At 40.6% G+C, this 130,478-nt stretch overlaps 3 protein-coding genes and 1 long non-coding RNA gene across 4 annotated transcripts; 1 reads left to right on the plus strand and 3 right to left on the minus strand.

The window, feature by feature from the left end:
• Positions 1 to 464: 464 nt before the first annotated feature.
• LOC119897916 (eukaryotic translation initiation factor 3 subunit H) lies at positions 465 to 58,096 on the minus strand. Its single transcript, XM_038711961.1, has 8 exons — positions 57,940 to 58,096; positions 47,435 to 47,591; positions 24,809 to 24,976; positions 20,755 to 20,854; positions 17,781 to 17,930; positions 9,014 to 9,134; positions 1,214 to 1,346; positions 465 to 782 (listed from the first exon to the last, which is right to left on the minus strand). The coding sequence occupies exons 1-8, from the start codon at positions 58,039 to 58,041 to the stop codon at positions 688 to 690; spliced, it is 1,026 nt and encodes a 341-aa protein (XP_038567889.1). The 5' UTR covers positions 58,042 to 58,096; the 3' UTR covers positions 465 to 687.
• Positions 58,097 to 58,677: 581 nt separating this feature from the next.
• Positions 58,678 to 67,472, minus strand: LOC119897917 (double-strand-break repair protein rad21 homolog A-like). Its single transcript, XM_038711962.1, has 14 exons — positions 67,322 to 67,472; positions 65,748 to 65,938; positions 65,272 to 65,401; positions 64,838 to 64,937; positions 64,487 to 64,593; positions 63,300 to 63,497; positions 63,048 to 63,173; positions 62,313 to 62,438; positions 61,545 to 61,768; positions 60,856 to 61,009; positions 60,554 to 60,699; positions 60,281 to 60,463; positions 59,908 to 59,991; positions 58,678 to 59,629 (listed from the first exon to the last, which is right to left on the minus strand). The coding sequence occupies exons 2-14, from the start codon at positions 65,889 to 65,891 to the stop codon at positions 59,438 to 59,440; spliced, it is 1,914 nt and encodes a 637-aa protein (XP_038567890.1). The 5' UTR covers positions 65,892 to 65,938; positions 67,322 to 67,472; the 3' UTR covers positions 58,678 to 59,437.
• Positions 65,952 to 79,408, plus strand: LOC119897918. The gene is made up of 3 exons (XR_005443461.1): positions 65,952 to 66,786; positions 78,562 to 78,834; positions 78,907 to 79,408. It is a non-coding gene; the product is annotated as an uncharacterized LOC119897918 (long non-coding RNA).
• Positions 79,409 to 81,668: 2,260 nt separating this feature from the next.
• Positions 81,669 to 121,121, minus strand: LOC119897919 (exostosin-1a-like). Its single transcript, XM_038711963.1, has 11 exons — positions 119,160 to 121,121; positions 96,133 to 96,226; positions 93,311 to 93,418; positions 92,031 to 92,150; positions 89,318 to 89,450; positions 88,549 to 88,667; positions 87,080 to 87,175; positions 86,041 to 86,130; positions 85,701 to 85,861; positions 85,425 to 85,596; positions 81,669 to 84,793 (listed from the first exon to the last, which is right to left on the minus strand). Exons 1-11 carry the CDS (start codon positions 120,110 to 120,112, stop codon positions 84,608 to 84,610), a joined length of 2,232 nt encoding a protein of 743 aa, XP_038567891.1. The 5' UTR covers positions 120,113 to 121,121; the 3' UTR covers positions 81,669 to 84,607.
• Between the last annotated feature and the right edge of the window lie 9,357 nt (positions 121,122 to 130,478).

Genomic DNA, 130,478 nt, shown 5'->3' on the forward strand with positions numbered 1-130,478 from the left:
CTGTGTGGAAGAAAGGCAAATTCTGAGTGTCATGTAATTTAACTTCAGGAAAAAAAAAAGATGCAATCAAGTCTATTCAGTGCAGAGACAGTGGGGGCCAAGGCACGTAACAGGCATTTCATTTCAACTTTCACTAATATTTTTGTTGCAGTTCTCTTTACAAGGATATAATTGTTCCCGCTATGCAAACTGACATTTCAGCAAATCCACTGCTAATTGGTTCCACCTGTTTGATGTTTGAACTGCAAGACGAACAGCATGTAGCAATAAAATTTTGTACAAGTACCATTGCACTGTATAATTATTTTTATTATGCGCAAGCCCCATTTCAGAATACTATTTTTTGTACAAAACTTACTATTTTTGTGCAGCAAAACAAAACAATGCCCAAGCCTATCGTAAAATACGCCACAAATACCATCACAAGCTGTACGCAGTGTGGAAACATACAGAGGCAAATAAGATGTAGAGATGCAAGACTTTTATTTAAATCAAAATCAAGTGATGTTCTAAGATAATTTTGTATCCAAGATGAGCATAATAATGAACAATGAATACATTTTAGAAAACAAAGCACAGATTTCCTTCAGTTGTCGCCAAGATGGTTTGCATCTCTGCTACCTCCCCCCCCCCGTGCACTTTGTTCCCCCTCCCCTTCCGCAGATTGTTCCTCCCCGCTTCTCTCCTTTAGTTGTGGCCTTGGAGAGCCTCCGCCATGAACAGCTTCCCAAGGTTCTGCGAGGTGAACTCCTTCACGTTCTGGCAGTAGTTGTTAATTTGCCCTGTTGGATGGTAGCCACATGCATCCGCGCGCCCAAACACACCCCCACAGAAACATACACACATGCATTTGTACACCAAAATGCACACAAACAGGCGGGGGCGGGAGAAAGAGAGAGAGGGGGCAGAGCAAAACATCAAATTAGTGGGGAACGGAGTAAACATAAGAATCATAATGTTGTCTGAAGGCGGAGAAGTGCAGTGTGAAACAGGAGAGAAAAGGGGCGGTTGAATTGGAGATTGAGTCAGTAAAGTTTAAATTAATGTAATTTAAAGATAATGGCGGAGATAATTACAACAGAACTTTAGCTCCTGTGAAGGGAGCAGAGGCAGCTAATGGGAGTTTGGCGAGCAGGGGGTCTCTGTGGTGGAGATGGTGAGTAGTGTTCACGCATGGAGGTTGCAGTGCGTGCGTGTGTATGTGTGCGCGTACCTGCAATAAGCAGTGTGTCCATGCGAGGTGGAGGCTGGGGGGGCTTAAACATTTTGTTGATGTCCTCCTCAGGCAGCGGGGGCTCCCCTCTACTCTGTCGCTGGGCGTTCTCCTGCTGCCGCCGCTGGAGGTACTAGAGGGAGGGACACAGAGAAAGAGGGGTTGGCATTGGAGGACAGACAAAAAAAACCCCGACATAGCAGTGAGAGTATGACAATGTGAGGAGAAGAGGAAATGTGTGACAATGACGTCAGGAAGGTAAGGAGTGGGAGTAAAGAAAGTGAGAAAAAAGGCAAGTGAGAAAAGTCAGGCACAGGAAGGAGAGAAATATAGTTCAAATGAGGCAGAGAGCACAAAGTGGAGAGTAAGAAGAAAAAAAGAGGAAGAAAACAGGCAAAGGAAACAGTAACAGGAAGGAAGAAAGATGTAACAAAACATGGTGATGAAAGAGGATATAGAGTAGACGGGGAGAGAAGAGTTATAAGTGCTGACAGGGATGGAGTGATTTGTGAAGGGGCTGACAGTCGGTAAATCAGTGAGGTGCCGGTCTCCAGAGATCCTAAAAGCCTTGTTAATTTAAGATTGAGCCGAGACTGATACAGAGCGGTGGACGGGAAGGTGGTGGCAGACGAGGAGGAAAAATGGCGTGGGAGCAACTTGAGTGCTTTCAACCAAACAACCCACAACACACCTGATGGCAATAGCTGACAAAAGCTAAGATAAAAAATAAGTAAAAATATAACTATTTGTTCAATTGAATTGTAAACCGCAAAACACACTGCCGCCACAGCCACTAGCACCAATAGGAAGCGCCGCGCTGCAGCACGTCGACCTTAGCGTGGGATAATGAAATGCAATGGGTGAGTCTCTCTCCTCATCCTTGGTCCTATACACACGAGACAGTGACAGCAGGAAGTGAGCAAGTCCAGCTGACAAGGGAGCAGAGAAGAAGAGCTGCTATGGGAGACGAGCAGGGCGGGTGGTGAGGCTGTTTTGACACGTGCCATTTGGTGACAGTGTATTTTGGCCTTTACTCCTCTGGCCCCCCCCCCCTCACAGCATGACTTTTTGAGAATTGAGCTAAAATAACGAACGTTTGCACCTTCCATATGTAAATGTTGACATACAATGCCTAAAAGTAAAGTCAAGGTAAGTAACAAAGATTTAATTGTTAAGTACAACTAAAACAATCTCCTTCAGGTCATTGTTTAGAAGAGGCACCTCTCGCTGCTATTTTTCCCCAGTATATATTTTTTTTCCCCAAACTGCTCTGGCTTTGTCAAGACTGCCAGGTAACAGCAGAAGTCCTGCCACAAAGGCTGAATTGGAGTGAGGTCTGGACTCCTGTGGAGCTTTAGCTTTATGTTTGAGGTTGTCTTAGTGGAAAATAATCCTGTCACACGTCGCAGTTCTTTTACAGATTGCAGCAGGATTTTTATGGATTGCTGTTGCTGTAGCCTTCCAGGGCCTGCTGCAGAGAAGCACCCCCACAGCATGCTGCTGGAACTACCACGCTTCATGCTGGGCATGGTCTGTTTCTGGCAATGTGCTGTGTTTGGCTTTACTATGATGGTTAAGAATTCAAATTTTAGTATCTAGAGTCGAGGTCTTAAAGGGACCAATCTGTTCTGGTCTTTTTTTTCTGCCGTGTGTGTGTGCGCCGATATGTCCAACACCCAAGTGGTTCCGCATGGATCCGAGCACACTCTGATCATGTGGTACGTCATAATCACCAAGGGTGAAAATATTTCATTTTAATTATTATTATATAATCTGTTTGAGTTGACTAACCTGGTCTAATTATCCTCAGGTCCCCTTCAGATCAGGAGTCTCATTTGTAAAAAATGTACAATTGACAGACTCCTAAAGGTTGCGTATAGACAAAACACAAAAAGTGCGCGTTCTGCCGATTTCCCTTTATAAATTACAATGAACTTCAAATGTGGTGCAGGTGAGTGAGCTACTTGTCTCACCCTTTGACCACCCATAGATGGTCAGTTAAATGCCCCTCATTACTATTAATGCGTACTGACTGCATGAAAAAAAGAAGGCAAATTCTGACAGAAAAGTTAAAACAAAGAAGCTTAACTCAGTGTGACACTGAAGTTCTTCTTGTTGTGAAAAATGAAGTGAAGTGGGTAAACATGCACATACACGCATGCTTGTGTACAAGACAAAAGGGGAGCAGGAGAGCTCAATCCCCTTAATAACCCATCTGCAGGCTGGCCCATCCTTCCTGAAAAGAGACATATATGCAAGACGCACAGGACGATCCAGGTACATAATTTGGATTCCCTCGTTTGAATCGAGAGTAAACCAAATGCATTCCACTCATGTTTAAACATTTTATTTAGGCTACACAAACAGTCCATTCACTTAACGAGACTGCTGATGAGTTAAAAGAAAAATGACTTGTTTTATATGACATAAGCGGTATATTGAAAGATTTACTTAATAGTGATATATTTTTTCATAACATGCACAGCGTTTGGCACAAATACCATAAGCCAACGAACATTTGATAATATATCAATCTATGCACTCGTATTTGCTCAACTGAGGCTTTGAAAATGGCATCAATGTGTCCCACATCTTATTTATGAGAATAAATTGTACTGCAATAAAGTATTAATTACTATGATTTCTGATTAAACCGTAAAACAAATTTGAGGCATTCTGTTGTAAAAACAGATCTCTGTTTATTATCCTAAATCATGGTTCTTTTTGTGTAAGCTGTGAGTTGTCTTAAATAGTTTTTTATTGCGCTCTTAAATAGGGCTGGGCGATGTCTACAAAATTTCCATCGGAATGGACGATGTCATCGGGTGCGCGGGCGCGCGTGGGACAGCAGTCGTCTTATGTGCACGTGTTCTCGCACAATCGGTAAAAAAAATTGTTGGACTACTAACTTTACAAGTCGCGGTGGATATTTTATGCACGCAGCAGGTAAAGTAGCTGTGAACACACAGGGTGCAGATGTTGGTTTCAGTCAATCACGATGCCGGCTCAATGTCATAATGTCTGTCGGCCATCACCAATGGCATCGTCTATCGGCCCAACCCTAAGGTAAAATCAATTAAACAGGTGGTTGTTTATTCAGAAAGGCTTTCACCTGTTTTGCAAATGAACTCATAATATATAACTATATTAGGTTTTATTGGCCTATAATTTATTTTACACAATAGTATCCATTTCAAACCGTTTCATCCTTGTGCCATGTGAGTCGCCATTTCTCATTTCTCCAGTTTATGTGCATGGCTCAGAGTTTGCATGGAGTTTGTTTTTTTTTATAGATCACAACCTTTGCTTGGGAAGTGGCATACACACGTTTCCATTCCTGTTTTGTGCGTACACACCGTTTATAAATGACACCCCAGATTTCTCTTTTTAAAAAAATTCATTCACCTTCAAACACTTTGTTCCAGTCTCTCACATGTCTTTTGGCACACTAGCCCAGATGTCACAGGAGTTTTTTTTTAACAGCAATAAAGCTGGAAGTGACAACCTTTTTCTGAGTTCTGAGATGGGCTTCTTGGTGGCCATGTTATCTATTTAGCATGAACTACAACCATGTACATCCTTAGTCATGACTTGGGCTAGCCTTTCATGTGTTTATTTTTTGTATATAGCAAAACTATATGGCTCAAAAGTAATGACTTGGAAAATACTGCTGAATCATCTGATGGTAGATGAGTTGTGTCATTAACCATAAATCACGATTCCTTGATTCACCTGATTAACACATTGCTCCATATCTAATCTTCTGTAAAGCGTTGCCTGCTTCTTTGGATGGAAAAGAAAAGACTAAAAAGTGAATATATCAGAGAGAGTGAGACACACATTTCCTGGTACAAAGACTAACTTGGCCACAGATTGTGCCTGGGAACCTGCTACCTACCAAATTTGGAGAGCTATAAATGAAAAATGGAGCCCTCTCAGCGCAGCGCCTTTTTGCAACTTTCTATGATGATTAATAAGGTTCCATTTGTCCGTGAAGCAGCAGGGTCAATAGCACAAGATTATATGGAGCAAGTACTGTAGGTGTCTGAAAGGTGTAATAGGGGCTCACTTTCTTTGTCTCGGTGAGCGCTGGTTGTTCATTGTACAGAACCGTGTGAAACATGAACAAAGTAGACACCGCATAAGGGGTTGTCTGTGTGATATTGTGTATGACACGAGTGTGTGTTTGTGTGTGAGGGGTAAGGCTGGGGGGGGGGGGGGGGGGGCTGTGATGATGAGAAGTTCAGTAGGAGAGGATGAGGATAATAATGCCTGGGGTGTTGGTGATTGGGGAGGGTGGGAATGTGTGGCTACGTGTGTGTGTGTCTTCGCGGCCCAGGTTTGTGAATGCCTTGCGCGCATATGGCTGACTACCTGCGGTCACAGATGCATGCGTGTAGTAAGTCTGCCTAATGTGTGTGAACTTGGCCGTGGTTTTATCCGCAGTCGGCCGGGAGGATGATGACTCAGCCCGGATGAACATTAACACTTCAGACATTTCCTCGTTTCCACTTGCAGAGAATAATGACAGAATAATGTAGTTGTTTGAACGTAGGTGTAGGTTTATACGCACGCACTCTGCGCACACCAGTGAGTCACCTTGTGCCTCTGTGCCTCCATTATCCTGAGTAATGTGTGTGTGTGTGTGTGTGTGTGACCCTTTGTGTGTGCGTGTGTTGCCGGATGTTTATGATGCATCTAGCTGAGGCTGTAGCTGCAGATGGTACGTGGCTGACTCTTAATCTGTGTGTGTGTGTGTGTGTGTGTGTGTGTGTGTGTGTAAACATTTTGTACTGGCCTTTTTTTGGTGCTTCTGGCTGAGTTTGTATATGTAGGTGGTGTGTGCGAGTCTTTGCAAGCAGAATGTGTGTTTTACGAAGTGCTACTGTTGCTGCTTTTAAATCAATTTTGAGTTTCACAAAATAAAGAAAGGGTCCATTTCGGATATTAATGCTAAAACGGAGTCCATATGTATCAGTGGTATTTGAAGGCTGGCAACCTTAAGAACCTAGTCTTCCTGAGGATAAAAAAATAAATTTCACTGAAGTCCTTTTTGTAGTGATGAAAATGACCAAATCCTTGACAAGAAAAACAGTGTAACGGATGGAGAAAAGGCGTGTGCGTCTGAAACTGAATTGACCCTGATGTGCGGTGAGGTGAGGGACGTACACTACGACACATTTGAGAGTTAGGGCAAGTCAGGTCAAAACAACAGAAATAACTTTTGAACCTTTGCTTGAAGAGGTGTTGGTGGTGTTTATTTGCTTTTGAAAGATTTTGAACTTAAAGCAGCATCTAGAGTAAAGCATTCTTTATCATGTGTTTTCTATCATTTTATAGCATGTTCTCTTTTAATGGTACATTAAGTAAGTGAAAAGGCAGCCAGATGCCCAGATCAACTGCCTTAAGAGGTCTTTTGGCTCTAAAACAGACCTGTGGAAAACTCAAAGTGTCCAAAATGCATAAAAGATATAGAAAATAATGTTTTTCCCTGCACACTTTAACATTCTCAATTTCACCTCAAAAAAACACATTTTTCCCCTGATGATGTAAGTGATGGTTACGACACACCAGTCAGATCCCCTCGGATATTACTAAACAATGAAATTAAATTATTAGCTGCATTTATGCGGATGTGCTGCTTCAGGTACTGACTGTGAGACCACAAAGTCCAGTTTGAGTATAAGAGTTGTGAGTTTGAAGTCTCAGACGCAAAACCACTGCACAGAATTGACAACTTTGGAAAGTTATCACGCCTCAGGAATGTGAGCTGACATGTATTTGATTGGGCAACACAGCAACTTGTCGGATGACGACGCATTGCGGTCCAGCAAAATGTGAGCGAGGTTCAACTTTTTTTGCCAGACGATCCTGCTTTAAAGACAAGGCCCATAATCGGTCCTTAGCTAACGTTTTTTCATTTTCCAACGGCATCTTACAGGCCAGACTGAAGAAGGTGGGAGAGAGATAGGCTGCTATTCATAGTAAATGGGACCTGTCCAGGGGCGTTTCCAGGCTCTTGAAACAATGGGGGCTTAGCCCAGCCCAGAAATCTTTCATGTTTTCAGCCCCCACCCCCCATTGCCATCTACCCAAAGTACGTTTATAAAGCAACAGTAACTGATTTAATTTTTATATATATATATCCTACATTTATTATGATTTTTATAATTACTACTGATAATAATTAACACTGATAATATTAATTAGGGGGGTCTGGGGGTCCTCCCTCTGAAAAAAAAATTCAAACACTTAATTTCCTGCATTCTGGTGAATTTATTTGTACCAATTTATTGAGGAAATATCTGAGGTGACAATTCAAAATAAAAAAAATATAGTCTAATATAATGCAGTAAGGCTGTCAGGCATTCTGTATTGCTGTCAGATATGTTTCTCCTGTAGATCAACCTTTCTCATACAATTTAATCCCAGCTGAGTCTACATACATGCAGGCATGCCTGAAGTAGCCTAAAGTCGTTCTTAATGTGCATATGGCACCTTTTCATCTCAATGATAAATTAGCTAAATTAATTTTAATAAAGTAAAAAAATATTTATTAATGAAATATTGGGGGGTCTGGGGGTCCTTCCCCTGAAGATTTTGAGCAGTAAACACTTAATTTCCTGAATTCTGGAGACATTTCTGCACCAATTTATGGTGGAAATGGATGTGTCTTTAGTTTTATAAAGGGATGGACAAAATATAGGTGGCAGGTGATAATTCAGAATATAAAATATAATAGAATGTAATGTAGTAATCAGTAGCTTATTCTTGTTTTTAGTTTATATCTATAAATCGGTTATTTTCCCGCATTTGGCGAATTATTATTTTTTTGACCCACAACACAAGAAACAGAGGGGGACGGAGTGGGGGCTAGTAAGATATGTGATTGGGCCAGCCCAATGTCAGTATTGGCTTATGCTTTATGGGAGATCGTTGCCCATTTTTTTTATATAAATAAATTATTTGACTTGTAGCCTATTCGATGAGACAAGCGCACTGCTCTTCACCAGAGAAAGAAAACCGAAACTGAAAACACTTTTCATCAGACAGAAATATCACCACGATTCCACAGAAATGTTCACTTTTAAAGTGCAGCTCACAGCCGCTTTAGAGTAACGGCGGGGGGGTCACGTTATGTGAACTTCAAACAAAATGTAGCAATATTATTGCGAGTAGCCTCCGCTCCTTCCCTCAGCTCTTATCCGCTGCAAATTAACATGGAAAATATTTTTGTTGCTGTTGTTGAGTTACATTCGGGGCTACAGTCAAAACATCCGGGGCTAAAGCCACGGAAAAATGGCCTGGCGATGCCGTTGGACATGTTGCTGCAGCCCGGCGCCAGCTGCTGAGCTACACAGATTTAAAAGACGGGAATGTTGACAAAAGCTCAGCAATACAGCACTGAGTAGTATGGGACTAAGTATGGAAAATCCATGTGTATCAATGTGAGTATAGTTGTTATAGATATACAGTAGAAGATATCTTAATGTGATCCCGTAGAACCATATTTCTGTATGCTACCTGGATCTTCTGCTGCTTGCCTGCTGTGATTACAGCTGAAATTACTTGTGACCATGGATGAGAGAAAAATACCTGCTGTTTTCCTGCAGAGTTTGTGACTGGGCGCATCTGTGTGCAAATGCCCCTGTGTGAGTCTGCGCCTCTTTCCCTTATATGCATGCTGGTAAGCTGATGTTTGTGCTGCTACTGCTGCTTGCTCACCGTGTAGGTGGTGTGTGCGTTTCAGTTCGTGAACGCTTATGTGTATGCGTTTGAGTGTGTGTGTGTGAGTATTACCTGGTGCTTCTGCTGCTGTTGCTTACTCAGGTTGCGGCTGTAGGTGTTATATTTGACAATGTCTTGGCTCATGTCATCCACTCTGTCCATCAGAAGCTGAAGGCTCTTCTCCAAGTGGTTGCTGGAAGAAAAAAAGTCAGCATGTCATTCAAACGCTTTCATATAGACATCAGAACTTGTAAGCAGCAGTGACGTTTATTTCATTCACTCCCGGGCCTAACTTAACAGCTTACACTAATCTTCACTTCATTTAGCATAACTATTGTTACTTCAGACACAGACATACATAAGGATGAATATAGCGTTTTTATGTAAAGGCTTTATCCAAATTACTTTACAATTTTTGCCCTGCAATTCTGGGGTTTATGTGTCTTGGCCAGGGACACTTAGACATGTTGACTGTTCGATGCTGACGAAGACCAGCCCTACTTCCTGAGTCACAGCCACCCCACCACTTCCATCCTTGCAGCAGGCCCAGAAAACACGTATGCACACCTGCAAACCTCCACAATACGTAATTGGGGCTGGTCCACTGACCTACCGGGTACATCTCTAAATTTGACACATTGCGGTCTGTGAACACAGTCACTGCAAAAGGGTTTAACAAAAGAACCATTAAGTGCAATCTTCTTTTTCTTCAGCAGCCTAAGGCCCCATCCACACTATTGCGGTTTCGTTTTAAAACAGACCTTTTTCTACGTTTACGCCTCCCCTTTCAGACTAAACTGGCAAAAACAAAGACCTAAAACGCAGAAGCCTACCCCGTTTTTCGTTTTAAAACTCATGTTTGGGTCTCTGATTGGGTCTTATACGTCATGCAAAAAATATTAAAATATTTTGTACCGTGCAAATAACACTTATAGCCTACACTTGGACTGTACATGTCGCCGTTTACTTTGCGACGACTCCTAGTCTGTTTTTCCACCGAGACAGTCACTTTTAACTCCCGCGTTACAGTCAGTAACAGTCCCAGCTCGTTATTGGACGATGCACAAAATATCTGGTGTGGTTCTTCATCGGTATTATTTTATTCTTTCGCCAAATCTTCTATAACTACGGAATAGACCATCGCCTTCATGTTTACACCAGCACACACATACCCAGTGTTCCTGAACGGCCACTAGATGTGCGTTTTCAGATCAACTCTGATACGCAGCTAAAACGCTGGTGTGGACGGAGATTGTATTTGTTTTAAAGCACCATTTTTAAACAAAAATAGAGTAGTGTGGATGGGGCCTAACTGTGTCCTTACTTCAGATTTGTCCACAATGCTCCACTACAGAGTCATAGATGAATGGCAAGTCCCACACAGTTGAGACAACTGTGAGTTGTCCTCTAACGTACACATAAATGGTTGTGGGCTATATAAATCAAACTGACTTGGCTTAGTGAATCTTTCCTTTAACTTTTCTTTACTGTTGCAAGAACACAATGCTGCATTCGTGTCTGACCATCAACTCTTCCCTGATATTTGGTTGGATCTCATTTACACCTAGTATTAACACGTGATCTGTGTCTATCTTAGTTCAAGGCATGCAAGATGCACTGCAATCAGAAGGCTATCTGATCAGGCAGATTATATCTGGAGATGGTCTGGCTTGCATTGTGATACAAATCTTTAGCCAGGTATAAATGCAACCTGTACAGTTTGACCACTGTCCTGTGAAAAACTTCCAAAAATGGAGATGTTCCCCCTCCTCCTTTAATCTCAAGGACATCCGGCAAAATAACTACAAACAACCCTTCCAGTATGAAGGAAATCTTATGTTGGCTCCTGTGTATCCTGAAAGACATCTGACATGAAACCTCTCTCCAGGGTTGTGACAGTACTCAGACCTGAGGACCCTTCTTCTCGTCTGTGTGCTACATCTCCCTCTTCTTTTCCCAACAGTGGCATACTGACAATGCTGACAACACTCACCACACATTTCTACCAGAGTTCATCTTCTCTCTCCTCCCATGAGCTCCATTTTTTAACAGGATGTCTCACTACTGCCTTAAGTTCAACCTCAAAAAGGCTGCTGTGCTCTACTTCCAAGTCCTCTCCCTCTTGTACTTTCCCTCTGTGGAATTATATTGTTCAATTTATGAATGTTTGGGTGCTACATAATGCAGCGTGCACTGTGGGAAAACAGATTTTGACTGTTTATTTAAATGACAATTGTGCCCGCAAGGACTGCCAACGCTGTGTATGTTTTGGCTGTGTGTGCACTTGCGCTGATGTAACTGTTTTGTTTGTGTGTTTCATTGTTTGTGTGAATATGTGGAGGAAAAGTGGAGAGTGTTTTGGGCGATTTTAGTTACTTTCCTCTCTGCTGTGAGATTTTTCAATTAACAATTTTATAAATCAATACTCCTCTCTCCTCACACTTTCCGTCTTGTGTTGCAAGCTAAATCTTGTCAAGAAATAACTTACCAACCCTCAAAAATGCCATTAACTACATCCACAGCTACCTTTCTCTAGCGACTATTGATTAGGAATACCTTTCTTATATAAAAAGAGGATAGCTAAGATCCTGAGAAACAAGCTCCAATGTAACCAGAACTGACCTGAGCCACGCACATTTGCATTGCCGATTTCTGCTGTTTGAATGAGGTGCAGTGAAACGTGTCGTCAATTTTGTAATCACAACTCATGGCAGTTTGCAAGCCTTCTGCTATAAAGACAAAGGGCTCATAAACCAACCTTTCTGGTAACATCCCTCTGTGAAGTCTCTCAGGAGTGCCTGTAGTCTCACTTTGAGTCTCAACACCTGACGAGTTACAATATTATTTCACAGTAGTGCTTGTTGTTAAGGTTACACTGTACACGATGCAAACAGAATGGAAATGATTATATGTACAGTGTATTTAAACCTGTGCAATAAAAGGTATTCAAATATGATTATGTGTGTAGTGTGTGTAATTTCCCACAACATAAAAAGCACTGAGGGCTTGTTTATTTTGTTACTATGCTGCTGCAGGCTTCATTTGCATGAAGAATTCAACTCAATGTCCTTGTGTGTCACTTGAAACACTGTGTGAACGATATTACAAGGCCTTAGGGGCTCCACCAAACTATATGGCACTGTATACACATTTGTAACTTCTTTTTTTTTTCAACAGCTACCAATTTAGTATTTTTGGTGCTATGCTGTGGAATTCAATAATTCACAAACCACAATTCAACTGACTGATGAAATCAAATTACAATCTTACAAAGCGAAATGCCAGGAAGTATAAAGTCTGTGGCCAGAGAGCATACACGCAAAAAACTGAAGGGCTACATTCATGTGCATTTAAGCATCCAGACATGTGTAAAACATATGCATATCCTGAAGCCACTCACCATGGTCATCTCAGCTTAGCATCTGGCAGCCATCAACCCACGTTCAACTGGTAACACACCCTTAATTACATTTATATGCGCGCACACACACGCACACACACACACACACACACACACACACCCCCCACCCCAAGTCCCTCAAGCTTGCTGCTTGCACAGGGAGAGAAAACTAATGAAACCACATGCATGCACAGAATTGTATGAACACTGATTGATTTATAATGGTGTTCTCACACCATCCATAGTACAGCCTGGCACCTGCATGAGGTGTGTGTTAATATAAGTGGCTGCATGATTGCAGATGTTCTGCAGAAGTGTATGCACACAGTTTGAAGACGAATATGGCGTGTGGGTTTTTCAGTCCGATTTTACTGCTCGTTTCATTTTGAAAATGTTTAATAAAATAAAAAAAACATGGGTGAAAAATGTATGATTTTCAGTAACCCCAGTTGTCTTTCACATAGTTTAGACTGCTGAGACATTTCCACTCCACTCGTGTTTGCCTGTGAGGACTGTTGTGTGATCAGTTTGTCAACCCTCCACTGCGGTGTCAGAGCTGTAAACATGAAAACGAATGGCTCAGGACCAAACGCTCGCCGTGACACCTTCCCTACTGTGTCCCTCCGACTGTGTCAAAATTGATTCTCGCTGACGAAAGCCCATTTAAAACTATTTCATCAAGCAATATGGTAGATAATTTGTGTGGTGTACATTTATAATATATGCAAAGGAAATCATTTAGTCAGAGCAGGATCCTTCAAAACATCTGTCGTTTATGTATGTGTCAAGTGCTTGAGTGGGACCGAACAGAAGTGTGTGTGTAGGTGTGATTCAGTGCACTGGATTTTGTTTTAAGTTTGTATTTCATAATTTATTTTGCAGTTGATTGTAAATTTGTTACATTTGGAGGACTTGTACATGTACATGCTTGGTTATGAAGAGTAACGTAAACATACCTGACCTAGCCACTATTTACTAACTGACACGAGAACACAACTTTGATTAAAACACTATTTTGCTCAAAAAAATAATAAAAATCTGTAGTGGGGAACTTCTGTCTCCCCCCTCCTGACCATTGTGACAGAGCATAATTACACTTAACATTGTCCACACGTGCTTATGATGTATAGGCTCTGCCATACTGAGCCGCTGCTGTTGCTATGGCTGCTCCAACCCCTTCAGCTCTGACAAACCACTGCTGGTTGGCATAAAACACATCACTGCCGGTTCACCAGTGCGGGAATGTCACCACAGAAAGCAGATTTAAAAATTGTAGGATACTGCGTACACAGAAAGATTTACCTGGCAGTGAGCTGCTTACTTGTGTGAACCCGTTTGGTAAGGACTTGAATGTAACGGACGTTCATTTACATGTAAAAGTTACGCACTACAGCTTTAACTCAGTCCGCTTACTAGCTTTTTCCTAAGTTTTCAACCAGAATGAGTTTCCCGTTCAGTGTTTTTGTTCATTTTTTGATCAGTTGTTATGGCTACTGTTTGTTTATAAAAGCTTTGACTCTGCAAGTTCAGCACACTACTGCTCACAAATGGTCAGTAGCATGTCCAAACACATTCAAAAATATGATGTTACCAGTTACACGCAGATAGACGCTGAATAATGCAACCTACACTACATGGTGTCTGGTCATACATTCCAAAGGGTTAAATTACTCAGACAAGTCAGCGAGCCTTTCGATCAACCTGAATTAGAAATCAAAGTCTATAGAGGCATTTCCTATCATCACCGATTCTGTTTTAAGGTAATGTTCAGTGGCAGCCTATACACTATGTACACCTCTGGCCTATGTTTTCATGTCCACACAGGACAATAGAGGACTAACTCTAAAACTATATTGATGTGTGAGCAAAAAAGGGCTGACATTCAGTTAACTGAAAGTTCAGAGGGGAGCTGTTTAACAAAGCTGCCAAGGAAGTGACTTCCATTCTTATAATGAGTGTTTTGCTCTGATGGAGTCTTTTAAACTGATGGATTGGGGCAAAATATGGATCCCTGGCTTGTTTCTGTAGCAGAATAATATTTTTTTTTTAAGAGGACTAGAAACAGTCTAGATCTAACACTGTCCCAACATTATTTTATACAATGAAAATGGTTAAAATATATTACTAATCCTTATGTAACTGGATACCCTATAGCCCAATAACTCTGGGTTTAAATTCCACTCTTTCCTTGCATCCCCAGAAGAACCTTAACTATCAGAAAGAGTTATAGATTAGCTGCTGTTTAAAAATATATCTTCAAAGTCCATCGCATTGGTTTGTCTGTCATATGACATTTTTCCACATTGTATTTCAATCACTGCAACATCTTCTATCACCACCTCCTCTGTGACTGACAGGTATGTCTTGTCACCTTCCTCACTGTTTACACATCCGTCCACTATCCATTAACATTTCTATTCTGATGGCCAATTACACTAAACAGAGGTAATGGGCTGGCGAGCTGCTAATTCACACAGAACAAAAAGTAAATACAAAGGTTTAAAAAGACAATTTATAATGAACAATGTAAGCTCCTCCAAAGTGAGCACATTTTAAGACAGGTGAAGATCATGTAAGATGGCCCCACACGCAAAAATCTTTGTGGCCTGACATAAAGACAGGCCGCTTTTGTAACATTGTAAATAGAGAGCCATTTCAAGGCTGTTTGGGGGGGGGGGAGGGGCGCTACATAAATGAATTTACATTCATGAAATCCATCACCACGATCAACATCATCATCTGTGGTAACAACAACCCTGTTTGGTGAAGTGAAACTGCATTCACTCAGCCTTGGACGTAGATGACATTGACAAATGGGGCTGCAGATTGGAAAATGAGACAAAAGGAAAAACATTAAATAAAAACCATTATCGTTATCTTTTTTGAAGGGGTGGAAATGAGAAGAAAAGGGTGCGGCTGTCAGTGGAAGAAGAGGTAGAGAGACGGACGCTACAATCCAATGCAAGGACAGAGCTGCGCAGCAATCTGACAACTTCAGGAAACAATTTCATCTTGCCAGACATTCCATCGGCAGTCATGCCGGGACACCTATGGGGACTGGCAGGCTCCTTCTGTCCCATTTTGGGTCACATCAAAAGCTATGTTTCAACTACAGATTAGTCATTTGGAAAATGGAACAATATGCGAGAAAAGTGAGGTATTCTCCTTCAGACTGTTTGACAATTTCTAACAAATGACTGTGGTCTGGTGCCAGGCTTGGTTGGCCGGGCATATGCATTCCACATAGTCTTCATTTAATTCATGACTTGTGTTACAGGACACAGATGAGAAGAATCACAACAACTCCTGACGTGCTACACTGCAGCATAGAAGTAAGCACAGTGTGTTCTGTGCGCTAACAGTGTGTAAATCAGCACTTTGAGTCGTTATTGTGCTAATTTCTCACACCTGCCCCTGGGAAGCTTCACAGCTGTTGCTCCACTTGCAGCAGTTTATCTCCATAAATGATTGCTGATAAATCCTCCTGAGACTGATGCTGAAAGCCTCTGAGATTTAAATGCGAGACTTAAAGAGCCAGGCTGTGAGTTGAAATGGTGGGATGATATTTGTTCGCATTGTGCTCATTAGTGATGGAAGACAAAGTTTGTTGGCAGGTCCTGTTTTTAGAGACATTTTTTGAATAAGTAGGCTCTGACATTTAGATGGTGGCATTTACTGTAGTAAATAGTTTTGGAATGGCAATCCCAATCAAACAGCCAATACTAACCCGAAGGCATGCCGATAAGTTCCTGAAATCAGATCACTGGTCAATATGTCTAAGAACTAGAATTTGACTGAGATTTCGGTGTGGGTTGCAGATCTGATCCGAACAACAAATGCTTGTTAGGGTTTGTTTTATACCTCTGAGATGTCCTGATCCTGTATTCCTCACCCACCTGGTACTGTAGTCCAAGCAGGTTAAAACTGGTTTTACAGGATTACCCTGGTGTTATTTTCAATCCTTTCATTATTATCAGCAAATACCATGAAAAGACCAAAACCAACAAAGAATTTATCCTACTAATGAGTAGTGTCTGTAGAACCACAGCCCCATATTGCTTATGCATATGTGCTATACAAGTCTATTATCCTCTAAAAACTATTAAAACTACACAAAAGAGCCATAGCGTTGTACTGCGTGACATATTCCTTCATTACAACACACAAGGTCAGTGTACTCAGCTCGTCATATTTTCTCCAAAGTACTCTAGCTTACTGCAGGTCCACCAAATGTGACCTCTTTTTCATCAGTGTTGTCAGCTATGCACTCAACCTTGTGAGTACGACCCAGAATTTGTACGTTTCTAATCATTAGCTAATGATAAAGTGTAAAGCAAACTAACAAAGCAGGGTGAACACAGATCAATCAGTGCAGTTGAGGTTGTAAGTCCTTCGTGTTGAGAGTAAAATACACTGCCAGTGTTATGGTAATGGAAAAATATGTCCCCCAATACATTAATATGGCTCTTTAATATGTTTTTAATAGATTTTGGAAGACACTAGTACAGACATTTGAGCTTTGGCTACAATAAAAAATAAAAAGTTATTAAGATAAATTGTTTGTATTTTTTAGCATTTGAACTTTTCACAGGATTTTTGTGATAATAAAAAAAGCACAAATCAAACCAGCTTTCCTAAGATGTGCTTGATAACAGTACTAAAATCATGTATGGTGGGTAAACACAAGATCAAATATATCAATAGACCTCTAATTCTTTCCACCTATCTGGCACACTTTAGAACACTGTAAAAGACACAGATTAATGACCAGGAGTTCCCTAATGTCAAATCAATTTTAATTTAGAAGTAGCTTTAACTCATGTCTGTGAAAGAAGCCTGTTGATTTTAAAGCTTGTAAGAGGCTTTTAAAAAGGCTGTATTCTTCAGTAAGTATGTATGCTCAGCGGTATGGTAACCATATGCAAATTAAGGGGATACTTTGTGAAATCACTTAAGGACAGTGGTTATAAATGGAAATTACATCATCCCAAACCATCCAAAAGTAAGCATAGAGGCTGATGAGAAACACTGAGGTCTACTGATGAACGATATGCCAGTATATTTCCTACCATTATGATTTCACACAGGTCTCTCCAAGTACAATTTCAAATCATTAATTTGCATGTTCTGTAAACAGGAGCCTTGAAACTCCAAAATAAACACATACATGTTTTTTTAATTTGGAAATAAAAGACTAGTTCCACATATAAAATGGAGAAACTGAGTCACTCCAGTATCTATAGCAGTTAAATCGGTCGGATAACCTACATTTTCAATGTCCGTGTTAGATTAGAACATTTACAGCAGGATTGAAGGTCAGGTATTTCTGAGGACAGATGTTGGTAAATGTTGGCCCCCTGAGAACAACTGTTTTTTTTACAACAAAGGTGTCTGGCCTTAGGCCTTCCTGGTAAATGGCTACATGAGCTCACGTCTGACCTGCTTGAGAGGTTGAGCAGTTCGTGCTTGTCGGTGACTGTGGACTTGTCCTCCAGGTCCCACATCAGTGCGTTGATGAGGTGGGAGTTTTTGATGACAATGGGCACCTCCTCGAACATATGCTCGAAGCCAATGTTAGCCTTCTTCAAGCTGGAGAGTGAGGGAAAGAAGAGGAGAAGTTACAATTCGCCTTCACAGTGAAGATAAAAATTATTTAAGACAATGTGAATGCCTTTTACAATAAGACTTTTCATCTTATTGTAAAAGGCATTCACATTGTCATTTACCAACCTTTTCAGACTACAAAGAGTTAATTCAACATAGGACAGATCCGACAAAGTGAAAAAACTCAGGGATTTCAATAATACTCATTTGCAATGGATCTGTATTTATAAATTAGTATTCCTGAGCATTTCTTTTACATAGATTTTGGAAAAAATCTCATTAATATCCTGATATATGGATAAATACTATCATATACTATCCAGACCTTAGTGACATCACTTTGTTGTTTTTATTATGCTGACAAGTAGCCTTACCTGTATACAAAAACCAGAGGGAACATTATATTTTATAATTTTCAGTCTCAGACAACAAGTATTTTTTTCCGGGGACAGCTTACCTGCTAATGCGCAAAACCCGCGCGCATGACAAAACATATGAGAATCAGTGATGAAAAAAAGAAAAACTCATGCAAAGAAAAATCTAGGTCCTTGCTGGTCCATTTTGAACAAATGTTAAGGCAACATAGAGTGGATGTGGTTAACAGCGGCCATAACTCTAGTTCTAATGCATCCGACATCTGTTTTGTTGAGGGCAGAGATCCCCTCAGGTCTGCGTTTGACATATTTTCACATTTTATTTGTTGTTCGCATATGCTTACAAGAAAGGTTGCAAATGGAGCAGTGAACTGTTACCACTCGGCTTTTACTTTTCAGAAAATTGCACCTCAGGCTGAACCTCAAAATGAATAATAATGTTGCATTTTGATATCTGAAAATGGCGTGATATGATAGGATGTCCATATTGCCCAGCTCGAGCAATGTTCGACTCAGTAGCCTAAATTACTTTTTATAGGCTCTGCTGAGAAGTGTGTGAAGCACCGACTGATTTTTAACCACCTCTTCTTGTTCCTAGGGAGCTAAAAGCCTCATCTCTCTCTGACATGGGCCTGTTAACACAAAATGGAACTTCAAACATTGCTTAATGTCTCACATAAATCCAATAGCATTGACTGACTGCCCTGGTTCAGCCTGTCACTTGTGCACAGTGGAGGAGCTACAAACTAATGTCTGTATGTGTCTAATGTTGGCTTGTTAGATGTGCCTTGCTTGTTATGGGATCAATACACTGGCTGCATTAATCCACCATGTTTACTGTACCAGAAACAAGAGATGTTTACATTACGTGTGTCTGTGTGATAAATAGGGGTGTGGAGCATCATCTGATTCTTATAAGGTAAATTTGAAAAACTGTTGTTTTGTATTGCAAGTGGAGCATCACCTCAGGCAAACTTTAAGAGGAGACTCTGAGGCAACGCATATGGACAATCCAGCGTTGGGCATTGAGTGGGCAGAACAAAAGTCAGTATGGATAACAGCAGTCTATGTGGAAAATGTTATAAATACTGTTTGTTGTACAAATTGGCACAATTATCCATCTGCAGTGCTTTAAAATATTTCCTGCATATTTTGACCTTTTCAAATGCCTGCAGAGCTAAAACATGTGTCTATGAGGAAATAGAAGGACAGTACCATTCTAAGCAGGACAAATTGCTCAACCCTACTGGACTTTGGCACACTTAATGCCATGCTCTTTCCAAGTTGGGCCCCACTGGAGAAAGGCAAAGATTGACTCCACAGTCCGACTAATTTGATGCTTTATATTGTGTGCTGAAGTGGAGGCTATTGACCACTGCCCTCCATCGCTTTCGAGGGCAGTTCAAAGGGATAGCTCTATTCAACACTCATCTGTCCCCTGCCTTTCATTTATATAATAAAAAAAAAATAAAAAAAGTGCACAATATATGCAAGCTCAAATATACCAACATGAAAGAGACTGCTTCTTCCACAGTGTAGTGGGGGGAAATTTAAATGCTTTTGAAGTTTTGCAACTTTGGAAAAAAATAAAAACATTATTGATATTCAGATCTTCCTGTCTGTTCTAAAAATAATAGGAAAGACAATATTTGTGCTAAGAAGTGATATTGTCCTTTCCTGCCCAGAGCTGCCCTCTTTCAGTCACAGGTTTATTGGGAACACTGATAACTACAGATTGGAGCCATAATAAATCATAGGAACTAATGAAAAGCTGTAGAAATGAGAAGGATCCTGACTCTGGGCCAAACACACTGGGTCAATAACAGAGTGGCTTCCAAAGGAGACACAGGTGGAGAAATATTGGAAGAAATTAAGAGAAAGAGAAATTAAATTATGCAGTTAAATTGTCCCTTACTCCTGCAAATACACTTGCTTTTAGTGGTTCTGAAAAGACAGCAATTTGATAGCACTGGGACGTCTTCATTTAGCGGTTTAGTTCGATTTGTCGGCACATGGGTGTGTCCCTTCATGCGTGTGTTTATTCATGTGTGAGTTTGTGCATTTGGACTACCCAGAAAAACGGTCCCCTCATTACATTCATTTTTAGCTGCAATTTAAAAGCAATTACGATAAGCCTCAAGGTCAGAAAAAGCGTAAACATGGTACATTTCTTTGATGGGCAAGGGTGAGCTGATAAATCATCATCAACATCATCAGCATCCATCTCCAACTGCTACTAAATGCCTCCCCTGCAGATGCCAAAGCCTATGTTTGCATCCACTGGATGAGCAGACTCAAGAGAGTGAAAAGGCAAATTTGTTTATTCCCGTAAGCAATGTGAGCCTGAATGAAAACAGAAGAATTTGCTGTGAAGATCTACACTTCTGTGTGCATGTGAACAATTTTTTTTGTGTTTTCTGTTATGAGCTACTTACCCCTCAGGTGTGAAATCTTTCTCTTTGCAGATCTCCATGAGTTTTGGGGTAAGCCTGTAGGCCTTGAGGGACAGGGAGCCTTGGGCCGTCTTTATGGGGTCTACAATGACAAGAGAGAAAGATGTGGGTTGAAAGAAAATTATGTATAGATTCCCTTTAAATCAGATTCTCTGAATTCAGCAAACAACCCTTTTACACACTTTACTAAATAGAAAAATCTGATTTCTTCTTTAGGTTAAGCTCTCTAAAAAAGGTAAAAGTGGCTTCCTGGGTTTCCCACGCAATCACTACTATGTAAAATTTTACAGGTCATCTGCTGATATACATTCTATACTCAATGTTTATACATATTAGAGTGAGAGTTGGCACAGTAATACAAAATCACACCTTGGCCTCCAGCGGTTGGCCTCTGAGCATCTGCTGAAAAAGTCAGGGGTCAAGTGTCTTGTTTATGAATTGACTGACTGAGTTGAGAACGCTTCGTTCAGGTTCTGCCTCCCACATACCACAAGTGCTCACAACAGTTTCCAACTGGCTACTTCCAGTCAAATACTTTTTGTGTGTTAGCTGATGCTAGTCAAAGTTCCGTGAAAACATTAATTTATGTATGGGCTTACAAATCTGTGCAGGAAGGAACAGAGTGGTAGAGCTACTGCTACAATATATCAATTCTACAAACTGAAGAATCAAGTTAAAGTAACATTTAAAAAGATAGAAAAAGCAAAAGTATCTAGACTGTTTGAGTAATAATCATCCAATTCTACTGCACTTCCTGTTTTCCTGTTTATGCTACTTGCTGCAGAGAGAGATAAAGTGGTAATACTGGGTCAGACTAGACAGGCTGACAGCCACCAAACTAGAGTCTACCACAGATTTTAGCGTGACTTATTCCCATCCAAACAGCCAACTGTGACGAGCCACTTGCCTACAACATAGCCAATCCCAAACAAGATAGAGCCAAGCTAAATTTATGCGGGCCATCTCCACTAAGACTGGATGCTGACAGCCAAGAAAACTCACTCCTATCCAAAGGAAGTTTGGTCTTTCATTAGACCCTCAGTGGCACCTAAATGCCCACTTCTCTCAAACACAACAACAACTTCAGTATATAACGCAGGATTTTGTTGAAATTTTAAGTTGCCTAGCCTTTTTACTTTATAAAGCTCCCCTCAGAGCTACAGAAGACACTATACAAGTGCTTTACAGGATGAACACCCCCCCTAGTGACAAGTAAACTACACTGAAAACTGTCCCTTTCCCTTTTTTTGTATACAATAACATTTAAGAATGGTACAATAGCACCTAAAAACTTCCTAATGCAATATGTCCTCATTCCTAAACAACAAAATAGGTTGATGGGCAGTGACTCCCAAAACGCCACACAAGACTGCTGGAAGGTACCAATCCAGAACGTTATGCAAGTCAAATAATGTTAAACACGTGTTTAACGTTGTGACATGGCCGCAGTGTGGTTAGGCTTAGGCAACAAAACTACTTGGCTAGATTTAGGAAAAGTGATTGAGTTAAAATAACTATGTTACATAAATCACTTGTCCCACATAAGTCACCTATTAATTATTATTATTTATTTTATTATACTTTTATTTAACAGGCAAGTTAATTAAGAACACTTCCTTATTTACAATAACGGCCTGGCAGGAGACAAAAGCCTCCTGTGGGAAAGGGTAGTCGGATTAAATAAAAACATAAAATAGACAGAAGATGCAGGATACCTATGTAACATTAACAATTTTTTTTAAATAAGTCAAAATTGACTTAATTTCACAAAGGTCTCGAACCCCGAACCCCTGACTGAAAGTTCTTTGTTTGTTTGACCCACGAGCCAAAGAGTAAGTAAAACTTATTTAAAGCACTACAGTCTTTTAGGTTGTGGCTTATCAGTAAACGGAAATATGGATTGCAATAAGCTGCTTGAATAATTGAACTACAGACGTTTTTTCTGGTGAGGACAGGCTGTTCTGTGCCTGAACAGTTGTACCATATGTCCCTGACTTGAAAGTTCTGGACCTGCAAAGAGCTGTTGAAGGTTTGCTGTGCCCGACCATCTTAACCTGTCCAACTCATGCAAAAAAAATGTTGCCATGGCGAACATCTTTAACCAATTGCTTTAACAACCCACTCTAATTCTAACCTGTCATTGGATGGAAGCTATTAACTTGCCAGTTGGCCACCTGATTGATTCATCCATTGACATAAAACGACCGGCGAGCTAATGACGAGGAGAACAAAAAAGAAATCCATTTTCTTTCCCTTTGCCTTTAAACAGAGATAACGTCAATTCCTTTGAGGTGCTTTGATCCATTAAGCGCTGCATTATTGACTGACATTAACAGGAGCCCTTGTTTAGAATGAGAAAGAGGCTGACTGACCTGCCTGAGCAGCCAGCTGGCTGGCAGGACTAGATCGGAGGGGTTCATGTCAGCTGGTTAAAATTAATCTTTGCCTAGCGTGGATTGTACAATCTAAGAACACGATAACCCTGAATTAATTCTGGAGAATTAGAGGGGGGGGGGGGGGTTGCTGCGTCTCTCTTGACTTAATGCTAGTGTACAACAAAAGTTTTAATGAAAAGTTGTGATTTCAGGTCTGTGAGGTTGTAAGACGGTTTGTGTCACCCTGTCTCTACTTATCAGTTCATAAAACTGAAGGGGGTAAACTCGGCACATTATGAAGTGTACAATACGGACAGAAAATACTATCTTGATACAATCTGGCATTTTGACAATATCTATATTTGATTATTTGTCTTCAGCTTGTAAAAGTCTAATGCGTGAGTCACATTTCAGCACCATAAATATACACAAAAAAACGTACATTTTACTTGAATCCACATATTTTCAATACACTGCTGCAAAACTCAACCTAATGACAACTTTGAGTCATTATATAGTAATGAATAATCATTTCCTTAAAACACAGAGCAGTTAAATGCACGCTGTTTTATAGTGACAGGTTTTAATTTGCTGTCATGTAGGTGTTAATATTGCTGTCTTTTCAAAGAAAGCTTAAACCATCTGGAATGGCATTTGTGGTGCATGCAATTATGGGCAACTCTTGAAGGTTTTTACTGTGAAGCAGGTGCAGGCAAACGATGTGTGTCATGTTAGCGGCTACCAGATACCTCATTAATCCCGCTTATTTCCCCCTGTTTTCTACTTTTCACAACCTCCTCTGCTGTTGGCCTTTCAAGGGCAAAGAGACTTCTTGCAAGACATGACATTCAAGGCTGCTTCTTTTCACCTGCCACTGATGATTTACTGAGAGGACACAACCCCAGGTCTTGGCTGTGTTAGATGGCAACATGCGCATAACTACCTCGGCACCTGCTATCTTTTTGTTTGATCAATGTCATCTTACAAATGTAAATTTTTGCAAAATAAGATAGTATTGCACTTTGCATATCTGCACAAAAAGATAATCATATTATTCTTCGAATCTATTTGAAATGTACTTGATTGTCAATAAAGACACTTGCAAGATTTATGTTGAAACCCAACCACTGTTTTTATAAAAAAAAAAAAACATTTTTCATTTTTTCTTACCTCAACTAATCTTTTCCCACATCTGTCACGCTGATTTATTTCTGTGACTCTCTGGATGTCAGCCACAGTAGAACATTGTCAGACTTCTCAGTGGCCATGTCTTTTATTAGATTTGTAGATAGCTATTGATTTAAGAGACTAAACTTGACTTGTGACTGTTTAATCATGGCTGAAACTTGAATGAATATGAACCATAAATATATCAGTAGTACAAGTGCCACTTTTAATGCCAGAGAAGTAAAATCAATTATGATCTGGTATATTAAATCTGAGCAAAAGATGTAGAAACCACAAGGAGTTAGGTACTAATAGGTTGTATTTTCAACTTAATGGTGCTACCCTGTCTTGACAAACGCCACATTTTCTTTAAGCCCCTGTGGTTGAATACACTGCTTTTAATTGATTTAGGTATAATATCATGAACAATGTTATGAGTGAAAAGAAATCCATCACCATAGTCTTTCCCCAGTTGTCTGTGTGGGTCTACTTACCATAGATGAGCACAACTGACTCTTCAATGGCATGCTGGTAGCTGAACTGGGAGTCAAGCAGTGCTCTGCTGACAAAGGAGCCATAGTAGGTGGACTGGTACCAGCCTACGTGCAGATGGTCAATGTTAACGTGGCGCAGAGAACGCATCATCTCCATCTGGTACTGGACTAGAAGCAGAGAGAGGTAGGAATGGAGAGAGAGGGAAAGTCAGAGGAATGGGACAGAGAGAAAAAAATGTTATTAAGAATCAACTTAATTGAAATCAGCTTGGAGATATTTTTGGGGGGGATCTGTGAATGTCTGGTCTCCATCTGGAACTGGACATGGCTGGATATGGTGTATGAACAGAGGGAGGGAAGGAGGGAGGGAGGAAAAAGATGTGGGAAAAAAATGAGAAATACAGGGAAACAAAATGAGAAACGACGATGTGAAGAAAACGTGCGGTAACATAGAAAAACACTAGCTTTATCTTCTGTTATCAAGTGGCTGTGATGGAGATTTATAAAACAAACATTAACCGGGATCACCAGTCACCCTTCCATTTATTATGCCGTTAAATATGTCCTGGTAGAGAGAAAAGATAGATACACAGACAGGCTTCAGCTACTGGAGAGAAGGCTAGATACATTACAAGGAAAGCCATTTCATTACGCCAGACAGAAAGCCAGAAATATAAACAACCTTCCTCCCTGGCTGTAAGTAACAACCAAAGCAAGCGAGAAACTCAGCATCTCCATACTGGCTCGCTGGAGGAGGTTGATAAATCAGGGCGTTATTGGGCAGCTGTGGCCCCCTAGACCCCAGTCTGAAGAGCGCATCCTTCTCCTGTTGGGGCTGTTAATAAAAACAAACCGGAGGAGAGGTGGAAAAGAGGGATGGTGAAAAGCAAAAGAAAAAAAAAAAGAGAGCAAAGAAGATAGAAAGGTGGAGGACAGTGGAAAGAGTCAGAACGTGTTAAGCGGGAGGGGGAGAAGGGTGAATGAAAAAGGAAAAAGAAAAAGAGAAGGAGCGTAGAAAGGAGAAACAGAAAGAAGTCCGTGAAGAAAAATGTCACTTTAATACAAAGGTGACATTACACTTTTGGCTTCTTTACGATGGCCCGAGTTCAACCCTTGGTGGTGATGTTATGTAAAGCACAGAGTGATTTCTGTCAAAATATTTCAACATTCCAGCTGGTCTCTTCTAGGCTTTCGACCTCTCAGAGTTCATTTAGAACTCACAAAGAGTAAAAAAAGAAAAGTCATGCACAAAACACTTTCTGGTTTATTTCCATTAGCTTAGCCAGTCTTAACCAACCTCCCACAAAACACCCGCGCACACACACACACACACACTTATCACTCTCAGTCATTCGTTCCACTGCCTCTGCTGTACTCCACGCAGAAAACAAATGGCCATGGTCTGCCCACAATTCCACATTCAACCCCTGCAGGAGCGCAGCACGAGGAGAATAGCAGTCGCTGAGGCTCTTCTTTCCTCTCAATAGTCTCACTGAATTTTTTAACAACATCTGCACTGGAGCACTGGATGGACAGGCACAGAGGCCCTTATTCACAGCCTGTCTTGCAGTGATGGACTGGATGTACCAATTTAGCCTTTTAATCTAGCCTTTTATTTAGTGATTGACATGGTCAGTGAAGCAAAAGCAAGCAGAGTAGATGGACAGGAGATTACAGGGGGGAGGAGATGGGAAGGAAGGAGAGGAACCGAGGAAGATAGGGTACATGATGAGGAAGACCGAGATTGCAGACCATGTAGCAATACTGTGACAAATCACAGGAGGCGGCAGCGTCAGGTGGCGTCTGCCACTGTTTGTGTGGCTGCGATTTTTCAGCGTAGTAGCAAATACACGGGAGACAATTTGTGTATAGTATATTTCATAGAGGAAAATTAGCTTGGGGGGGGGGGGTTGCAGGTGGAAGAAGATTCAAGTGTAATTCGGAGTCTACAGTGACAAAGTAGGTGAGAATTAAAACATGGAGTGGGTGAGACAAGTAACAGAGGAAGCAAGTGAGTATCAGGATAGGAGGGTGTATGTGACAGAGTTACAACTGTTGTCGAGTGGATCCGCCCAGGGGCAGGCTGGCATCAGACTCCAAGACACACAGAGCTCAATGGAGAGGGAAGGCAGCCCGACACCTAACTACTGTATCTGTCTCTGCACTTCCATGCCAATCAGTATGTGTACTTACCTCTGAAGCGCCATTGATGCATATACCTGCCCTCACACCCCCTCATTAGCAAGGAAATTGTGCACAAAGTGATCTGTCTCTGAGGCAAAAGCTGGAAGCTGAAGGATTGACAGCAGAGGCAGGAAAACCAAAGCTCTCCCTCTCCAGATCCTTTGTGATCTTAATGTGTGGACAACATTTTTATATGCAGTGTCAAATAAGTTTGTTTAAATAAGGATGACTTCACTTTTAGACTAATCAATTATTATTACTAACAAAATAGATTAGATCTGTGTGAGGTTTGTGCCTGAATACAAACATATCTGTACATATCCCCTTCACTCTGTCAATCTAATAGATACAATGACTGCATGTTAATACTGCTAACTCCCGTTGTACAGTGCAACAGTTTTATTCTAATTATATTGTATAATGTATTTTAGTCTTTATTTTATTTGAATTTATTATATATAATTATAAATTATGCTTGAGAGTTGTGCTCAATTTCAAGATTACAAATTTGTGTGGCCATTTCAGCAAAACATTCAGGTCTATTGTAAATAAAAAGCACCATAAGATATTGGTGATGCTATTCTGAAATATCTAAAATGTGGTTTATAACATGTTGACAAGTTTAGTAACCAACTAATTCATCAATTGCAACAGTAGATTAGCTGATAATGACTAATGAATTCAATGAATAATGAATAGTGTAGTGGTAGCGAGGTTTGACTATAGTTGAGATACTGATGTGTTTAAACAACACATTTTCATTCCATGCAACAACTGGGCATGTTCCCCTGCCAACAACTTGCAATCACAAAGTTTACACTATCATGTCTTGGTAAGTGACAAAATGCACGACTCGCAGACGCTTGCTTTTCAATTAACCTGCTACTCTACTACAATTTCAGAAAGACTTCAAAGTTGTTGATATTTCCTTCCTGATGTTGAAGTTTTCAAGATGTCAATGTTTTGTTTTTTATAAAAAAAGAGAGGTTTCTTTACAACTAAGGTCATTCCGACTGTTTGCGTAGAATCAAAGACTGGACTGTGAAAAGGAATGGCTCCAGGAAAGGTTATGAAATAACTTCTGAGTGTGCTGAGAATCTCAAAAGCGCAGAGTAGGTTCCAAAGAAATTCAAATAACTTGGGACTACACAGTGTTTTCCTGGAGCAGGCGAGAGCTACGAAGTATCCAAGAGTCCACGGAGCTCGCACACACACGGAGATGTAGTCTGTTGGCAAAAATTACAGCTCATTCTGCAGGGACAGCAACTTGTAGCTAAATCATTTAGAAATTTGTTAGGGAAATAGATAAGGGACCCAAACGGTTAGGGCTAATGCTTACTCTGAATTACAAATAACTATTTTTTAGAGAATATTTATGTTCTACTTAAACTAAGCGTGCAGCTAAACCAAACAACGTATTGGCTATTCATATCAATATTGTAAACCATTGTTACACTTGAATTCTCTTTGTATTTTTCGTATTTCCTTAAGATCCAATACATATATTTAAAAAGATAATACTGCTGCAAAGTGATGCTGATGAAAAATGAATATGCAAATATTTAACATTTATTAAATATTGTATTTATATTAACTGAAACCAGAGAAACGCCTAGAAGCTAGACAGAAAATGGGCCAAATCATGTTAAAACATTGTACTGTCCTCTAACTAATTTGCATTAAGGTCTACAATACCACAAAATACATAAAAATAACAGAAGGGGAGACTGAGTTGAATTTTACCCATCTGAGTGACACCCAGCTTCCACTAGAGACTCAAGCAGACAAGTACAACAAGCTACTTGACACTGCACCCAGGTCAGAAAGAAAAAGACAAAGGACACATGCAGACAACCATCCCAAATGCCGCCTGATAGCTCAACTGAGATTCCGATGGCTGAGTGAGACTACAGGCCAGAGGCAGGCCAGACAGCTCCCCCACTACGGATCTAATACAGAGCACAGAGCCTTGTAAAAGCCATAGGGTCACTAGAGCTGCAAAACTAAACAGAAAAACAAATTGTTTGACCATCTGACATGGGTGACTATGTGTGTGTATGTATACTTTACAATATCGTGAAGTAGTAAAGCCTCTGGAGACCTCTCACAATGTGTGGTACAAACAAGATTAGGTCGAAACCTAGTATATGCCTGGTCTTTTATGGTCAATGTGCTCCTGGGGACGTGTTTGAGGACTGTCCACACCTTGATGGAAAGCTTTGTTTATGCTCGATGCTGTGCAATGAATTCATTTTTACTATTAATGTGTCATGGATTTGAAAGAGCTATTTGCAGATAATTCGTATCGTATAAAAGCAATTAAATGACAATTAAAAACGAAAAGGAGAGACAGAAAACGAATCCTTCAACCATGAAAGGAGTGTAGTGGTTGAATAGTTTGTCCACCAGAGGGCGCTCTGCAACTCCAAGATTTTAAAATCCTCAAAAATGATTAATTATTAATCAGTTAATCATAAAATCTGCAAAATGTCTGAAGTAACGACAAATGTTCATCAGAAATAAACTTCTGTAAACAGAAAATAGCAAAATAACAAAAAACTGCAATTTTTCCATTAAGGCTAATACTTATTGTTTAGCGTGCCTATAAGCCAAAAGAGGCAAGTTAATGATAAACAACAGTCAATGACTTCAAAAATCAAAGATTCATATGTGACAAAGAAGAGAAGCTTTTGTACTTTCTGTGCTTTATAGTAATATGAAAAAAGGGGGAACGTGACGGGAAGGTAGCCTGTGTTCTAATTAGAGTGATCAGAATGGGGGTACATGAATGAATGATGTTTGCTGTTCTTTCAACAACCATTAAGGTGGATGTGACTGATGTAAAAGCACCTTCCCCTTCAAAAGGAGCCGCTCTGATCAACAACAGAAGAATCCAGTTGTTGATGGGGAAAGTGTTGCACTGTTGAACAGTGTACATTCACAAATAATTCCTTGGATTGGAGGTCTTAGACAAAAGAAAATGAAAAGACATGCTAGAAAAAAAAAGGTTTTAGTACCAAGATGGATGTTGATCTGCACTGATCAATCAGACTTGTGGGTAAGGTACCGGCACATAGATTTTCCTTCTTTTTCCCTTAAACTGTTAGCAGCCACCATGGGTCCCAGACCTGTGAGGACAGTGTATACATTTTTTAACAATACCTTTGATATCTAGATTGTGTCTAGGCCCTGTCCAGAGTGAGACTCAACCATCCTAAAAATATAGGTCCTAGCACAATAAGCTAGTTTAAAAGGAATGTATGTTCTCTTTTCAAAAAATAAAAAACCTGGACTTCTTGCTCCCTGTTGTTGAATTACCAAGACCGCTGGTAATATTCTGTGGACTTTATTGGCAGCATTAACAAGAGAATAGCCAATTTTACAATATCATCAAGGCGCTAGGTGGGAGCATGCGCCACCGTTTGCTATGCTTCCCTCATTTCTGCTTCTCTGCTGCCTCCACTATCAATCAATCTGGGTCCCGAGGCCAGACAGGGAATGAGTCTGCCCATTCCCTTAGTGCTGCTGGTGTGTGTGTGTGTGTGTGTGTGTGTGTGTGTGAGACAGAAAGAGGAAAGAGGATCGTGTGTGAGACTAAATTAATCTGTATTTAAAAGACGTGTGAAACTGTGAGATCAGTGTGGGAAAGACAAACTGGAGAAGGGAACGGGACGTGATTCTGAGTGAAAGTGGAAAATGTGGGAGAGGAAGAACGTGTTTGTGAGCAAGTCTATGTGCTTAAATGTGTGGAAAGCGCAACAGAGAGACAAAGTGATGAGTGAAGCCCAAGGATGACATATACTGCACGCTGTACATCTAAAGCAACGATGTTTGTGTGTGTGTGTGTGCGCGCGCGTGCGTGTGTGAGCGCGCGTGTGCATGTGCGTGTGTACGTGCGTGATAGGTGGAGGTATTTATCAGCTGGGAGCTAAACTCCTCACCTTGGGCGGTAATGTTAAGAGTCAAAATCAACAAGGCTTTACCAGTGTGTGTATGTGTTTCTGCAGTGAACCAGACAGATAGTCCATACTCTAATACTCAATGACACAAGAGGTGAACTGCACCAGACCTTGCATGCTGCTGCAGGCCACAACATCTCGGCATGGGCAGCAAGATGTGTGCGAATGTGTATGTGTCTCTGAATGTGAGGATGCACGTATGTGTGTGTGTCACAACACATTCTAATCACCACTTTGACAGGCTGACGGGGCCTTGCCTGGAAAGTCCGCTGTGGTTTTGTGCGCACATACACACGAACACGCACAAGCAAAAAAGCACTTGCCGAAGTTTATATCCACTACTGTCAAGTTGGGCAGATGAATAATATAAAAATGTCTAATGTCTAAAACTTGGTGAGCTGCATTTCCTGTACCCTCCTTTACGTTCCTCTACTTCCACAGTTTGGTAAATAGAAAAAGTAAATAGTTTAAAAAGGGATTAGAGGGGCCAATCGGACCTCCATAAAAAAAAACTTTGTTAAAAATGTTCCCTCTCTTAGTCACAATAAAGGTAGAATGATGGATCATTGATCAAGGACAGTTTAAGGGAAATGGTGAGAAAAACTCACTAAGCTTAGTTTCAGAACAGAAATATAGAGCTGCGATTGAACTGCAATCTAAAGAGTATTAGTGGTGTTTAATGTAGAAGTTAAGACGTGGCTTTGCTTTCTTGCCTTACTTTCTCTGTACATATAAGAAACATTTTTATTTTGTGTTGACCCATCAATATCGCCTCAAAGTCGACACACAGGCCAGCTATTTTGGATGATTGATAGGACTGCTAGTTTTGCTGGCTGCTCTAAATGCCTAATTCCTCATATTTTGCCCCTGGTAACAGCAAAGCACGCTTATCTTGGCATTTCATAAATACTTCAGAGCTAAGAGAAAAAACAAAACAAAGGTTTAGGCACATAACAATTTAAAGACACCTTATTCTACCAGCGCTTGGCTGAGTGGAGAGGGGTGTAGTTCCATGACATCTCGTTTTCCCCCCCCCCATCTCACCCTCAGGACTCAGCACACCAACCCTAATTGAAATGAGTTCACACTCTTGACCGATTCAGTCAACACAGCTGACAACCTACTTTTACTCTGCACTCTGTTCTGACATTCATTTATTCTCGACACAAACTCCAAGCTGTTTTGTAAGGAAAAAAAAGAAAGTGTTTTTTCCAATCTCTGTGTTTACACATTCATTTTGGATCTTCAGTTTTCTTTAAAAGCCTCCGACAATCTTGTTAAGCATTCTATAAATATACCTGGCTTGACTTTACCCCATATACAACTACAAACACTACATCTGTTATTGCCTACTATGGAGAACAAAGTGAAGCTCAATGTTTGAAGACCAGCTGCCTATTCGGTCTTGTTGTTCCACTGTCGCTTTTTTGTTTACCCATCCTTCTTTAACCTTGCTACTCTTCTGGATATCCTAAACAGGAAGGGAGAATACCTGATGATATTAATGCACTTTTCTCCTTCTCGGTCCAATCATCACATTACAAATTAGTGGTGAACTGTGGACTCCTAAATTTTTGGAGTCAGTACAATTCATTTGAGGGGAAAGTTCTATCTGGAAATATGAATCAAGCCAGAAAGTGAAGGCAATGTCTCCGCAGTGAGTGAAAAGAGGAAAAGGACAATGTTATTCAAGGACACTTAAGAGCTGTACATCTGTAAGTGCACAGAAATGTCTGTACCCTGTACCCTTGAGGTGAGACGTTTCAAAAAAATACATAAATAAAGTTTACAGGTGACACAAAATGTGACATTCTGAAAATGGACATCCCACCCACGTGTGACAGATTCAACATAATAAAAAGCACTGATAAAAGTGTTTGAAAAATGTTTCCTCCGGGAACAGCTACTGAAGACAAAACCTTCAAGTTGCCGGGTTCCATCTAGGTCTCATTCATTAGGCCATGCATCTTTTGTCCCACTGGTACAATACAATGCGCCAATTAGGCCTTGAGCTAACAGACATTGCCCTTGAGCAAGCTCGTAAGTGCTACCTACATAAGCCTTGAATTGATTTCTATTATTTGTTCTCAATCTCTCTCTCTTAAAAAAAAAAACAACAAAAAATTGCTTCCAGCCGGCAAGACAGGCATACACAGAGATAAATGCACACACACACACGTATAGTTGTAAGAAGGGGATGACTTAGCAGCTGTCCTTATACCTAGAGGCATATAGAAAGATTTAGTAGAACAACTACTTAAAAAAAAAAAAAAGATAAAAAAGCTAATAGCTAGCTAAAAATTAAAAGTTGTTCAAATAACAAAATAATGAATACATAATTGATAGTTAGCAGACTGCATAATAGTAATGGATAAATGGTTGAATTGGCTGAAAGTAATGGATAGAGGTTCAAAATAGTTCAAAGTAATGAAGAAATATTTGAAAAAGCTAGCTAGGTAAGTGGATAAACAATTGAATGAGTTAGCCAAAAGTAGTGAAAAAGCTTAAAGTAGTGGAGAAATGTTTGAAATAGCTGAAAGTAATGGAGAGATGTTAGAAATGGAAAAAATTACCATAAATGAAACGATAAATGGTAAAAATAGATGGCTAAAATTAACGGATCAATGATATGAATAGCATCCAGCTTCTTCCAGTCCAAGTTGTAGTACTAATGTAGTCTTGACCAAACTAACCTAATTATTGATAGTTCGACTGTAAAAAATATTGTAACAATATCCACTTTGGATAATATTCAACACATTTAAAATCAATTCAACACATCTGAAACGTTCTGGTGGGGTGGACTATTTAAGTTCATCACATGACAGGACTGAGTGGGGGAAAAAAAATGTTTTGCGATAGCGGATATGTAGATACAGTATTTACAAAACAACCACAAGATTAATGAGGACCACAACTCAACATCACTATGACACACATGAGAGAGAGAAATAGAAAGGAGAATTGCAGGGAGAAGAGACACAGGAAGAAAGGAGAAAGTGTGAAAGCTACAAGAAGGGGAAGGAAGGCCACGTGTGAGAGAGGTAAAGCTGACCTATAATAGGACGATTGATCTCCACAATTTAGAATGTGGAGAGGAGAAAAAGATGAATCCTCTCTCTCTCCCTCTCTATCCCTGTAGTATGAACAAATACCTGACAAAACATTTTTTAAATGACTCAATAGTAATAATTATCAAATGGTTCTTATATAATTTTAGCAGTTTAAAACTAAATGTTTAGCTTCAAGGAAGCAAAAGTTTACTGTCAAAATGTGACACCTAGCTTATTTCTAAACCATATTTTATTTTCAAAATCATCATTTCCAACACACTGACTCTGTTTAAAGCAAACTTTAATGGCACTGTCAACCAGGACGGGGAAACTGACAGGCCTATTAACAGTTCTCAACAACGTGGGAATATGCAGTTTTTTTATTTAAAAAAGAAAAAGGGTACAATGTGCAAGAATTGTGCCCGCTCGCCCAGCTCTGGTGCCTATTCCAGACTCAGACGCATGGCTAACTCAGCTAACTTACCAACAGCAGTTGGCAGCAGTTATGACCTAATATGTGATATGCTGATTGCTGACCTTGTCTCACTTCCACTGCTTTTGTAAAACTCTACTGTAGCTCACAGGGCACATGTTCCTACAGACATGCTGCATCTTGGATAACACTGTCAAAGACAATAAGCTTAAGCACATTATTTCCTTGTCTTAAGAGAAAAGAGGACAAGCACTTTCATTCTACATTTTGTCAAGGTCAGCTGGTGCTGATGTGAGAGAGCAGATAGCTTGTCCTTCTGTCGAGGCATTTTGTTCGTCCACGTGTTCATCTGTCGGAAGGAGGGAACAGTGATAAATGTGCGAGTTGTAGGGAAGTAAATGGTGGTATCGAGTTGTGGTCTGGTCCAGGGTGTCAGGAGAGGTACGAGGCTAATTTTCAGCAGCAAGGCTATAATGGGATGTGTGTGCCTATTTGTGAGCGTGTCTGTGTGTTTGTGTGAGTGCACCCACCGTGGTGCATGTTCCACCTGGCACAGTGGATTTGGTGCAATTAATCTTAGTTAAGCAAGCCCTGTGGAGAGTATGCCTGCCTTACATGCGCATGCACATATAGAGAGAGACACACACACACACACAAGGCCACAAACAGGCATAGAAACACACTCTGTGATGTACTGATGCACGGGAGAGAGTGAGAGCATAGTGAAGCAGCTGCTTTGTGTGCATAACACACTGATGTTCACCATATGCACATTTGACGGCGCCGCTTGTCACACGGCTTTGTTTTTACAGCGGAAATGGGGAGATGATGTGGAAGGGGAAATGGGGTGTGTGTTTGTTCACTCACATGTGCAGATATCAAAGTTCATCTTTTTGAATGGGAGAAAAATAATTGTAATATACTTCGTTGTCGATGTTCGTTTAACAGCATGTGTGCTAGCCTGAGCACTTTAAAAGATCTACCTTGTTTTTCAATCAATTATCTATTGTCTCTCCGCTGACTACAACAGGTGCAGCAACTGCACTCGATGCATGCATTCACAGGTGTAGGTCGTTAAGCCTTTCCTGGACAGGCCTTACTACCTATACAGAGCCACACACATCATTTGCCTCATCCACATCCCATGTGGTCAGACTCGTATAAGTAAACAAAGGACTAACAGTGAACACAGCCTATGTGAAGCAAAGTTGGAGGAGACATTTCCAGTACTTCAGCTTCCTGTTCATTTTCTGCATAGGCAGTTCGCTGACTCTCCATTGCAGCACTTCCAAGGCTTGAATGGGCACAAAAAAGTTGAATCATTTGTATAAAACATCTGGTTCAAAAGGACACACAATTCCTTGCCACCATAGAGGGTTAAGAGAGAAATTTATCCCCTACTATTCCGATCGCCTATTGATGTTTAGTGGAATTATTTGTTTATGTCTCTATTTGGATCACCACTAGTAGTGAAAACTGTTTCTGACAGTCTCTGATTTTAATGCAGCCCTCCCATCTACTCATCATTGCCATTTTTCTTCTTCCCCACCATCTTGCTCCATCTTCTGCCAACAGTTTCTATGCCCCAGCATCTCTCTCACAGCTGTTTACTTTTGCTGTCCATCTTTTTCTGCTTCTCCTTTACTTTTCCCAGCTCTGACGCTCAATCTTTTGCTTGGTTGCTCTCCTTTTCCCTCATAACTTTCTACCTTCCCCATCTCCCCATTCCTACACCTCTAACCTCCTTTCCACCCTCTCTTGTCATGCTCAGCCTTTTCTTCATTTCTCTCACACTCACATGCTTCTCTCCTTCTTACCTCTCGCCCTCCCCCTACAGCACACACACAAAATTTAATGTGGGGCAGAAACGTGATGAGATAAAGGAGAAGATGAATAAAACAGTGGAACTGATGGCGATGGTGACGGCACCCGGGGGATCCACTCTCTTGATTTATAATTCTGGGTGAGCTTTCAAAAGCAGACACAGCCCAAGTCTCAGTTCTACACTACAGCGAGAGAGACAGAGAGCTCTGATAGAGAGATAGAGAGGAAATGTGAAAGACTGGGGACAGAGAGCAAAAGACAATATGTGACAATTATTTTTAACACTTGGGAAAAAGCAAAGGTGACACCCAAATTCCAAATACATAACAGTGCACATGATATCTTCAATGTTTATATATAATCACTTAGAGGTGGGCTGCCAAGTGATTTCTAATTTCCCTCACTGAGGGAGAACAAGGAAAAACGGAGGTAATCAATTTCCCATTTGGGGCAGGTAGAGTGATCTATTGAAGGGTTAACCCCAAAGAAGAAAGAAAACACACACACACACACACACACACACACACACGCCTCACTGCATACTGAATAGTGTATTTACAGCTAGGAGTGGAGAGATCATGGCAGGGGCGTTTTTAATCCCCCTGACTTCAATTAACCCACCGTGAAAATGTCTGCCACAGACGACAATTAAAGTTCCAAAAACCAAAGACTACCCTTGCAGACCCTGCTAGAGGAAAACACTGATGTAATTGGACTTAATTAGTTCTGTTTGTGCTTTCACTTCCATAGCTTTGCCTTGTTTTAAGAGCATTAAGATTTTTTATTTGTTCTTACAACCATCCCCTCCAGCATGTTCTCTCTGTAGCCAACAACTTTCATAATCATTTCTAGCAATACATTCTAGCAAGCCAGTAGGAAAAGATACAACATTCGAGAAAATTCAAGTCTCGACCTACACTGTTTTTCTTGTGTACAATCTTAAGTCCTTAAGATCTGTACTACACCTTAGTTGTACTTAAGAGAACAATTCATTTATATTTTTTAATCACAACACTGTTACGACCGAGAAATTTTGTTACTTGGGGTTTAAATAAAACAAAACCATACCTTTACATAAGTCAAGCTTTGTGATGTAGTAGTAGCAAATTATTAAAAACACAAGAACTTCTGATAAAATTCAAATAATCAAAAGTATATCGATGCAGCAAAATTTTGAATGGGGACAAGTTGACTCTTGACCAAGTACAGTTCAGCCTGGCTTTGAGTCCATTTTCAAAAAATGGTTTCTTTGATATCACAAAGAACAAGGTAGCTAACTTATTAATAATGAAAACATCTGCAGCAGACAAAAGGGACCATAAGAAAATGAAGGGAAGGGAGGATAGAGCAAAGGGAAGGAAAACGCAATCATCTAAAATCTCAAGAGGAGGAGAATATTCAATGTAGGTGTCAAGGACCACTGGATGGACAATGATAGACGGAGAAGTGCCAAAAGAATCTGAGGCAGAAGGTGCAGCTTTCCTGCCACAGTAAGATAATAATAAATATGAGTTCCCTCCACCAAGTGCTCAGTTTTCCCTCTGTAAGAGCACTGTCACTACAACGACATAACCCCCCCCCAAAAAACCAGGGGATGCTTTTTTTTTATTCAACTTTAAAAAATATTTGAGGCAGATATTTATTGAAGACTAAGCGCCTGCTAGGTAGCGTGTTCTGAGTTCTGGGGCCGGTTTCACAGAGATACACTTTGACTATGGCTTAGATATAGTAGACAGTCAGACTTCAGATAGACATCTAAATCAGACCGTTGCACAGAGCACTGAAGATTATTTTAGTAGGACTACACTTTCAGTGAGTTCTGGGTAAAAATAAGACACTTTTCAAAACTAAAAAAAAACAAAAAAAAAAAGGCAGATTGAGTAGGCATAACCAACCACTCAGTGCAGTCTACCCCAATGGAAAAAATGTGTTTGTTAAAGCAGTATAATAGTTTTAAGGACATTTTACTTAGAAAATTTAGCGGAGGGTGTAGTAACAAAAAGAAATGCTTGATTTGGGAAAAAATTGCGACGACAATGATAAACATAAACAGTGTTAACCCACCCATTGAGCAGAGCGTCAAAGATATACAGAAAAGATCCAAGAACATGGTACAAGATGCCAAAAAATAAATATTTAAGAGGAAACATCCTAAAACGGGAGGAGGCAGGGCTAAGTACTTCAGCTAATTCATCTGTCAGACTCAAGATAGCTTCCTTGGGTAAACGAAACTGACCAATGAAACTCTCAATGATGTATATTTCTAGTAGGTTACTGAGGTCCCTAAAAAGTCTCTGTGCCGGTGACTTCATGTGGTGTTCACGTAAAAATTTACAATCAGGATAACGGCTCGACGTCGTGACGTCGCCGATGGACGATGGCATCGTCTATCGGCCCAACCCTAATCACGATAAAACATTTCATACCATTCAATATAGATAATTATCACGATAAATGTCAAGGCTGATTTTTGCTCCACAGTGAAAATAGAACAAACCAGACGGTTAATTGTGTGGTTAAACTTGATTCCAAACAGTGGATCACTTCACAAATCTGAGGTAGAACATTAAAAACAATTATGATAAAATCCTTTTTTTAAATTATGATTAGTAGATCTTTTTTCAGTCACTTTCTCTCAACAAAATAATAATCTTAAAAGAAAAATTAGGCACCAATTCCTTCGTGATTCAAATGAATTTAATCAAACATTTACTGACGATATATTGAACATTTGTTATAATAATTATCATTATTGTTTTATTCCCCAGTCCAAGAGACAAATAACCAGGCTGGAGGTAACCGCCTGTGTCAGCTAAATACTGCATCATAAACCTTAGAAAACAATAAAATTAAGAAATGTTGAATTTGTTTTTATTCTACAGTTAAGTGAGCTTTATAACCTGAGAAATACTTGTGATTTTTAATTTAAAAAAGGCCATGCATATTATTGTCCTTAAGAGCATACCAAAGAATGACAAACGGAGCTGTAACAGTAATTCAGGCGTGGTTCTTTTCATTGAACTGATCGTTGGCTTGTGGTGCACCAATGCCACTATCACATAGCTAGAGATGAAACGATTACCGGTTCTACGGTAAACCACAGTAAAATTACTGATGGTTATTATTATATACACATTTTAATTACCATGATAACCAGGTACAGTTAACTGCGCTATTAGAATCTCACGGCAAACATTGTCCAGCATCTCCCAGAAAGAGGCGCGCATGCGCAGAATGCAACGTGGGTTTATTTGGGTCAATGTTTCATCCCTAAATTTGACACACCCTAAAAGACGCAAAAAAACCTAACCAGCGAGTTCAGGAGATGTCAATCAAGCACAGTTTATACACACCCACACACAGAAGAGTCTCTAATTTGATAAAATAAAGAAAACACCTGTGAAGATGTAACATGGGTGTGCAGGGCCTTAAATAGAGCCATTATAAGGGTCTTAGGACATTTCGACAGGCAGACATATGAGGTATTGCTTGTTAGAGAATTTGCAAAACTCAACATTTATGGGTCTGGTAGCTTTTCAGTAAAAATGACTAAAATCCCCAGGGAAATAACTGAAGTGTGTAAGTGATAGCACATACTGACATGTTATTAACATATGCTGTATCCCTGATAAGCCTGATAAGACACAGCTGAGTTTATCATACTAAATCTTTTTAAAATAAATTTCCATGAGTCTCAGGGATTTTGGAAGGACTTCTCTAGTCGTTCAGTTCCTTATATGCTTTAGTCTGAGCAGCCAGATTTGCCTCGCAGGGAGGCATTTTCTCCATCTCACAGCCCAATCATATTCTCTTCAATCTGAAGTTGTGCAGCTAATTGGTTTGCTGAAGAATTCAAACAGTGCTAGCAGGAGTGATATAAACAACAAATAAACTGAAAAGGGGGTGCCAATCAGCAAAATCAACCTTACTAATGACTACAGGTTGTTTATTCATCAAAAGTAACTTTCCATGCTCTTTTTAATTAAATGTCTCGTTAGGACTGGACTAGCTACAACCTTGTTGTATGTTGTAATTTCAAATGTCCAAATGAAAGACTCCTTGGCCAAGAAAAGACAATCATGTGTTGACTGAGGGGCCAACCCGCAAAAGACATCTCTAATTACTGAAAAAAGGACACATCGCAAAACAAGCGCCCTTAAAAGTTGTTTGTTTCACCAATGTGACAACTGTTCCCATCTTCTGGGCCAATGTGAAGCATGACGCGAGCCCAGACAGGGCGCCTGGCAGCCCCTACCACCTGTACTGGGCATACAGCGAGCATCTTGGCATGGGGCTGCAGGATAGCCAGAAGGAAGTGCTAGGGGAAACGAAACCCACGCACACATGTATACAGACATACAATATTGTGTAAATCTTTATATGAAGTCAAGCACCGCCATAAATTTATTTTGTCAAGTGTCGTTACCTTCGGTCCAGTGGGAGCACTCACTGCAAATATTCAATTTTCTTGGCATTAGCACTGATGCGATGCTTTCTTCCCAAAAAGAAAAAAAGAAGGCCATTCATGGCTATTTAAGCACACAATCGTCATAAATGAACGCTTTCTTTCAGGGACATAATCACCCCAACAGGACAATGGTTTGGTGCTTATATAGTTTCTGTCTAACAGTATGTTGCTTTATTAATCCTTCTTTGGTTGTATAAGTGACGATAGAAGGATTCAGGATTAGATGTGGACAATTTGGTGCAGAACGAAGGAAGAAAATGATAAAAGAAGAAATGATGAATAAAAATACTGAAGGAAGGAAACTGAGCCAGTGATTGCAGAGAAGGAAGACAGAAAATGGTCAAAGAGAAGGGCAGAGGCAGCTCTCTTACCTGCAGTGAGTTAGAGAAAAAAGGGAGGGGAAAAGAGGGAGAGGAGGACGGAGGAAAGTAGTGAAGGGAGAGAAAGTGCAGGCTAATTTTGCTTTACCTTGAGGATACCTCCTCCTGCTGCTGCTGAATACTAGTGACATGGGCTGAATATCAAAATATACTTACCAAAAGCGGTACTGAGCAACAGTTAGTTTGATATAACACCTCCTTACGAAACAAACAGGCAATCATGCTTTTTAAGCCTGTGAATTGCCGTGACTCACACTTCATCAGTTGTTTAACCAAGTGAGAAATTATTTGGTGAGGGTATTTTCAAGTATTCACCTATTTGTAAGTCAGATCTAACCAAAATAATTAAAAACAACAGTTATCATACCTTGGAATTTGAAGTAGCTTAAAAAAAACAGTTCCCAGTATCATGACTTATAATCTAGTTGTCATAAACTAGTCCAGCTCCAATGAAAAAATATCGGGATCTCTGTGGCTACCTGGATGTTAGGTTCTTCTTTCCAGCCACATACCTCATTTCTATGCTATTTGGAACTGGGCAACAAACTCTGTGCAGTGTTTAATCTGTTAGCATGAGCTTATAAACTGGGAGCAGCTGTCCACAGTTTTAGTTGTATGATAGTGGTTAATGAGAATATAACACATTGAAAACAAATCTTTATAAATCTGTATAAGAATAGACAGGTGCTTGGCAGAACATGCAAGGATGAATCCAGAAAAAATAAACGCCCACCCACTGTCAAAACGTGGAAGTGCAGTGACATTTTCAATAAACGTAGTGCAGAGGTTGGTTAAGAGCCATAAAAAGGAGTCAACCATATTGACCGGCACACTTAAACAATGAGCTGAATGCTGCAGAGTTAGGAGTTGATTCTCAATGTGATCAACAGTACTAGCAATGCCCTCATTCAAAGACTTAATGCTAGTATCAAAACAACAGCTTCAAAATAAATAATACCGTGAATGACGTCATTGCCGTGGGCTGTGGGAGCTTTCTATGGCACTATATAATATTGAAATCTCAGGCAGAATTTCTATTGCGAGAACAGTGCAATGCTTGGAAACGGAACCACAACACTTCAAAAACAATCTTCAGCAAGCTGGCTATCAGAAGAAACAAGTACATAATGTAAAATGTAAGTTATTTGGAAGAAGCAAGCATGGTATTTTCTGTACAGATATCAAAAGCAGAGGCTGCAAAGAGACTCAAAAAAGACAAGAAAGCGAGAGTGACCAAGCAAGAGACCGGACAAGAGTAGATATCAGACTGGCTTTTACTCGTAGGCGTGAGCATTAAAGAGCTAAAGAGTTCAGGACAGATGCTGAGCTGCCCCTCTTTCTGTTGGACAAGTAAGTAATAACGTATTAGCTGGCTTACTATGTCTTGTGTCGTTGTGCTTGCTTGATGTTTGGCTGTCAAATCTGCCAGAGATCAAAATCAGCCAGAAGTTTAGCTCCTAAATAGCTATACATGTATAAACAATTCTCTTATGTAACAAATCCTTTTTGCAACTCATAAACACAACACCTTTCCTGAATCTGGAAGGTCACAGTGGAGAGTGTGTTTTTGTGAGTCAGGGGAGGGGAGGGTCACAGTTACTACCTTATAAGGTCTGATGTAAATTTCCCATGCGCCTCCATCCCTAATAATCTGTCTGTACCATGATACTGCTTTCTTTGTATTATCGATGATACCACAACAAAAGAAGAGGGCCTTATTAACATGCTACTTGCGTGCCTCTGGTGCACAGAACGCCTAGAGAGAGTACAGTTCTACATCTCTCTCTCCATACATTTTGTCAATGATACAAGGACAAAGTATGCAAGGACATGGGAAATAGGAGGGTTTGGGTTCAGCTAAGGTTTTATGTGAGGCTGATCCTGCTGCTCGCGCTTGATTACTCTCTTTCTCTATCTTTTTCTCACTCATATTGGTTACATTTGCTGCTACTGACTGTCCTGCAAGTTACAGCTCCACAGTGGCACCTGTTGATGAAAAAGCAGCATAGCAGATGTCCACACTAAAACACACATACACAAAGCAAAGAAAAAAAAACAGTCACGTAGCTGCCAATCCTGTCCATCTTTCCTTTAGAGATAGATTGGAGGTGTAGTTCTGATCTGTGGGAGCTCTAGCAGGCAATGAGTCAGTCAGTGTAAAATGATTCAGGTATGCAAACACACACACACACACACACACACACACACACACACACACACACACACACACACACACACAGCGAGGTCTATCCACACATGCAGACCTAAGAAGCTAAACGTGTCTAGGGTGCCTGAATAGAGGTAAAGAGAGTACATGCTGCTCTGCTGGGTTTTTCCAGACTCAAATATCAAGCTTTATCTAAGGTTGTAATGACTAAACTGATATGTATCAGAAAGTCAAATCCATGAGAAATTCATCAATAACTGTCAAAAACCCTGTGCACAGTCTGTTTTTGACATTTTCTAGTCATACCTACTTTGGGCCATCCAGTTCCAGAAGAAAAGGCAGCGTGGTAACTTTATTCCCAGAAGTTGTGCACCCAGCACTGCTAACAATCTGAAAAACTGCTTATAAAGAATGCTGGCCTCTACTGCAACTCATCCTAGTTTAATACTTAGCAAAAATACTGGAGTTGGGCAGATGACACTGACCATTGTATTGCCAGTCTGCAGAGTTTTAGGATGTCTATCCAAAACATTGTGTGTCCATCTCCATTGTTTGTCATTATTGATGTGACATTTATTTGAATAACAAATTTATCTACACATGAATCCCATCATGTCTCACTTTAGATCTAGATCTTTAGTAGCAATTTAATGCTAGAGTAAGTTCACGGGTCCTACATAAATACACTGCTCAAAAAAAAGAAAGGGAACACTTAAACAACACAATGTAACTCCAAGTCAATCACACTCCTGTGAAATCAAACTGTCCACTTAGGAAGCAACACTGATTGACAATCAATTTCACATGCTGTTGTGCAGATGGAATAGACAACAGGTGTAAATTATAGGCAATTAGCAAGACACCCCCAATAAAGGAGTGGTTCTGCCGGTGGTGACCACAGACCACTTCTCAGTTCCTATGCTTCCTGGCTGATGTTTTGGTCACTTTGAATGCTGGCGGTGCTTTCACTCTAGTGGTAGCATGAGACGGAGTCTACAACCCACACAAGTGGCTCAGGTAGTGCAGCTCATCCAGGATGGCACATCAATGCGAGCTGTGGCAGGAAGGTTTGCTGTGTCTGTCAGCGTAGTGTCCAGAGCATGGAGGCGCTGCCAGAAGACAGACCAGTACATCAGGAGATGTGGAGGAGGCCGTAGGAGGGCAACAACCCAGCATCAGGACCGCTACCTCCGCCTTTGTGCAAGGAGAAGCACTGCCAGAGCCCTGCAAAATGACCTCCAGCAGGCTACAAATGTGCATGTGTCTGCTCAAACGGTCAGAAACAGACTCCATGAGGGTGGTATGAGGGCCCGACATCCACAGGTGGGGGTTATGCTTACAGCCCAACACCGTGCAGGACGTTTGGCATTTGCCAGAGAACACCAAGATTGGCAAATTCGCCACTGGCGCCCTGTGCTCTTCACAGATGAAAGCAGGTTCACACTGAGCACATGTGACAGACGTGACAGAGTCTGGAGACGCCGTGGAGAGGGGGGTGGCATTTCTTTGGGGGGCCGCACAGCCCTCCATGTGCTCGCCAGAGGTAGCCTGACTGCCATTAGGTACCGAGATGAGATCCTCAGACCCCTTGAGAGACCATATGCTGGTGCGGTTGGCCCTGGGTTCCTCCTAATGCAACACAATGCTAGACCTCATGTGGCTGGAGTGTGTCAGCAGTTCCTGCAAGAGGAAGACATTGATGCTATGGACCGGCCCGCCCGTTCCCCAGACCTGAATCCAATTGAGCACATCTGGGACATCATGTCTCGCTCCATCCACCCACGCCACGTTGCACCACAGACTGTCCAGGAGTTGGCGGATGCTTTAGTCCAGGTCTGGGAGGAGATCCCTCAGGAGACCATCCGCCACCTCATCAGGAGCATGCCCAGGCGTTGTAGGGAGGTCATACAGGCACTTGGAGGCCACAAACACTACTGAGCCTCATTTTAAGGACATTACATCAAAGTTGGATCGGCCTGTAGTGTGGTTTTCCACATTGATTTTGAGTGTGACTCCAGATCCAGACCTCCATGGGTTGATAAATTTGACTTCCATTGATAATTTTTGTGTGATTTTGTTGTCAGCACATTCAACTATGTAAAGAAAGGAGTATTTAATGAGATTAATTCATTCATTCAGATCTAGGATGTGTTACTTTAGTGTTCCCTTTATTTTTTTGAGCAGTGTACTACTTTTCCAATTCACACAAGAAAACAGAGAGAGAGAGAGAGAGAGAGAGAGAGAGAGAGAGAGAGAGAGAGAGAGAGAGAGAGAGAGAGAGAGAGAGAGAGAGAGAGAGAGAGAGAGAGAGAGAGAGAGAGGGGGTTCAGGCTGAAGTATGAGAACAAAATGGCTAAATGTACAGACATAAAAGTACATTTTTCATGTTTCTGTCCAATAACTTTACTTCTCCAAGTAATTCTCTTTCCAAAAGATAATATCTTGAGTTAGCACAAAGTCCTTTCTGCAGACAATACATTGTAAGCAGAGACGGGAGAATTCTTCAGTCTACCGCGTCATCTACTTTTCACTGTACTCTTCTCAATTCAAAATCATTTCAACAATAAACAGCGTACACACGCATGACTGACTGAACACATTTCCATTTTGAATTTGGTGAGACAGATAACCTGAAGTCTGTCACATGTTGCAACTGGATCAAAAGCCTCGCTGAAAGGAAATCCGTTGTAAATTTTCCAAAGCTTCATGGCAAGGCGCTACTAACTGAAGCTCTTGTTAACTTAAAGGGAGTGACAGACGGAAAATCCAGAGCATCAAAAGTCAACAGCACAACAAGCCTTGACACCTGCACACACACACTACACACAGAGAGTGAGTTGTTCCTGACACTAATGACCTTTAGCCACCACTGGCGCTTGTGTATCTTGCAGAATTTTAGACAGTTGCTCATTAGCAGTGGAGGCCTGTTAGAGCAGGATTTTCTCAATTCCTCAGTTTCCCGCATCTGCTCACCTTCCCATACTTCAGTCTGGCTTGTAGCAGTAACAAGGAGCGGGTAACAACGAGGCTTGATAGGAGAAGGGCTGAGGTCAGAGGACGGAGCAGCTCTCGATACGAAAGCTGACGGGAGGCAGGCGGGGAAAGGAAAAGTGTACCATGTGCAGATAAAGACTACATCAAATCCTGTGCACGTTCGCACCACCCACCTGTAACGCAAACACTGGAGCCATTCCATCCCTGCCCTCGCATCATCAACCCTGGCACTGACAGCGTAGGACGCCCAGCACCTAGTTAGCTTAGTTAAAAGTCAGCATTGTCCTTAACACTGTGCGCCTGGGGACAACTTACGTTCACACCTCCAAGAAAACACACACTGACATTCAGTGAGTTGTTGATATGACTACCTTGGCTCAAAGCCTCGATAGTCTATTATTTCTTTAGGTTTTGGCATTATTGCGGACCAAGAATGGTGATCCCCATCTCCAAAACACATTGTGTGAACTAACAAGACAAGTTGGCATTATTTATGTCTTGCCGTGAAACTCTCTCAAATTTTGGGGGGTTGGGGATAATGTTTTTTCTTAGCAAAAGTTTTGCTGTATTTCAAGGACCAGTGCTGGTAGGATTCAGGGACCAGTTGCCCATGTTATTACTTTTACTGAATTTGGAGTGACTGTCGAAGATTCACTTTTCAGCTAACCTGTCAAGGACATGGTCCAATTAAATAATACCACCTAACTACAAAGTTTCCCCACCAAAACAATACAACATTTTTTCAGAGAAATGTTCCAACTTAATATTTACAGTGCCATTTGGTATGTCAACTCCAGCGCTCAGTGCTAATTAAAAACTCTCTCATCCAAATGTGCAATTCATCACGGCATTCAGAAGAACTGAAATTACAAAAATGCCATCTTTAGCGGAGTTTCATCATTTGAGAACAAACAAAAGACCAAAGCCTCCTTGTTACTGAAGCATTCAAACACTATCATCTCCTAAATTTACCAGCATCCTCACAGTAGACCCCATCACTACATGCCCAAAAGACAAGGTTTACTGGCATTTTATGCTAACATGGTATTAATTTCAGACTATTGTGATGGTATTGTGTGTATGTGTGTGTGTATATGAGTGCATTTGCCATCTGCAGAAGAGGACTGATAGAACAAACAGAATCAGATCGCTGCCCTCAGTTACCTTCATCAAAGTCTGCATCATCCTCGGTGTGCTGGGGGAATGGGAAGCAGTTGGTGATCTCCAGCCGGTCGTCGACTACCAGGCCCAGCAGGACGCCCTGAACCACTTCGCTGCCCTGGCCCTCTTCCTGGTAGTGCTTGATAATCTTCAGCACCACCTGTGAAAACAGAAAGAGCAATCACTGTATCAAAGTACCGCAACAGAATAGAGGTAGAGTGGAAGGAAAGGGGGCCTTATTCTCCTTTCAATAACAGTTTCTGGAAAATGATTTCATTTTCTGAGCCGGGGCTAATTTATTTATCGTGCCCATTGTTTGTGCATTTTGTGGCTGTTACAGCATTTCTTGTTATTGTATTTGATCATCCTTTGATTTATGTTATCCAATTCAATTGTGTCTCTGCTCGTCATGTTGATTTGTGCTCATTAGTCTGCGTTGAGGTTAGATTGGTTGAGATGTTTTTTAAAAGCAGCCTGGATTTTCCCCTTCCTTTTGCTGCCAATTTGTAATATTCCTTTCTCTGTTGTTTTAAAATTGATGTTTTATAACAGTACAAATACATTAAACTGTGTAATTAATACCACTGGGAAAAAACGTAGACAAAAATACTTCTTCCAGTGTGCATTAAAACTGGATTCTAATGTACAAAAACATATTTCAAGATAATAAAGTTGAAAAAGAACAAAAAACAAAACATACTGTGATGTGTGACTAATAAGGAAACATTGTAATGAAAAACTATTTCTTCATGAGTTTACTTAACATATTACACAGCTTTGCAGTGACTTCAGGCTGTAGTAAATATTACTACAACATGGAACTTGGATAATCAAAACAATGAAAATATGAATAGTGCAGTGGGAGGCTTCATCTTTCCAACACAGCACACCACATAATACTTTATGGTACAGAAGATATATTCTGACTATTTGAATGGTAAAATATGTCTCGGTATCACAAACATGTAAAGAGTTAGGTCTAGGTACCTGGTAGCACACATTCATCTCACTGAATAGTGAAGCAGCGAAGGTGCTCTGATGTGACGGATTTTAAGGATGAACCGGGTGTGCAGGTGTTACATAAATACTACTGCACTGCTTTGGGAGAAAAAAAAAAAAGTTATTTACCCTAGAAATGAGCGCTCATCTTTTGCCTGTGTGCAGCCTTTATGGGTGTTAATGCTTACATGGTTCAGCCCACCCGTGGCTGGTTCACCACCTCCACTGTGTAAACCCATTATAAAAGTAACTCCTACTCTACATCTTTTGGAAAAAAAAGCAACATTAAAAAAAAAAATGCATTGCTTGAGTCACTATTTTGTAACATTGCCTGCCTAGTGCCCAATAGCACTGCAGCTGTCTCTCTTAGAGTTAATTTTGCTGAATCAGTATATCCTTGAGGTTTGTTTTGACTTGTGTTAAAACTGTATTAACAGAATCAACGAAAGTTACTTTTTAGCGTAACCAGCTTCCACTTTCTGCTGGATTTTTGAAGCCGACATCTATATTTGGGAAATTTAAACATCCACTAGCAATCCATCAGACGATTTTTAACATAAATACATAACATAAAATTTATTCCACAAAAAAAGGTTGTCTTCTTTTGACAAAAAAAAATAAAAAATGCACAACAGCTGCAGCCTCATTATAATCTATGTCCTTACGCAAAACATGAGGAAAATTTAAATTTCAGTTAGACTGGGAGCACACAGCACATTAGTTGTCCTGAAAATCCACCACATTCCTGTACCACCCCTACATCGATACTAAATTGCATAATAAATCCTCAGCCACCGTCCTGCACTCCAAGCCAGGACTCTATGTTCACTCCCCCTCTTAAATGAAGAAATTTAGGAGCACACAAAGAAAAGAAACATTGTGTGCTCTTTGTGTGCAAATATGAAAACCAGTGGAGGACTATAGAAGGGAAGACCCTAGCATCTGGACACTCAGCATGGGCCTTAAAACATAGACACAGCTTTTTAAAACACTTATCACTCACCAGTGATGAGTGAAAACACTCATCACACAAAACCCTACTGTCATTGGCGCATTGCGGCATTGTTGCATGTGGGACTTTTGAACCAGGGACGATCACAATCCACCAGCACCACCCACGCCACATTTTATGTAAACAAGATTACTGAACAATATTTATAAAAAATTACTTTTAGTAAAACCAGAACGAGGGGAGTGTGTTGCACTCAGGAGGAGGTGGCTAGAAGGAGCACATGTTGGCACAGTGGCTTGGCTCCTCTATCCACAACCTGGATTTGTAACTAGTATAAATTAGTATATTAATATAACAGCATAACATTAAATTAAAAGTATAATGTTCATTACATAGTATACTGTTAGTATAATATTAATAAATTAATAATGTTATTAATCTTGTAATTTCATATGAAAAATGCTCTAAAATGGGTGTTAGTCTCTTAATTTGCTAAGGCAAAGTACTAACTCTGCAATAATATAACTATTCATGCATGAACAATGAGTTCAACATTTTAAAAGTTTTAAAAATTTATGTCAATCTTTTTTTTATGTCCCACCCCATCCAGGCTGCGATCAGTCGGTTCACGATAAGGGGAATTGACAAGCGCATCAACTTTATGAAAAGTTAAACATGTTGATGGAAGATTAGAGTAGGCTGTAGTCTTTTTCATCATTTCCCCACATATCTATTTATAGCAGCATATGTGAGTGCACTGTAGAGCACTGTAAGCTCTTATATAAAAACCACAAAATTGCCAAAAAAGAAAACGCTTGTTAAGAGGAAATTCTGGAGCAAGTTACTCAGGCAATCACTGGCTGTGGCTGAGTGGCGAATTGAGTGGTAAGCACCACCTGCAGGCTTCAACACTGGTGCATCACTGATCTTGAGTGCGTACAAGGCCAGTTAGTATTTGGCACAGTGTAGCAATTTACATTGAAGAGAGAAGAGGCGGCACTCACAAAGATTAAAACCCAAATCTAGTGAAATTTGAAGAAAAATGCTACCCTCGTACAGTGGGAGGGTATATTTGGACTTGTAGTCTGATTTCCAACATCGTCATGCCTCATCTGGACAGGGTGTCCATGCATCATTGTGTGTTCAATTTTTAATGCCAGATAAAAATGGGCCAATAGGACAAGCCTCTGCATGATTGAGGAGCTGGTTTAAGCTCTAATACTGCGTCACCGACCCCAAGGAAGGGCTGTGGCTTACTTACATACACACAAGTTTGTTCCACTATCCATGGGGACATCTCACTGACATAATGCACCCCTTAGCCCCTTTACTAAGCTTAACCTGAACCCTTAAACCACATCTTTACCCTCAAAAGCAGTCTCTATCCATGGGGACCTCAATTATTATCCCTGCGGTGACACGAGTCCCCATGGGTTAGCGTGCATTTATGTTCAAGCCAAGAACATGAAACACACAAAATACATACACATGGACCGACTCAAACAAACACACCCACCTACTCAGAAAAAAAGCTAATGCAAAGACGAGAGAATGAAGCAAAGCTTCTAAATGAACAGGAAGAGGACAAGAAGCTGAAAGCACAGTGTGGAGGGGCAGAGCATAAATCACGCTGATAACAGTGTGGGCAGGTCATAGCCAGAAGCATTAATAATACACACATACACACAAGAACGAGGTAGTAGTCCTGGGGCCACGCTCACAACGAAACACCCATCACCACCGCGAGGAAGCCCTTACTCGTCTCGCTAGCTCACGTGCACACATGCATACACACACACACATGCATCTGTCCTACGAGATGATTTATTTCAATAGAGTGCTGGACCTGTCAAGCAACAAGTAAAAGAGCTAGGAGCGGAAGAAGAGAGATGATATGGGGTGGAGTGGGGAGAAAAACAAATCTCATTCCCTGCCCGCCTGCCGTGGCTTTTCTGACTGAGAGGGGAGGAAGGGCCATACAATAGGTCAGGGGAGGGGGCTGAAATACTGAGAAATTCTAGATGTGAGAACTCGACGGGTAAAGCAGAGAGGCAGGGCAAAGGGAGAGAGGAGAGGAGGATCCGCAAAAAAAATGTGAGAAAGCAGATGCATAGAGGAAATGAAGACAGAGGACAGCGGGAAGGGACCAGGTGAGAGTGAGGGGGGCAGACAGGTGAGCCACTGAAGGAAGAGACTCCGAGAGGCAATTTGTGGTACGGTACAAAACGCATCAGATATACAAAAGCAACGATAGAGGCAGGCATTTCAGCTGCATGTCAAGAACTACATACCAACAATTAACAGCATACTGCACATCACCTATTTATCTGTGTATTTCACATCTCCTGGTATGTATGCATGTCCCCAGACTCCCCATGGTTACAGTTTCTTGTTTAAGTGAGTTCCTGCCATGGAGTATATAAAAATAAAGAGTGTTTTGCTCTCTTGGTTCTGATCTTGGTGTATCTATACCGGATGACTGCTTTCTCAGTCAGTCTGCTCAGGTATTGTCTCATTTGTTTCGGTATGCGATTGTGGAATGTCCATAGCAGCATAGAAAACAACACAGGATATGCTGAATAAAAAATTAAAAGTAAAATAGAGTAAGAATTTTATTAACAATCTTTAAAAAAGTTCAGACTTCTGAGGAAGGATAGGGCGGGGGAGAAGGGGGATACAGTCTTCAGAATTGGCAGTGCTAGCTGCTTTACAAAGGCCCCTGGCCCCCGCCCCTTTGAGCTTTGGGTCCTTTTTCTGCCAGCAAATAGCTTTTCTAGTCTCCATCAGTGAGAGCAGATAGCACAGATACACAATGCTTTCAGCTACCTAACTCTTGGCAATCTATTCATCACACACTTAAATAGCGTCCGTCTGGAAAAGGCGGAGGCAAGAGATGGACAATTGACCAAACAACTCCAGGAAGGTCAAATAAATAACAGCAGAGCTTTAAGAAAACTCCTGAATCTACAGAAATACTTTAAATAGAGGAAACAAAGATGTGTCTGCACTAAAAGAAAGGGAAGGAAGGCAGTACCGGGGTTTTGGTGGATTTGTTGTGCTGGCTTCCTGGTGCTGAGCAAATGCCATCAGGTATTGTAAGCAAAGCCTGGAAAGCTCTAAGTTTGTGCAATCCTGCCCGCGCACACACACGCAGACTCTCCAGCACCGCCTTTTCCTGCTACTTACTCACTCTCTCTCACACAGTTTTATTGATCTAGCTCACCAGCAGCTAGCCTGGTGAGCTCACTTCATGTGGAGAGGCCCAAGATTGATATGTGGACAGTGTATTATAAATCAACAAGCTTAAAATTGAATTGTGCAAAATCAATTGCAGTCCAAATCCCCAGTTGGCTGCCTTTAATTCTTATCATAAATCTTCTCTCTCACTCACACACAAAAGGGCTCATATTCCCGCCACAACAGGACTTAAATTATGAGAAAGTACAGCAAGAGAGACGATCTCATAATGAGTTTTCTTTTTGTGCCACTGATATGTAGACGAACTCCACACTCAACACTGGGTGTAATATACTTTAACGTTTGATTTTATTCACTTTAATCATACACAAATTAGGAATTTTTTCTCTTTTAAGAAAAAGGTCTGAAAAAGATTTTACTTAATTGTACTCATGCATATTTCTTAAAAGATTTTATCATTGTTTTGAATGTTCTACCTCGGATTTATGAAGTGATCCACTGTTTGGCCTCAAGTGTTAACCATAAAGAAGAGTTTAAATCACAACAGGATTCTTTAGCTTTCAGTCGGAGCAAAAAACCCTCGAAAGACATCTTTGGCAGCTCTGCCATTTCTACGTCCTCGTGAACTGGCGCTAAAGTCAAAAGTTAGGTCGGAAAAGTGTTACACAAACATGCACGAAAAGTTTGATTTATTTTTCTCTCCTCCCGTTATGCAGACAGCTCAAGAACCAGTTCGCAAGTAACGTGATGATTTTGTTATTAGTAACTGTAATGTGATTACTGAAGTTATCAACAGTAATGCATTACATTACTGCGTTACAAACAAAAGTAATCCGATTACAGTAATGCGTTACTTTGTAACATATTACCCCCAATACTGTTCAAGATGCAGGGGCAAGCTGATTTAAGCGATTATGACAGAATTTCAAAATCTAGGCTGTACGTGGGACCTCACCAAGGACAGAAATGCATGGTGCATCATTAATGCATCCCTTTTCAAACAGAACAGAGGCTGCCAATTCTTGTGAGGCACTGCAGTTAGGTTATGATATCATTTTACCCAATCTGAATCTAGTGTCAAATACACGTTCTCTCAGATTTCAGTATCGAAACTCGTTTTGAAATCGAAATCCATTCAAATCCCTGAGAGAATCCATTTAGGTTAACACTCAACTTTGCTGTGCTGTAAACAGATCTGCTTAAACGCGTGAAAAAGTAGCTGCTCAAGAGGTTCCGGATGTAGTATTAAACCACACTTGCTGATACCTCAAGTAACTCAGCATGTTTCTAAAATCAACCAGGACAGAAATCTTAAGGATTACAACTTGAAAATACCACCATAAACTGTAGATTCTGTATTATGAAGACATGACAAAACAAATACAGTAGTTAGTAACTGTTCTGGACAGATGGTAACATATGTCTCTGCACTGGGTAGCGCCTTATATTTTGTGTCCGCGTGTGTTACAGCTGATCTGTGTCACATTGTGTAGTGTGAACACTGTCCAGGCGATCCCAGGCTTAAGGACCCAAGGCAAGCCTTAGGGGAAAGAACGGGCTGTTTTGGCAGAATGTTTTACTCATTCATATATTCACTGAGAAATAAAGAAAAGGTCTGTACTGCTAAAAGAAACATTTAAATTAAACACATTTTTGCATTCATTTCTTGCCTTTTCCATCCCCAGAGCTTTCAAATCACAACGCCAAGTCCTGTAAAATGGGCTCCGACGATTCCTTCCTTCATGGTACGTGAATAAGACCCATGTCTGAATGAACCTCATACGTCAGAATAAATGAATACAGACTTTTTCAAACATACAGGCAGTTATTTGATCTCAGTATGTGTTTAATGGGACCCATCGCTGTGCAGCACTCCACTCCTGTGGCAACATCAACCACTGAAACCTCTTCAAAAGCAAGGAAACAATCCAATTCTACTACACAGCAATGGTGATGCTGTCTGTGGGCAACCCTCCAGCAAAACCTCTGACAGACGGGTCATGACGCAACTCAGCAGCAACTGCTGCATTTCAATGCATTCAGGTGAAACGTCTTACATAACTCCTGAAACAGGCACCTTTCCTTCAACAGTCTGAATCCAAATGAGATCACACTCTAGGAGACTCTCAACTATTTTGTATTTAACTGCTGTGATTAAAATGTTTGGTTGATAAGGCTGAGAAAATGAATTTAAAAAAAAATCTCATTAGAGGTCTAAAGCATACACAGTGAGGTGAAATATTTAGATTTGAAATTAGGGCCATGGACTCGAGGGCAGCTTTAATGAGCAAGATAAAAGGAAGGCAGCAGCTGGCAAGTTTACGTCCTGCTACTGCGTTCAGGCACAACAGGAAAATTAGCTTTGTGTCCAGTGCAGTTTAGGGCAGGAGCAGGGAGGATATCAGTGCATGGCAGTGAAGCAAGTTTGTCCTCTGCTGTTTATACAGAGGTACTACACACTAAAAACATTTAACTTGTGTGAAGAGAAATTTCAAAATGTGTCATGGTTTACTTTTTAAAGCAATAATCAATTCAAAAATAAAAACACACAATCTGTTAAAAACAAGTAATAACAAAAAAGCAATAAAACATTAAAATACATGACTCAAAAATCAAAAATCATCGTTTCCAATTGCCAAAAACTTTAAGATACAGTCCTGCCATTTAATCCCAAAATGATTCCCAACTTCAAAAAGCCCATGGAAATATCAGTCCAAAACTGGATTAATTGTTCTAGTATAAACACTGGGTGAAAGTGACCAATTACCTAATAAGCAACCTTCTTTCCAAGTTAAAAATCTGACTGAGGTAGACGGCTTCCAAAGAGTTCAAGTACATTTTATCTGAAAAGCTGACAAAATAGACCAGAGAACAAGAAGATTCGCTGATGAGCTACTCAGTGTCCTAAGTACAGAATGGAGAGGGGAACACACACGTCAACTATTTATTATTGTTTTGTTGTTTTTTTAATTGATGACACACATTGTTGTATTCAACCAAATAAAGTAACGACTCTGAGGGCTCTACAGTGCGAGTATTTCACTCACATATGCCCAAGAATAAGATAAGCAAGGTTTGGGTGTGGCTCGCTGGGTATTTAGGGTTAGGGGTGCCGTGGTTTTCACATAATAAATTGCACACAAGGATTATGTAGTAAAATGTTAAGAAACTGTGTTATTTGAATATCATCCACTGTGCTCCTAAATTTCTCCGTGAGCTCTTAAATTCTTTTATTTAGGAACACATGTACTCCTTGGGGTAAAGGTTAGTGTAGTGCCCTGCCTCTGATTACAGATTGTGTTTCAAAGAAGGCACACAGATCCTCTGTCAAGCAACCCTGCAATTGTTTACATGTCCATTTATTGACAAATACCTTACCAAGCCTCTATGACATAAATAGTGAATTAATTAGGGATCCTGGAGCCCTACAGGTTTAGTTCTGATTATTCTTCTTTCTTTCTTTCCGCTAAAGGTGTTTGGATGGAAACTCACAATAATTGGCAGGTGGGTTGCACATTCTACCCACTACTCAGGCAAAAATATGGCACTCATGGTGGCGCTATAACAATGAACATTACGTTTTTGCAATTATCTCGAAAGCGGCTTTGTTTAGAGTCGAACTTCTTTCATTATTTTAATCTCTGGATTCATCCGCATCTTTCCTCCAATGGTCTTCTGCTCTAAAAATGTCAAATTATACAACTTTTTACCACTTTTCTCTAACACCTATTTTTGTGAACTCGTCCCAGATGGTTTTGCCAATCGACCTGAAACTTTGGCAGGATCATCTACAGGCGTCACTGGTCAAAGGGTATAATTTTACATAAATGCCCGTAAATCAAAATTGGCTTAAGCTCATGTAACCAAACTTGACGCATCTGTTCAGATGCTCGGCCCGAGCTTCGCTGAGCAGTCCTGGGATATTTTTCCACTAGGGGGCGCTACACTTGCAAAAAATTTATACCTCATAATTTGCTGCATGGATTTATACAAAATTCGGTTTCTATGATCTAGGGTCACTACTTAATTCATGCATAAAATTTGGTAATAATTGCTCAAAGTGGGCGTGGCTTATTACAAGAAGTGTAAATTTCTAGACATTTCTCATTTCTAACTTCAAAAAATCTAATCTATGTCCTAGGGAGCTGAAATTTGCTAAATCAATTAACATCTATATCTCCACAAGTCTTTCTTTAAATGCAACCAAAATCAACACAGACATTCTCTAGATGGCCGATATCAAGTGTTTCAAAGGTTTTTTAGATCCATCAAACAGTGAGTCTGCAGTGATATTTAGTATCTTTCCATGACTTGTACAGTATGCATAACAATTTCTGTTTTACTCAGTTTCGGGTTCAATGCAACCAAAATAACTGACAACACACCCAAAACCAGCAGAATGATGTGTGATGTTTTTTTGTTTTTTTTTTCTCACCAACATCTTGACAAAACTATCCAGGTCTGGCACATGTGACGTCTCCACCTCAACTTGCCAGAAGGTGTGTGGAAAGAAACTTTCACCAGTAGCTCCAGGGTTCAAATCCCCCAGGTGACCAAGTCAGACTTGCTGACAATGGGAGTGTTCAGATCATATTTTATTTGGATCCTGTGACATTTTCTTCTTGTTTCCCCTCTACTTAAAAGTGTTTGTGCAGATTTCACTTTAAATCTTGGAAATACAAAATGTGGGTTGAATGTGGGATGCTGTAAAAATCAAGTTTGCGAATCCCTAAATATCTTAAAGTCCTTCTTTCTTTCACCACTTTAAGCTCTCAAGTCATCTGCGTCTTTTCTTCTCCTCTGAAAATGTCAATGTTGCGGCTATATTGAATATTATTATAATTACTACTGTGAAGTGACTGTTCTGTCTAGAACCTAACTGAATGCTAAGGATTATGAGCAAGCCAAGCAAGTACTATTTACAAGCTTATTTTATGGCAAATAACACGACCTATGTAAAAAAGAAGCAGAAAGCAGCAGCAGTGTCATAATATATTGCTCCCTTAACACCAGGCAACCAGGGAGTCCTGGTTTTAAACGTACATGGCTCTGTAGCATCCCCAAAGCTAATCACATGCTAACTGTTAGCTTATTATTAACGTTAGCCTGCTGGTCATTGGGGAGGTTGTAAACGGAAAACCGTATCCCTGTTTGCCAGTAGCATTAACGTTTAGGACGCAAATACAAGCATCGGTTAAAGTATTGAACGTTTCAAGACACTGCTTCACATTATCTGTCCGCCATGACGATGCTCACACTTTAGCTAGCATCCACATCTGGGAACACTTGTGAACCGATTCATCTCCCGTCTGCCACCGGATTTCAAAATTTAGCAACAAAACACCGTAGTAACACTTACCAGTCCCTCAATCTGGATCTGTTTCACAGGAGAATCCAACGTACCGGCCGTAGAAGCCATCGCGGCGGGAGGTACTGACCCAGAGTCTTTGCGTGAAGCCATTTAGAAGCCGACACACGCGGAAAAAGGGAGGAAAGCGTTCAGTGACGGACGTTTCCGGTAAAAACGTGCGTCTTCCTGTCCGTGTAGAAACAAAGGCGAAAGATTATGTTTCCTCCTTATTTGTAGACATCTCATCTTTTCCCTCACCTGAACTTCTACTGAATTAATGGTGAACCTAAACTAATCCTACCACAAACACTGTAAAAGTATAACAAGTATTTTCTAAATTTACTTGCAGTTTTTGTACAACTACAGAATGGGACAATGGAGGCACTTCTCTGCAGTACTTCGCAATCGGGCACACATACCAACTTGACCACCATTATTACTAACTTGCTTTAAATTACAGATCGTAATTGTTAAGGCGTAAAAATGTTAAAACTAACAGTTTCTTCCAATTCAATGTCATCCAAGCGTTGCAGCGTCCGTTTTGCACATTTTACAGCAATTTGCAGGCACATGTTGAAGTAAATACTTTAACCCCGTCACTAATTGTTCTTTTGCACTATTCTTGTGGTTCGTTTGTGTACTGCTGTGACATGAAAATTTCCCCAGGGGATAAACAGAGTAGCTATCTAGCTTTATAAAGACCATTATTTAAAAATAAGTCACCACAGATGAATAAATAATACCCAGTTACCAAGTACTTAAAACACTTTATTTCAAATCTTTACAGATGTATCACAACTAGAAGTTACCCGAAGACTAAAAAGGTGGGATACTGAACTTACTGTAACAAGTACATTACCTAGTTACATAATGCAAAAAGTTTGTAAGCATAAACGTAAAAAGGTACAAAAAATATTACATAAAACTTAATTGATAAACTGCCTGAATTATACATCTGAAACATGATATTTAATGCCAGGTAAGATTTACCAATTTTTTTTGACAGATTCATTTTCATGAAATAACAAGTGCAACAGGGTGGGAGAGGTTACACTTCTGCGCAATAAAACAGTACCTTTCCAGAACATGTAGAGTCAATATGGGATTCTATGTGAATACAGGGTTCTTATCTAAAATCTGCCATATTTCAGGTGTGGGGGGAGGGGGGGCGCAATGGTACAAAACTTATGGAATGAGCAGACAATGGAACTTTAACTTACAAACAAAATGAAGCAACGCTGACAAATTGGTGAATGAAAAAAAGTTGCTTTATAAATATAATTGTTAAACATTCTTCCTCGCTCCTTTTGAATCAAATGAACACTGCATAATTCCATCTGTAGTACAGTAAAATCCTTTTTTAAAAAGTTTCCAACCCCTTCCCCCACTACTCCCTCCCTTTCCCCAAAAAGAAATGGGCTGACAGGAAACTAAAAAGGCAAAAAAAGTTGAGTAATTAAAAAAGTATGTCTGTTTCAAGCAGAGTGTTTGTCTGTTCTTCCGATGTCTAAATAAGGTGGAATCTTGGTCCAGCGGTGGCGATGATGTCGCTGTAGGGTTCAGTCTGGGTGACCTCGATGGCTTGCTGCTTCTTGAGGACCAGGAAACTGTAAAACTTGGCAGCTGCCTGCTTCTTGTTGTTGTTCCGGCACAATTCTAGCAGGCTGATTGAGTCTGCGCCAGTCTTAGCCATGACGCGCTGTGGGGACACAGAAGCACAAGTGTCAGTTCTCTCCTTTGACATGGAAGTGACGCTTAAGTAGGGGGTCGGGGGTTTGGGGACTAGCTCAAGAAGCTGGGATCCACGTTATTTTGCACATGACAGACAAACAAAAGTAATGTGATGTTTTAATCTCAGAAACCAAAATGAAATCTGCATACATAATGACAAATTTACAAACAAATACTTACAGCCGTTTCAGCCTACTTCAAATCTGTTTTCAACAAAATGTGAACACAGTAAAAGCTTATATGTACCTGGAGACCGTGCAGCATCTGCTGGGTTCTCTTGTTCCATCTCTTCTCCTCCTGATCCTGATCACCAGCCTGACCATCCTCTTCCTGCAGGCCACAGAAAACAGTCATCAGCATCAACTGGCTCAAACACATACAGTGATGCACGTACAATGTTATATCTCTATAGAAAGGCATTTCCTATAAACTGCTAAATTATATTACCAGGAATTTTACCCTACAGCCTTGCTATTTATTTTTGTTCTGTTGTTTTATTTATGATTTCTCTAATAAACACTTCAGGCGGCACAAACTGACAAAAGGTGTCACTATTAAATGACTACTACCAAATACCTATTTCCCAGTGTACTAGAGAAAGCCATTATTTCCCCCTCACCTCCTCTTCATCACTATCATCCTTCTTGTCTTTGCCCTTGTCACCAAGCAGGTCAAGCTCAGGGACAAGCTGGGTGAGGTTGATGCTGCTCTCCTCTGGGGGCAGATCCACCTGAGGCATGTCTAACCTCTGAGACAGGTGGTCAGCCACTTGCTGCTGCTGCTGCTCCTCCAAGGGAGCCATCTGGAGGAGAGAAAGCATGATGCGCCCGAGTCAAAACCAAGTATGCAACCTCAACCTTTCTGAGGAATAATTAAACTTAGTTGTACTCACAGGAAGGGTGCCCTCTTTGTCGAGGGTCTTGCGTTTGACACCGCGGGGGGTGGACGGAGGAGGCATGACCGTCTCATCCAGGGTCGTTCTGCTGCCCTCCATTGCAGAGGCTGCCAGCATACTGGGCTCCTCCATGATAGTCGGGTCTGACGGACGGACAAGGGAGATTGTCAATACAACGTAAAAAAGAAATTTAAACACAGCCTTATGAAGTATTTGACGACCAGTCCGTTTCCTTCTCGCACAAAAGATGACTTGTCTGCACTGGGCTATGACCTCTCATCTCTTCCAGCACGACTTACCGATAACATCTCTGTGCTGACTCATGATCTCCTCTCGAGGCACCTCTGGGTTCTCCAGCTCTTTGAGGAACTCATCCAGACTGTCTGCCTCACCGCCCTTTCTCCTCTTCCTCATCTCGTCTGGCACCAGAGGCGTCAGGCAGCGTGTGAACATCTGACAGAGGTTCAACAGTTACGCTTAGTGGGAAGTTTTATTATAAAAATGCAAACTTTATGCTAACTCAGTAGTGCAATAAAAATGTAAAGACTGTTGGTGAGAACTGATGCTAGACAAAAAGGAAAAGGAGGTCTGCTAAATTATGCATCAAGACGCTTCCCCTCAGTATTCTGGAGGGTTAACATGTGGGTGTGAAAGGATAGGGAAGAGAGACACACAACCAATCACTTTCTCCATCTCCTGTTCCTTCATTGTTCTCATTTTAAATCCCACAATCTGAACAGAATGTCAATGAAAGATACATTATAATAAATCTATTCTCTCCTTTTTCCATAACAGTGTCAGAGTCTGACCTACTTGGAGAATCAACTCTCCGGTGTGCTTGCTCATTACCGTTCTCCAACTGGTAATATTGCTTGTCAGTGATTTAAGGCAGACAGCTGACAGTTTTAATATACGTTTCCTCACAGTTACAAGCAGATGCATATACACATTTATCCACCAGTACATACTTAAATCAACCATATGTTACCTTGAGCAGCCTGGCATTCCAAAGGGGTTGAGCAGGCAGAGAGAAAAGCTTCTCCACTCCTCCAGTCTCCTTCCACATCATGAGTTTCTTAGTGGGAGGGGCAAGGTCCAGGGTAGTGACAATGTCAGAGTAGTCAGACAGTTGGGCCCTGATGGTCTTACTGTCTAGCTCCTTCACACTGTCCACAATCAGCTTCCTCTTACGCTTGGCCTTTGTCTCTTTTACTGAAGAAGAAAAAAAAAAAACTCTTCATGACTGCTTCACTATCATTTCTTTAACATTAGCAGTAACATTACAGCATGTGTGATATGGTTGTCCAATAATGCTAAGCCTTAAGGGTTCCATAGGTCAAACTGTATATTAATGCTGTGTTGCTCATTAATTTGCACCATTGCCTGCAACTGCACCAAACAACCAGAGACATTTAAGGGACATTGGTAGAAAAAAAAAAAAAATAGCAATATATCTTACTGGTCAACAACCCATCTCAAAGCGTACAGTGCATACAGTAAATTGTCATACAGGCCAATCCTGTCTTTAGCTTTCAATATGCACAGTGAAATGTGTGTGGGCACCATTCCCTACGAGTTTCTTCCTTTGCTCTGTGGAGTACAATTCAAAATAAATGGTGAAGCATTTAGAGAACGGATACTTTGAAAAGACACTCTACAAAAATGCTACAGAGAAGAAATCATAACGAATTTTACACAAAAAGAAAGGATTTTCTTTTTAAAGTACAGCCTACAGAAAGGGAAGGGAGGGTCTTACCAGTGATGTCAATGGGCTCCAGGGCAAAGGCCTCCTCCTCATTGTGAACCAGAGTGGTCTGTTCTGTCTGGTCAGCCATTGCTGGCAGTGGCTCTGCTGGGCCAGAGTCCGGGCTATCTGGACCGGCTACACACACACACAAAATGTTGCACAACTGAATTGCTACTCCCTTTTAAACAGGAAAGTAGTGACACAATGTGCAGTCCACTTCTAAATGCACTGCTAAGGCCTGTGTCCACCAAAGCGTTTTTTCCTGAGGCCTGAGTTTTCCAATTCATTGCAATGGGAGTGCCACGTTTTTATAACATGGTAAAATCGCCAGCAGCGTGACGAGGCACTGAGTGTTTTTTTTACTGGTCGCAGAGAGTTGAAAAATCACTTCCATGGATATTATGTATCACAGCAACCAAAGCGTCTTAGCCGGGAGAAAAAAAAAAAAACGCACCAGAGTGCACCCTTGGGGTCCCAGCTAGGCGTTTTCAGAAGAGCAGGTGGCATTTTCAGCCGGTAAAAACGCTTTTGGGCACACAGGCCTTTAAGCAGGCTTTTCAGCTGACCTCTGCAACATGAGTTAATTGTTAATTAAACACGCAGTTAAGACTGTTCTCCACATGTAAATGTACTTTACAGAAACATGCTAACTATTAAAGATGAATGGAGACAATGTGTAAGAGAAATCAGCATTTCCTGTCTCATATGCTTTACAAAAACACAAAAGACCTTTGTTTCACTTACGTGACTGGAGGTTGTCAAAGTCATCCTCATCGTCTCCATGACCTGGAGGCATCATGACACTTCCCGTGAGGGCGGGTGGGTCATCAAAAATCCCGCCTCCGTCTTCAGAGCTCAGTAGCTTATCAACTAAACAACAAATAGGATTAACTTAACAATCATTCTTCATTACTTATTCATAAACATCTCACAGAAAAACTTTAACATTAGTCCAATATAGTCTACTCTGAGATTTTAAAAAATAACACTGCTCACCCAGCATTCCCCCATCACTGTTGCCCATGGAGCCGTCGCCAAAGTCATCATACTCCATGTGGTTGGACTTGTCAGGGAGATTGGCAGGGCCAGGCTCAGCCTCTAGCAAAAGGTTCGAGGCTGTGGCACCGTGCATGATATCCTCCTCAAATGTGCTGGCATCACGCATCATCTCTCGGTCATCCATGCCGAAGTCAGCTGAAGAGTACAGCAGGTTAAAAGTATATTATAATTTCAACATAAAGTTTTGTTTTACATAACAATTTTATTATTCTGATAGAATAATGTTTTATCTTAAGTCTACATACACCATCTAAAATCATTGTGCAGTAATGCCGTCTTCCATTACTAGTACCAGCTCAACTCGTCTTGCCTCGGGTTTGGCCCGCCGTCCTCCGTTTTCCATTGCGGATAGTACCTCTTAATGTAGCTGGTTGTCATAGCAACACCACACACAACTGCCACAACGTAATGTTCAATGCAACCCACACGCACCAGCAACCCACACACAGCTGTCTCTTGATTTAAGTTAAAACGTTTGAACATTACTCAGAATGTGAAGACAGATCAGCGGTATGAAAACCTTACAGCTGTGTTTTCCTCTCCCGTTGTTGCTGCAGCGGTCTGTGTGACTGTAGGACCAGAGGGCTCTGTGTGAGTGGGCGGCTGACCGACCTCATGAGCTCCTCCCACGGGTTGGCGCAGGCTTCCCCTGCAATCACTTGTGGAGCTCCTCAACTCCGTTCAAGCACATTGTTTTCCCCCGCCATCACTTTTCTTAAAACTGTCAATATTCAGAATCTACACAGTTGATTTCTCATCTCAAAACTTCTGAGCAGTGGATTTAGTGATGAAATAACATATTAAAATTGTAAAATATAAAACTTTCTGTTGCTGGCCTCTGTCTGGCACACGCAATGATGATAATGATGCAGTGAATAGTGACTATTCTCTCTGACCAATCAGTAGTCTGCTGTGTTTTCACATCACGTTTTAGTATCGCCTCGGCTCGCTTTGCACCTTGATGGAGATGATACGAAAAAAAGGACCTAGTAGCAGGTACAGATACAATGGAAAACCAAAATAAGGCGAGTAGAGCTGGTACCATGCAGTGGAAAAGGGGCTTAAGATTTACTCATGTTGAAATGGCCTCATCGTGTGTGTGGTGGGTTGTATGAATGCCACACCAAAGTCGTTGTCCTGCAGGAGGTTGAGGTTGCCAACATCTTCTCTCATGGTGATCTCTTCTACTCTGCTCTGATTCAGCGTGAACTGCTGGGCCACATCTATGTCACTGTTTAAGGAAAAAAAATAAAATTTAAAAAACAAACACACACACACACACACACACACACACAAAAAGTCATCTGGGATGAGTAAAACAACAGTTGGTGCTTGAATGACAGTGAACTATGCTAGTCCTTGTGACAGTAGTAAGGGTTTCACCATACAGACCAGTCAGTCAATCTTTTTAACTGATAAAAGTGTTTGATACAAAAAAAATGAGGGGATGAAATTAGTAAATGTAGTTATCTTACTCCAGATCAGGGAGTGGCTGGTCAAAGTCATGGAACTCTTCAGGTAAGGTGATGGCATTGTAGGCTGCTTCTCTGTTTTCCTCAGGTAGATCCACCACACCTGAATACACACAGAAGTGGTGAAATTGTTATAAACACATAACTGTAATCCACTACTATGTCTCAGAACAACCGTAACAAGTCAGTACCACTGCAACAGTTCAGAAAACGGTTGTTTTTGTTTGAGAAAACCAATCATAAAAACTGGTTAAGTGTGTCATCTTTACAGTCTCGTGTAACCCTGCTGGTTAAAGATGGAACAAACTCTGAAGCATTAACTCCTGGAACTTTTCTGTTTTATTCTCAGCCTAGTGGGTTTCAGAAAAGAAAAAACACGCAAAAATTACAGAATGTACTTTGCTCCAGTACTAATTTGGCTCGTCGTGTCTCCTTACCTGGCCTAAAAGCCATTTTGATCTTGATGAATGCTTCATTACAGTCAGCAAGCAGGTACTTGGCCTTCCTGTGGTAGATTCTCACAACCCCAAGGAGCAGGTGGCCTGATGTCCGCAATGCCATCTTCACCTAAGTGGAAAAACACCATGTGTCAAAGGGTACACTTTAAAAGGTCAGAAGAAAGAAAGTGAAAATAAACTATTTTATGAAGGACACTACAATATGTTGTTTTAAATAACGCAAACATTGTGTTAAATCATGACACTGAATTCTGTTCTAATGTGTTTCCATTCATTATTGTTCTTCTTTGGTACAAAACATTTTAAACATCGTTGCATTTAATTAATGGGATGAATAACCGAAGTATAAAGCAATACAACAATTCAGGATCGGAGCAAGAGTAGAGCCTGCAAAGGGAACTAAAGTCCTGCAGCAGGACCACCAGAATGCAGAGACTGCATTTTTGTCTTGATACCTTGGGTGAGATGATGCTCTCCACACTGCTCTCTAAATTGCATTCGAACACATGAGCCTTGGTCAGCTTCTTGTCCCAGTGGGCCGCTAGCCAGATCTTGGCCAGCGGCCCACGTTTGCTGAGGACAAAGTGGGCGTAGAACATTGCCCTGGTTCCCCTGGCTCACACACTCACACTGCGGTATGGTTTATCTGGAAAACAGGGGGTGATTTGTTTATGTATGAGAAGAAGCCAACACTAGAAAGGTCAGGACAAAAAGGAAAATATATCACAATGCAAAACACAAACTTACAGCAGAGTGCCATCACAAAATTTCAAGAAACAAGGTTGTTTTCAACCAACTTCATCAATACTATCCCTGACATCTCTGACAGGGGGAGAAAGTAGCTTGAATGCTGCACAGAATCACTGATAGCAATGATTAACAATTGGATGTTTGGTAAATCCTGCTGTTCCAACACGATTCAGAATAGCCAGGTTATCACATTTTGTAAATAGTGTTTTTCAATCTTAATAACTAAGGCTGCACAAACCACAACAGATCAAAAAGCTTTTACAGACTGAACAATGTTAAGTTAAGGATCTTTCTTCCTTCTTAAGCAAGTTAGATAACAGCCATGCCAAGATGAGACTCGTTAAAGCGAACCTCCCCTTACAATGCAGACTGGTTTTACCTATATTAGATAACATTGGTATTTAGTAACTATTTGCCTGCGAACTGAAAGAAAGCTCTAGTGTCTCTCAATGAAGACTTTCGATAGTGACTTACGTTAACTTTCGCTAACCTTATTAACCTTATTTCAGAGGCTTATTGGCTAACCTTAACAACTAAAATCGATAAAGCTTCCTCGAAGCACTTCTTGTGCGTCTTGTACTTAATTTAATTAACTTTAAAAGCTAACGGTAACGTTACCAACGCAGGCCACCACATTTAACGTTAATAAATGGGATTATAACAAAACAAGCGCTGACTTCATTGAAGTTCCGCCTATTTCGCAGTCAGGGAGACAAACATTGAAAATGCACATGTCTGCCTGTGGTAAGCTACCCATTTCCCGCACTCTACTTTGAGCGATTGTAAATTCTTAAATTACACGTATTCACAAGTCAGCTGTGAAAGTGAAAATTTCTTGGCTATGTGTGTATTTAATAAACGATAAAAGCGCCAAGGGATTGGCCAACGCCAGTAAATAGTCGGCGCCATCAAGTGGGGCGAACTAAATTAGCCGCCAGCTAACTAACGTTACAAAAGGAGCAGTGAAATCGTATGCCGTGCGTGTGAAGCACAAACTATATATACACCGATGTAACTTAGTTCAAGTAGAATTATAGCTATTCTAAAACGGCGGACAAAATTTTAATTCGCCCATGAAAACAAAGTAAAGCACACAGAAACGAGGCGCACATCAAAACCTGCTGATACTTTTCCCCTCTGCCAACAGTATCGCTAGCTTGTGGCTAACGGCTACTTGTACAGTGAAGGCCGCAACAAATAAACACAAACGTGCATGCGTATTTCATCTCGGAAAATACACAAGACAAAGCGTAAATATTTCTGCTGCAAACACACTTACCGACAGTACCCCTTTCACTGTGAAATTGATGATTATTATGTTATTTCTCCCAGCGAATTCTCCCCTGCTGTACTCATTAAAACAACCAAGATGGCGCCAGCCGCCTTCCTCCCGCTCACCGATGTCCTTTTAAAATCGACAGGATGTTTACAGTCAAAAATGGCGGAGGAGGAGTCTGCTTAGGCCGACACTGACAGACAGCCCGCCGTGAGCCCCAAGTGGGGATAGGGGGCGCTGTGGCACAGTGCTTACCAGGGACATGGAAGGTGCTTGTATAATAAATAAATATATCTGATCACGAAAATACGATTTGTTATGTTATGTACATTTATTATTATTATCATTAATATTGCATTGTTGTTGTACAATGTTCATGTTGTTTTTGTTAGGGTTTCACTGCTCACTGATGTTAACCAATGTCCAATACAGTGAAGTAGTGAGTCTGTGCACTCATGGCATTGTGTTTTTGTGGATGTGATTGTCTGACTGCTCTGCTTCCAACTGTCCCATCTGGCCCCTAATCTTTTGAAAACAACAAAATCCCATGTTGTAACACTGGTTATGACCCAGACCTATCATGACTGCCACCCTGTACATCAAGTGTGTGACCTAAAACAAGCTGTGGTCTCCAGGTGCAATTAATTGCATGAATTGCTGCGTTACATTTAGGGGTCTTGCAGGGCCCTGCTATTGAGCATGCTGTCATACTGGCATGGCTTACAGTTAAATCAAACAGAGCCATTGTCAACATTTCTGGGTACAGTGTATGTGCTTTCCTGCATTTATAAGCCATAATATCTGCTGTCAGAAAGGCCTAGTAATGACAAATTAAATTGATGTTTAATGGATTAATTCATCAACGAAAGCACATGAGAAAAACTGAATAAGTTACACAATATTTACATACGAGGATGAAACACTGACTTCACCACAGCCTATACCAAACACATTCAGTCCTCTGAACAGAACACTCACTAGGGAACAGGACGTTCAGACAGACAACAAAAAAAACATTTCTAAACAACATATTAGATACAGAGATGAGAAGGAACATGCCTAACTGAGTGACTGACTCATCTACAATCAAATTGAAAAATTGGTATGCAGTAAAGCGGATTTGTCTCATAGGCTACAGCATCTGTTGCAGTGGAACTGCTGCCAGCTGAGCATGTTTATGATTTTCTAGCAGCAGGGCTCCATGTCACTTTATTTGGATGGCTGGTAGACAACTAAGGTGGCCGCCTAACCACAATGTTAAATGTCATTCTTATTATCAGCATGGTTTGAGAATTGATTTATTAAATCATTTTCAATCTCATACAATCCACGGCTAGCTGGATATCTGCGGTGACAGCACAGATGGAAAACAAGGTAAAGTTGAGCTACGTGATAATGCATCGCAATCACATGGTAATAACACAGGCAGTGGGTGTTTATTACACTTAAGTGATGAAGTAATTCCCTAAAGGTAGCCAATTGAAATGTATGCTCCAGAACCAATCCGATCATCATTTTCATCCACATTTCATCATTTGCACAAACATGCTCTTTGCGAGATTAAATTAATTATTATTGATTGACCAAATTACCAAACACCATTGCACAATTGAGCTCTTGCAGATGTAAGTGTCAGTGTGTTGCATCACGGATTCATGATAATATTTAATCAAACTTAAGTAGTGGTAATAATATTTTCGAGCAAAACTTAACTTAAATATAATACATTTTTAAAAAACATTTAATTTCCACATACTAAATTACAGATTCACTAATGCTTATTAAAATTAAATTCCACTTATTCTTTACTCAGTAAATGTAATTGTGCACAACTTACACTCCGAGGGAAATTTACTCCAAAAATGTATTGTGCTAGAGTCAAATACTAATGGAAGCTCACTCAACAAAATTACAACTAGTCAACTTGAAATGAACAAAATGCCCATTTTCAGATAGTAGTCCTGAATAATACGAATACAACTCCATTATTACAATTCAAGTTCCCTTTATTAGTATCAAAACCTTAAACATCATTTCTACATTTAACAGACACAAAATAAGGCACATCTTGCATGAAGCTGAATAGACAAAGTAATTTAATGCTTGATCAGATAATTAACCAGCAACAATTTTGATAATGGGCGGCGCGGTGGTGCAGTGGTTAGCACTGAACGCCTTGTGTTGTCCCACCTAAAATCCATCACAGACCCACTCCTGGACCCCCTGCAGTTCACCTACAGAGCCAACATGTCTGTAGATGATGCAGTAAACATGGCCCTTCACTACATCCTGCAGCACCTGGACTCCCCAGGAACCCACGCCAGGATCCTGTTTGTGGATTTCAGCTCTGCTTTTAACACCATCATCCCGGCCCTACTGCAGGACAAGCTCTCTCAGCTGAACGGGCCTGACTCCACCTGCAGGTGGATCACTGACTTCCTGACAGACAGGAAGCAGCACGTGAAGCTGGGAAAACATGTCTCTGATTCCAGGACCATCAGCACCGGTTCCCCTCAGGGCTGCGTCTTTTCCCCCCTTCTCTTCTGCCTGTACACCAACAGCTGCACCTCCAGTCACCAGTCTGTCAAGCTCCTGAAGTTTGCGGACGACACCACCCTCATTGGGCTCATCTCTCCATCATCAAAAAGGCCCAGTAGAGGATGCACTTCCTGCGGCAGCTGAAGAAGCCTGCCAAAGACAATGATGTTGCACTTCTACACTGCCATCATTGAGTCCATACTCACCTCCTCCATCACCATCTGGTATGCTGCTGCCACTGCCAGGCACAAGGGCAGGCTGCAGCACATCATTCGCTCTGCAGAGAAGGTGATTGGCTGCAATCTTCCTTCTCTTCTGGACCTGGACTCCTCGAGGACTCTGAGGCGAGCAGGAAAGATTGCAGCTGACTCCTCCCACCCCGGACACAAACTGTTTCAGACTCTCCCCTCTGGCAGGAGGCTGCTGTCCATCAGGACCAAAACCTCTCGAACAAAAACAGCTTCTTCCCGTCTGCAACTAGCCTCATTAACAAGGCCCGGGTCCCCCACTGACACTCACACACTTGCAAATGATACAAATGTCTCTGCACATGTAAATACTGTTTCATCTCGTGTCAGGCACAGACCTGGCACGTCGCACATATTTGTTATTGATTGTTGATCTTTGTTGTTGTATATTTTTATGTTGTCAGTTTATATATTTATATGTACACAATATTCTCTTCCGTTGCCACTTCTGCACGGCACAGACCCAGAATAATGCACATGTATATATCTGCAACGTTGTTATTCCATTCCATATTTATATATTTCTACATTTATTTATGTTGACTGTATGTTTGTCTACGTGTAGCACCTTATCACCACAGTAAATTCCTCGTATGTGTAAAACACTACTTGGCAATAAGGCTCCTTCTGATTCTGATTCTGACACCTCACAACAAGAAGGTTGTGGGTTCAAACCCCGGTTGCCCCAGCCTTTCTGAGAGGAGTTTGCATGTTCTCCCTGTGTCCACATGGATTCTCTCCAGGTGCTACGGCTTCCTCCCACCATCCAAAGACATGCAGGCTAGGTTAATTGGTGTCTCTAAAAATTGTCCTTAGGTGTGAATGTGAGTGTTTGTTTGTCTATGCGTGGCCCTGCGATGGACTGGCGACCTGTCCAGGGTGTACCCTGCCTTTCGCCCGATGCTAACTGGGATTGGCTCGAGCCCCCCGCGACCCTGTACGTATGATAAGCGGTTGATGATGGATGGATGGATGGATGGATGGATGGATGGATGGATGGATGGATGGATGGATGGATGGATGGATGGATGGATGGATGGATGGATGGATGGATGGATGGATGGATGGATGGATGGATGGATGGATGGATGGAATTTTGATTATCAATTTGTTTTCGTTCTTTTTTGCAATAATGTTGAACATTCTGTATTTCCGGATTCTTAATGAGATTTTTTGGTGTTAAGTGGAAATAACTTGAATCTTTAGCTAAATAAAATTTCCTTTTACTACTTACTTTACTGTGTTTTGTGGGAAAAGTGACTACGCATAATTTTATTCCATCAGCAGCACTTTTAAAAGGGAGCTTTAAATGTGGAGTTTTATGGAAAATAAAGATAGCTAATAAAGATTGTTTAAAATAAGAAATCCCACACTATGCAAATTTTTTAGTCAGGTAGACGAGGTAATGGAACAATATCAGGGTTTCTGCAGGTTTCACCTGGTCAAATTTAAGACCTTTTTAAGACCATTATGAATGAAATTTAAGACCTATATAATGACTTAAAAAAAAGAAACGCACAAAGGAAATGCAGTCACAAAATTACTTGCAGAGTAAATCAATGTATTCAAATTAGGGTTGAGTGATGTCTACAAAATTGGCATTGGACGATGTCAACAATAAAACACCGGGATGGATGATGACATTGATAAGCTACTTAATTAATAAGCTGGCATGCGGTGCACCTGCTGATGTGAAAAATGGATTACTGGTGGAAAAAAGAGAGAGACCAGAAGTAAAGGTGTGTGTGAGTGAGTGCAGGGAGAAGTCAAGGCAGGCACAAAGCAGGTATATTTACAAATAATAATAGAAATAATGTCCATGGGCATTAAAACATGCTTTCACAGGGCGGTATAATGTAAAAAATTAAGATGGTATTTTTGTGTGGGGGATTGGGGGTCCTCCCCCAACAAAATTATGTTTTCCAATAAAGAAATATGCAATTCCACATAATTTTGGAACATTGTTATTACCACATCTGTGAATAAGTAGGAAAATCTAGAGCAGATTTGGAATAAATTACACCCCAAAAGCTAAACTTGCTAAATAAGTCTACTTAAGACATTTTAAGGCCTTACGCGGAAACCCTGCAGGACATCTATCTGATAGGTGCTGTTATCAGACCAGCTCCTTTAATCTGGAGGTCTCACAGTGTTGTTGCAGATAGAAAGTGACAGTGAATCTCAGAGGAGGAAAATATTCTGGCAGTAAAAGTATGGTGTCGGTGTGTCAGGTAATAAATGCTTTAGCTTCTCCAGACCAACAAAAGTCTGTTCCCAAACGGCTGGAGAAGTGAAGCAGGTTAACAAACCTTTCCCCTTCAGACTGGAAGCTAAGCAGGAAGCTAACAGAAAGTCAGTTAGTTCAATTATAGAAAGTAATGACCAGCTATATTTTATTTCACCCTACCTGTCCAACTGAAAGTGGTGTTCAGCTCCATCCTGAAAACAGACTGAACATCCATGGGGTACCATATTTGGGTCACATTGCAACTTGTCTATCACAAGGTAGCCATGCCCTAAAGCCTCCCCTGCTTTCTGGTCTATTTTCCTCTAAATGGGACCATAATTTACTAAATTAACATCATGCTGTGTTGAAGAAGACTAGCGACTGAGACCATAAAATCATTAGGAAAGTGTTTACTGAGGTAATAAATCAGCTGAGAAGTAGTCACGTTTTCTCAAAGACTTCTATACGATCCAGTGGAGTCGCCCCATTGCTGGCTGTTAGAGAGAATGCAGGTTTGAGTATAGATGTCATTTACACTGGGGATGCTGGGGACATGTCCCCACCACTTTTTAAAAACATTTGCTAAAAGTTTTCTGAAAATTAGTTGGCAACAAGAAATGTTAAATAGCAAATACAAATTGCACAATAGGAAAGCATCAAATACAATGTAAATATAGAAGAAACAGATCTGCCTTGTCCAAAAAAAGTAACTTAGGCTAAAAAAACAAGCTGCTGATTACTGCATTATATTCAATAATATTTTTATATAATGAATTGTTTCCCTTCATATATATTTCCACCATAAATTGGTGCAGAAAATGTCTCTAGAATGCAGGAAATCAAGAGTTTAATGCTCAAAATCTTATGGGGGAGGACCCCCCACTTCAATTGCCTATTTTTTCAATGATTATTTCTTCTAAATAGTATTGGAGTATCTTGTTGTCTTGTTCTGGAGACTCCAATAATGTGCTTTCTCGCGTGTTTCATTCCACCCATCATATGAGCCCTTAAATGTCCCCACCACTTTTCAGCACAAAGTGATGCCCTTGGGTTTGAGGCTTCACTTTTCAAACCTGGAGGTTCCTGCTTGGTGAAGACACAAAGCTGCTTCCCGCTTTCACAAATCAGACACATTAAATATTTTTTCATTCAATCATTTTAGTTTTGAAACGGACCAATCAAAGAACAAAACGCAGATTCAGGTTGTCCTCACAGAGGAGCAGTTGAAGGTTGGGTTATGTACCGAGGCGCTGCTGGAGGTGCTCTCCTCCTCGGTGTTGGTGGGTGGAGCCACTCATTTCTGGGAGCAAGGAGAGGAGGCTGGAGCCTTATGGCAGGACTTGGTAGGCTTGGTCTGGTAATTAGGGTTTGAGATCCATGCACCATATACTTCATTCTGCTCAACTTAGACCTATTGTCCTCATTAGTGGGCACATGCCTGTGCCCTCTAGGGTCACTTGCCAGCCATGTTCTGATGTCTGTTTCTTCTTTGTTACACATTGGGTACACATACTCATTTTTTTTCTAAAAGTACGCCCTGTTCAAAGGCAATGCTACTAATATAAATACACACAGACTCAAAGCCCAGGTCTTGGGAGGTTTGGGAAACATTTTTTCATGAAAGGAGAAGAGTGGATTTGTCCCTAATTTCTAACAATTTGGCAATGCCCATGAAGGGGATGCTAATAGCCAACATTAACCTTTTCACTGTACACATCATATATTAGCATTGTTTTGAGATAGACTACAAAAAAACACAAACCTATCCTTTCATCTCTTTAAACCTGTCAGTTGCTGGAAGAGGTATTTGAGTTGGTTTCCCGTAGTAGATTTCATTACATTACATTTCATATTACTTGTCGTTGATATTGACATTTCTCTACAGTACACTGAGTACTTACATTGCATGTTTTGAAGACCTCAGTCATCCGCTAGCAGGTTCAATGGGAGGCCACGGAGGGTCGAATGGCATCTCATGTGTACCTCGTGATGTTCCCAGATTGACAATCAAAATAATTATGATCATACAAATATTTTTACAGCACATCAAGCCATAAAGTGTAACAGTTCTACCAATGTAATTCTAAAATAATAATAATATTGATAGCAATAACAACAAATCCATCCAATTGCAACTACTGAAAGACGAGTCAAATTTACACACATTGACTCAAACAATGAGTGAGAAATAGAAGCTAACTATAACCTTAAATATGACAATAGAAGAGATTTGGAAGCCAGTGCAATAGGGCTGGAGCCAAATATTCAACTATTTAGTCATTGGGTTGGTATTCAGTTTTAAATTGTGGGATGTGGAGATTCGCACAAGCACCCACAGTTCTGTTCCGCACAACGCTGCACACACACCAGCTTGCACCACCCTTTTCAGTTTCTTTCTTGCTGTATCTTACAGCGACAGACACATACAGTCTGCAATTTGAACTTTTTCACCCACGATTCTGTGGTAACAACCACAGGTGAGCTGCTTGTGGAGAAGGCTTATAGTACATCTCTCTCTGTTTGTGTCTCTGCAACTGTCTGTATGGTGATCAATCATGGATGGAGTTGGTCTCTTGGACGGATAGAAAAATAAAAAGTCATGCTCAGCATATAAAATCTGAGCGAAATTGAAGATTTTCTGTCTTGGGTTAAGTGTTCAGGGCAGCCCAATGATTTCAAAATAAGCTTGTAAATGACTTTTAAAGTGATCATGTACCGGAAAACTTACAAAAATAAATGCAAATGAGAAATGACAATTGAAAGTAGATGGCTCTATCCTCCTAGTCATCACAAGACAATATCATAATCAGATTTCACTATTATAGTACAGAGGTCCCAATCTGTATTGACTGACCATTATGTGATCAACATTGTTGCTACAGCAAAGGTAATCTTAAAATCACCTGAAGGTCATAAATCCTGAGCATCTCTGCCGGGCCTCTGCTCTCTTGGCCTTCTGCCTGTACAGGGCAATTGATTGTGGTGTGTATCTCTCAAGCTCGCAGTAGAATTGGTTGCATAGGTTCAACATTTGTAAAGCAATGAACTCAGTAAACACCTGCAAACACATAAATGTATGCAGATTAACGGTTTCCAACTTGTTTTTACCTGAGAAATGGACATGGACCACTGCACTGACAAGAAAAGAAAATGCAGGGTCATCCTGCAAATTTCTTTAACCTAACTTAAGTTTTGCTGCATCAAACTGAAAGATTATGTGGTGAAGAATTGAGTTAGCCGATCATATATATTTTACACTATACTAATTTTATAAAATTTCATCATTTAGCTTCTATCTGAAGCAACATTCCCACACCAACACAGATACTTGTGTTTTTTCAGTGCCATTCTTGTTCTGAACAGGATTAAGACAGAATTTCAGTCAGATACTTCAGTCATTCAACCATCTCATCATAAGTTTATAACAGTCTTTAACAGAGCCTACAGTGAAAAATGTTTACACTTAATGCTATAATAGATCTACAGTTTTCTCAGCTTTTGATCACTGCCAATCATTTCTGAAAGAAATCTATGAGAATTTTAAATTGCTAAATATACATTTTCATTATAAAAATCTCACAGTCACAGCTGGACTAATGCACTTTTCTAAAACAGTACAATATTCCCCCTATGTTTAAAATCAGGGCTAAAATATCTTCTTTCATGTTAAAATGTCATCCACTGTGAAATGTTGCTGGATCCAGCTCTAGCAATGTAGTATTTTTTATATCCTCAGTATGGCTGATTAGCAAGCCAGCAATTGATGCAGAAATGTGCAAATTGATAACATACCTTGGATAGCTGTAGTGCCACTCAATACTCTGTTTGATCCTACCAGAGCAAATATAACAAACAATATAAAGATTTTCCATTTGCCCAGTCAACAAGAACATCATCAAATACTGCGAATGCTGATTTTTACAATTTATCTGACTTACCAATATCAGAGCTGCTTTCGCAAGTCAGGTGATTATGGGCATAATGAAATTCCTTCAGCAACACTCTCTAGTCCTTCATGGGCACACAATATATGAACACCAACTTTTGAATGGTTTACAAAATAAAGGCCATGTAAACACTTCTCACAAACATGTGATATAGGCAGAGTTTATAAAATAAACAAATAATATTAAATTTAAATAAAAACTGAACATTCCTCACCAACTTTCATTACCACAGTGGAAAAATATTCCTTTACAAATACATATTACAGCCACTTCAGATGAGGCAAATTGTGTCTGGGCTGAGGGGTTTATTAGGTTCACCGCTGATAAAATGAAACATTCATCCATGCATCAACACTATTTCAGGATATATCTTACCGAAATGTGGATGGAAACTCAGCGCTCAGGTTCACTTGAGAGGACAGATCTATTAAAACAGATTACATACATACAACATATTAAATGCTTATCATACAAACATAATAATTACACAGTCCAAACTGATCTGACTTGAAAATCTCCCAACTGGAGGGGTTTTCATATCATATTTAAACAAAATTTCCAAAGGTCTAATGTGTCTGAGTTGATGGCTAGCTTAAATGTGCCATTAAATTGAGAAGCTAAAGTTATCTAACTTACTAGTAAATGTCAAACTAGACCGTGTTGGCAAGAGGTAACGTTAACATTGTCATCGTGGAAGAGTAATTTTGTTGTAATATTTGGAATTTTCCATCTATCAGTTAAAATGTCAGAGTCCACTGTGAGGGGTTTGCTAACATTAAACAAGTTAACTTTAGCTTGATGTACTGTAGATATCCCTGCCGAACAATTCGCGGGCATTCCTACAATGACGTAGCAAATTAGTGTGCATGAATAAGTAACTGCCTATTTGTATTACCTTACTGATTTACCTTCACAGCCCTTTCAAAAGTGTGTCATGTTGGCTAGTTTAGCGACTAACAATAAAGCAACTTACAATTGCTAACGTTATATATGTTAAAGGTGTCACGCCTCTGGAACAACTAGGAGTTAAGTGTCTTCCTCAGGAACACATTGATGCATGTGTCACAGTTGAAGTCGAACGCAGGTCTCTCACACCAAAGGCATGTGTCTTATCCACTGCCCCACAACCAATAAGTATGGTCATTACTTTATATAGACTCATTTAGCAAGTTTAGGTTATAGTTTATTCAAAATATTAATGTCCTTGTTGATCACAGATGCGGTAACAGAAATCTTCCAAGATTATGTGGAATTGCATATTTCTTTATTGGAAATTTTTTACATTTTACACCCTGTGAAAGCATGTTTTATCCCCATGGACATTATTTTTATTATTGTTTCTAAATGTACCTACTTTGCACCTGCCTTGACTTCTCCCTGCACTCACTCACACAACTTTACCTCTGGTCTCTCACTGCAAACACCGGCTTTCCCCGCCTCTCTTGCTCCCTGTCTGCTCCCCTGAGTTTCTCCATAAGCAGTAGGTTATGTTTTACAAAGTCACAGAAAAGAAACAGAACTCTTAATTTCTTTTTCATGGCAGCAGGTGCACCGCATGCCAGCTTGTTAATTACGTAGCCTATCAACGTCATCGTCCATCCCAGTGATTCACTGTTGACATCGTCCAATGCTAGAGTGTGAGTGTGTTCTCTAAATTAAATGGAGTTTGGTACAAACAGTAACTGCATTAGTTTATAGGCCCGACCAGGATCTCGGTGATGACTCAGGGCTAGTTGGTGAACTTATTTAACTGGCGCGCTGACTAACGGCTATCATGCTTGTCAGTTTGGTTAGTGCTAAGACAGGATGGGGATCGAGACCCAGTTTTTAAAGGACACGGTTCCAAAACCCGAAAATCAATAAGGTGCTATCGAGACTAGTGGGTCCTGTCTAATCTGATTTATCTTGAGAGGCGATGGATAAGAAAGCTAATGTTTCTAATGATGGCACCTTATTAAACGGGCCCAGGACTGTTCATCATCAGGCTGCAGCCTCTGCTGCTCTCTGGGAAGTTAAGTTCGCTCCAAACTACTCCAGTTGTCACACCTAAGCTCATTAAGCCTACTGTAAGTATGTGCAACAAAACCTTCCAGAGTAAAAAGACAATACTTTATCAACACACCTGTCTGTAAGGGAAATCATCTCTGTCCTCAGTCTGTCATCCCGTATGTTATTTACTAGCACAGCTAATGTTAACTTGGCAGTTACCCAAATGTTAAAAACAAGCTAAATAGAAAGCTTCGGATCCAGGTTGTGTTCTGTAAGCAGGTCTCTGTGTTGCAGCTGCAGGAGCTGATGTGTCACGTGATGATGTTCAGGAAGGACTCTGTGCTCAACATCCTCAGTGAGACACTCTCAGATGACACCTGTCCTCACGTCTTCCACCTGTGTCCACCTGTCCTCACGGCGTCTTCTTCTTCATGTGTCCACCTGTCCTCGCGGCGTCTTCTTCTTCATGTGTCCACCTGTCCTCGCATCTTCTTCATGTGTCCACAGTTTAGTCTCTAGACTGGGAGAGCAGTCCTGCCCCCATCCTGCAGCACATTAAATATAAAGGTGAGTGGTGTCCAGGTGTCCCTGTCCTCCAGTCGGATCAGTTGTCTGACTCCTTTGTCTTTGTGTTCCTAGAACACCCGGTGGCCTTGTCCTGTCTGCTGCTGCTGCTCCAGAGAGAAGTACGACAGGAACACACCTGGACACTCGTCTCCTGGGTCCCTGTTAACATCTCTGTCTGTGTTCCAGGCCCAGTGAGGAGATGGCGAAGATGGTCCTGAGTCGTCTCTGTCACCCTGAGGGCCAGTTCACCACCAGCATCCTGAAACACTGGGCGTCCAATCACGAGAACACGCTGAGAGAACACATCAGATTTTATTCAGCTCAAGATTCAAGTTATTACCACTTAACACCAAAAAATCTCATTAAGAATCTGGAAATAGAGAATGTTCAACATTATTGCAAAAAAGAATGAAAACAAATTGATTATCAAAATTGTTGCTGGTTAATTATGTGATCAAGCAGTCAATTCCTTTGTCGATTCAGCTTAATGCAAGATGTGCCTAATTTTTGCCTAATGTAGAAATGAAGATGATGTTTAAGGTTTTGATACTAATAAAGAGAACTTGAATTGTAATAATGGAGTTGTATTCGTATTTTTCAGGACTACTATCTGAAAATGGGCATTTTGTAAATTTCAAATTGACTAGTTATTTTGTTGAGTGAGTTTCCATTAGTATTTGAGTCTAGAACAATAAAAATTTTTTGAGTAAATTTCTCTCAGAGTGTAAGTTGTGCACAATTATTAAATAGAATTAATGGAATTTAATTTTAATAAGCATCAGTGAATCAGTGTAATTTAGTATGCGGAAATGAAATGGTTTTCAAAAATGTATTATATTTACGTTAAGATTTACTCAAAAATATCATTACCACTACTATAAAAGTTTGAGGTAATCAGTTTCCACAAATATTTTGAGTATTCTGAACTTATTTGGGTTTACAGTGTAGCGAGTGCCTTCTGCAACAAACCCAACAATTGCTGTATAACAATTTTAACACAATGCTGCACAGCGATATCTGGGTGGTGACACAATTTTGGACTGCCATCTGTTAAACAAGATCATTTTATCCAGAAAGCTGATTACTGTCTGTTATCATGTGACATTTACATCTTAGACAGTCTTAGAGAAACCAACCGCTTCTTTGCTGATGCCTCCCTGCTTAGATGAGCTACTTTGCTGACGTATACACGGTGTGAGGCACATCCTGAACATCTGTTTATCTCTACCTTCCAAAAGAGAAGTATGTTATTATCTGCACAGCTGTGGGAAATAAGACATCATGCTTTGGATTTACTGCAACGTTCTTACACGCACGCACAAACACAAAGGTGACGGGGGGCTAAAAGTAGCGGCAGATTTTTATCTAGACAAATGCTGATTGAAGAACTAGATTTCTTTAATCCTGTGAAATGAATTCTTTCCGCCTAATAGCGCTATAATGTGCCTAATCTTAATGTATTCAATTATGTCGCCACAGGGAGCCCCTTCTACTCTTCTGTAACCAAACTGCTTTTCTTTGAGGCGCTGTATGACATTCAGTTGTACTGTCACTGCAAATGCAGTCTTCAAATTCTGCCTTCAAGTTATATTTTTTTTTACCTTTTATCCTTAGTTCTTTGGTATTTATTGGTATATATTCTCAGATATTAATCAATCTTATCCCCATGATAATCCTCACGATACATTAACACTAGCAGTAAGGAGTTGTAACAGAGAAGAAAGACATTTATTCTCCTAAATACAGTTCCAGGGACATAGGGGAACATCTGGTGACAAAAACAATGACGTGTTTCTAGCTGCAATGTTCAAAATAAAGTGAAATCAAACAGAGACGCCACCATGATGACATCACTACTCACACACCAAGGCAACAAGACTACAAATCCATAGAAATCAGTGAGACCAAACGCAACAGAAGAGAATCTCTTTCATTTGAAACAGGCTGCAGTAACATCTGGTGGAAAGCTGACAGCAACCGAAGGCCATTTGTCAAACTTGGCCTTGAGTCACAGTATTTAACATTATCTAACAGTAGGGAAGAACCCCGACTACACGCATGCTGAGATCCATCTCCACCGCAGATACACATCTCATCAGCGGGATTAAGAGATGCTGAACTGATTCGCATACCATTAAAATGAGGCATTGAAGTGCAGCAAGGTTTCACTCCTTGCTTTATCGAAAATCCCTTATTCCCACTCACTCCATGAAACAAAGCATCTACACATCTGGGTCTCTCACATCTTACAGAGTGGATGTGGTCTGAGTGTGACTGTCCAAATGGTTTTCCTTTTGGCGTGTCAGAAGATAATTTATCCTGTGTAGGCTCCAGTCCAGCTCTTACACACACACTGCACATCTTTTTGCTTTAAGAGTTTTGCCCAGTTCGGTGCCTGTGTGTGCGTTTTGGGGGTTGAAATCTTTCCTGTAGCTGTTGCTCCAGCTGAGTTGGCAGCTCTCATGCACCATGGGATCATCCTGGATAGATGCTGTTATTTATGCAGCGTGTCTAAACCAATCATCCTGACACAGATTTATGTAAACACAGCAGTTTCTTGGCATAGGATGAGGTTCACACACGCACAAGGAGGAAGCTAAAGGTATTATTTAGTTTGGCTCTCCCTCAGTGGGCGCAGCGCATAAACCCGACATGCTAAATATGTTTGGGAAGCCAGAAAGTGGGTTGCCAGCAGGTCAGAGTGGAAGAGGGATGACAAGGTGACAAGGGGAAAAAGGAACTAATGTATGTAGATTTTAAATATGTAATGACATACCAAGACATTTTGAAAGGATATTTCAGTGATCAGACAAAAAACACACACACAAAGACAGTCAATTTATATCAAACATTTCATTTATTGATTTTTTTGTTTTGTTTTTATAAAATTCTTTTACAAAATTTTGATTCTTCCTCTATCTTTCCATTTTAATCTCTATAAAATTAAGTTTGCAGTTACGGAGGAGAGTGAAGGAAGCAGGCAGAGATTCAGTCGAGGCTAAATCCTGTCTTATAAATACTGCGTATGTGAGAATTGTGTGTGTTACATGTATTATTATACTTGTGATAACCTGGAAGAGTGGCTCTTTATTGGGCCATCTTAAGTATAATAATACAAGGCAGTATAAGAAAAAATAAAAAACAGTAAAAGGCATGAATGTCAGTATCAGATGTATGGTGATAAGTCTTAGTAGCATCCAGTGTTAAACAAAATAATTTAGGGAGCCATTATGTGTTACTGGGTATTGATAAAGAAAACAAAAATTACCTATGAAATCAAAACAGGGATCCATCTCTTGCACAAGGCAGATGGGGAAAAAGTGTATTTCTTCTGAAGGCACATCAATATAACCCCCCTGCCCTCTGAAACATAAGGAAGGAAGAAAAGAGACGAAAACAGAGAAAATGTCATCCTAAATATTGCACCAAGTTCATTTCTGAAATGTGATTCTGTTTACGACCATATTCACTTGTTGTCTTGATAGCACTGTGTTTAATAGGATACTAGGACTGTTTGCTGTCAAGCTGATAGCACATTCTCAAAAGTGAAAAATACCATGCAGCATTGAATCTCTGCTCATATACATACACTCTTTACCTCCTTTACTTTCTTATACAGACAGCAAATATGTTTAATGAACCAAATAAACACGGGAATGCATGGCATTCTTCATATCAGATGAAAAAATATAAAAACAAAACCATATTTGATCTAATGGCACATATTGGGGTGAAGGGTACAGAACAGTGAAGCTTACCAAAATGATAATTTATCATTGTCAGGGCAGGTGTGGTTAGGTTTCTATAGAAAGGCTGGCTTTACAGGGATACTCCATGGACAGATAGTTGATGATGTGGTGCAGTTATTTACAAACACAGGTACATATTCCAGATTCATTAACATTTTCAGATAACCTGATATGACATATCAGGGCAGAAATAAAATGAAGCGATTCTTTTAATGGAACCAAACATTTAGAAATGAATATTTCAATTTGTCTATTAGCCTACTGATCCCCAAAAACCCAATTTCATCTTACACCGACACTTGGCTTTCAATGTACAGATTTGCAGCAAATGAGGTGTCTCAGATGGAGAAGACTAACATACAGAAACTGATCAAGGTGTTGTTTGAGACATAATGAATTATATTAACATACTTGAACATCCTGGTTTTACATTTGGACTCTTGAACGTGGCCCAAGCACGAAAGCACACTGCCAGTTTGAATGACTCAGAGATGAATGGCTGTTTAAATCTGTGATTATCAGATACAAAGTGGTATTCAGCAAATATACTGACTTCTTAAAGCACATCTCCCCAAAATATGCTTATTTCTTCCCTACGCCTTTTAAAAGTAACACACACAATTGACATGTGAGAATATTTGTTCATTGCAATGGGAAAAATACAGTTGTCTATTTAGCATGAAGCCAACTCTGACTGCACCAATGCTCCTAGCTAAAAGCAGTTTTAGCCGAGCTTGGGCTGGTGCCAAACTTGTCACTGGACAAAATGAAATTGGGTCTATGGCATAGAGACAATAACCGTATATAAATATCCCTTGCTAACTAAGCCCAAAAAGATCCATTCCCTAGTCTTCACAGCGGTTACTGTTTCAAAACAGACCAGTGGTTGGCTCAATTGGCAAGCACCGTCTCCCTTAACCAAGGCATCTCTTATGATTCTCTATTGTTCTTCAGGCCAGCAGATATTCAAGTACCAATTCTAGCTTGTCATATAAGTCTTTACGAATGAAAAAAGAGGCATGAAGAAGACTTCTTACTAAAGAGAAAATAGAGAAGTCCATTGAATTTTGTCTGCATTTCTTATTAGTTCCTGTGGATATGTATTCTCACATAGCAAATTTAGTAAAATTTAGCTAGTTGCGTAAGACTGTTGTAGTTTTAGCAAGAAGACATGTTCAGAATGACACATAATGATAATTTACTGTAATTTGTCAATTAAAAATCAATTTTCATTATACTTCATCGAGGACTACATGTGAATGCTGACCTGAAGAATTTACAAGATCCATTAACCCCTCAATTATAAAGAAAATCATAAAAAAAACAACTACAAAGCAGAGAGATCTTGCGCCATTGGATAAATTTGAGGCACTGTGAATATCAGATTAATGATCATAACTCAGTTCTGTGGTCGAAGGGCTCATCATTCCTCTCTTCACCCACCCTGCTATTGGTTTGAATTAAGACAATACAGAGAGAGTAGAGCTGGCCATTCATTCACTGTATAAAAAAAATAGCCAAACACAATCCAAAATAGTGTTATCCTCTTCATAGTCATAATTATCAAACAATATTCTGTCAGCAAAAAATCTTTCAGTAACCTGTACAGAGTAGAACACTCTTTTTGAGCGGGTTGGAGTTGGGAGTAGTTTGCCGCTGTTTGGACACTGAAGCAGCAAGCTATGATTTCCAAGCTCCATGACTTTGACAACTTCAGTTCAAAGTCTAGCGGTTTTAAAGTCCTCAGGTGTCCTTCAGTTGGTGGTAGTCATAGTTTATGTAGTGTGGTCTGTGTGCTCAGCATTAACCCATTACACATAAGAGAAAGGGTAGAAAGGAGAAACAAAGGAGACCAATGTATGTGGCGTCCTCCACATCTGTTCTAGTTCCTTTTCCTCTTCTCCCCTTGTTCCCAGTCGATCCATCCATGCAGTCATGGAAAGGCCTTGCGTCTCTCTACGTGTCCACCCCCCCTCGCTCTGTCTTTGTTGTGTCCAGAGAGAAGGGGAAGGGGCTCTGGAAGGTTATAGCCTCTCGATGTCCCTGTACTTCTTCCGCAGTATGGACACCTGGTCTTTGAACAGCACTGGGTCCAGCCTCATCTGAGAATGGACCAGGGGCATGGTGCCAAACCAGCTGGCAAACTTGTTCATGCAGGTCTGACGCTGGGCAAAATGGTCCGGGTCAGCCCAGCGAGATGCCCGTGAGCTCTGGAGGTGGGAGGTGGTGATAGGGGGGGGGGGGGGGGGAAGATACAGGCAGTACAAAGAAGAGAGAGAGAACGACACAATGAATAATGCATCGCAGATTACTCTGACCTTTCAAAGCCTATTGTAATTATTCATGAGTATTGTCTTACTGAAGGCCATTTTGCAAGAAAACAATTCTTAATTCAAATTTACTAATGACTGATGTTCTGTTTTAACACTATGAGGGTTTAATAAGCACTATGCGTCTAAAGGCATCTGCCTCTACATGGGTATTGCCCCTTTATAATAATATACTGTACAAATCAACAAAAATCTCCAACAAAGTACCTTCAGGCATAAAATCTAAACTATAATGTTATACTGCTGTGTATATTTTGCCCTCTGCAATTACATTTATTTCTACACTGTGCTACTGTCTCCTGCTGCGACCTGTGAAATGTTATCATGAACATATAACTCTTATTATTCTATTTATATTGTATCTTGTATTTTTCTATTCTATTTTTATTTAATGTGTATTTTCTTATCTGTTATGTGTGAGCTGTTGTAAAGAGTAAACTTCCGACACTATGTGCTCAATAATCTAATCTTAAAATAACGTGAACTTTACAGGATAAATGTTCCACCTCACCTGTCCCATCATGGTCTCCTTGTATTGTTTCTTCTGGGTGACCTTAATGGGTGGTAGTTTAGAGACAGAGGACACCAGAAAATTCATCAGAATGTCCTCGCAGTTTGACATTTGGTCAACCATGGTCTTCAGACTGGCTGGAAGGTAGGTGGTGTACAAATAGTGGTAGTATCTAAGGGGGGGCATGAAAGAGAGAGTTAAGTGTGTTAGTACTGAACTAAATGGAGAGGAGTAAAATATAAAAGAGAGGGGTAGAAATCAGTAGCGTGTCAGTACTTGTGATAGATGGCAGCCCCGGTCAGCACCATGGAGTAGTCGTTGGTCCACTTGGAGGTGTAGCCCCACCGCTCCTTGTTACTGTCCCAGAAGTGGCTGCGGGCTGGGTAGCCAACAATGCGGTCTGGAAAACTCTGCCACACTGTGAAGGCAAAGTCCACCTGTGCAAGAGGGTGGGGAGGCATGAGGCCTAGGAACTAGGAGCAGACATTTCCCTAAAACTGTATCCAAAAGATGCATAATAGTGATTATATAACTATTAACAAAAACTTCTGCAGCAAGTACTCTTGAATAAAAATATATCCTATAAGTGTTTGCTGTAGTTTCCTGGTAGTCTTACCTCTGTGGTGGAGAGCACGGTGTCCTCATCCAGACTGAGTACAGCATCGGTGGGGATGGTGTCGTAGGGCAGAAAACGACTGCTTATCTCCTGGCATGGAACACACGAGAGTGAATAGTTTTACCATGCAGCTCAACAACAACAATCGGCAGATAAACAGGGCCCAAGCAGCACTACCAGTTTCTTCCTATCCGTTTGTGCTACTGAGTTGTTTCATATTGCCACGTTAACAGCAGAGCCAGACAAATATACAAGCTGACATAACACGCATAACAGCATGTTATGTCAGCAATCAGCACATCAGTGAAATACTATATTTCACTGATGTAGATAGAAATATACAAGCAGCTGAGTGCGTTTCCCTCCCTGATGAGCCTTGCAACCTCTGCATTTTGGCATGTACCTATGCAAATAACTCTGTATAACAAGTGCTTATAAAGTGGTTTCCAATTTTAGTAAGATGCGCACACTGATATAAAATGCCAGTTATTTATCAACATTTAATGTGAGGGTTCCTGTCCCTGACAGCAATGACCTTGTTAGCCACATTTCCAGTAAACCTACAGGGCCTAGGCTAACTAACAAACACAAGATGAAAAAGGACATATGTTGACTTAGGATCCCTGCCGAGCTCCTACCAGTCACATCCCTGACATATTAAATAATTCTGCAGCTTTTCGGAAACTAGTTCTCATGATGCTTTGAAAATTAATTTACAGTATTGACAAACTTCTTTTATAGCTGGCAAATGCTGTTGATTTTTTAACTGTGCTTAAAATTCAAGTCCTTTATGTCCTTTGTCTACTTGTAATATGTTTGGGACCTCATCAGCATGCTTTTAAACTATATTCAATAAACAGTATACAGTAGGTTTAGCTGAGCAGTCATCCATATTAAGGTAGGAGGGTTGTTGGTATAAAATTAAAGCTTATTTAAAGATATATTAAATAAATTAAAGGCCACCAGTGCCGAATGTGAAAAAGCTGCAGTAACATTGCCTAATGAGAATTGTAAGGGACTGAGGTTGTTGTTTTTTTACCTTTCTTTCGCCTTCTATAACAATGACAGGGACTGAAGTGGCAGGCCAGCGGTGCTTGGCAGGAAGAGGCTTGTCACAATTCCACAGAACTATCACCTGCACATGTGGGGAAACAGGTAAAGCTTAGTCATCATTCTGAAAACAGCATGTTCATATTCATCAGCATACCCATGTATGTACAGATCAAATACCCACAATCCAGTGTTGTTTCAATTCAAAGCCCTACTTTTTAATTAACTCCCGATTTATGTGGAAGACACCAACCTCCTCATGCTCCTGCAGATCTATTTTCCAAACTGTCACATCACCTACATTAAGTGACAGCAACATTAGGTATCACTGTAAATGCTAAAACTAAGGCCTAGTCCACACAGACACAGGTATTTTTATAACCAGAGTTTTTCCTCCTTCGTTAAAAAAAAAATTTCCGTCCACATGAAAACGCAAACACACGCTATCAAGCGCTTTCAAGAGCATGCCAAACCATCTGCCGGCGAAATGACCCTAACCGTAAAGCCACGTTGGCCAACCAGAGCCGGATAAAACTATAAACAAAGCAGGCAGTGGATAACGTGACGTCTGACGTCGCAAGGCAAAACCCCCGGTTTTACTGTCCACATGAAAACACTCCAACCGGTGTTTCTGAAAATCCTCACGCTGGCAGAGGTTTTCAAAAATGTTTAGTTTCAGTGACCTGATACTGCGTTTCCGTGTGTACGAATGGCCGAACCGCGTAGAAAGTCACAGTTATGAAAATACCCGTGTTCGTGTAGACAGGGGCTAAATGTGCTGACACTTTCATGCAAGCCATACAGTTATTTAATCAAGGAAAACACATTTGTAATAAATTTGCAAAATGCCTGAATAATGGGTAACACAGAACAGTATCCATTGAAAAAAATACAGGATTTACACATGAAAACCACTGTTCCATCCAATATACCTGAGACATAAGAATTCACCTTTTACTTAGTTATGTGCAATTTTGATGTGTGACAGCTGAAAAGCATTCGATTAATGGTTCCTCAGGTAACGCTTTCTTATATTTCCTACAGTGTGCACAAGTCGTATTACTATACTAGTATCTGTAGAGAGAGGAGTGTTAGGGTGTATCTGCTGTGGCAGGAAGGTTTGGAAATTATTTAGACATCCTCCCTTCATCTCCAGCATGAATAAAATACTGAAGTTAAAAAGCAGTTTCAAGCCAACACCGGCACCTTAGTGATGTGATAAACCTGAGAAGTGACAACAGCATAGAGACCAACAGACCTTTCCCCACCAAAGCAGCATTGCCTAGTTGGCTTTTTGTTTCACTGAATTTAAAAACAGTTTTTTAATTTTTTAAACATTTTTATAATTCGAATAATTTGCTCCATGATATTGTAGTTGCATGGATCATCTTCTCACATCAGCATATGGTATTAACTTCTGAGGATTGGGTCAATCTGTGTGTTGGGTTTTTGAAATACCTGAGCACAGTACTGGGATTTGGCAACAGCCAAAAGCAGCTTCATGACTGGCTGGGACTGGGACACCAGCGGGGTCACCACATGGATGATCGCTGTAAACTTGGAGAATGGCTTAACACCTGAAAACAGCCAGGACACATCAAAGGTAAGAAGAAAAGAAGCAATTCAAATCCGTCACGAGAATGATCTCCTGAAACCACGTTCACTCACACACCGTAGGTATGTAGTACTAGGTATGTAGTACCATCACTTGACCATGGAACTGCACTAATCTTACAGTTATATGTTCTATAAGTAGTATCAGCATAGTTTTGGCCAATACTGCCATAACTATCTTTACTGTCATGAATTGCACAAAACAGAATTTGAGTAACACCTCTTTGACAGCTTTGAACATTTCTTAGTTTGTGCTTGTTTACTTCAAGCTGTTTACTTGGCATACTGTGTAACTGAAAAGGTCTAATTAGGCCTGTAAAGGAAAAAAGGTGCCAGTTAACCAAATCCCAATGTCAACAACAAGCCGCATATCCAGCTAATTAACCAAGCACAAATACAACATGGCAGGTCTAATTGGTGAGCTTCTCTGTGACAAATCATGAATTAATAAAAATATGCTGCAAACCTTGTCACTGATTCACATATTCGTTTACTAGTATTCAACAGCTGCCACCACCAGCTGTTCCTGTGCTGTGTCGTAAATGAAAATCAATCACTCTTTAGGGTGTGCCGTTAATGTGGTTTTTAGCATGTGCATGAATGATCTACTGACCCAGCTTAGCGTGGTAGAAGGGGAAGTCTCCCAGGTATGTAGAGTACTGAGGCAGGGTGAACAGGCCTCCAGGCAGACTGTTCCACATGAGGTTACTCCTTGAGGTGTGCTGCAGTACCCGATCCTGGATGATCTGCATAAATAAGGGAGGAGGAGGAGGAGGAGATCCAAATTCATTCTTTCTGTAAAGTGGCCAACTGATTGCAATTGGTAAATATTAATCAAATGCCCACAATATTCCTTGTTCTTGTGTGACAAAAAATAATGAAGCCAGCCTTATATGCTGAGTGCAGACAGACATCCTCTGGCACTTCTCAAATTAACAACTGCAATAACGAGTCACTTCAAATAAAAGAGAAAACCTGCAGACTACAAACAGGTAGTTTTAATTATGCTGTCATCTTCTCATAAATAACAGATTCATATCCTATTATTCAATTATCCTTTTTATTTAGTTTTCATGGACAGCTTATTTTTGGTTGCAGAGAATCAGTTTTGAACACCTTGATATTTTTTATATATAGAATTATAGGTGTTTATTAGTCTGTTGGATTACTGCTATCACTGACCACTGAATATGGAATATTACTAACAGTAACTAACTCAAGTATTAATCGGAAAGCCAAAAGTATATAATACCCAAATATCTTTCTAAGAGGAGAAACATTTAATTCCTGAAATGAAATGAATGAGGAAACAAATATATAAAATACAGCTTTCCTCTTAGACTGTCACAGGTGTAATGTGTGTTCTTTTCAAGCAGCTGAATCTCGCTATGTAAGGCAAGTCTGCATACAACCTAAGGCAAAAAAGCAGCAGCTGCTTTGCAAGTTGCATGAGCTGAAAACAAGTTTGGTGACGATAATGCAAATGAATTCACTTTAATTTCTTTTGGACCTAGATATAATGTCCATCTAAAGAAGAAACAAACTCGATTAAAATTGACAAGACTTTCATCTCATTTCATTAATCTGGCTTGGCTTGGGTGGCAAGCATGGAATAATAAAAATCACCCTTGGCCTCTCATCTCTGAGAATTGGGGGAAACACAAGCAGTTACAAAAGAGTTTGATCAGCTCCTTCGGCTTCCATTTTACAGCCAAAAATGTCTTGTACTTCAAGCATTAAGCCACAATACTAGCATCATCACAATTAGCATTTTAATAATGGGTAATCAAAATGTCTATCATTCAAGTTATGAGGTTATATGTTTGAAATAGTATGAAAGTCAGAATATAATCAGTTTACCAGTGTGTTTGTTTAGACCTATATCACATACAACGCATGAGTCAGCATTACAGGTCCAAAGCATCGTAGGTTTCCCACTCCATCAAAGCTCTTACAAGACTCTTACACACAGTGAGAGGATACCTTAATAAAATATTAAGCATTCTCAGGAGCTATGGAGCAGCTACAGAGCAAAGTAATCCCTTTTTTGTAGGATATTGTGGTAATAAACTGATTCTTAAGGTGCAGCTTTACCTTGTTTACAATAAAAAATCCAGATTCCCTTGCAAACAGGAGCTCACTAATGGACTGAATTGGAAGCCAAAACGCAGACCTCTTGCCAGTCTTGTACTATGGTATGTGTTGGAACCCCGTTTAAGATACTGAAGAGTGTAAACAGATCGAAGATCAGCTTCTTGGGGCTGTAATTTACCCTGCTGACACAGAAATCCCAGCTCTGCTTTCTAGCGCCCTGACTTCAACCTCTTGGGACACGGCCTCTGTAACACTATCTGAGGACAGCAACTAATGGTATAAAGTGCAGGCGGCACTACGGATTACGTGCAACACAACTGAAAATTAGTTTGTTGAATTAAACTGAAAAATTACAAAATAAGCATCAGACACATTTATTTTCTCTACCTGCCATTCTGACCACTGCTGAAAGTGGCTGATTAATTTGGGGATGAACAAATCGACTTGGAGTGCAGTGAAAAACCTTTTCTTACTCACAGCCAGCCTCACAAATCCCGTCTGTTTCTCTATCTTGCTCCCTTTTACATTTCATTCCTCCCTGCTATCATCTTTGCTTGTTTGTAATTCTAGCCCAAGAGCAGTATGGTAGCCCGCTACACACCAGGAAGAATACAGATAAATGGAATCTGACAGGAACAAACTACTGACGTGATTGATAGCCAAGCCACGGCAAGAAACAGCTTTAAAACATGACAGCAGTGTTTAACAATATATATCATCCCTCTTGGTTTTCAGTCGAGTCTGGAGCAGTTTCATTGCGGGTATTATGTCTGCAACAACACAGTCTGCACTTGCAGGCTTGTGAGTACAAAGCCAGTTACTATTTTAATAATCAATGAATCGTTTTGAAAACAAGTAAAAATGTCCAAATTCTGATTTCAGATTATCAAATTTGAATATTTTCTAGTTTCTTTCCTCCTCTATGACAATAAACTGAATATATTTAGGTTGTGGGGGAAAAAAAGACATTTGAGGATGTTGCCTTGGGCTTTTGGAAAAACTAATCAACATTTTACCAAAATTTCTGGATCTAACAAGTAATCAATCAATTGATTGTTAATGAAAATAATAGTTAGTTGCAGCCCAAATTGATCAATGGATTTACACCATATTTGTATATTTATGCTTGTGTGCAAGCATGTATTGTTGGTTTCTTTTGTTGTTTTCAGACCAGTGAAAAATTTTGCAACTGCAGCAGTGACATGAACTTGTGTATGTGTATGCGTGTGTACCTCCAGTGTGGTTAGTACTATCTTCTCTACAGAGTTGAAGTAAGCCTCCCATAGGAACTGGGTCTGTTGTCTCAGGGAAAGGATCTTGTCCTGGTGGATGGAGCGCACTGTTGAGGGGATCTGAGACAGAAGTGAACACATGTTAGCATACTTAAATTAGCCCAGAAAGAACAAAAACCCATAGTCTACACTGGATACTGTCATTTAATCCACAATATACACTGCCTGTGGAACAACTACAAGATCTGCCTCAATAAACATATTGAGTGAGTCTCAGCTGTCATATACAGTAAATCTGATCCAGACATTCAGTAGGCTGTACAAAAAGTCGTCCAAATTCACAAAGCAGGACTTAACCAGGAAAGCTGAAGAAAATAAATATCCTTAAATATGTACAGTAACGATGTTGATTCAGGCAAACACACATACATAATTACTCTGCACATGCTGGGTGACAAACATGCAGACTGGAATAAGAAGCACACTTCCTCTGTGTTACCAACCCATTATAAAATCTAGGGATGAAACCTTTACCGGTTTAATGATAAACCATGGTAAAATTCCCGACGGTTATTATTACCATACATGTTTTAATTACCATGACAACTGGGTTGGATTACTACGCAACTATAAACTCAAGGCAAATACTATCCAGCATCAACTGAACTAAGCGACAGTCTCCCAGAAACAGGCACGTATGCGCAGTATGCAACGTGGGTTTGTTTGGGTCAGTGTCAATACGGTGGAAGATTTTTTAGTCACTCTGAAGTCTGGTTGTATTTTGGTTTTTATGAGAGAGCTGAGGGAAACTTGACTGAAGATTGACTTGCTAACAGCTTGTAAACTGAAGCTCTTAGTGTTAGCTGTTCTGCTGCTGTGTGCGTTGTGAGCCTGCAGACTCTATTCGTCCACTGCACATGATATCACGTTAAGCAGTTAAGTCATCCTGGCAATTCTATTTGTAGTTTTCAATATAAAAATCGTTTCAGTGTGTGTATCAGTACATTTTAATATTTTTTGGCACATTTTTACAATACTGTGATAATACTGATAACCATGATAATTTTGGTCACTATAATTGAAATTTTCATACCGTTTCATCCCTTATAAAATCAGGCCCAATAAAAAACCTTCTGTGATCAAAAAAAGCTGTCATGCTAAAAAAAGAAATAAAAGAACTGGCAATGTGACAGTTGTGTGTAGATAAGCTTTTCTTCTTTTTCTTATAGCGTTGACAGACTTCCTGAATAAATCAAAATACATCTGTATTAAGTTTCTACCTGTAAAAGCAGCCTTTCATCCCCAATCACAGCTGCTGTATTCCAGTCGATGATCTCTGAGAAGGGAAGCTCCCAGCCATTACTCAGCATCACCGGCACACAAGCTGCCTGTTAGGAGTAATACACACCACCACACATAATACACAGTTAGTTAATGAGATGAATGTTTATATATCTATAGGCAATAACATAAAGTCAGATTGGAGAGAAGAGAAACTGAAAATTTTTACTAAATGGCTTATATTCTGCAAACCCATACCATCACTGTAACAAGGTCCATTTCCCAAGCTATCAAATGAGGCAATTTAACTAATAGGGGTGACTCATCTTCCAACACATTTCCATTAACTACAGAACCACTGCAGTACCTTGATGGCAAACTCAAAGTGACTAGGCAGTGCGCCTTCATAAAAATAAAAATAAAAATGATCATTATGTTTAGTGTAAAGGAAGATGCAATTCAAAACATACTTGAACATTAAACCCCTGCATCCGAGAGATTAATGAAATTGCACTCAAGTGTTGTATCCATGTTTGTGTGCATGAATGCCCTTCTGAATACATTGTGTTTGTGCTGCAAGCTTAAGTCTGTGTGTGTGTGTGTGTGTGTGTTTTGAGTTGGACAGTACATGCAGAGTCCTGCCTGCAGTGACTGCTCCTATAATCTGTTAAGCGGGGTACCATTCACTGATTGGCCTCGGTCACTACTCAAGCACATGCACATCCAGGCACAGACGCTCCTGCATCCGAGTGCCGCAATGCTCATCTAATCTCCTCACTGTGTCATTAGCAAAGGCAGCAATCTGCAGAAACGCTGCCGTGGCTTTCCCTACCTATCCGCTCTCACAGAGCAATCAATTAGAGACTCCTGCAGCTCAATCCTCTCCCAACTCATCACATTACGCACACATACAACAAACATTCATCAATAAAAGTCATCGCTACAAACTCATTTTGCAAACAGACACATGTAACCGAGAATCTCAATGCGACGGTCACATCACATGCCAAACCAGTCAGCCCCTCCTCATCAACCCAGCTCTTAAGAATACACAAGCCAGTGTAACTGACTAACCTGGCCGTGGTCCAGTCCTGCACTTCAGTCAACCTCTGCACTCTACCTCAACTGCGTCTGTACTGCTTTTCCTCAGTCCACTGTCTCACCTCGCCTCACTGCTGGTTCCCCAGTGGTGCAATTATCTTCCTATTCCAGTCAATAAATAGTCGCTGTCCATTGTTTATTATAAATTCAGAAGTCACCGTTCTTACTCTACTTGCTCAAAAATATCTCTCTTTCCTAACTATTTCCCTGAGGTTATCCCCAGGACTTTGGTCCCTTTAGATTTTTTGATGACATAAATATTGACTTTTCCACTTTTGCACTCATTATATTTTAAATCAGTGGAGGAGAAACAGCTCAATACCTCAAATATAATTGTACACAGAGGCAACTCCAAAATTGTCTCCCATTTATTCAAATAAATAAAAGAACACTTTACACATGTAGTCTCATACAGGTACCTAGAGTGTGTGAGGGCAAAAATCCTTTACAAGGCTTTCACTCTCCTTCACTGATGTTAAGTATTAATGCCTAAACACTGCTTAAAGATGTCATGGGATGTCACCAGTGATCTACGCTCAGATACCTGTTCTCTTCACCAAATATTGCTTGTATAATGACACATTTTACAGCATATCTAGGCAACATGTACAGCCAAAGGCTTTGTCAAATTCAACAGAGCTTTATGAAGCCACGCTGGAAGCTCATGTTTATTTAAGATGTAATGCATCGTTTGTCAACTTCTAATGACAAGCAGATCTACAAATACTTGCAGTTTGGCTCAGTCTGACGTGTTGGCAGTAGACATGATCATAAATAGTAAATACTCACTAATGACTCAATTTAATTAATTAAAGGGTGAAATATTCAAATGCCTCAATATTAAAAAGGATTACTGGTTAATACACAGGACAGGCTGATTATAACCAGTAGTTATTTTAAGAGAATCCTCATTTACTGTTTCATCATGACATCTTGCTTACTGGATTCAAGAATCAGTATACTCTTTGTAAGGTTCTTGTGCCCCTAAAAATGGGGCTTGCATTATACTTACATCCTGGCCATTGAGCGAGATGGGCTCAGTACCTCTGAGAATTAGGGTCTCTTGTTGAAGAATGCACCAGTATTAAAAAGTGTAAGTGTAATGTTTGAGGAGAGGAGGGAATGACTGGACGAGGTGGGTGAAGGAAATCAAAGAAATGGAAAAAGCAGAACCACAAAACAACAAGAGAGAAAAGACGGCAGCGACATCAACGAATAGTCTGAGTCACAGGCAGCTAGATCAACGCTGTCTGCACAATGACACAATGACTGGCAGTGGGTGAGAGAGCTACTGGAAGTACATCACTTTTTCCATTCTCAAACACTGTTTAATGGCTTTATTGTTTGGCTACCACGGCTTCAGGGCAGATACATTATTAGATTTCTTGAACCAGTTCAACTTTTGTTTGGTCATTATGTTCAACTACCAACACATGTACACATTGCACTCTAAAAAAAACCTGAATACTAAAACACATGATACAGAAAAGGCACAAAACAGCATGAATTCTAATTCAAGTCAATTAGTAGCTGTAGCGACAGCAATTCCAAAAATATTTTCTTCTTAGGGATTTAATATGTAACAAAACCTAGAGGCACAATCAAGCTCTCAGTGTTGCATCTTCTGAGTCACCATAATATGCCTATACTGTAACTGATTTTGATTTACAAACAGCTAAGCCTTGCAATAATGAGCACCATCTGTATGTGTATGACTGACCTGCAACGCTTCTAAAAAGCGAAAGGAACCCAGCCGTCGTCCTCGAGGTACAAGACAGAACGTGGAGTTGTACAGCATCTCTCTGTAGTCATACCTGTAGGATGGTAGCAAAGAAGGGACGACATCAGGAACTAATTCATTTAACATATTAAATAACACAATTTGTACAGGATGCTAACAGAAGATCACAAAGGATTTAAGCAGTAGCCACACAGCAAAATACTGATGCCCATCAGTGCATATGTTTATATGGTTTTTACCTATCTACAAAACCTACTGTGACAATGACATCTCATAATAAAACTTAAGGAACACAGTAGCCAATATCAAGGCAAACAGTATCAGTGCAACACGGATGAGAGAACAGAAAAGTCACCTCTTTTTAACAATCTTGATTCCTCCCTCTTCCCTTCTCCCCCACCCATCTTTAAACCCCATGCCCCCTCACCTGTACATCTCAACATCTCGTTTCTTCCTCACTCCCTCCATCCAATCTAAACCTCCGTCAGCACTTGCTTGGATTAAGGGGCTGCTTGGAATTCCTTCAGTGTCAATATTAATGCGTGTGCCTGTGAAAGTGTGCAAAAGAGTGTGCATTTTTGTGTTGCCTGGACGCCACACATTGGACTGGGTTTCATTAGTTTGGAGTGAAAGTGGGTGCACATTTTGTTTCTCAGTGTACTATTTGTAAACAAGTATCCATGCAAGTTTGTGCTTGTATTTAAAACTATTTATGATCACATTTGCATGCAAAGGTGTGTGATAATTTGGGCCCCGTGTCTGGGGTTGTTTTCCCGTCTCCTTTATTCTATGTGTGTGTGTATATTGATGTGTTATGGCTTAGGCGTGATGTGTCTCACTAAGTGTTTGTGATGATCCACTTCAACTCTACGGACCAAAACAGCCAAAAAAATGTAATGTACACGGGTTAAAGGCAGTGCACAGCCATACAGATGCAGCTCCCTATTAGTTAGTTAGTATTAGACACTTTTCCTCACTATGTCTTACGGGGATCAATCTAAAATACATTCTAAGCTAAGTGAAATGCATCTCAAAAAGGTGTCTGCCAAGTATATACTTTTTGTTGTTTTTTTTAAATCATAAAGTCATTTATGGAGCAATAAAGAGAAGGTTTATCTTATCCCCAAGGTTTTCAGGACAGACACACAAAGCTGCTAATTAAATCTGTGATATAGGGGGATGGACATAAAGACACCATTTATTACCAGGTCATAAATTCTGGGCCATCTTAAAAATGACAATACATTCAACCATTGCTGAAGCACAAGCATGAACTATAGAGCTACCATCTTTTCCACTAATGCCCATGCTCCATATCGAAATCTGTGTTTGGTTTTTAATGAGAACTTGCCAAATGCAAACAAAGGCTTTTTAATTCATCTGTGAACAAGTGGTTCCATCTTTTATTCAGCAAAGACCACAGGATGCCAAGCCAGCTGGAAATGAAGTTCTCATTAGCTTTTACATTAATAGCGGGTATGCATGATTAAACTGAATAACGCTGACACTCTCAAACAACACTTGTTAACATCAAAGTGTTGCGGCGACACAGTTAATGCAAGCATCGACAAATTTCATTACACTCTTGGTTTTGGTGGCTAGATTTAGTTTTAACTCATCACAGCCTGTTGTTTTGGTCTGGGTTTCGGCTCAGAGGATGTTTGCCTGACTAACATTTTTGAGGGAAAACTGAATTCACAAGATTTAGGTGGATCCCTGAGAGGCCTAACAAACCATTTTCTGTGGAGGTCATGGTTGTGACATATGAATTACCTCCTGTACATGCATACAATGTGTTTTCTTATGCTCATATTCTCTGTGTGGCCTAAACAGCACATGTGTGTAAATCACATCACAGTCTTATCCAAGGGTTTCTAAAGCACCTATATTACTATCATATGGGAGACACAAAAGAGTACAATATGAAATATCAACTGCAATGCTGAATTAACTTTGGTGATTATGTAATAGCTATCTGGATAATCCCACTTTAGACTGCACATTTCATCTGCAACTGCAACAGCCGCTATAGTGAGTTTAGAGAAGATTAACAGACAGAAAAAGCATAAAAGCTACAATTAAGCTTGATGGCTTCTATAGTAACACACAATTGATGTACTTAGAAAACCATTAACAAACGGATTAATAGGCTACAGTAAATCATACTACAGGCAAGGTAGCATCAGAGATGCTGCTCTGCTCGGATTCATAAGTCTGACTCCATCACAGATACAATGGGCAGTCATTAAGCATGACATACAAATAATCCGGCCAGAGGCACTGGCCCATAAAAACAAACCTATAGGTCCATATCTGGGTGTAAATATCCCATCCATCACATTTCCTGTCAGTGCGAACTCAGAAAAGACCAGATGTTCCTCTCCCTGCATTCCTCCATTCTTCTCTACTATTCCAGATGGCTGCCTGTGGGTAGGAGCAGTCTCACATTATGCTACCGCATGTCTGTGGAGACGTTAAGGATGAGCGTTCAAAAATATCTTTTTTCATAAAACAGCTCCTGTCTTGGTGTGAGCACTTTGTGTTTGACTTTCCCCAGATTTTTAAAGTGTACATGCATGTAGATGTTAAACAGATTGGTCTCGTTGGAAGAAAATCACGATGGATGTCAGTGAGGAGTTAGTCATAACCATCTCATAGCATCATCACCAGTAACCATTCATGATATATGGTAAATCCTGCCTCGGCCCATATTTTTTGAGCTGCTGTGATGAGCAGAGCAGGCTCACAATAACACACTGAATATCACACAGCTGAAGTAAGGAGCTTGAGATAGGGAGGTGACAAAAAAAGACTATTATGCTGAATTAAAGATTACATTTGATATTAAGGCTATTATTAAAACTACTAGCCTGGGGACCACACAAATCTGTCAAGCTCATGTTTCATTTGTTCTGGCCCCCCTCCCATTCAGACAGATTTCCACCCTAAGTGGACCCGGTCAGGTCAATCACAATCATCTGATATGGGGAGGGGTTTGATATGGTGACTGACAGAGGAGTGTCACTGGTCCAGATTTTAAGTCACATTTTTGCTGACTGGTTGCAGGTCCATCTCGCGCAATGCACCAGGCTCAAGAAACTGTCAAGATTCTGTTACTGCATTGGCTATTTCCCACCTCAAATGTTACTACTGTGTAGATGTACTTTGAGAACGTTTGTGACCTGGGGCCGTATTACAGAAAGTTCCTTCTTAAGTCTTAAGTTAAGATAGGAAGAGTCTAATTTTTCTTAATTTGGTATTACAGAACCAAATCCTAACTAACTTTAGGAATCCTATCTTATCTTACTTCATCCTATCTTATCTCAGCTTAGGAAATCCTAAATACTCGATCCAACATTGGTTATCAACTTTTATGTCTGTCACCTAGCCACTGATGGCACTTTTCTCATTTCGCCGAGCTAAATGGCTTTTTTCACAGTTTTTTGGTAGTTTTTTGTTTTTTTAAGAATCATACCCTGAAAATGGAGCAGAAACAACAACAACTATCATTGAACTTCAAGTCAGATGACTTAGAGGTGTTTGTAACCTCCGTCTAGAAATCCAAATCCACATAACGCTTAACTCGGGAGATTAAAGAGAGAGAGTGGGCTAAAATAGCGGACACAGTCTCCGCCGCACATCCGGCATCCAGCGGAGTTAGCAAACAGCACGAGGTGGAAAAGAAAAAGTTAGGATAGCTTAACAGTTATCCTAAAGTTAGGAGAGTTTATTTAAGATTTTACGAAGTTAGGATGCGACTGTAATACACTTTTCTTATCTAAAGTTAGGAAAGGATTATTGATTTAGGAACTGTTAATCTGTAAGGGCCTTTTTCCCAAATCAGTTCCTAACCCTTGTTACCATGGTTACCAAGCAGTTAGGATAAGATCTGCCGGTTAGGAAGTTTCTGTAATTTTTTTCCTGCTTAAAAACGGATCAAGCACTGCCCCTGTAACACCAAAATCTGTGACCTATCAGATTCTGTGACTACACCCAAACAACAATGTTTTCCTAACCATAACCAAGTACTTTTGGTGCCTAAACCCAACCAAACTGCAGCCGCTTCACATCGTCAACAAAGCCTCTGGCGTTTAACTTGCCATTTGGGTCACAGAATCTGATCATTTTGTGTGACCTATCATTTTGTGTTTTGTGTTGTGATTTTGCATGTGTTGCTTAGCGCTATTTCACATGTTTTGTTGCTGGGAGTGGTTATAGGTATATCCACTTGAATCCAGAGGCATTTTGGTTAGGGCCTGTAAAAAACGCCGCATAGAAATCAAAAATGAACTGAGAGGTTCCAGACTAATACGCATTAGAGAATTAATCTGCCGATGCCAGGCTAAACACTACAGGAATAATATGGTGATAAACTACTGTCTAATCACAGGAATAGTATTATATGCACATTATCATAAATATCGTTTCAGCATATGATGTATAACAATTGTTTTTTTACACTAATTTGAAACTGAAATTCCCCAAGTGCATCAAACTCTGTTTAAATATGTGGTATCTTAATAATCCATAAATAACACATTGAGATAACATAACTAGACAAACCAAACAACTGAAAACAATGTATCATACTGTAGAGCTGTGCACAAAGCTTCAGCTAGAGAGAATGCATGTGGTGGACACAGACACATTCACTGAGGATTTAACCTCAACCAACTGTTCAACCAGAGCGACCACACTGTTGACATTTCCTGACTATCCAGTTTCTCATGGTTAGAAACTACCATCTTTTAAAAATGACAGCTCTTTAATATGACCATGTGTTTGTGAGTGAGACAGTACGGATGAAAGAGATGTGGAAGCAAGTACATAAGAACTTTTAAGTGTGTTTTAGAGGCGTAATGGCATTCGAGAGTGTCACTTCCAGTCCAATAAGAAGGAAATTCTTATTCTCACGTATCCAAAAGATGATATAATCAATTGTGACTGCTTACACACTAGTCTTTAATATCTCTATAGTAAGCAAGACAAACTTTAAACCACAAACTCCTTCCATGCACCGTCTGTAAGCGAAGAGTCTAAAGTAGCGGCTAGAGCACTGGCAGTTGAAACATATCTCAAATAAAGAGACACATATTGGACAATTGAAGTCTATTAGCAAAGTGCATTAGAGGACTAGGCACTTCCTTAATAGAACTGGAGTTACTTAAATACTGCTAACTTCTATTTATAAGCATTGTGAAATAATGTTTAGCTAATAGTGTTAGCTTCAAAACTCTGAAAGATGACCACTATGAAAACATGGAGGCTGGCTCACTGTGTCTTGTTTTTGCTGACATGGGGATTTTAACTAGTGACCGAATTCTCATTGCAAACAATTGCAAACAAACAACCCTCTATCTACAGGAGAAGAGGTGAGTGGATAATATTTGGAGTGTACCAATGCAGCATGTTGAAAATGTTTTTTAACGTAGTATCCAATCGGGTATCGAAAATTGTAGAATTTTACTGGTGTTGGTATCTACTACTTTTATCGTGACATCCCTAGACTTGGGACAGTAATATTGTAAACCATCATGTTTTGTTTTATTGCTGTGTAAGAGATCAACTGTTACTCTTTCTTCATATTTGTGGATATAATTAAATGAATGGCATTTCTTAATATTGCAGGAAAGGAACACAGTATGATTCACAGAAAGAGAAAAAGAATAACAGGAAGTGAGCTGGGTCAAAAAAAGATCAAGCAGTCTCCTAGCAACAAGAATGGAGGGTGCGAAAAAGAAATGCATGGCTCACTGTCAAGTGCCTGAGGAGACGCAGAAGAACAGCCAAAGTGTTTGTCTCCCATAGTCTGTGTAAGAGACCACACGCATTTACAACATAACAACTCATAGAAAGGACCGCAATCAAAGGAGGCACTGAATCAGCCGCTCTATAACCAGAGCTCATGTGTACCCCCTAAACTGTCTTCTGTGCTGGGATCGCATGCCCACCAGGGACTATGGATCAGTCTTCTTTCACGTATCCAATTATTTGTTTTGTTCATCCACTACACACCATGTCACAGAAATGGACTGTGATTTTTATGAATCTGGAGGAAACAGTGCATCTCTTAGCTATGTTGTAGTATTTTCAATATGATACTGGCCAAGTTAAGTGTTACTGGATAAAGCAGGATGGTGTTTTTGCCACTGGCTCACAGAAGGACTGCTGTATTCATGGGGAGCAACTTGATTTCTAGGGCACTGACTTTGGCATCCTTATCCTCCTCTGCTTTTTGTCATCATTTTGCAACAAATCAGAACATTTTGTCCAGACCCATGATTTAATATATATACTTTTATATCTATATCTATCTATCTATCTGTCTATTTATATATGATATATATACATTGTAATTCAACAAAAATGTCCGTCACAGATGAATCTCTTGGAAAGCTCAGCTGTGGCCTAACTTATTGCATGTGCCTTTAACCGTGCCATGTTGGAACAAAATGACCAACATCCATGTCCAAGTCAACAGAGGGGCTGTAGTTTAGTTCAACATAATGCTTTCAAAGGTTCATTTTGTAGTTGTCAATCATTTCTGCCACAGAGAAAATCCTCAACAACCGAGAATTCCCTAAGATGGACTTAAGAGGTGAAACTGAAGGCAGCTGTAGTACTATCCCGCTCTTTCACCCCTCTCCCATCCCGTGCTGACTTCATATCTCATTTTCTGCTTCCTCTTTTCTCTTACAGTTGAGCCAAGTTGATAGGCATTCGGCTGTTGCCAGGACTACAAGTTCAAGCCAGAGAATTTTCAGTCTGAAAGGCACAGAGTAAAAAGTGAGTGTCATCGGATCAGAAAGGGAGAGACGAAAAAACAGCAGTTGACAACCGCATGCTGCATCCAAGCCCCACACAGCCAGAGCCACCCGTGGCAAGAATGTCACACACCACGCAAACATAGACACACAAAGCATCATTTTGATCTCAACACACATCAGAGTGACTTCAATAGCCCAAGACACTGCCAGACCCTCGCAGACTCAGCTGCTTTGTTTCCCCTGACAAGGCTGCGCACCAAGAGGGCGACATGTACAACACACAGTGACAGGCCCAAGGATGGGAAATGAGCATGCTTTACTTAGGTAAACACAAGAACACAGACTTCCAGAAAGAGTGTAGCCTATTTGTCTTTGCTCTGAAACTTGCATCAAAACTGCACGTGTAAAAATAAACACATGCACAGTGTTTTCAGGCATGAGAACGATCATTACACGACAGTTTTGATCTCCACAAGTTGATCAAACAGCTCCTCGTTATGTGGGGTTGATGAGCTACCCATACTCATGTTACATGGCATCAAGATAAATACTGGAAAGCAGGCTGTTATAGAAAGTGTCTAAAGACCTCTGTAGAAAGTGAGGAATGTGGAAACATTAGACATTAGCAGAGCTTTTATTACACTTGTAGGGATTTCTCTGCGTGTTTGTGTGGATTCAGTTTACACTGGGATACCTATTGCAATGCATTGCAGTGGAAACCTAATAACTATAACAGATGAGGACACACAATTTAGTGGCCAGCATAAATGTGAAGAGTGTCACACTAACATGCCTACAGTTACGGAGCTTAAAATACTCCAGTGGCCCCAGGATAGGCGCATTAGAGATGGTCAACACTATTATGAATGAAAGTCACTGCACCTTGCAACTTTTACTTAATGACATAGTTAAACTTGACTGTTTTACCAGCAGCTGTGACAGATGAGCAACTTTTTTCAAACAACAGAGCTGGCTAACGCTGCCTCAAGCTGGGATGGCAACGCAATACTGGGGGGAAAGGGGATTGCAGCGGAGGGAAAATACTAATTTAATGAAGGAAAAAAAACCAACACGTTATTGCACAAGAGTGGCTGTGACATGACACCTGAAGGACGAATGTGCATTATTAATCATACTCCCCTTTCATTTTTCATCTAGGTTTTTCAAGTGAAAGGGCCACAGTAAAGAGCTGTCTTTATATCAGAGGTGATCTGAAAGAAGGAAAAGGCTAAAACATGCTAGTTAGAAATTGTCTCTTTTCAAGGTGAAGCTTGAACCCCAGGAGACTGCATCATGGATATTGATGTGTGTCTAATGAGAAAATGGCATTGATTGTCTGAATAAACAGAAGGCACAAGAAAAATCAGAGACAGTTGAAAGCAGAAATAATTGCTTGATTTCTCTGAGCAATATTTGCGACATTGAGTGGCAGTAAGTGGACTAATTGCACAAGAATCACTGCATTTGTTTGTTTTCAGTACACGTATTAAAACAGGTGAGTTGATGTTCATGGTTGGCACACTTCACAAGGAAAGGGACACTTTTCCAGCGGTGTAAGAAGCAAGATTGCTGCTTAATGGGGTTTAAGGAGCACTTTTTACTCCACCATGAGTCAACAGAGCAAAGTCGATGTTGACACCAATATAGCTTTTTGAAAAACAAAGCCTTTACTCATTTCCTCAAGGCACTTTGGGCTCACTCATATTCCTCTGGTAAATTAGTTCAAAGACAGCTTCATAAAACATTTACCGACACACAGAGGGGGGTCTCGAGCTCTACCACAGTTCCACATGACCCCAGGTTAATTCACCTAATTACTATGCTTTGAAACTTCTATCATTCTTCTATTTCTTGTTCCCCTATCTCTGCCTTCATCCATCTTAAGCCCTTTCTCACCAAGAGAACCACAAAGTAAAAACCCTTCATCTCTACAAATATCCCTCCTGAAAATGGAGTCATACACGCCATAAAGACAGTTCCAGTAAGCCCGACACATACTGACCAAAAATAAAAAAAATAAAAAAATAGAGCTGCTTAATTTCACTGAATCCTTTAGGATCTGGAGGAAGCTTTGCCCACATCTCTAATCAGCCATCCATCACCTTGATGAGGTTGATGAGAGACATGCTTTGAAGTGCTCTCCGGATACCAAAAACCAGAACAAGGGAGTACTGGAGATAATGAAATGGCTGTTTTTAATGGAACAGCCATTAGCGCTGGAATGTCAGACCCGACTTATAAAATCAGGAAACATTAAGATGTTAGATCACACATTTCGGGTCAAATTATTTGACTGTTGCAACGAGGGAGAGACCTGGCCTCTTTTGGCAATAGTAGAGAATGATTGTGATGAATATAAATTCCCTCAGATAAATAAGGCATTGTCTAGAATACCATTTGTTCAACTACATCTCACATTTTATTCATCATTTTGGATCCAAGGAGGTCACTAACGTTTTTGGGCCAACAAATGTACAGATCTCTCGGTCCAGCTATCAATCAACAACATGGCCCTGGTAAATGTCTTACAGAATGAGTTGACCCATTGCACAACACATTGCATGAGTCTCTGCATGACCAGTGGGTGCATCTCATTCAGAACAAAGGTGGAAGTCGAGCCGATTAATCTTAAGCCAGTAACTTGTGCTGCAGTGGCTGCACAAGAGATAAGTCCAGGTCAGGAATGTGTCTGTTCCTGGGCCAAGCAGGGACGGATGGAGGAAGAGATAGAAGGATGTGAGAAGGCACATAGTGATGAAGAGGAGAGAGGGATTGAATGACACAGAGATGGAGGGTGAAGCAGGAGAGTGATGAATGGATGGCAGCGGAGGGGAGGGTGGGACGTAGGAAAAGAGAATAACAGAGGCAAGGAAGGAGAGAGCAAAACACAGATGCAAATGTAATCAACAAAAATGAGGAACAAAAAAACAGGATCAAATAAGATGAAAGGTTATGTGCATCTGTGCAAGTATCTGTATAACTGTGTGAGTTCTGTGAATGTATTAGCGTGTGGACAGCATTTTTAAAACATCAAAACATTTTGTTTTTTTAAAAACCAGGGCGAAAAACCCTGTCAGCTCACAGACAGCCTACTCCCTTTAATGGCAAAGCAACTATGAAAATAGCCATGACTGGGAGAAGGGGACTTAATAATGTCTCTCTTAGTTCAAAATATGGGATGCTAGCAGCTGAATTTGCTATCAATGCACCATCAAATGGACTTGGGGACTGTGTCTGATCTGATCCAATCCATCATGTCGGGAGAGGGATTTAGATAAAGCCTGACTGCTGAAGCTAGGATCTGCCTGGACTGTGAAGTATGTTTTTTATAGCATTTTGTGTTTGTGTGTGGGTGCGATTTGGGACACTATCGGAGGGGTACTGCGTCAGCCAAAATGCAGGACCACGTGCGCAAGTGTGTGCATGTGTATAAGCATAAAGGTTTTTTTGGGTTTTTTTTAGGACATACCAGGGGATGGCCTTATGCAAGTGTTTCAAGGGAGGAGAGAGGGAGAGAGAGTGAGTAGTCAGGAGAAGGAAAAAGCAGAGCGAGTTTTTGTTGTGCACGTGTGCTGGCTGTTTACACTGCGTTGCACTTTTGGACGGTTTGAAGTGTGAGTGCGACCACAAGTGTGTGTCCATGTCGACAGTTATGACCGAGGTCACTGCCAAGAGATAATGCAAAAGCTGAATATCCAAATGGGGGTCAGCTGAGGTGAGAGGAGGTGATAGCACTGCCACGCAAGCTTGGATTATTTTAACTGTCCCCACCAAATGTTACACAACCATGCGAAGCAATTCAAAATGTAATTTTTACTAGGGATTCACTGATCCTTAGTCGATACTGATATCGGCCAAATACTGACTTAAACAGCTGGATTGTGTGTAGGTGACAAGGGGGTTGGCCTATGAGGATGATCTATTCAATTCAATTAAGGGTGTACTATGCAATGCGTCAGCAGAGCGCCGGTAGCCCCAAATATTTTGCTAGGAGAGCCAACATGGCATGGAGAGAGCTAAAAACAAGGGGTCAGAAAAATAGATAAGATAAATAAATAGATCTAGAGACACTGGCCCCATTAACCAAAGTGAGCGAGACAATGTTTCCTTCCTAGATTCTTTCTTTATTGTACTGGGGAGAAGGCAGAAATCTCTGAGACGAAAATCTCAAAACTTAAACAACTAAAAAGAAAATGGATCGTACCACTAGAGTTAAGTGAGATTATATGTTATGTTGTTACTTGGATAAACCAACCCAATAAAACACCACATGAAAAAAAGTGAAATTTTAGTTTATCCAACCTGCTGATGTGAACCAGTCTCAAATGCACAGGGGAAAGAATAGCTTTAAGTACAAAGCTAGTGTGAAGAAATGAGGAGCGGCTTCATTCTGCTGCTGAGAGAGTAAATGAGTGTCTTGCCAAGTTGAGCCGCCAAAAACTAAGTGTAAACACAGTCTTTTAGCTCTCAAGAGGGAAAAGATGATTACCTCACAATTACGAGACCACAGAGGAGAGAAGCCCCATTGCCTCAGTGACAGAAAGAGAGATTACAGGGTGGCGGCATTGCTAATGATGATGGGAAAAGGCAAAAATACTGCAGTTTATCCCAGAGGAAGCATAAAATTGCAGCAACTAGCAGAAATGTGTGGCACTTGCCTAACACATTGGAAAAGCTGTTCAAAATGAAAGACGAAGACGGAATGCCTCATTTGTTGAATGTCTGCTGCTGAATTAAATAATTTTTCTCAAAGCATTGAGACGTCAACAGCCAGAGAGGCATTAAACAGGTTTCTATTTCAGTAAAGTAGCACTGTGTTTTTCAGCTCAACTAGGACTGTTAAAGAGTTGATTAGTACAACAAGCATGGTAACCAATATAATTGGATAAATACAAGCACTTTTGACTTTATGACATGGCCTTTACTACCTCACAGTGATTCTCAAAGGCTTAAACTGAATGGAGGGCCAGCATTGTCATACGCCACTGCCTACCACCCCTCAGGTTTTAACCCATATAGTAAATACTCATGTACTAATGTGATGACTGTGGGGGAGGGAGACTTAACCCTACACCGATACCACGATACACCGCACACATACACTTGCTCATCTACTGGCCATCACTGACAACCAACGACACCCTACTGAGTGCACAAGTCCTTAAAACCTTTCACACACTGATTGTGAAGTAAAGAAAGTAAAACTATAGTTCAACTGTGGATAGCTTAGCAGACCTTCATTTCTTTTTCAGATAATCACAATAAAATTATTAAATGTGGTGAATTCTATAAAGTTTTACTATCCAGCTAAAAGCAAATATACCAAAACTGTTGCCCAAAACATTATGTTAAATACGGTCAGCCTTCATAAAATATTTAAGGTTACAGAGAGGGCAGAGAGAGGACGAGGTAGGTTGACAGGGGTTGTAATTACTGTGGGTCACTTTAAGCACATACTCTGTCACAGTCATCACCTCTTATTCAGCAGGACATGCACAAGTCTAACATATTAGCACCACGCAGACAATGCTGAGTTCCAACTGTTTTCGTACGGTGAAGTTTCAACTGTCTGGCTGACATAGTCAACCATTTTAATGATCTATTTTCTCCCCTCAAACTACAATACATTACGTACTGTGATCTATTTCTTCCACTCAGGTCTTTTTTTTTACCAAGCTGCCAAAAGCATCTGAAGGAGTTTTCAGGCTATCTGATAACAATACCCCTTTAGACAATTTCTTTCAGGTGGGGTAACCCCGAGAGATCAATGGGAAATTGCTGGTGTAGACATCATCACTGGTCTCTCAATGTTACACCCAAGGACAGGTTAACCTGATCTCAGAGCGGAATTGGACTGCAGAAAGCTACCCTCTGAGGCAGCTGAATTCCTCTTTATCCTCGCAGACACACTGGCCCAGAACAAAGCGTTACCATCTGTTAGTGAATTCCACGGCCAGCAGGGCTAGCTGCTGTGAGCAGGTAATTAGTCAGAACAGCGGGAAAGATCAAAGACAACACTTCCTGTCTTGCCCTCTAGTTGTGACCTCACAAGTCACAGATTTCACTGGGTGAGAGAAGGAAAGCAACTGTATGAAGCTTAGCCAACAGGCACTAAATCATAGTCACACCAACTTACTCGACGAAACAGTTGCTTTCAGTCTTTGTCAATATTTACTTGTGTGCCTCCAATTCCAATTTTTTTCATAATGCTCTATTTTTCTTTTTGACAATTTGGCGAGTGTAACATTATCGTCAGTCTAAATGGCCACTTAATCTGTTAAGGACTGCAACAAAGAATAGGTTGGACACAATTTCATGGAAGAGTTAAGACTATCACATACCCAGGGTTATCATCATGTGTGCTGGCGCTTCCATTCCTCTCAGAGCCAGCTGAAGCCCTTATCTGACAAAGTGGAGTCCAAAGAGGACAGCAAGAGATAGCATATCTGCGTGCTCGTGTGTGCGCCCATTTTATCTGATGATCCAAGTCACGACCCAGCCAAGCCCCGCAAACTGGTGGCAATTTTTTGATTCTGCCAAGTGTGGTTAACATTGACACAGCACAACATGGTCCCACACGGCAACAATGATCAACGTTGCCAAAGTTCCATTGAGAAGATCCAAGAACACACACACAGTCACGTGGCAAAACTCTTCAGGGTAAGTCCGTTAGTTCCTCTTTCCAAATATCCAAAACGGAAATACTAAGGCTATTTATTATTGTACCTGAATCTCCTTCTCCATTGTAATAAATTCAATATTAAAAATATATTTTGTGGCTCTGAGTCAAGAGCTACAGAGATTTAAAGACTATGACCATGGACTTGGCAGGTCTACTCTCCACACTGCCTGAAGGATTAATAGCCCGTAGGATTTGGCTGGCCTTGGTTTAGAGGGCCGCTTAATTCTTCATGTAGCTCTCACAACATATTTCATTGTACATGAGGGATAATTGAGAAAGTCCCTGTCATGCAGAGCAAGCAACCTATCAGAGTGTTTGAAGGGACTGTAAATGTGCCTCATGGTCCAGGGATCAGTCAGTTCCATAAAGTTACATCCTTCTCCCAGATGCTTCATCAGTGGCACTTTTAGATGAATTTGGTAGAGAAACCTATCAAATATTAAAATCAAATCTACTTTATCTAATATCTCTTATTTTCTTTGTCACTGAACTAATTTTGAGATCTGGTTCAAATGTGTTCATACACAGTCAACCAATCACACAGAATAATTTCAGAGGATGGCACCAGAGCATGCCGACCACAGACCAATGGTGTATGGTGGATCAGAGAGCACTTTTCAACAGCAGCTTTAACACACAAGTGCCAAAAACAGCTGTGAGAGGTCCAGAAAACCTTCTCCAATCTGGCCAAAGTGTCAAACCAACCATAAAAATTGATTTTAGATCAATTCTCTGTTATTAACCTTCACAAAGGCCAACCTGTTCATCTCCATCACCATAAAGTGCTGTTTGTGTTTCATTACCATTTATGTTTCACTTTTTCCCCACACACCCTAACCCTCTTAGATCCAAGTGTGTTTGGCAGCACCCCGCCACACTTTCTACCTTTCTATTTTATCCAGCCCAACTTAAATCACATCTGTCAAGGAGCAAGGAGCTGGTGAGATTTTCCTCCCCCATGATGACACAAAAACCTTTCCTGGAACGGACCACACTCTGTGCCTGGCACGTGGACTTTCCTTATTGCGCTCTCCCAGCATTCCAACCGGAATACATCACCGGTGCATGGCTGCCAAGGACAAGACATACATCATGCTGTCAGGACAGGAGAGAGAGGGAGGGAGCATGGCAAACAAATAGTACTGCCCTCTGTCCTGAACAACTATCCTCCAAAGAGAGTGAGAGTGCGGCTACAACCCATTCAAGCAAATAAAGCACATTTGAATCGGAGAGGCGTGTGAAAGAGAAAAAAACACTGCAAACACCGAAAGGAGCGCACATGCAGGACACAAATGCCAATGCTGCCAGATTTTGACTCTTCTTAAATTAGGCTGCACCACAACGTCGCCAGCCAAAAGCTGAAAGTCAAGCTAATGTAGAGCTAGCTACTTCACAGGCACTGGTAGTAATTAATGAGTGATGAGACATGAACATTTAGACTAATACCCTCTGTTCACCCTCAACCTCCCTCTCTATAAATCCTGGCAGTGAAAAATGAGATGGCAATCAATTGAGAGGCGAATAGACCGAATCCTTCTGGAAAATGGTTCACTTTCCGCAGTTTCTGGGATTAAGCAGACAAATGCACGCACACACACATACACGTATTTCAAATTTCATATGGTAGATATCTGTGCTTTACCTCATACAAGTAAATGAGCAGATTTACACAGCCTGCCTACACATTTATACAACTCCTTTGGTTTACTTACAACTGCTGAACATTTGACACATCCATAAATGTTTGTAAATAGTATTTGCAATATAGTAGTCAAGTTAGCATAAGGCTGTTCATACACAGACCATTCTTTACATCTGGTTCAGATGACCTTCATTCAGCCATAGCGTCTCTTCTTTATTAAAAGTACAGTAGAAAGTGACAGGACAGAAGGCGATGACATTATGCACAGTTCATCAGCTTGACTCAAAGCAATGATGTTGTGAGTAAACAGGATGAGCTTTACCACAAAAGGTCACTCAGATTCAGAGTCAGTTTAGTCATTTTTGCTGGACATGATGCAGAATGTAGAATATGTAGAATAAAAATGTGCCAGCCTGGCTGTTCACTTATCCGCTTACCTGCATTTGTTTCTATAGCTATCAGTTACAGGAGCTCTCTAAACATGAGTAGTTTGTAATCCCCAAGCTCTGTAAGAAACTGTGCATCATCCATCTAGTTTAGCCGTTCACCCCCTTAACACACGGCTATGGACCATTAGACCTAAATGCTAAATAAATCCCCTCTTACAAAGTATTCATCAGCCAGAAGATCCGCTATGCACATCTTATAGGTAATATAATGCATACACATTTTTCATAACATCCAACTGTCTTAACTACTCAACATGCACATGCAAACAAGTCATTCACCAAGAAGAAATATAATGAAACTACAAAAACAATGGTGGGAAATTTGCACTGGTAAAAGAAGCTCAGTGCGTCATATACTTCCTGTTCTATTGTCATTAGGAAAGATGAACGTCAGCAGACAAATACATGAAACTGGTTCTCCTTTACAGCATTCAGAGGAGCTCATCTCAATTCACTGTTGTCAGTGGCTGGTTCAGCCAGCATTCTCCTCTGTGGAATTTAACCTATTTACAGCCTGAGAGACGAGACATGGAGAATACAATGTTCAGGTGTGAAATTAGCAGCATGAGGTTAACTTACAACACAATGTAATGGATATATATATATATACAGCAAAATGTAATCCAACAGTCAATTCAGTATTGTTAGGCAACAATACATTATACTCTTGAGAAACTGCTCACTGGCAATAGATGCATGTATATAGCTAATCTTGCCTCCACTGTAAAGATGAATGTAAGAGATAACATAAAAATAAATAAGTTAAAGGTGGTACTGAGTGGCAGTAAGCACCAGTCAAGAGACCAAGAGCTGAGAGAGCAATGCTACTTCAATGAGCGACTTGAGTTTAGTCAGCAAAAAAAGTTGCTGCTGGGCCTTCTTGTAGCAACACAGAGTCCCTATGATGGTATCTACAGGCCTCTCACTTTTACAACCTAACAAAGCACAATACATCTGAAACTGTATTCCTCCAAAATTATTGTGTGGTCATGTAAATGTAATTTCTAGGCCTGTGTTGATGAAGAGCAAACATATAATCTATGCGGAGTGGTTTTGTGGTTTACCAGCCTTCTTTGCTGCCTGCTGTGTCATTCAGCTCTTTGCAGCAAGGCCAACTGTCGATGGTTTACTGGCAGAGCTGAGTTATAAAGGGTGGCAACTGGAGGAGCCGTCCAGAAAAAGGGATCTTTTCATAAACTCATGTCACATTCAGTTAGCCAAATCCACTGCATAACAGAAACCCAGACTGCAGACTGATTAGGTAAACAACGTGATCATCGTACTAAAGAAAGCAACGCCATTAGACTAATGCTCTACTGGTTTTTCAAATGACACCGTCATTTCAGTCCAGAGAAAACACACCATCATCATGGGAATACTGCACCACCTCAGGTACCTTTTGTTACACAGAGGCTCAGTGGTCAGGCCTACCTAAATGGATAACGTACTGTAAACTGAGCAGATAGAAATTAACAGTGACATGTAATGGAAGAAATAAAACTAAATATCGTAACCATAAACCTAATCAATTCGTTACTGTGCAATCCCACCTCTCAGTATTTCACAAAAATCTCCAAAAACACTACTATTTTTCAGTCTTTCCAGAGACAGAGCCAAAGGGCTATGACACACCAAACTGTTGCCCACTGGGCACAGCTGGGCTGTCAATGTGTCTGTGGCCTGTAGTTTTTTTAAGATGTGTATGATGATAAAAAGAAACACTAGCAGAGGCAGTCAGTGAAAGAGCTTCCTTACTCACTTAATCAGACATGTCACCTTTTAGTGTGATTGTATTTTATGTTTTGCCTTCACCTTCTCTTGTCTTCTTTACCAAGAAAAGGTCAATAGGCTAAAAACACCAATGCAACATAAACCTTTTGGCAAACAGTGTCATATGTAAATTTTTGTCAGACATATTCAATAAAATAGTAGTTTGAGCATAGGACAAGCCCATTTAAAAAGATCTGAAGTGGCTACAAAATGCTTGGCTGGTTTAATGTTTTAACTTTTCCTGGCAAACGATTACAGACTTACCCCTAATTAGTCTCTCTCATACAGGCACACAGCGTACTGTATGCATGTAGGTGGTCATCTGACCGTCGGCTAAAGAATTTGTGTCGTGTTCAAGCGCTACTTTTGTCTGGAGATTTGACACAAAGTCAAATATTTTGTTTGTTTGATCTTTCAATACCATGGGGCAATGAAGCTGTCACAGCATAGCAAACAAAAAGTTTGGCTTAACTAGTATACTCTGCACTAGGAGCCTGCTCAAAGAAAAAAGCTGACTGCTGATCCAATGTCTTGAAATAGTAGATAAGACCGTGAAAAAAGGCATTTAAAGTTAATGTGCAGGAACTCAGATCGACCATCCTCCCCCAATGATTACCATTTCCCCCAGCTCTGTAAAGCCTGCATCAAGTTGGCTAGCAGCCCTCTGCCAGGGGCTTTGGCCAATACTGAGGATTAAAACCCTGCAAGTCTATAAATACACCTAGCAGACCAACGTCAGCACCAAGCCAACTATTGCACTCACCTCTCACTGCTGGATGGCTGACATGTGTTTTTCCTCTTTTCTACTTCTCCCTTGCTTTTACTTTCTCCCTCTTCTCTTTCAGTTTCTCCACAACTCTCACTGTACTGTCTCTTTGCATTCCTATGTTTCCCTCCTACTTGCTCTCCCAGTGTGTCTCCCACTCTTCTGTCTCTCTCCAGCTCCCCTCATCTCTCACTCTATCGCTCTCGCTTGGCAGGGCCTCTTAATTGGAAACAAGCTGGTGAGAGGGCTTTCAGTTTGGGGTTAAAATTGCATCTGACCTGCCTCCTGCTGTATATTTTCTTCTTTCCTTTTGGCTGTACTAAAGGCCTGTACACAGAGGCTAAGTGCAGAAGTTTGAAGGACAGAGGGTGGCGAAGAGAAAAGTAAAAGTTTACTCTACCCAGTGGCTGGAAATAGCAGGGACTTTACCGGTAAACAAGCAAAATGGACACTCTAGTTTACTAAACTAACATGTTGAATGTAACTTCACATGTTTAATCCTTGAATAACATGCCCCATCAATCCAGACATTTCAAGCAGAATATACAAAGAAGGGGGTAGCGAAGACATACTAATGCATCATACCCAAATGTGAGACCTTTTTATAAAGCAAGAATTGGGTAATTTGATGACTCCATCTTCTCAACATATGTAATGCACATATGTGGAAGTCTGCAACAGATGTTTAAGCAATATTCATCACAGCAAAACTTCCTTTACCCAAGGCACCTGGCGGAGAGACAATCCCTATCACCACAAAGAGAAACTACACGAGCAAACATAAGTAACAAAAGACTTACAAGAAGACAGATTGTTTTGTTTATGCCAGTTTTAGTATGTTATCTAAGCTTTTAAAAGACCATGAAATCTAAAGACTGGAGTGTAGAGTTTCTAAATATTAATATTTATTAATATTTCTAAATACCCCGTGACCCTGTACGCAGGATAAGCGGTTGACAATGGATGGATGGATGAATGAATATTTCTAAATATTATGCACTACTAGAAATACACCAAAACAATACAATCAGACAGTGTATCAGACATGTAACGCAGTGTGTAGATGAAACAATTTTTTTCCACATATACATGTCAACAAAAAAACTACATAAATTCCAAGTCAACATTTGGAGACTGAAGTCTGGATTACTACACAAAAAGGACACAGACATTACATGGTAATTATGGTGAGAGGCTGCATTCAGTCTGTCACAACTTCCTTGTTGTCAGTGGGAGAGGATAAGAGGGATTTGATGCACAAAGGGCCACAGCCAGGCACAGAAACTATTACTTCCACCCAGTTACACCACAGACTGTACTGTCTGACCCATAGGGCTGTATAACAGTGCAGTGCAACTCACTCACATTACACCATGTCAACCCGCATGCTACCCACACGGTGTGCAAACTGGCACTTCAGGAAAATCTGAAGATAGCTTTTGGATATCATCTTTATGTAAGCGACGTGAAACTACATGGACAAAGTATAAATGTAGCGCACTTATAGCTGTTAAAATACACATTTACAAATTGGCTAATGTCTTATAGGTGGCATATGTGATTCTAAGCCTTCTGTCACGTCCGCTAGCTGTCCGTGGAAATAAATCCAGTGTTTGTACATAGCCCTGGCTCTGTAAATGGAACACAAACACAGTGGCCAGGAGCGAGCCACACAATACTATTCCAGCCATGATTTATATCAGTTAAAGTTAAATTACTTGCCCACGCACATGCATCTGTCATGTTATTTGTCATAGAATTGGATTTCTCCAGAATTGCATACCTTTAACCTGAGTCTAAATCCAGCGGCCCGACAAACTGCTGCTTAATCCAGGGAAATATTTTAAAGAGCTTAATTAAATATTTTCCAATTTGCACCATGCTACAACCAGCTTATTCCAAGTAGTGTTTGTTTACAGCACAGTACATGAGACCCCTTTCATTTGGAAAGTTGTAAGTTCACCCAAAAACAAATATTGATCTCCTTGGTAACTGGCTTTCTCGACTACTGTCCCACCCACATCTTTGGCCCCTCCGAGTCTCACCCCTTTGGAAAGCCCTGCATAGCTGGGTAACAGGCCTGGAATACTTAGCAGGTCTGGGTACTATTACCCACTGAAAATAATTCAACTTTTGGTGACTGATGAATCAGTCCTGTCAGATATAATGTTAACCATTTGGATTCCCCCTCAAAAAGGCAAAACCCCACCCAACTTTCCCTCCAAACAGACTCACTGTAATGACAGGATTGTCACGCTCCACTGTGCTCCAATGTGTGAGGGGGCTATTATTGCACACATGCATTAAAAAGATAGGAAACTGAGTCCCAATAGCCTCAAACTGTTCTGTGAAATCACTGTGTGCTGCAAGATACTTTTACCAGATCTGGTCCAAACAAACTTCTCATAAAAAATGTATAATGTCTGGCTCAGAGACTTTTCGCATTGCCTCTTTTATGTACAAAATGTATCTGTTATGAAAACTTTGATGTTTAAATTCAGGCTTTGTAGAGAGTATCCACTCCAAACAGCAGAACCACAGTTTACCACTACCGCAGATTCCAACCTGTCTATGCAACCTTATTTGTCTATGACTGACTAAATTGTGGGAGATCCAACAGGTCAGAAGGCCACACTCTCAACACTTCAGTGTAAACCTGCAGAAATCTGGGTTTGGAGTTGTGATCTGAAAAAGACTGTGTGCTTTCCATTACAGAGTGAACAGACCTGTGAGTTCACATGTTGCAGCGTGAAAAAAGTCACACTGGGGAAAAACACAGTCACAAATGGGCTTAAAAGGAAGTAGTCATGTTTTCCATTTGAAAGTGTGATGTATGCTCCTCACTATTTAACCGCAATTGAATCATATTAGTTGAGGTGACATGCGGATTTTGTCAACTGATGGGGCTCTACCACGACAAGGAGAAGGTAAGGTCAAGATCAGTACGTTCATTTTATTCAATTTAACATGAATTGGGGATCAAGTCAAACCTGTTGAGTGATGTGGCTTACTGAGGATGTACTAACTGAGAACCACTGAACACGGCCATGCAATGAAACTAAGCTGGCAAGGTCTAGCGAGAGACCCAAAGCCTGTTTCTCCCCCAATGCCACTTAATGACAGGAGGATTAATTTTTCCTTTGGGTTATTGCTGCGATGCCACCCATCTCACTGTGTGAAATCACTCCCTGGCAGCACTTGGCAGCAAGCAGTGAGCTGGCAGAAAGAGGCACCGAGAGAGCAGATAGCTCATGTCTTAAGAGTGATATGGAGAATGTTATTCTGCTGAGCCAACGAATGAACCTCATAAGCTGATACCTACCAACACAGGCAGACTCAAACATGAGAATGCTCTGAGGGGCAAACAAAATAGAAATCATGATATGAAAATACATGGGAATCATGTTTCACACCTCTCACTCATTTTCACTGTAATGAATGTTGCAGCCATGTTTCTGAGCAGGCCCCCTTAACATACTATGAAATCGTCTTTTACGCAGGCTGAATAACAACAGAGTAAAGAGTTGACATGGGGGTCAATCACAGAAGGCCCTAAACAACAGAGGGGTCACGCAGGACACAGGTTGGGGCCAGGGCATTCCTGGCTGATGCAGTTGGGTTTGTCTGGGAAATGATTGAGCAAACAGGGACCAGAGTGGCTTCCCCTTACTGGCACCAGCGCATTGTCCCCACTAATCCACTCCAAAAGAGCCACAGTCAAACACCCAGCGCCATACAGTCACCAGTAACAACACAGCACAGTCTGGGGGGACACGAAATGAATCCCACTGGCTAAAGCTTGGAGACAGACGCCAGTTTGCTCATCAGATTTGGGCACAGAAAACAGTATGGCTTAACTGTAGGACTGAGTGATGATCATAGGGAAACTTTCTGAGGCAATGGAGCTGTGCAATATTGCCTTCTGCAGGGATGGGGACTAGTTACAGAGAAAGTATTACTGAGCATTATATAACTTTACAGCTGGCTAGAGTTGTAGCAGATTTTCCCATTTAGTATTTACTGTGTGCATCACGATCACTGGTAGCGGAGTGTGTGCAATTTGTATTGTATTGACAATTTCTGTCAGAGCAGATCAGGACACAAAATACACTGACAAGCAGAAAGGTGGAAATGTCGAGAGCAAGAGAAGCAGATTTATCCACCGCTGAATAGCAGGCTGTAGACAGAGGGGTATATCAATTGAATTACAATAATACAGTGGCTCTTGTAACTGACAGTAAAGCAAATCTACTTATCCGTGTCTTGTGATGTGTAATTTGGGAAATAAAGTCATATGATATGAGGACTATTTAAAAGCAAGAATTCACTTTTGTCTACTCAAGTGTTTCTATTGCTGTTGAGTCAATGTGCAAAATGATAAGGAATCACATCAGGTAAAAAGACCGTGTTGCATTTAGAAATAATATCTCTGGAAATTACAATGACAGTTATGTACATGAAATCCCAGGCTTATAATGCTCTAGCCCTAAGTTATTCAGCTCTGAAGAAAAACAGGACAGCAAAAAATTAAACAGCATAACAACAAATCCGAATAAACAAACCAGTGTAATGAATGCTAATGAAAGGGTGTAGGAACATGGAACTGATCAGACCCCTGCCAATTTAACACACCACTATGTGAGTTATGTATAGTATCCTATGGTTACAGAGCCCCTCTTAAAAATCTAAGGTTCGATCTAAAGAGGAACAGTTGTTTTGTCAAAATACTAGTGACTTTGAACACTTGCCCCGTCATTATAGATGAGCGTGAGCTGGACCAGTAAAACATCCTGTTAAACCACCATACTGACAAAATATTGGGACAAGATGAAAAAACAGGACAGTGTGGGAGCATACAGCAACTGTCTGGTGTGAATTTAAACGGACAGAGACACTCTTGCTGTGAAGTCAATAACTGGATAGTACTTACTTGTCATACTCAGCATTGTCTTTGTCACAGCGTGCATCCTTGTGCTTCTGCCAGTCCTTCCCATGCTTACAGGTAGTGAGGAGGACCACATCCTCTGAGTTATGAACATGATATAAAGCGTTCCTAGTGTCTGAACCTATTCCAGTTAAGTACCTCTTCCCCTTAAAGACCAGCATGTACTTCCTATAAGGGGGGATGGTGTTATGTTTCAGGTAGCCCCTTTCCCCTCCTGTCCTGGGGTGGTCTTTAGAGAAAAGAGGAATAGAAACGTCAAAATTGGGCCTAAAGTTCTCTGTGCTGATGCTGGCCTTGGCCAACATGGCAAGGCCGATGTCGAAGCCGAGGTCTTCTGTGTAGTCTGGCCAGGTGCCAGAGTACAAGTTAAAGATGATGTGATTTTTGCCCCCATTCCACAGAGGGAGGCTCTGGACTTTTGCTTTTAAGTTGTGCACATACTGGGGGGAAAGCTGGTCCCGGTCCAGAGTGTCCAAACTCAGGACAAACAGGCATGCCTGTCCTGGATCAGGTGTATAGAACCTGGATCCTTCAATAGAGGACAAGATGTTCTGATAACTATCTGACATCTTCTCCCCTTTCTGCTGGGGGTAGACATACACTTTGAATCCATTCCTCTCACACAGGGCAAAATCAAAGCAGGACTCCATTCTGCAGCGTTTTCCAGTGTAAACGCCTGAGCTTGCGTCCCTCTTCTGCCTAGGAGATATGTGTTCATTGTGATCATCAGTCCGGTCTTGCTCCCAGGAGCTGAAAGGCTGCAGGGACCCCAGCAAGCGCTGCCACCGCGCCCCGGGATGATAACCGGTGAGGCTGCGGTCATCACGCCGGCTGGGACCCCGTCTGGATAACGGGACTTGTATCCCTCCAAAACAAAACAACAGGATAAGACACGCACCGGCGGAGAACAGGGTTAAGTACCGTTTTTTGGCCTGCATGTGTCCTATGGTCTGGGATACGATGTCTGGCAATAAATCCAAGATGTTCCCAAGTTTTGGTTTCACCACCTCCTGCGGGAACGCTCTGCCATCTTCCCCCAGGCTGCAAGGGTTTTGCGCTCAGGTCTCCCACCTTCTGCTTCAGATGCCTTTCACAAGTCCGGGAACTGATCCAAAGCATGTGGGCGATTTATAATGTTCATCCACCTCGCCTCCTCGTCAATAGCTGTATCGACTAACTGACACCAGTATCTCCTATACTAGAGAGTGACCCGATCCACTTAAAAGTGGGGGTCTAACGTTTAAGTGGCCCCCACTTTCCTTTGTATAACATTACATTTACTTTGCCCAAATCGTTCATTTTAACCACAAAGTGTTAATCTTTAGCTAACTACAACCAAACGGTAACTAATAACAACATTGCACAAAATTAACACAAACTTGAGTAACGTAAAAACAGCAGTGTGTGCCAGACTTGTTGCCTGGACAGTGAACTATCGTCCCTACTGGAAATTAGCAACTAAACGGGCACCGAAGCCCCAAACATTCAACATACTCAGTTTGAGACGTTGCCACACTTCTTTCACTTAATGTATCGGCAGGTAAAAGTAGCATTACAACTGTTCGCTAAATCTATACAGCGGATTTCTACATGCGATTTAGCTAGCTAGCAAGCTAACAAACCGGCTAGTTTCTGAAAACATTCCCAGTTAGCTTGTTAGCTAAGCGGCTGCATCAAAGTAGCTTTAACGCTGGTTGGGAGTAAAGACAGCCGGGCAGTCTCTCTTCTCCCTCTAAAAAACATGTCTCTTCATTCGCCCACAACTTGTCCGTCGCTCTTCCCGCAAAACCGACAGGTTAATTTCCCCGTAAATGTCTCCACTCGTGTAAAGTGTTCAAGTGGTGGCTCATACACACACACACACACACACACACACACACACACAAAAACAAAAGGTGCTGTGGAGACTGCAAGCCAAGCAGAGCGGCACGGCGGTCCCACCACAGCGACTGACGGCGAGGCGGTGACGTTCTTCCACGGCGCACGGTGCGTTACCATTGGTCTGCGTCACATCCGAGGCGGGCGGGGCTTCCAGTGCACCAGTTCACATCCAGGGAGAAGAGAACCCATGAGTTCCTACACTGATTTACCACAGAGTCATGAGCTGAAAAAGTGAGCCTATTGAACCAAATCAGGTCATATGAGATTTTTGTTTTGGCAGTCCATGATGGTTTTTAAAGAATTTTACAAAGAAAATGTGTATACATCTTAGATTTGTAAATATATTTTTAATATGTAAATTTTTAACATTATATGTTAGTTTGTGTAAATATGTCTGTTCTGTAAGTTTTTGTAATCTGTGTGAATTTTGCTGCTGCAAAATCATAATTTCCCCTCGGGGATCTATCTATCTATCTATCTATCTATCTATCTATCTATCTATCTATCTATCTATCTATCTACTTATCTACTTACTGTTCTGGAGCTTTTGATCATACTGCACAATCTTCATTAGCAGATGGAGTTTGCCCAGTTGTCATGTAAATTGTAAATTTCCATATTTTTTAGCACTTCTGTTGCATGTTAGCTTAAAAGTTGACTGTAAGTTTCCAAAGTCAAAAATGAACTAAATTACAATGTTTGTCATTCAAAATGATTTCAGGGTCAATTTTATACCTCTTGGACTATTGTAAGCATATGTTTCTGTTTCATTTTAGGTTAACAATGAATAATTAACAACAGACACACTAAAAGGCAATACTTCTAATAAATATTATACAGTTTTGTTCATGTGAGGTAGTTGGGATAATAGTAAGAAAAATCAGGGTCTATAGCAATAACTTAAATCAAAACAGCCACATCTCTCCTGTTTGCACTTTTAACATTACTGGAGTTAGGCTGACAACAGTGTTGAGCATAATGATGTATGAACAAGCTCATTCTACTATACTGTATATTCCTGTTTGTTTTGTTCAAAGTTCAAATACAGATTACTTTTAGCAGTTGAACCACTACCCTTTTACTGTACGTTCTACAATGCTTCAAAGAGTTTGAGTTTAGGTGCCTGTATTACAGTAACAAGTGATTTGGCAGCTGAGAGATTGGCTGTACCTGTTGAGATGCCAAAAAGCAGCATGTCTACAAGATTTACAGTGTGTTGGATTCTGACACCTTCTGATGCTTTCTGCTGGACAGTGGTTCTTCATCAGCATGCCTTGTCCTACTGAAGTGCCCCTCACCAAAACACTGGGCCCCTGAGTCATACCAGTGTTGCTCTGTAACATGACCTCTGACCTTTCTGTTGGGAGGATTATGCAATAAGAGAAATTAATAATTTCAGCCTAAATAGAGATTCAAGATAGGCCTGATAGAAAACATTGGGTTAGAATAGAATGGATTTTGCCCAGAGAGGAATTGCAGCGGTGAATGAGGACCAGCGGGACAATGGCACTACAGTGCATTAGCCAGGTCTTTTCTGGCATGTAGTAAGCCATGATGTGTTTTCACAGCTGCTCTGGTCTGAAAGACTAGAAGTGATTTTGCAGAAGCGGGGAAAGAGCAAGGAGGAATGTGAAGCTGCGTTCCTCAGGAGCTGTGGACCAGTTATCGGCACTGCCTCAGTTCCCCATGGACCACTGATCAAAGACAGGGAGGGATATGATTGCCACCTCCTCATTCTCCACCTCCTCCCTTTGTCTTTTGTCTCTCCTCTTTCTGTCGCTCTCACCCCACTCCTGCCTTTTCACTCTCTTACGCTTATCATCCCCTCTGCTTCTCTCTGGCATTCTTTCCATCTCTTCTCTCTTTCATCCCTTTAACTAATTTACGAGGGGGGGTACCACTGGTGACTGATATGAATGTTCCCCAGCTTTTGCTTCTATAGTGATCAGATGTGCTTTGTTTATATGTCACTGAATTTTAATTCAACCTCTTTAAAGTGGTCCACCCATGTGGAAATGTGACAGTCCCTCTCTTTACAGTCTGAAATTTATAATTGCCTTTCCAGTAGGCTTATTTGAATGCCTCACTTCAAAACCAACGTGATGACAAAGTAAGGACAAATCAACAAAAAATGTAGATATCTGGATACCAAGGGAATCATCTGTGGGGTTCTGCTTTTGTCTAGCTATTATCTGCAGCTTAATGGGAATGTGGAGATGCTGTCTTCCTGCTGTTGCATTGTGTTTGCTGAGCTGAGCACTGGCCAGATTTAGAGCAGCAGGGTGACTGAGCCAGAGCAGCACTCCCACTGTGTAATACACGCAACCATGCCAATATCTAATTTGGATGCACCCAGGTCAGCATAGTTTTCCCAGCCAGTCAGCGAGTCAGCCGGCCAGCCAGCCAAGCAACTGAACAGCCAAATGGAGGTTTATTATTTCCTTGCGAGTAGGTTTTGGAGGTCATTAATTTGCTTTTTGGTAATAACTGTAATATAATGCAGATTTGTTATTAAAAATTCCACTCACATATTCACATAAATATACAAATGTGTGGTATGTGCAAAAGGCATGCAGACATATGCATGACTGTGAACATGTAGGCACACACAGTCATTTGTGGGTGTGTAAATCCTATGTATGTGTGTGTCTCTTTCATGTAAAGCGCAGCCTTGGCTGTGGTGAGTTAATGTCCCCTCCTGACTGTGAGTGACAGCCTTGGTGAGGAGCCTCATCCATCTGTGTTGACGCTGAAATGCACAAATCACATCTGAGTGTAACAGGATGAACAGTGAAATGAAGGGCTCATATGACAAATGGAAGTGTCAGCATCTCGATGCAGACAGGGCCAGTAGGATCACCCTCAAGGATTTAAGTGGAGGGCTATTTGATATACTGTATGCCTGCCACCTTCTCTTCTGGTGGGAGCAAGTCGTGTGGATGCATATTTAAGTCACAGTCTAGCAGCCACAAAAATATTTTTTATTAAAAGTTATATAAACAGTTCCATATTTGGTGAAATGTACTTATTTACTTTCTTGCTGAAAGTTGCATGAGAAGCTACAGCCAGCAGCCAGTCAGCTTAGGTTAGCTGACTAGTCCTGCACATAACCCCCTGCAACTGCAAATTTTCACTTTAACACTTTGTTTTTTGTACAGATTAAACAAATGTAATGTGTTAATTTGTGAGCTTTAGTGGTGCATGGTGGGCACATTTTGCTATAGACTGTACTAGGCTAGTATTCCCCACTTTTCCAGTTTTTGTGCTAAGCTAATCAGCTTCATACAGACAGATATGAGAGTGGTATCAAACTTACTATCAGACTCTCAACCAGTGTATTTCCCATTATTCGTTAAAACATGCCTTCTACTAAAAGTAGTCTAGGTATTGAGTCGTCAATGGCATGGGAGTTGTTCCCAATTATTAAATTCTCATGCTATGGGCTGACCTTTATGTTGATTATAATGTGTCATGTAATTTACGTGATTAACAGATATATTCATAGATCACAGAGCTTTCATAGTACAATTTACAAATTCAGATGAGGCTTTGAGGTCAGACCAGGATAGCTCCAAATGTATCTATTTCAAATGTAAACTCCAATATTTAATATATCATTAATTTACTCAGATCATAGACTTTACAAATGGTCCTAAATCCCTGGATGAATAACTATCTATCAAAGTGGTGGACAGATAGACTGACAGCCTGACAGACCCGCATTGCCATAGTCAGATCCATGCTCCTGGGGATGATCTGAAGATCTTATTGCCTCATTTTGAATCTCATTATAACATATCTGCAAAAATGCCAATAAGGCCACAATAAATGATCTGCTCCTGTTCCCAGCAATAATTTCTGTGATGTGCTACGCTCATAAGGACTTGTCACATAAATTTGAGTGCCAGCAACAGAAAGCTCCCACCCTATTGTGACCCTGTTAAAATTCAGAGTGAATTACCATCTTCTACAGAAAACTAATATTGTGTTCTTTCTTGGAAATGATAATAATGAGTAGAAGAGGCCCCACACCCCTGTTGTAATAAGGGGTGAAGGAGTAGAGATGGTGGACACCTACAAGTTCCTGGGGTGCAACTCAACAATAAACTGAACTGGACAGACAACACAGAGGCCCTCTACAGGAAAGGACAGAGCAGGCTGTTCTTCCTGAGGAGGCTCAGGTCCTTCAATGTGTGCACCAGGCTGCTACGGATGTTCTACCATCTTCTTTGCTGTGGTGTGCTGGGAGGTGGCATCGGGACTTGTGGCGCCAACAAACTGGGCAAGCTGGTGAGGAAGGCCAGCTCAGTGGTGGGGATGGAACTGGACAGTGTAGAGGCAGTGACTGAGAGGAGGATGAGAGGGAAGCTGAAAACCATCATGGACAACCCCTCTCATCCTCTCTATGCTGAGCTGAGGCAGCTCAGGAGCACCTTCAACCACAGACTCATCCAGCCTCGAGCCTCAAAGGGCTTTGGAGGCTCATTTGTGCCATCAGCTATCAGGCTCCACAACACCACTGCACCAAACTGAGGGATTTTCCTAAGTATATTTCAGACATTTATCTGGTTGCAAATGGTTGTAAATAATTATTATTGACTGAATAGTGTAAATAGCGTGTTAATACTTCTATAATACTGCATCTGTTCTTTTATATTCCTTTGTGCTGCTATGTCGACCGAAATTTCCCCTACGGGCAATTAATAAAGTTATATCTTATCTTCTTATTTAATAATGAAGACACATCCTTGTGCAAAACAATATTTGTTTTTTGAATTCCTTTTGCAATTGCAAATAACAAAATTGATTATTTGTATTTCTCTAATTTCATCTGTGTGATCGAGGATTTAAGTATATCATTCAAAATGGTCAGTGATGTCTATCAATCATCAATGTTGTTTAATCATCCAAACAATGTCAGAGGACATTAATGTGTTGATCAATCAGAATCAGAATCAGAATCAGAATCAGAATCGGGTTTATTGCCAGGTACATTTTCACATAATAGGAATTTGCTTTGGCATGAATTGGTGCTTACAGTACACAACATAAATAGTAATATAAATATAAAAAATAAGGAGATCAAAAAACATTTACAAGTATACAAAAAATAAAAAGATACAATAATAGTATAATACAATGCTGACAAGTATGTGCAAAAATTGGCAACATGAGCATAAAGCACAGTTGAGCGTTGTTGTAAAGTGTGGAGGCGTACATGTCCTGAAGAGAAGGAAGATTGCGGCCAATCACCTGTCAGGGCGACGGGTCTGTAGTCGTTTAGTCCAGTGGTCCTTGGTTTTTTGGGGACAGGGATGATGGTGGAGACTTTCAAGCAGGCCGGCACATGGCATGTCTCCAGTGAGGTGTTAAAAATGTCTGTGAACACTGGAGACAGCTGATTGGCGCAGTGCTTCAGGGTGGATGTGGAGACAGAATCCGGTCCAGCTGCTTTGCGAGGTTTCTGCCTCCTGAACAGTCTGTTGACATCCCTCTCTAGGATGGTAAGAGAGGGGGAGGAGGTGGGGGATGAGATGATGGACTGTGGCCGGTCAGTGGTGTGACGGGGGATGGTGTCAGGTCTGACACGATGACATGATCATCATCACCGTTATAGATGCCATGATTATCATCATATTCATCTTTCCTGTTTGTTTTTCTCTTCTCCTTTCTTTACTACTATTGGTATTAATATATTAGAAAAAGAATTGTTACTAAAGGAGAAGAACAGAGACAAATCACTTGTGGTGTATGTGTGTATGCGCATTCGTGTATGAGCAAAATATGCTCTCCACCTTGTGTGTACAGCAACGCGTGTGTGTTGGAACATCTCAATCACAGAGCAGAGATCAGGTTCAATTACAAACGCAATAACTTTCAGGTCTCCGTAGGTATAGAAACCATTTCTATGCTAATAAGTATGACAGCAGTAATGACTTGCAATAAAAATACATCTGCTGCTTGATGAAATCTGATATTGGAGAATTACCACAGTCAGCCTTTGCTGTTTGTCCCAAAAGCACTTGTTAGCCTCGAAACTCCTTTTGGGAAGAGTTTTGCCATCAAGCATGGGTGATTTAATAACCTTTCTCCCGGCCTTTTCTTGTCTCTATGCAGTGGGTGAAAGTGTTTTAGCTGTGGAATCAATTCAAGTCAGTCTCATTTAAGTGGACCAAAATCATAAATTTATCTTAGAGGGCAATCTGGGCAATTACTGTACAACACACTCCATCCTCACACTCTCAGTTCGGATAGGGAAAGCTTTCTTCCCCAAAACACTTTTGCCAGAAAAAATGGAGACGCATCAAAAGCCCCAGAGGCAGGATCAACCACTCTTCTAGGTTTCAATGTTTTTAGCCATGTTTTGATCTGTCCAACTCTTTGGTCTAGACTGAAACATCTCAACAACTATTTGATGGATTGCCATGAAATTTGGTACACACAGTCATGTTTCATTCAAGAATTGTACGGATTTTTCATCTATACCACCATTAGGTGAAATTCTTAATTAATTTTGCTTTATGACCAAATTATAATTCTACTCTATGAATAGATGTGGATCGTGTTATATATTTGTGGATCATGAAGCTTTTGACTGGGGATTTCAAATGTGTTTGGAGATTGTGTTTTGTGTTTACAAATTGTAATATAAAAGTGACTCATAGTCTTTACAATGATATTGACATCGATTCACTCCCATTAAACATTATTCTTACTTAACATCAGCATGTTCAGAAACAAGAAATTCCAAATGCACAGCAACTGTCACCGCACACTAAGATAACTTTACCATTATTTTCTTTTGTGAACAACAGATTTCGCCTCAGAACATGAAGAAGCCTTATCCAACGATGGTTAAAATCAAGGGCAACTGGACTTGGTTGAAGATACTGGAAGACGTTTCGTCCCACATCCAAAGGACTTCTTCAGTTCTTCTTCAAGCCTTAGGTGCAACTCAGTGAGTTCACTGTGTGAAGCTGTATCTAATTTTTAAATTTTCATCAGCATGTTAGCATTGTAGCTGGGATTGGCTCCAGCCCCCCGCGACCCTGTACGCAGGATAAGCGGCTGATGATAGATAGATGGATGGATATTACCGTTGTCATTGTGAGCATGTAGGCATGCTGGAGTTAGCATTTAGCATGGTTTTAGGATAATTGTTAAAACAAAGGGGAAATGAAAAAGTTTCCCTCTCTTTAGTTAGTCAAAAAAAATTTCTTAAATTGTGGCAAAGCAGTGCAATTCTTTGAAGACTCTATTCTACAGGGCTTCCATTTTTTTTTTTTTTTTTTACAATTTGATGGTCTGCATGGTCCTCTTGAGTAATATATCATATATTAAAAAGTTTGGCTCTCTGAGCATACACAACTATTTATATTCATGCATAATAACACAACATAAAAGAGCTTAATTTAATTCATATACCAATATCAAACAAACCAAGTTAATCACATGAACTTTATTAAATACCAACCATATGTAGCAGCTAATTTTATAGCTAATTTGTTGACTGGATACATGTCTGTGAAATGTTTGCTGACATGAGAGCAGAGAGACAGTAGGAGTAGTGCAGAGTATGTATCCTGTCTTATTTCAATGAGAGAAGCCTGCTGCGCACAGCTCTCACTTCAAGGGCCTGAAAAAGATCAATGAGGAAGAATAGCAGTGGGACTGGACTACAAATTGAGCAGCCTTTAATCACCTCACACAGTTCACAGCGGTGTGAAAGTTCCCCGCCATGAAAAGGTTTAATCACTAGCCAAGCTGAATAGAATCAACTTGGTGCTAATAAAGGGCACACAGGACCTGAGGGGACATGTGTGCATTTGCTTATGCACCTAGGCACACAGATATACATGGATACCCTTGCATTTGTGCATTCAGACCATCTTTTGCATACATGCATACATAGGGCTTTAAAATCACCTCATGCTGCTGCTAAATTTGGATAATGACCTCCAGTTTTTAAAATGTTATCCAAAGTCCTTAATTTGGTAAGTTAGCACATAAAGTAACTAACAGGTAAGACACAATTATTGTCAGCCTTTTCAAGGGTTTCACTGAAAAATGATCATGGATCAACAGTCAATGGCCGCCAGGCTGCTCAGGAAATGAGATCCACCAGTGCTCTTGATGGTCAGAGAAATGGGGGTTATTTGGTAACTTTTCAGTTGATGGCTAAATGAATATATAATATGTATTTGGAATATTACTCAAATATATTAGATTGGACTGTGGTGTGGATATAGCTGCATGTATTTTATTCTTCACAAACAATCTAGTAACTATTTTGCAATAAAATAAATTCTCTGACGAGATTCTTCAAAGACCGATGTGATAACAAGAAGAGAAAATCCATAAGGCGCCAGAAGGTTAATACAGAAGGTGTGTAGTAAGAGGCTTCATTAGTGAAAACATTTCATGATGCTTCCCAGGAAGCCCTTATAGCTGACCCAGTTGCCTCTTAGAATGTGACCTTGGTGTGATGGTAAACGGGTAATAAATCCAGCGGCCGCAGGGACGCAGTGTGTAGTTTGTGGACAGCCGGGTCAATAAGGAGTCAAGCTATGAATCTAAATTGTAGCTGTCTGTCTTTCTCCCTTTCTCCCCCACTACAAAATGCATTGAAATAATGGTTCTTAAGTGGTTCGGGGAGATAAGAAACATGTTATTCAGGATGTAAAATGCAGCCCACCGTGCCATATGTCACATCCACAGTCTGCCAGAGCCCTGTCAATCACCACTCTGCTCATTATTAAAGCAAAAGTGTTATGAAGATAATCTAAAAAAAACAAACAAACCCTGAAGCAGAGAATTCTTTGCATATCAAAGATAAAATGCAATTAAAGTGATGCAAGGACAGACAATCCACTTCGACACACGGAGACATCCACTGGCTCAGGACTGAGATGATAACTTGCTTTGCCACACAGAAAGGTGAGGGGTCAAAACAAACAGCTCTCTCCATATGACTGTTATTAATCTCTGGCTCACATTGTTTAAAGGAAGTGCCTGCCAGCGTGTTAGACTTATTGGCAATAAAGTCCAATTCGATCAGAATTTGAAGGAAACATGAGGACTTGTGCTTATTCATCAATGTTGACCACATGTTAGTCACGCAGGTTGTCAGTTTTTTCAGCCACGGCAGAAACAGTGGGTGGTAGGGTGCCAGTGTTTTCAAGAAAGGTTCATTATTTCTCCAGCTAAATCGATATTTGTCGAATAGATGATGAATGAGGAGATGTTTGCTGTTAAAGTGAATGGAAAAGTCCCTTCAACGGCCTCCAAGAAAAGATATTTCAGAAGCATTTTTGTTGCCTGAAGGCAAGGATGTTATATTTCTTCCCTGTGGATTTATCTCTGAGGTTTTCCACAGTAGTTTGGTTTAATTTCTGCTCAGGCTTATTCTCACTACTCCATCCC

This window comes from Micropterus salmoides, unplaced genomic scaffold (assembly GCF_014851395.1).
Source record: "Micropterus salmoides isolate LMB-PRFRI ecotype aquatic unplaced genomic scaffold, ASM1485139v1 Ms_hic_scaffold_11, whole genome shotgun sequence".
NCBI lineage: Eukaryota > Metazoa > Chordata > Actinopteri > Centrarchiformes > Centrarchidae > Micropterus > Micropterus salmoides.

Bases quoted from the DNA above. Each gene is read 5' to 3' on its own strand.
- LOC119897916 (XM_038711961.1), bottom strand. From the start codon at position 58,041: ATGGCTTCACGCAAAGACTCTGGGTCAGTACCTCCCGCCGCGATGGCT. The intron at 20,855-24,808 runs GTAAGTAGACCC...TTGTCATTGTAG, and splicing joins GTCAGTTGTGCTCATCTATG to ACCCCATAAAGACGGCCCAA. The intron at 17,931-20,754 runs GTAAGTAGCTCA...CTCACTCTCCAG, and splicing joins AAAGATTTCACACCTGAGGG to CTTGAAGAAGGCTAACATTG.
- LOC119897917 (XM_038711962.1), bottom strand. From the start codon at position 65,891: ATGTTCTACGCCCACTTTGTCCTCAGCAAACGTGGGCCGCTGGCCAAG. The intron at 61,769-62,312 runs GTAAGACCCTCC...TTTCTTCTTCAG, and splicing joins GGAGCCCATTGACATCACTG to TAAAAGAGACAAAGGCCAAG. The intron at 61,010-61,544 runs GTAACATATGGT...AACCTCTGTCAG, and splicing joins GGAATGCCAGGCTGCTCAAG to ATGTTCACACGCTGCCTGAC.
- LOC119897919 (XM_038711963.1), bottom strand. From the start codon at position 120,112: ATGCAGGCCAAAAAACGGTACTTAACCCTGTTCTCCGCCGGTGCGTGT. The intron at 93,419-96,132 runs GTCAGTCATACA...TACTCCTAACAG, and splicing joins GCTTTTTAGAAGCGTTGCAG to GCAGCTTGTGTGCCGGTGAT. The intron at 88,668-89,317 runs GTCAGTAGATCA...GGCTGTTTTCAG, and splicing joins CTTCTACCACGCTAAGCTGG to GTGTTAAGCCATTCTCCAAG.